Raw genomic sequence first — 144,179 nt, 5'->3', positions numbered from 1 at the left:
GACACACAACAGTCATCAGTGCTTACGCCCCCACCATGACCAGCAAATACGAGACCATTGGACAGTTCCACGCCGACCTTAGCTCTGTTCTGTGCTCAGCCCCTGCCAACAACAAATTAATCCTGCTCGATGACTTCAATGCCCGTGCAAGCTGCGACCACAGTCACTGGGAAGGAGTTCTAGGCAAACATGAACAGCAATGGCCTCTTGCTCCTTAGAAAATGTGCAGGATATGACCTCCTCATCACAAACACAGTGTTCAGACTGGCGAACAAGTACAAGGCAACATGGATGCACCCAAGATCCAAACATTGGCTCATGATTGACTACGTTATAGTACGTCGCCGAGACATCTGGGATGTCTTCACCACCAAAGCCATGCGAGGAGTGGAGTGCTGGACTGACCACAGGCTTGTCTGTACCACATTGAAGCTACGTATTGCTTCCCACCATCCCAAGTGCCCTAAGTTCATCAGAACAGCTTTTAACACCGCCAGACTCCAAGAGCCGCTGCATCTTCGCAAGTTCCAGACCACCCTTGATGAGAAGCTGTCTGCCAATGGGCCACTAACTGGTGGGCCAACCCAGAAGTGGAATCAGTTTAGAGAGATGGTGACAGAGACAGCAAAATCAGTCCTCGGCCCCAAGGAGCGGAACCACCAAGATTGGTTCGATGAGAATGACAGTGCCATCAAAGACCTCCTGGCCAGGAAGAACAAAGCATTCATGGAGTGGCAAAACAACCCAAGCTCCATTCCCAAAAATGAGCGGTTCAAGTCCCTTCAGGCCCATGCCCAGTGGGAAATTCACAAGATGCACGACTTGTGGTGGGATAGGAAAGCTAAAGAGGTGCAACGCTTCACCGACATAAACAACTCAAAGTTGCTCTTCAACTCCATCAAGATGATCTTCGGCCCCCAAGATCTGGCCCATCTCCACTGTTGCCCGCTGATGGAACAACACTGCTAAAGGACAAAGAGAACATCCAACACGGATGGAAAGAGCATTTCAGACAGCTCCTGAACCGCCCTTCATCAGTCAACCAGTCTGCTCTGGACCAAATCTCCCAACAGCCTATTCACGAAGAACTAGATGATCTTCCCTCGATAAATGAAGTCAGGAAGGCTATTACGCAGATCAGCAGTGGCAAGGCGCCCGGCAAGGATGGAATACCTGCTGAACTGTACAAGGCACTCAGCAAGGAATCACTTGAGGCTTTCCACAGCACCCTGACCAGCACTTGGGAAGAAGAAGAGATGCCCCCTGACTTTAGAGATGCAACGATAATTGCCCTCTACAAAAATAAAGGTTCAAGGACCGACTGCAGGAACTACAGAGGCATCTCACTACTTTCCAATGCTGGAAAAATACTTGCCCACGTCATCCTCAACAGACTGATTCCAACCGTGTCAGAAGAGAACCTTCCTGAGTCTCAATGCGCTTTCGTCCCAAACGCAGTACTGTCGACATGATCTTCGCAGTGAGACAGATACAGGAGAAGTGCCTGGAACAGAACATGACATTGTACTCTGCCTTCATCGATCTGACGAAGGTGTCTGACACAGTCAACAGAAACCTGTAGAAATTCACTACACTCATCCGCCTGCTCCACGATGGCATGACAGGAGAAGTGTTCTCAGGTGGTTCCCCATCTGAGACTTTCAACATCTCAAATAGCGTGAAGCAAGAGCACCAGAGCTCTTCAACCTCTTCTTCACCCAAGCGCTGAAGCATGCTGTTAAGGACCTAGACCTGGCTATTTACATAAGATATCGCCTAGACAGATCGATGTTTGATCTAAGACGCCTTGGTGCAAACACCAAAATGTTGAGGAGGCTCATCACTGAAGCCCCGATTGCTGATGAACCAGGAGAAGCACCTGCAGTTGATTGTCGACAAGTTCTCCGCAGCCTCAAAGCTGTTCAGCCTGACAATCAGCCCCGGTAAGACAGGGGTTCTCCTACAACCTGCACCAAACAGTTACCCTCCTCAGCCATGCATCTCCATCGACAGCACTGTCCTGAAGAATGTGGAGAGCTTCAAGTATCTAGGAAGCACCATCGCCAGTGATGGATCCCTTGACAAAGATATCATAGCAAGGATCCAGAAAGCCAGCCAGGCACTTGGGAAACTCCGTGCCAAAGTTCTGTAGCACATTCAGCTTTCAACCAAGCTCAAGGTGGTCCCCACCTCTGTCCTGTACGGCTGCAAAACCTGGACCCTGTACTGCAGGCACATCAAACAGCTGGAGCAGTTTCACATGCACTCTCTGCGGTTGATCATGAGGATTCGATGGCAGGACCGAATCACCAACCAGGTAGTCCTTGACAGAGTCAACAGCACAAGCATTGAGGCAAGGATCCTCCAGGTCCAGCTACGCTGGACTGGCCATGTAATCCACATGGGTGAAACAAGAATCCCCAGGCAGCTGCTCTACAGTGAGCTTGAGCATGGCAGTCGCAATCAGGGCCGCCCCAAAAAAAATTCAAAGACAATCTGAAATTGTACATCAAATGGGCAGACCTCCAGCCTCGGCAGCTTGAGGAGTTCGTAGCCAACAGGGCTGCGTGGCGTGCCCTGAGCAAAATAGCTGCATCTGACTTTGAGGATGACCGAAATCAGAGCCTTGCAGCAGCATGAGACCGACACCACAAAACTGTGTATGCACCTGTTCTAACAACCGCCATTCCATGTCCAACCTGCAACCACATATCTGCTTCGGCCTTCGGCCTCCAAAGCCGCATGCGCATCCACAGATGACTGCACAATGTTTGGTCTTCCTCGGACCCCAAGAGACAACCACCACCACTATATAGATGGGGTTGAGATACAACTGGTCCAGCATTGTTATATTTGCTTCTAAGTCAATGGGTGAGAATTGCTTTGATGTTTATCATTCTCCATAGAACAGTCTGAGAAATGTAGGATAAACCTGCTGCTGATCCTGCCTAATTTGGAGAAGCTTTTTCTTGAAAAAATAAGATGCCTATAATAAAGTACTGGCAAATCCTGCAGATATTGTCCACCCCTCACTGATAGACTACTTTAGAAAGTAGATTAGGGTCCATGATCTTGGCAGATTTGGAGTCATGTTTTTGACCAGACACTAGTGAATCAGTTGGGCTTTTATAATAATCCCAGTAGTTTCACAATTACTATTGCCAAGACTTCCACTCCCCATATGTAAACTCTGTCTGTGCTTTTTGCTGCCTCAGTAAAGCAGCCAATATAATCAACTACTCCACCCCTACCCTCACTCTAATGAATCTAGATGATCTCTCTTCTCCCTCTTCCCATTGGGCAGGAGATATACAAAAGCTGAAAAGCACCTATCACCAGGACAGATTTTATCATGCTGTTATAAGGCTATTGTATGATAAGATGGACTCTTGACCTCAAGGTCTACATAATGTTTGCATTGAATCTTATTGTCTGCCTACACTGCACTATCTCAGTAACTGCAACTCTTAATTCTGCAAATTGTTATTGCTTTTCCCTTATAGTATCTCAAAGCACTGATGTGATTGGCAGTGCGCTCTTACTCGACAGCTTCTGCAGGGTCAACCAAAAGTGTTCTTTTTTTTCCAGCATATTTTTTATGATCACAAGAGCCTGCTGTACATTAAGAAGTTAAAGTACTGCAGATCTACCCCATCAGCGAGTTTCTCAGGTGCAGAGAAACTGAAGAAGCTGGACAGAGAGACATTGGTGCATGAAGGAAGTGTGCAGTCTAATAGCGAGTGATCTCTTGGTCACTTTACTTGTGATTGCAAGATCTTGTTGGATATTGGTGGTGTGACTGTATTTTACTGCTATCTTATATGTGTCACAGTCTGGTCCGTTGACTCCTCATTTCAGTTAATTTCCTTTTCGCCATGTTCTACCAGGCTCCTTGATTAGGGCACCTGATCCTCATCTGAACCGGCAGCATAAAAACTTTGGCTTACATCTACTTGATGCTGGACCGTCACATCAGCCAGGGTGTCAATGCATGTTCTGGGCTGTCGAGAATAGTTGACTCTAAGTTGCTTTGGTGCCTGGGGTTGCTTCAGGAATTCTGTCTCTTCGTGTTCAGCTAAGTGATTGCTGGCCGTTTGCCGCTTCATGTGCTACTTCATGTCAAGATACGAATTGTCTGTCATTGTGTGGCTTTGTCGTCTCGTGTCCAGCTGAGGATTGCAGGCCGTTTGCCGCTATTCCATGTCAAGATACGAATTGTCTGTCATTGTGTGGCTTTGTCGTCTCGTGTCCAGCTGAGGATTGCAGACCGTTTGCTGCTATTCCATGTCAAGATACGAATTGTCTGTTATTGTTTGGTTTTGTCATCCTGTGTCCAAGTTTGAATCCCGGCTCCATGTCCAAGTTTGAGCCCCAGCTCCATGTCCGTTTCCAAATCCAAGTCCCGGCTCCTTGTCCGAGTCCCAGTCCAAGTCCAGGCTCCGTGTCCGAGTCCAAGCCCAAGTCCAGGTTCCGTGTCCGAGTCCAAGTCCAGGTTCCGTGTCCAAGTCCAAGTCCAGGCTCTGTGGCCAAGTCCAAGTCCAGGTTCCTCCGGGTTTGTTGTCCATTGTTTACATCCATGTAAGCATCTATTCTCGCTCTCCGGCCTTCCTGGCATCTATTAATAAACACACTTCTGTTAATGTTACCTCCGTGTCTGTGTCCTGCACTTGGGTCCGCTTCCAATGCCCTCTTGTAACAATATGTGCCTTGTGCTGTGTATGACTGTTGGTATTGTGCTTTGCACCTTGGCCCTGGAGTAACACTGTTTCATTTGGCTGTATTCATGGGTGTTCCCATATCGAAAAATGACCATTCAACTCGAACTCGATGAAATGATCTGTACAGAATGCATGCAAAATGAAGGTTTTCACTGTACTTCAGTACATGTGACAATTATAAACCAATTTTCCAGGTTACTTATTTTCAGAATCAGAATTAGAATCAGGCTTATTGTCACTGACATAAGTCATGAAATTTGTTGTTTTGTGGCAGGAATACAGTGCAGGTCTAACAAGTTACTGTAAGTTACAGTACAAATAAATAAATCCTGCAAAAGAGGAATAACAAGGTAGTGTTCATAGGTTCAGGAACATTCAGAAGTTTGATGACAGAGGGGAAGAAGCTGCTTCTAAAATGTTGAGTTTGAGTTTTCAGGTTCCTGTTCCTCTGTTCTGATTGTAGTAATGAGAAGAGGACATGTTCCAGATGGTGAGGATCCTTAATGAAGTATGCTGTCTTCTTGAGATACTGCCTTTGGAAGATTTCACTGGTGGTGGGGAGGCTTATGCCTGTGATAGACTGGCTGAGTTGACAACACGATGAAGCCTCTTATGATACCGTTCATCGGTGCCTCCATGCCAGACAGTGATGCAACCAGTCAGAATGCTCTCCACAGTGCACCTGTAGAAATTTGAAAAGCTCTTTGCTGACGTACCAAATCTTCTCAAACTCTTAAATGAAGTAGAACTACTGGTATGCTTTCTTCAGAATGACATCAATCTGTTGAGTCCAAGGTAGATCCTCCGAGATGTTGATGCCAGGAAATTGAAACTGCTCACCCTTCCCACTGCTCACCCTTCATTGAGAATTAGTATGCTCTCCTAACTTCCCTTCCCTGAAGTCTACAATAAATTCTTTGAACTTGTTCATGTTGGAGTGAAAGATTGTTGTCGTGAAATTGTTCGACTAGCCAATCTATTTTGCTCCTGTATCCTCCTCATTGGCAAATTGAAATTTAAGATGTCATTTGAGCTATGCCTAGTCATGAGTGTAGAGGGAGTAGAACAGCAGGCTAAGCATGCATCTTTGAGGTGAACCTGTGTTGACTATCAGTGAGGAGGAGGTATTATCCCCAGTTCGTACCTGTGGAAGTCAAGAGTTCAGTGGCAGAGGGAGCTACAGAGGCCCAGGTTTTGAAGCTTGTTGATTAGTACTGAAGGACGATGGTGATGAACACTGAACTGTAATAAATAAATAGCAGCCTGGCGTAAGTATTGCTGTTGTCCAGGTGGTCCAACATTGACTGGAAAGTCAGTGAAATTATGTCCACTGTAGGCCTGTTGTGGTGGGAGGCAAATTGCAGCAGGTCTTGGTCCTTGCTCAAGCAGACGATAATGCTGGCCGTTTCCTTTTCATTCCAAATAGATTTAACCATTTAAATTCAATTTCTCGAGTAAGATGGTGGGGTTTGAAAACAAGCCAGGTCTTTGACTGCTGGTAAAGTAACTAAACATCAATGCTATGTACTCTTTATATGCAACCTTACATTTATGAGCAGGTAGATGGCAGAGGCCCTCGTCATGTCACCTAGTCATTCTCTTTCAGGTTAATTACAGTTACTTTTCTTGTCAGTTCTAGGAGAAAATGAGGCAAAAAAATTGTCAGGATTGGTGATTACACAGATTAATGTTAATGGGAGAGTTGACTCAGTCTTAACTCAGATAGAAATTAAATGCTGACATAGATCAGGCTGACAATGATGTTCAGGTCTCATGCATTCTTACATGTACTGTATATTCAAACCACAGGCTAGGAAAACTTTTTGCAGAATAAACAGCTGTGAAATTGTGCTTTTGTCATTTGTAAGAGTGTTGTGCCTTTTTGGGATTTTGGAACCATGGGAATTTTGCACTTGTGATTTTTTGTCATTCTGATGCAGGAACTTACATTCTAAATGCAATGTTCTTTTGCTTTTCATGTTATGAATTATAGCTGTGAGTACTCACATGGGTTCTAGTTACACTTGCCTTTCCCTTCCTCTATGTGCGCCAGTCTTTGTTCCAAACCTACTCTGGCATCACTCCCCAACTCGTTCTCTGCTGCATCAACAACTGCGCTGGTGCTGTCTCCTGTACTTGTGTGGAACACATCTCTTTTATCAACATCTGCCCTGCTCACAAATTCACTCTGACCCTTTTCAACACCTCTCTCCCCTTTCCTAATGTCTCTGTCCCTATCTCCCCACATTGTTTATATGAATCCATGCTCTCTTCCCTATCACTTTTCATTACCTGTAGCCTCCACCTTTCTGTCCCTGTCGCCATTTCAACTCTTTTCTCTTCCGTCTGCCTATCACCCCTCTTCATCTGGATCCACCTATTGTTTACTATCTCTTCTATCACCCCCTTTCACATCATTTCTCTTCGAACCTTTCATTCCAACGAAAGGTCTCGAAGCAAAACTTTGACTATTCATTTCCCTTTACAGTGCTGCCTGGCCCACTCAGTTCCTCTAGCAATTTGTTTTCAGCTAAAGATCTATTTTCCCTGCTGGTGAAGCAGTGTTCATACAGCAGAGACATACTATAATTAGTAGGTATCAATGATAATGCTTTTCACAAGCAATTTTTTGAAGAGCCATCAGAAAAATTATGATGCTGAATTATCAGACCCTGCCTTTGTCCTTTTATGAATGGGATTTACCCACAATTTCACCAACCCAGTTTCCCAAGGGCAGGTGATGTCGAAGTACTGTCTAATAATGTCCATGTCTATTCCCCTATCTTCATTTTACAACACTCTATGTGAAATGAAAGAAGAGGAAAAAAATTGGACTTATTATTATCAGCTCTTAGTGGCTGGAGCATCACATAAATTATATATTCACTGTGTAATTAAAAGGTTTAGTTCTTACTTAACTGCAGCTTAGTTCCATCTTAATTACAGTATAATTACATCTGTTTTCTGAGCTTGATGTTTCACAGGGCGAATAATTTAGGACTTTGTTAATGTTCCACCATTGTTGTCCCAGCTGGCATTCCTCTCTATGTGGCACAGCAGGAAGCTGACTCAGGAAGCTTTCTGGTTTTACCCTGGATTTTCATTCTTTTAAGTATATTTTGACAATGTTATTCAGGTAATTAATGGAATTTTCAGATTCTCCTGAATCACTTTTTTAAGTATAGGGTTAAATATAGGTAGAATTCAGCAATATCTATGATTAATGTCTCAATTGGGAACACAGAAATGCTGGAAAAATTCAGGAGGACAAGTAGCATATTAGGAGAGAGAACATGGTTAAATCGAAACTTTAACTCTGTTTCTCTGCCAGCTTCCAAAATTGTCTGAATTTCATCATCTGCAGTTGGCCTTTATATGGGAAAGGCCGAGTATTGATCTGTGTTTCATCCTTAGCTGATTTGGTGCCACTGTGTTAGTGAGGGGCAAAATCTCACAGGGTTCCAGTCCTGATCATAAGGTAATGCTGCTGTGGAAATGCTCAGGAGATGATTAGGCTTACCTGAGATGTTCCTTATGCTTTAATAGTCTACCGACGCATACTGATGCATAAGGCTTTTTCTGAATGATAGCAACCTCAGGAAAGCATTAGATCAGAATGAGAACCTTCTCTTAAAAAATTGGAAAACAATTTGTGGAACACGAAGAAGATATTGGAACAGTCAAATGAAAAGGAACTCAAGAGAAATCAACATTCATTCATTTCACACTTTTCTATTAGCTAATACAAGACAAGCTAATAATTAAGGGAATACAGTATTGTCGTCGATGGCAGTAATTTGATTGAGTGTTATCATTGCCTGATATTAACAGGTAGACCTCAACAGTGGAGCTGGCAGAAGATGAGGGCACATTGCATGCCAGGCCACTGCACTCTGACCTTGACCTCTAAAGCATCCTGTGGTGGCTGCCCGTGCATCAGGCTCCCCTTGGAAGAACATCATATTCATCCTAGGTGATCACTACAGCTATTAACAGAAAGAAGAAAAATATTGGACCATGTAATTGCACAATATGGTGTTGAACCCTGCATTTGGCAACAATGGAAGAAGAAGAAGGAAAAAGTGAAGAAGAGTGAATAACAACATTAGAAGCATCAACTAAAAACAACAACTTGGTCATTATCCTAATGTTAAAATCACAATCTTCCAAAAAAAATACTGGATAACTCCCAACCGCTAAAGGACAGCCCAGGGAAAATGTGGCTACTTGCTTCATGATCAAAACCTGAGGAAGAGCCTAGTTTGTGATGTAGCCACCAAACGTTAGACCATTGCCAACATTTTGAACTGCTTGACTTGTGGGATCTATTTCTAGTAGGCATTCATACTGTGTAACTTAAACCTATTCACACCATTTAATTTAAAACCATTGAACGCATTGCTAACCTTGATATTGAGCCATGGCTGCTTCTCAAGCTACAAACCCAGTGTGATACTAACTGCTGTGGTTAAGTGGCATGATGTTAAACCTGGCTCTACCCAGTGTGAATTCAAGCCCTGTTATTTCCCATTGATGTTAAATGCTGACTTGCAACAAGCTAACAAGCTCTGTTACTGCTCACTGTAAGTTTACATGTTGCTAATATATAATGAAAAATTAAGCCTATGATGGCTCTCTTCAATATTAAACCCTGACATTACCCACTGTGGCATTGCATTCTGAAATTACAGTGTAGGATATGAAACCCTGTTCTTACCACTACGACATAAAACTCTGTTACCGCCTTGTAATACTGCTGTTATTTCCTGTGGAAAAATACCTAATGATTTGCCTTATTTATTTATCTCTGTTATGTCAAGTGTTAAATGATTATTTTTCATGGTTTTGCACTTCAATCTATTCTGCTTCTGTACAAAGCATAACTGAGTCAATACAGCTGAACCAATGTGCTCTGTTGCGGATGTGAGCATTAAACTACACTCTCTATGCCTCTTCCCAAGGAGTACATTGTCCTGGCGACGTAGTGTTCTAGTGTCAGTCACTAGTTGTTTCAGAAGCTAACCTTGTGTCACAAATGATACAGACCATACAGCTTTTCCTGTATACCTCACTTTTGGAGTAGATACTTTTTGATCTATACTCAGTGGTCTCTATATTAGGTACACCTCTACACTGCTTATTAATGCAAATATCTAATCAGTTACATACACAAAATGCTGGAGGAACTCAGCAGGACAGGGTGTATCTATGATAGAAAGTACAGTTGATGTTTCGGACTGAAACCCTTTGTCAGTCCGAAAAAAGGTGGAGGAGTAGATTTGAAAGGTGGGAGAGACGGAAGAGCTAATCAGCTAATCATGTGGTAATAACTCAATGCATAAAAGGATACAGATAAGAGATTCATTTGTTGTCCAAACCAAACATCAGAATGTGAAAGTGACTTTGACCATGGAATGATTGTTGATGCCAGATGGGTTGGTTTGAATATCTCAGAAGCTGCTGATCTCCTGGGATTTTAATGCACAACAGTCTGTATAGTTTACAGAGAATGCTGCGAGAAACAAAAAACATCCAGTGAGCAGCAGTGCTCTGGGTGAAAACGTCTTGGTAGTGAGAGAGGTCAGAGGAGGCTGTTTCAAGCTGACAGGAAGTCGGCAGTAACTCAGTTATAATAGAGTTGTGCAGAAGAGCATCTCTGAATACACAACATGTTGAACCTTGAAGTGGATGGGCTACAACAGAAGAAGACTATGAACATACACACAGTGGCCACATTATTAGGAACATGCCTGTATCTAATATAGTGGCCACTGAGAGTATCTAGTTTCTTTTGTAACTCTGGTGTCTTAACTTTGTGAACTATTAATGCCTTGAGTCTCTGCCCTGAAAACCTTGGAATGCACTGCAGTTCCACTGGCATCTGAAAGATAAAATATAGTTTAATCCTTCAATTCAAAGTTCTTCAGCAGAACCACTACAGAAAGGCAGGACCATGCCTTCACTGGATGTATCAAAAATCTCTAACAACAGGGCTTATATGGAAGCATAAATCAGTGTGTATTTAAGATAATTTGTTTCTGCTACATAATACTTCTGATTCACTTTCTCATGTTGTACACTTTAGGACTAGCTTTACACTTCTCATCACCAGCATAGGATTACATTCTCTTTGTACAGTTAATGAGATTTATTAGAAGTTTAAAGACTGAATGTGGAGAAGTGACACTTCTGACCACACACAGCATTCAGAATCAGTATTCTCAATCATTCCTGCTGCAATCATCGAGCCTGCCCAGACTCATTGTTTTACATTCATGTCTATAAACATTTGTTTGGATATTGAACAGGTCCCATTGTGGCTGCAGACCTCCCTAGGCTCCTCTAAACTGCACTCCTTCAAAACTGACATTTATTGTAATGCACTGCAATAATTCATCTCCCAAACTGTTGGAGCTTTGTCTTGCCTTTCTAGTCATCACAAAGAGATGTTCATCAGTTCAGTGATCAGGGTAATCGTCCTGGGCTGGTTTTTCAACTGGGGAGAAAATAATGGCATGCATGCTTTAATATTGTGGATGCTTTTTTCCAACTGAAAACATTTTAAATGAAAAATATTTCTTTAAAGGTCCCATTCAAAGTGTAAAACTTCCAAGGTTCCTTTGAAGGACTGAAGCAGTTCAAAGTCACAGAAATGAGAACAGAGAAGTAAGTTCATTATACATGTGACCATATTAACTTTTATACTCAAGCTATTTAATTAAACCTCCTTTCTTCTATATTACTACATCTTTTCTTTTAGAATTATTTGATTTCTTTTTAAATAATGTTGGATTATGTGCTTCAAAGACCAATTGAAACAACTGTACTATGTTCTCATTTGAATGAAACAAAATCATGCTCTTGACAATATCTCTTGTTACCAGTTTAATATGCTGTGGGAATAATCTTCATTAAAAAGCAAATCAATGTATTTCTTAATTTTGAACACTTCCATTAGATATCCCTTTAGCCTCCTTTGTTCCAGTGAAAAAAATGACCTACTTTTTCAAGGCTTTTTGTCAATTGCAATCCTTAATTTGTGATATCATTCCAGGGAGTCTTCATTGTGCCCATTTATAGTTTCTAATATCCATGTGGTAATGAAGATCCCAGAAATGTTCATTTCCTCCTAAACAGGACCCTTGTCGGTGAGACTTTATCTGTAGCTTTGTGAGGAGACTTGCTCTCCTTATCTGAAAAAGAACATTCTTTACGTGGAGGCCACATAGCGAAGGCTTACTGGCCTGATTCTTGAGATGGCAAGGCTGACATATAAATAGTGATAGGTTCGATGAGGCCACTGGAGTTTAGAAGAATCAGAAGGATCAGAATCAAAATTCTGGTATGACTAGATGAACAAAATGCATGGGGATGTTTCTGATGAGAGAGAATGTGAAACTAGAGATCATACCTTGAGAATATGGGATTGCCATTTGAACCAAGATCAAGAGAAATCACTTCACTCCAGCAGGTAGCGGAGGCCAAGTCTTTAAATATATTCAAGAAGAAGGTCAATTAATTTCTTAATGCTAGAGACCAAGTAGTATGGGGGAAAAGCAGCATCAGGATAAGGAAGTGGATAATCATCTATGGTGGATCATGTCTGAAGGGTCAATTAGCTTTCTTTTGCTCCTATTTTCTACGTTTCTATAGATATCCACCAACTTCCTCCACTGACACCCATATCATTATGTTCAAACATTTACAGGCTTGCAAATTCTCCTGTCACATTTTTATGGGGAAAGTTTGTCAACTAAGTTCTTCTTTAAAAGTGATATCATAATTGAGTGTGATATCTCTCTCAAGTCTGAGAGAAGTCCTCGACTTATGAATTTGAGAAGTCAGTAGTGGTGTATACTGAAATAATGGACCTCAGCTGGAGTTCACCACGTCTAAGGAGCTACGAGGGAGAAAAATACGTGGATTATGTATAATTACTTAGGATCCAACAAGTGAGCCTGAATCTATATCAGGTATGCTACACTTGGGTGCACTATGGCTCTTTTTGCAGTCAACACTCCCATTCTAGGCTCATGAGCAGAGACCTTGGCCACCATACTCTACATATGCTTTCAGGATGGAAGTGTTATTATTCAAACTAAAAAAAAATCTCCCAAACTCATTGGCCCTTCACCTGGACCTGCAAATGTAAAGATACAAACCCAGCTTTGACCTGCTCTTGACCTTTTTGAGGTATCAATTTACTCAGAGAAGGGCAGGAACTAGACAACAACTTCCAGGTTTCTTGATACTGCATGAAGTCTATCATTGTTTCAGAAAGGGTGTTTGCCAGATCAGATCTGATGTACAACGCCAGATGTAGATCTGGGCAGAGGTCGTGCCCTGCCCATTGAAAGGGAATTGAGTGCTCTGTTTGTTCGCTTAGTACAGATCTAGTAGGACTGCGGAAACATTTGACAGTTGTTTCTGAATGGGAGCTGGTACTTTTTCCTTCTGCCTCAGCCTGGATCCTTACATGCAGGCTAGATGTGTCATTAAGGATACAAATATGTGACATTTGCAGGCTAATGAAGGAGCTTCTTATTGACTCTGAAAAGTGCATGAGCATCAGTAATGTATGCTCTTCGTTGCTCCACACGATGACATGCATACAGTCTTTCAGATGGCTTGCACCCCCACAGACACTTAGATACTCTAAGGTTTTCTGCACATTACATATATATTTAAAAAATGATGGAACTAAAATGGAGAGTGCTATAAGCTCCAAAGATGTTCAGTAGTTCAGTTATCCCCTAATTGGAAAAGGATTTACATCTTCGTTAAATGGTAGAATACAGAATATCCTATGCAATGATAATATTATTGAAAGAGACGTTTCATTGACAAGCTTGCAGGCTTTATTTCTGACCATATTTATTTATATTTTATATTCCGCCTAAATATTTGGCACTGTGCCACTGGCCCATAATGCTTAATTGTACTGAAGCTTCTGGGTCTTGCTGCTGCCAAGATTGCCATGCATGGGTTCTTCTGTAGATGCCATTATCACACTACCAGCTCATTATGCTTTGTACCCATTACAGCTGTACATATTAACTTTAGTTACACCCTATTAGCTACAGCTGGGCTAACAGTGAGAAATAATGCACTCCTTACATGCAGAAAAGGCTCCACCTTCTTATAAGAAGATGAACTAAATGCCTTACTATTTGATTACAGGATTTGGAATACTGTATTATTTTTGTAACTATTGGTAACCGCATCGTAGTTCTATTGTTAATGTTGATATCTGATGTAGGGTTTTAATTAAAACATGATTTTAATGCAAGTGTATTGGTGCTCTCAATAATTCCAGAGCAAATGCCTAGTGCTTTAGCTGATCATCTGGGGGGTATTTTTGGGTTAATCCTGTAAACTATGTAACCTTATAATTTGGTTCTTGTCTACATTATTCCCATCTGCCTCATTCTTATCTATTTGGCTTCTCTCTATCTGTGTTCTTTTTATTTAATTTCTATGTTGCTAATTTGCTGAATATTGCATTATTTATATCTTTTATTATAAAAGTAATGGCCGTGAACTTCTATACCGTGAACACTTAGTCCATTTTCTGCTTCTTTGTCTAGTGTTTAAGACACTGAATTTTCCACATCATAATTGATTGTTTTGCTAATTTTACACATTATTCAGCCACATGACTCAAAAGGGAAAATGGATGGGACTGTTAAATCCGTAAATATGATAAACACAAGACCACTTGACCCATTACAGAATGCATGTAAATATCCATGCTCCCAGCTCATTAAAATCTTCTTCTGTCAGTCACCAATAACCATATTGTTGATTGCCTTGCAGGTAAACTATGAGGATAGAGAGGGGAAAGGGCCTGACAAGAGTTAACACTGATTTTCGACATACTTGTACCTCTTAAAGAGGAGGTGTTCATTTTCCGTAACTGTTTGTGGATGTCAATACAAAATTTTGGGATGCTTGAAGGAAGGCACATGGAACAGCAACGATCTCATTGACCTGACCCTTCCTATCTTGAGAGACCTTTCTCTCAGCCAGAAGAACAGAACATAACGTTTCTGCTCCCTCGGGATCAAGGATGACTTTCTCCCACTCCAGTTCTATGGTCTCTGTAATGACTGATAAGGCAATGGAATCTGTAGGTTCAACTATACCAGAGGCACAGGATTTCATAAACACAAGGGATTCTGCTGATTCTTGAAATTCAGAGTAGCACGCACAAAATGGTGGAGGAATTCAGCAGGTCAGGCAGCATCAATGGAAAGGAATAGAGTTGATGTTTCAGACCATGGCTTTACGTCAGGACTGGAAAAGAAGGGGGAAGAAGCCAGATTAAGAAGGTGGAGGGAGGGGAATGAGCACAAGCTGGCAAGTGATAGGTGTAGCTAGGTGGGTGGAGGAGGGGGAATGTTTGTGTATGGAAAAGAGTTCAGAGGGGCAGGAGCTGGCAGAAACAATGGGCCTACGTGGACAGTCAGGTTTGTGGGTCCTGAGTAGGAGGTAGAAGTGAGTAGTGCGGGGGTATGAGGACTTTGAGATTGGTGGCCATGGAAGGGAGCTGATGATGGTGTGGGAGACAATGGCCTGATGATATTGAGTGGAGTCCTCTTCAGGGAGTAATAGAGAGGATGTATTTGAGAGTTGCTGTCTGGGAGACTACAACAGCATCCCCCCACCCCGCCTTGTCTGCAGATTTGATGGTGAAGTTGGGACTGGTGTGGGGAGAGTGGAGGGCAGCGCATTCAGAGGGGGTAAGTTTCATATAGGATAGAGGAGTGCTGAAGATAAGATGGTGGATGTCTCACTGGTGATTAGGCATGAATAGTTCCAGAGGACAGGATGTTGATAAGGTAGGCAAGTGGGTGGTTGGGAAGCTGATGGACTTAATGCATTATTTGCATTATGCTTCTGTGTGGTCCCAGTGATTGAACTCAAGGCACTCATTTACAAGCTGAAAGCCCCTGCTTCATTTTGAGTAGCCACGGGTCGGTGGTTTATTGCAACTGCTGCACTCCTTTAAGGAGGCTCTGAAGACATTGTGAATTAATTCCTCCGTTCACTTGATCTTTTCCCCCTGTCACCTAGTAGCCTCTTCTCGTGAAGAAGCTCAAAGTAGACATCTGTTTCAGTAGTCTGTTATGGAGCTTGTGAATGACGTGGCTTACCCATTAGAGCTGACAATGAGCAAACATGGCTTAATGCTGCAAAGGGTGACGTAGGCATGATAACCGACATTAGTTGACATTTCTTGCCTCTTGATTTGGAGGATTTTGCACAGTAAGCATTGGTGGGCTTTCAGGTTACTGTTGTTTGTTGTACAAATCTCAGATTTATGCAGGAGGGATAAGATGACGACTGTCAGACAGATAATGAGCTCATATGCCAGGTCTGTGTTGGCCTTGATAATCAAACTCCTCCATCATGGACGTAAGCCTCCCCACCTTGTGGACGTCTTTAAAAGGTGGTGCCTCAGAAAGGCAGCATCCATCATGAAGGACCCTCATCATCTGCAATGTGCCCTCTTTTCATTACTACCATTAAGGAGGAGGTACAGGAGCTTGAAGATGCACACTCAAGAGCAGTGTCTTTTCTGAAAGTCGTTGTGAGTATCTAGACCAATCTTAATATTCCTTTCTTGCATATGACTTATTTTTAAAATTTTACTTATTTATTTATTGTAGCTTGTAGTGATTGTTATTGCACTGCCAGAAGAAAACAAATCTCACGGCTTATTCAAGATTCAAGGTTGTTGAATGCTAATTAAGTATACATGTGTAAAAGGGAATGAAATAATAGTACTCTGGATCTGATGCAGAACAAAGAAAAAACACAATAAGATGAAGAACACAATAATATTAGAAATACAATAACTCTATGTCAATGCATGAAGTAGCTTACATACATAGATTGATTGTGTGTACATAAAATGATGCTAGGCACAAGGATGTTTGTACATAAGGTGATTGAGGAAATTATGAAGTAGTGGTGGTTGAGGGTGTAGGGGAGTGGAATAGTAGGTGGAGGTGTTGTCAGCCTTGCTGCTTGGAGAAAATAACCCTTTTTGAGCTAAGTGATATTACTCAGCCTCTTTCCTGAAGGAAGTGGGACAAACAGTCGATGAGCAGGGTAATTGGATCCTTCATGATGTCACTGACCTTTTTCTGGCACCTTTCCGTATTTATGTCCTTGATGGTGGGTAGGCTGGTGCCGGTGATGCGATGGGTAGTTTTGATTGTAGAGCCTTCCCGTCTGCTGCCATGCAGTTTCCATACCATGAAGTGATGCAGCCTGTTAGGATGATCTCCACTGCACACCTGTAGAATGACCTGGGCATAGATGTGCGTAGTCCATCTCTCTTCAGCCTCCTCAGAAAGTAAAAGTGTTTGTGTGCTTTCTTGATTGTATAGAATGTGTTTTGGGACTACGTGAGGTGTGTGTGAGATGTACACACCTTGGCGTTTGAAACTGATTGTAGTTTCCACTGTTGTGCCAAAGATATAAAGAGGGGTGTGAGTGGAGCCAGTTCTCCTGAAGTCATTAACTATCTCCTTTGTCTTGTTGACATTGAGGAAGAGGTTATTTGCCTTGCACCAGGCCTCGACCCTCCACCTCCTCTCTATAGGCCACTCCATCATTGTTGGTGATGAGCGTCATCGGTGAATGACAATGTGATTACTCTGATGTTTAGCTGTGCAGACATGTGTGAGTAGAGTGTACGGCAATGGGCTCAGAACACAGCCATGTTGATGGTGATGGAGAGGGAGCTGCTGCTGTGCATCCTGACTATCTGTCTGTTTCTTAGGAAGTCCAACACCCAGTTGCACATTTGTACTTAGACTGAGGAATAGGAGTTTGTTCACCAAGTTCTGTGGAACAAAAGCGTCAAATGCCAAACTGAAATCCAAAATCAGCATTCTGACATAAGTGATAATAAACCTTATTCTGACTCAGATAAATATTGAGTGTAGGAGTGTAATTTCATTTGTTAAAGGAAAATGGCCAATGCCTTTCTTTGATATGGTGTGAAGATGACTTGCCTCGCTGTCCATTTTTTGAGTGATGCATAGTTTTGCTGTGAATGGCTACTCACTGTCTTTTTATTTGAGTAGCTTCTCCCTAGTGACACGTGGGAATGATTGCTCTTCATTTTTTCTCTTCTAACTCATCTTCCTCACCCTCCTCTTGCTCAGCCATCTCTTCTTCCTCTTCTTTTTCTCTTTTTGCCTTTTCTCCTGCCATACATTATCAGGCACCCATAATGCTGTTTTCTCACTGAGTTGAAACCCTACATCACTTGTCCATTGTAGTCATGGGTTGTGTATTACAACCTAATGCTAATATCACCAACACCAGTTTGAATGATTTGAGGTATAGAAACTGTCACATTCAGAGGCTTTGGTAAAACATTCCTGTTTTGACTCTGTGATTTCAGTTTATGGCAGGAACTAGGCCACACCACCTTATCAGAACACTAGTGACTACTGGCTCTGAAAATTTGTGCCAACCAATGGCAGGAGTATTCAAGGACATTTTCAGCCTCTCACTGCTATGGGCGGAAGTTCCCACTTGTTTCAAAAAGGCAACAATTATACCAGTACCCAAGAAGAATAACATGAGCTGCCTTAATGACTATTGTCCAGTAGCACTCACATCGACAGTGATGAAATGCTTTGAAAGGTTAGTCATGACTAGACTGAACTCCTGCCCAGCTCCTGGACCTGGACCCACTGCAATTTGCCTATCACCACAATAGTTCAATGGCAGATGGAATCTCAATGGTTCTTCACATGGCTCGACTACCTGGACAACACAAACACCTATGTCAGGATGTTGTTAATTGACTATAGCTCAGCACTTAACACCATCATTCCGACAATCCTGATTTGAGAAGTTACAGAATCTGGGCCCCTGTACCTCCCTTTGCAATTGGATCCTCAACTTCCTAACCGGAAGACCACAATCTGTGCGGATTGCTGATAACATATCCTCCTCGCTGACGATCAACACTAGTGCACTTCAGGGGTGTGTGCTTAGCCCACTGCTCTACTCTCTCTATACCCATGACTGTGTGGCTGGGCATAACTCAAATACCATCTATAAATTTGCTGACGATACAACCATTGTTGGTAGAATCTCAGATGGAGACAAGACTGCGTACAGGAGTGAGATTGCCAACTAGTGGTGTGGTATCACAGCAACAACCTTGCACTCAACGTCAGTAAGATGAAAGAGCTGATTGTGGACTTCAGGAAGGGTAAGATGAAGGAACACATACTAATCCTCATAGAAGGATTAGAAGTGCAGAGAGTGAACAGTTTCATGTTCCTGGGTGTCAAGATCTCTGAGGACCTAGCCTGGTTCCAACATATTGATGCAGCTATGAAGAAGACAAGACAGCAACTATACCTTATTAGGGGTTTAAAGAGATTTGGTATGTCAACAAAAATACTCAAAACTTCTACAGATGTACTGTAATGAGCATTCTGACAGGCTGCGTAACTGTCTGGTTTGGGGTGGGGGGGTGGGGGTTACTGCACAGGACTGAAAGGCGCTGCAGAGGGTCGTAAATTTAGTCAGATCCATCTTGGATACTAGCCTACAAAGTACTATGGACATCTTCAAGGTGCAGTGTCTCAGAAAGGCAGCGTCTATTATTAAGGACCTCCAGCACCCAGGGCATGCCCTTTTCTCACTGTTACCATCAGGCAGGAGGTACAGAAGCCTGAAGGTACAGACTCAGTGATTCAGAAACAGTTTCTTCACCTCTGCCAACCGATTTCTAAATGGACATTGAACCCATGAACACTACCTTGCTTTTTAAATATATAATATTTCTGTTTTTGCATGATTTAAAATCTATTCAATATACATATACTGTAATTGATTTACTTATTTATTTATGTATTGTTATTATTTTTTTCTTCTTCAAATTATGTATTGCATTGAACTGCTGTTCCTAAGTTAACAAATTTCACGGCACATGCTGGTGATAATAAACCTGATTCTGATTCTTCTGTCAGATGCCCATTGGAAAATTATTCCAAAGACATTTTGGACATAGCCTCCTTTGCTGAGGGTTTCTCAGCTGCTACCTATTATTTTTGGCCCACAAAAATGCCTTCCAATGCACTTATTTCCAACAGGGTGTAGCTCAAGTACTGTCCAAAACAGCAACAGCTTATAGAAGTTCACTTTTTAAAAAAAAATATTGTGTACATCTTTTCCAATGAACACTCCTCTTGCTGAATCATCACAATCCTGCAAGTTACCGAGAGTGTTTTTTTAAAAAGTATCACAAGTTGGTTTGTGGAGCAGGTGTGGTGGTAAGGAGAGTGATCTCTTTAGGCTGGTTAAACACCAAGCTCCCTATGAGGTATTAACACATGGCAATAACCAGAAAGGTGTGAACCAATAAGGTGATACTTATATTAAATCAGCATTGCATAAGGACTGGTGTCAGCAGCTGAATGCTTCACATGCCACTGCTGGATGTGAATTATGCATGTGCGACTATGTTGACCAATTTGCTGAACAGCATGAACTACACTGAAATTGGGCGTTCACAATTCATGCACAAAATTGGAAACAATTTGGTACCTATACTCTTTTGTTTCTCAAGGGCTAGAGGGACCCTGCAATCCCAGCTACTTTAAGCAGTCTGTATTCACTGCCTCTTTGCTTCTGTTTGCATTTTGCTCAGAGAATACTGCATCCATCAGACTGCACAATAAAATATAATGGATGATATATCCAATTTTGTTATTCATCCCACCCTAAAGATGAAAATTCATAAAAGTTCAGAAACTCACCCATGGCATGAATTTCACCCGGTTTCAATCTTCTGCCACTAAAGGCTCAGAAATAATAACTTTTCCACACTGTGATTTTGCAAATTGTTTAACATCATTTCTCCCACATAGAATTTTTGCAAGTTAAATCAGGTTTATGTGCTGAAAGCTTAGAAAGGTTTTCTCACCTTTAGAGTCTGTCCACTGCTAGTTCTATCAATTTAAACCTGATATGCCAGGGAAGTTCATGATAGGAGCTCCTAAAAGCTTGCCAGTTCTAAAACAAATAGTGCCTGTTCTCATGTTTTGGCATCGAAGAAGAAATGCTCTTATCCACTTATTACTTGGCGATGCATGTTCAACACACACTTTGAGCAGAAGGGATTGGACTGTCACCACCCATGGCGACAACCTCCAATGTAGCTGAACCCACTGTTTCCACCATAGTGGGTGCACGATCAGTCTTCCATAGAGTGAAGCTGCAGGGAGTATATGGCCTGGATAGTGTCCCTGACGGTGATCCTCGATCCTGTATGGATCAGCTGGAAGGATTTTTGCAGACATTTTTAATCTCTCCCTAGTTCAGTCTGAGGTTTCCATCTGCTTTAAGAAGATCACTATCATCCCAGTATCTAAGAAAAATAAGGTAATATGCCTTAATGGCTACCTGGCTCTGAAATTCCTCCATAATGAAGTGCCTTGAGAGGCTGATCATGGCACACATAAACTCCAGCCTTCCAGATAACCTCAACCCACTGCAATTTGCCTACCTTCCAATCAGGTTTAGGCAAATGCCATCTCCATGCCCTACCTCCATCTCTGGAGCATTTGAATATTAAAGACACTTTTGTTAGATTATTGCTTATTGACAGTAGGTCTACCTTCAGCACGATAACTCCAAGCAAACTCATCTTCAGGAATTCATGGACCTGGACTCAACAACTCCATTTTCAACTTCCTGACCAACAGATCGTAGTTGGAAAAGATGGTCAATTCTATAACCTACAGATTCACTTTCAAGGACTCTACAACTTGAGCTCAGTATTTTTTTTTAGCTCATTTTGTCTTCTTACGTACATTGGCTGTTTGTCAGGGTTTGTTGATTTACATATAGTTTATCATAAATTCTATTGTATTTCTCTTTTTCCTGTAAATGCCTGTGAGAAAATGAATCTCAAGTCCACAAGTGATAACGTAAATGTATTTTCATATTAAATTTACTTTGAACTTTAGAACTTGTAAAGCTCTGCTACAATTATTCTCAACATTGGTGCCTCATGCTCATTCACCTGCTCTACTCCATATACACACATGTCTGCATGGCCAAATGCTGCTCTCATTCCATCTGTAAGATGTCACTTCAGTAGGGCATTTCTCAAAAAGCAGTGAGTTGGAGAAGAGGAAGGAAATCAAGTGTCATGACAAAAATCTTTCCCTCAATGTCAGCAAAACAGAAAAGAAGGGAGGCGGTCCACATGCTGTTTGCATCAACAATGCTGAGTTCGAGAGCTTCAAGTTCCTGAGAGTGAATATTACCAATATCTTCCCCCTCATCTAACCGCGCAGAAACCATGATCAAGACAGCTCACCAGCACCTCTACTTCGACAGAAGGCTAAAAAAATTTGGCATGCCCACTTTGCCCTCAACAATTTTTATCAATGATCCACAGAAAGCATCCTAATTGGATTCATCACAGCTTGATATGGCAAATTTTATGCCCGAGATCACAAGGAACTGCAGAGAATTGGGGACGCAGCTCAGTACATTGATGAAACCAGTCCCCTCCATGGACTCTGTGTATACTTCTTACTGCCTTAGTAAAGCAGACAGCATAATCAAAGGCCTGTTTCTGTGCTGTTGTGCTTCATGACTCCATTACTCTCCAAGCAAGGTCTTGAGAGATTGAGATCAAAATAATTTTTACATTTGGTTCTGTCTCATTAAATTCTGCCAGTGGAAAGCTGTAGGAAATAATGTAGCCTGGAGGCTTCCTGTTGACACCAGGTAGGTGGTAGAAGTTGTGCTGCACTGTGACCCCTTGTTTGGAAAGAAGTTATGAGTAGCAGGAGTCTGTGTTATAGGTGGCCATGTGGTTTCCTTGTGGGGTCCAGAGATCATTGCTGCTCCTCCAGGATGCATGTATAAAGTAAAAGTCATATAATGTATGAGGATTTTTTCTTGCCCCAGGTCCTCCTCTAGCTGGTTATACTCAACAAAAAAAAAGGCGATTGTGGCTCCTCTTCATATGTTAAAACTATACCAGGGAAGCTAATACTGATAGTGGTTCTCACTGGTCAGAGGTAAAGAAGGATTCTGACAGTTTGAGACAATCTTCAATACAGAGAAAGTGGTAAAAAGATTCTCTCATCGGATCAGTGAGTTAACCTGGACGAAATGAATTAACAGTAGTTTGGATTCTGCTGAATGGGTACGATTAAACAGAACTAGTAAAGAGGAGCTTTGGTAGAAATATTCAAAATTAGGGATGGAGTTTGATAAGATAAATTTCACAAATCTATTACACTTGTCAGCAAAGTAGAAACTAAATGGGATATGTTTACCATAACAAAACAAAGAGGGGAAATAAGTCTGAACAAATTGTGGGGCACTTCCGCTTCAAGCAGAAAAACACGGCCATAAATTGAAAAACAAAAAAAATATGGATGTTGAGAATCTAAAATAAAAAACAGAGAACGCTCAGAGTACTCAGTGGGTTAGGAAGTGTCAATGGAATGAGAAACAGTCAACATATCAGGTCAATGACAGTCCACCACAACTGATATCTGAAGAAAGGTCACCAAAGTGAAATGTTAACCCTATTTCATGATTGCTGCCTGACCTGCTGAGTGTTTCCAGAATCTTCTGTTTTTTTTTAAATATTCTCCTACCACCTCTTTACTCACATTTTTAAGGTAAAAATTATTGGTGGAGATAAATATGTTATCTGTTATCCTGTTTGATCATTTCAGATTTTTTTGTGTTTTCTTGTAATGCAATAAAAACCTATCCAAGCTCCTCTCTTGTGGAACTAGCCAAATCATAAGAATCAATTATGCAATGTTTGATTGTTCTAGCCTCTTCTGGTAACTGCTGTAAAATTTCAATCAGTGACACATCCCTTGTGTTCCAGCTCCAATTGAATCCTGGGTAATTTGTCTTGGATACTTTCTTCTCCAATTAATAAGGACATGGTTCAGAGAGCAATTGCAGCAATATTTAAGGTCAATATTTTTAATGCTTCATTAGATCTGGGGCCCAGATGATTCAGGGCTTGACAGTAATTAACTTTGCAATTGCAGAATGTGTAACTAATTGTGAATCATAATCTTCCTCGCAAATCCTTTCATCCCCCTATAACCATGAAGTATGTGACAATTAGTGTTTTGTTTAAGAATATGATTTATTTTATGTTACAGTGTTAATTAGTAAACTTAATTATGAGTGTTTGTGTGTCGGGGGTGTGTGTTTGTGGTTTGTGTGTGTGCGTGTGTGTGTGTGTGTGTGTGTGTGTGTGTGTTTAGTGTGTATTTTTGTGCATCTGTTTGCATTTGATTTTCTGTGATGGGAGTTGAGTTCTTTAATTATTTTACTTTATTCAACATTCTCAGCACCCACAACCAGGGTTTCTCCCTCTGATTTTTCTCAAAGATATTCCCTTCTGCTAATTACAGTTCCAGTCACTTTGACCCTTTAGGAACCTTAACAGTTCTTCATATACTGTATATCCTCCAGTAAAAAGTGTGGGCAGGAAACGTGAGTATCTGAGACTGAGGTCGGTGACGGAGCTGAGATTGAGCAAAGCTCAACAAGTCACAATATCCACCAGGGTCACTGATCAGTGATCACGAATGGGATCATTTAAACTAAAGAGGAAAAGCTGTGAGTAAATGATTGTTAGGTTGATTATCACCTTTACAAAGTGGTCTGAAGAACTTGAGTATACTTTTAAAACGTCATTATTTCATTCCTCTCACCTCCAACAAGGTCTTTATTTGTGGTGACAAGGCTCTGCAGATTTTCTGGTCCAGCAACCTCCACTTCAGGTTCTGGCTCAGATGAGATAATCACCATGGTTCAAAGTTCAAAGTTCAAAATAAATTTATTATCAAAGTGCATATATATGTCTCTATATACAATCTTGAGATTCATTGTCTTGTGGGCATACTCAATAATTCTATGGAATAATAACCATAACAGAATCAATGAAAGACCGCACCAACTTGGGTGTTCAACCAGCATGCAGAAGACAACAGACTGAGTAAATACAAAAAGGAACAAAAATAATAATGATAATAATAATAATAATAATAATAAATAAACAAGAAATATCAAGAACATGAGATGAAGAGTCCTTGAAACTGAGTCCATTGTTTGTGGGCTCATTGATGGGGCAAGTGAAGTTAAGTGAAGTTATTCCCTTTGGTTCAAAAGCCTGATGGTTTCTTATACTGGTGGTGTGAGTCCTAAGGCTCCTGTACCCTTTTTCTGATGGCAACAGTGAGAAGAGAGCATATCCTGGGTGGTGGTGGTCCCTGCTGATAGATGCTGCTTTTCTGTGACAGCATTTAACGGAGATGTGCTCAATGGTGGGGAGGGCTTTACCTGCGATGGACTGGGCAGTATCCACTCTTTTTGCAGGAGTTTCCATTCAAGAGCACTCGTGCTTCCATACCAGGCTGTGATGCAGCCAGTCAATATACTCTCCATCACACATCTACAAAAGCTTGTCAAAGTTTCAGATGTCATGCTGAATCTTCACAGACTCCTACAGAAGTAGAAGCACTTCTGTGTTTTAGTCATAATTGCACTTATGTGCTGGGCCCAGGGTAGATACTCTGAAATAATAATACCAAAGAATTTAAAGTCGCTAACCCTCTCCACATCAGATCCTCCAATGAAGGCTGGCTCACAGACTCTGGTTTCCTTCTCCTGAAGTCAATAATCAGCTCCTTGGTCTTGCTGACATTGAGTAAGAGGTTGTTGTTATGGTACCATTCAGACAGATTTTCAATCTCCCTCCAGTATGCTGATTCATCACCACCTTTGAGTCATCCCACAACAGTGGGATAATCAACAAACTTGAGTAAGGCATCAGAGCTATGGCTTTGCCATACAGTCCTAAGTGTAAAGTGTGTAGAGCAGGGGGCTAAGCACACAGACTTGAGGTGTACCTGTGCTGATTGAGATTGTGGAGGAGATGTCGCCAATCCTAACTGACTGGGGGTCTGCTAGTGAGGAAATCAAAGATTCAATTGCAGAAGGAGGTATTGAGGCCAAGGTCTTGGTTCTGAATGCTGAGCTGTAGTCGATAAAGAGCATCCTGATGTATACATTTTTGATGTCCGCATGTTCCAAGGTTAAGTGAAAAGCCAGTGAAATAGCATCTTCTGTGGACCTGTTGCTCCGGTAGGCAAATTGGAACAGATCTAAGTTGCTTCTCAGGCAGAAGACGCAATGTTTCATCACCAACCTTTCAAAACAATTCATCATTGTGTATGTTCAAACTTCAAAGTAAAATTTATTATCAGAGTACATACATGCCACCTCATGCAACCCTGAGATTCCTTTTCCTGTGGGCATACTCAGCAAATCTATTGAATAGTAACTGTAAACAGGATCAGTGAACAACAAACTGTGCACGTGCAAATAGAAACAAATAGAAGTAAATAACACAAGCATGAAATAGCAAGATAAAGAATCCTTAAAGAGAGATCATTGGTTGTGGAAACACCAGAAATAGAATGAGAGTAGTTATCCCCTTTTTGTTCACAGCCTTGATGGTTGAGTGGTAGTAACTATTCTTGAACCTGGTGGTGTGAGTCCTGAGCCACTTGCACCTTCTACCTGATGGCAGCAGTGAGAAAAGAGCATGGCCTGGGTGGTCGGGATCTTTGATGATGGACGCTGCTTTTCTGTGGCAATGTTTCATGTAGATGTGCTCACTGGTTGGGAGGGCTTTACCCATGATGTACCGGGCTGAATCCACTACTTTTTGTCGGAATTTCTGCTTAAAAGCATTGGTGTTCCCATGCCAGGCCGCAATGCAACCAATCAATACACTTTCTACGGCACATCTATGGATTTTTGTCAAGGATTTTGATGACGTGCTGAATCCCCACTGTCTGCTAGGGAAGTAGAAGGACTGTTGTGTTTTTTTTGCAATTACCTTTATATGATGTGTCCAGAACAGGTCCTTTGAGATGGTGACACCCAGGAATTTAAAGTTACTGACCCTCTCCACCTCTGCTCCTCTGATGAGTACTCTCTCATGGACCTCTGTTTTCCCTCTCCTGAAGTCTACAATCGGTTCTTGGGTTTTGTTGGCACTGAGTGAGAAGTTGTTGCTATTCTACTGTGATTATCATTGAGACATGTCACCACACTCTTCCTGAGCACTGGTATAATTGAAGCCTGCTTAAAACTGCTGAAGTGAGAGATTAAAGATCTCAGTGAACACTCCAGCCAGTTGATCAGCACAGGTCTGAATGACTTACCCAGATACCTCTTCTGGAGATGGTATTAGAAATCATCTGCCTTATGAAATCCATCACAGATAATTTAACTTGCTATGATGTCACCATTTCAGAGAGTCTGGGATCCCAACCGACTCACCATTAAACATACGTGCTCTAAAAGTTAAGAGATGTATTAACAAAGTATTTTTGGACAGTTAAAAAGATCATGGCATTTTCCACTATTAAAGGTTTTTCTACTCTTGAGTACCAGGTATTTTAATTTGCAGATGATCTCTCACAGAAGATATTAACGTCCTCAATAATGATTATACCTTTTGTTTACTTGAGGAGTATAGTTGACCAGGTTGTTTTATACTCCAATCATGAGCAACTCATCCAAGCTCTGCTCAATAGTCGATGCTGCCCCCATGGATTTATTGTTAAATTTAGATAAAGGGTGCAACTTCAGAGGCAGAATGGGTAAACTATAGCACAGGGTATAACAACAGGCTACTCTGAGCAGAAATGTTCTGAATACAATCTGTGATTAATGAAATGTTTATCAGTATTTGTGGCTACAACATCTTGTTGAAGATGTGTGAGTAAAATTTGGAAGGAGTTCCTATGGATTAAATAACTTAAAATGCAGTAGGAGAAGTATGATAATTACAGACATTTCTTTAGCCACAGATAAGTCAGGCCAAAATTGTAATCAGTGCTGATCTGCAAAATGTTACGTGACCCCTGTGAGAGACATTGACATGGAATTGCTATCCAACATCTATACGGCTGTGTAAACATTGTTCAGATAACCATATTCAAGTTGCCAAGCAACTTTAAACCACCCTGCTAAATATTAGCACAGATCTGTACTTAATGCTGGTAACAATGTCAATAAACTTAGCTCATCTGAACAAGAATCAGAGATAACTGAAGAAAATGGTTAAACTAATTCATTATTTCTCACTCAATAACATCAAATTTTCAGGATGGAGAATATTTAATTGCTTGGAGCAAGGAAACTCCTGAACCATTGGTAGCATATAGTTATGTCAATACACCAGCAGTTTCATTGGCACCAACCTGCCTGCCAAGGCCCAAGGAAAAGCAAGGCACATTTCCTGAAGGAACGTACACTAACGAGGCTCACTCACAAGTTTGAACCAGGGAAAAGGATCTCACACTGACAGTAATTAAGGAGGTTGCGTAGGATTTACAAGTCAGATGCTATAGAGTGATACTTAATTTTTGAGTTATTTTCTCTTAGAGCTTATAGGTCTTCAGTTTCAAATATAATTGGGTGCAAAACAAGAGGTTCCTTTGCTTCTTTTAGGATGTTGTTTTGGCAGCACTGTCTATTGTTGGAAATATCACCATGCACCCCAATATTTATACAACCATCTCTTTTCAAACTGTGACATCTGATATTAGCGTCATCTCCCACTTTGCACTCCAGTGCACTGCTATCCCAAGACATGGAGTCTGCCTCACACAGGTATATGTCCTTCCAAGGTGATAGCGTAACATGACAAGTACTGTAAGCATTATGCTTTGCTTACTAAACAACAGGGAGTTATTAGCTGTATGAACACTGTCTTGACCTAATGTTTGCGTGGTTGTTACCACAAGCAGTGCGCCATTAAGTTCTGAGCTCATTATTTTTGCCTTAGTTCATGTATTGGTTTTCTATGTGCATTTATCTCAGTTTATTCCATAATTACTGGAGAGGTGCAATCACATATTGTTTAAATATACCTGACTGTCTCACTTGAAGTTGCCTGCGAGCAATAGATATGTTACTGATTGTGGCAACAAATTGACTGGAAACTTAGCTTCTTAGCTTAAAAAGAGTTTGGTTTTTTAGGTATTAGCGGAAGTTAAGTTTCTGCATCACCTTTTATCCACCCTGCAGAACATGCCCAAAGTTAATACCAGAGCCATGGCCTCTCCTGTCAGGAACTGAAGTGGGGTTCAAACCCACAAAACCAAATGTCACTAAGACGCAGGTTCTTAAAGAGATGAAGAGGGAAGTAAAAATAAATGGGAATCTGTAATGGGATCAGGGGATGGGATTGGATGGGGGTAGGGGTGATCCAAAGAGCTAGTTTGCCACCCAAGAAATAAAGGTGAAAATTCTCCAACCGGGTTTCTACATTTTCATTTGCTTATTTGTACTTCATCATGTTCTTCTAACCACATAATTTCAAGTCAGGGATCATCGAATAAAATAACATGCTGCTGGAAAGTCTTCCAAGCAGACGCAGGTTTATGAGGTTTTGCAAGGAGCAGAATTCACTCTAGCCATAGTTATGGTTTGTTTGACAACGTTGGCCATGATGGAGTGCAGGGAAGTTTAACTTTCCACTGAGCGCATGGATGAGATCGATGATTGAAGAGGGGAAGTGCTCATACACTAAAAGATCATTTAACATCACATATGGCCCTCAGTTCATATTCACATGTACAAAATCAGAATCAGGATCAGTTTTATTATCACTGTGTTATGATGTGAACTTTGTTTCTTCTCGGCATCAGCTCAATAGAAAGCCGTAAAATCACTATAAATTGCAAAATAAGTAATTAGTGCAAAAAAGGAATAACAATGTAGTGTTCATGGCTTCATAAACCATTCAGAAATCTGATAGCTGAAGGGAAGAAGCCATGTCTGAATTGTTGAACGTGAGTTTTCTGGCTCCTGTACTGACTGCTTTGATAGCGGTATTGAGAAGAGGGCATGTTCCAGATGGTGAAGGTTTAGAGTAATGGATGGTGACCTCTTAAGGCACCAACCTCTTGAAGAATTTTTGGATGGTGGAGTAGACTGCGCCTAGGATGGAGCTGGCTGACTGTATAACCCTCTACAGCCTCCAGCGATCCTGCGCATTGGCGCTGCCATTCTAGGCTGTGAGTCAGTATGGGTAGAAGGGTGGGTTGGCAAGTTTACAGATGACACAAAGATTGATGGTGTTGTGGATAGTGTAGATAATTGTTGAAAATTGCAGAGAGACATTGATGGGTTGCAGAAGTGGGCTGAAAAGTGGCAGATGGAGTTCAACCCGGAGAAGTGTGAGGTGGTACACTTTGGAAGGACAAACTCTAAGGCAGAGTACAAAGTAAACGGCAGGATACTTGGTAGTGTGGAGGAGCAGAGAGATCAGGGGGTACATGTCCACAGATCCCTGAAAGTTGCCTCACAGGTAGATAGGGTAGTTAAGAAAGTTTATGGGGTGTTAGCTTTCATAAGTCGAGGGATAGAGTTTAAGAGTCGCGATGTAATGATGCAGCTCTATAAAACTCTGGTTAGGCCACCCTTGGAGTATTGTGTCCAGTTCTGGTCACCTCACTATAGGAAGGATGTGGAAGCATTGGAAAGGGTACAGAGGAGATTTACCAGGATGCTGCCTGGTTTAGAAAGTATGCATTATGATCAGAGATTAAGGGAGCTAGGGCTTTACTCTCTGGAGAGAAGGAGGATGAGAGGAGACATGACAGAGGTATACAAGATATTAAGAGGAATAAATAGAGTGGATAGTCAGCACCCAGCACCTCTTCCCCAGGGCATCACTGCTCAATACAAGAGGACATGGCTTTAAGGTAAGGGGTGGGAAGTTCAAGGGGGATATTAGAGGAAGGTTTTTTACTCAGAGAGTGGTTGGTGCATGGAATACCCTGCCTGAGTCAGTGGTGGAGGCAGATACACTAGTGAAATTTAAGAGACTACTAGACAGGTATATGGAGGAATTTAAGGTGGGGGGTTATATGGGAGGCAAGGTTTGAGGGCCAGCACAATAATGTGGGCCGAACGGCCTGTACTGTGCTGTACTACTCTATGTTCTATGTTTTATGCTCTGCACTACACTATACATCCATAGCAAAATTCTTAGGTGATATACAAAAGCTACTCAAACTCCAAATAAATTTGAACTGCCAGCATGTGAATTGAACTGCATCAATGTGTTGGGCCTAAGATAGATACTCTGAGATGCTGACACCAAGGAAATTAAAGTTGGTCAGCTTTCCACCTCTGATCCCTCAATGACAATTGGTGCAAGTTCTCCCAACATTTTCTTCCAAAAGCTCACAATAAATTCCAGTAGGTTAGAATTCTCATAATTTCACCTGCAGAAGATCCACAAACAAAACTCAATCATTTTGCAATTTCACAAAATAAAATTAAACATATGGTATGGCAGTATATATTCATTGTACTCAACTTGAAATTTGCCTGCATACATTCCTTCGAACTAGATTTCAGAGGCAGAGTACAACATGCCTCACAACGATTAAATTCATGACAAGAGTTTTCAAAATAATTCTTGCTGCTGCTTGAATGCTGCCAATGGTTTTCCTTTGTTCAAGAAAGGTAATAGGGATAACCCTGGAAATTATAGACCAGTAAGTATTACGTCAGTGGTGGGCAAACTATTGGAGAGGATTCTTAGGGACAGGAATTGCAAGCATTTGAAAAGCAGGGTCTGATTAGGGATAGCCAACATGGCTTTCTGAGGTGCAGGTCATGGGTCACAAGCCTGACTGAATTTTTTGAGGAAGCGACAAAACATATTGATGAAGACAGAGCAGTGGATGTGGTGTATATGGATTTTGGTAATGCAGCTGACGAGGTTTCCCTTGGTAGGCTAATTCAGACAGTGCAGAGAACTGTTATAAGTGAAGCTTATTGTAGTGAATTTTTATAAATGTACCTTATTATTTGTTAACTTAGTTAGAGTAATATTGCCGTTGTGTTGTGTGTGAGTTATACGTACTGTGTTGTGCATCTTGGTCCAGAGGAATATTGTTCCATTTCATGGTATCTATGTATATAGTTGTGTGACAATTAACTTGAACTTGAATTTGAAAGTCAGGAGGCATGGAGTCCAGCGACTCTTAACTGTGTGAATTCAGAATTGGTAGAGGATGGTAGTAGGTTAAGCGTATTCTGCTTGGAGATCAGTGACCAGTGGTGTTCTGCAGGGATCTGTTCTGGGATCCCTGCTTTTTTTGATTTTTATAAATGACTTGGTTGAAGAAATGGAAGGGTAAGTTAGTAAGGTTACAGATGACACAAAGCTCAGTAGCGTTGTGGATAGTGTAGAAGGTTGTCGTAGGTTAAATTGAGTCATTGGTAGGATGTAGAGCTGGGCAGGTAAGTGGCAGATGCAGTTCAACCTAGTATTCACTTAGGAAGATCATACTTGAAGGCAGACTCCAGGGTTAATGGCGGGGTTCTTAGCAGTGAGGAGGAAAAGTGTCCTTGTCCATAAACTCCTCAAAGTCACAGAGCAATTTGATAGGTTGATTAAGAAGGCTTATGATGTGTTAGTCATCATTAGATGGGGTACTGAGTTCAAGAGCTGTGAGATACTGTTGCAGTTTTATAAATCAGGTGACTCTGTACTTGCAGTATTATGTTCAGTTCTAGTCGCCTCATTATTGGAAGGATATGGAAGCTTTAGAAAGGGTACAGAGTAGATTTACTAGGATGCTGCCTCAGACATGAACATGTTTTATGAGGATAGGATGAGCATCCGGGATCTTTCTGATTGCGTCCACGATATCCTGAAGTGGGAAGGAGAACAGCCAGAGGTTGTGGTACATATTGGTACCAACAACATAGGTAGGAAAAGCAAGGAGGTCGTGAAAGCAGACTACAGGGAGTTAGGAAAGAAGTTGAGAAGCAGGACCACAAAGGTAATAATCTCGGGACTACTGCCTGTGCCACGTGACAGTGAGTATAGGAATAGAATGAGGTAGAGGATAAATGCATGGCTGAGGAATTGGAGCGGGGGCAGGGATTCAGATTTCTGGATCATTGGGACTCCTTTTGGGGCAGGTGGGACCTGTACAAAAAGGATGGGTTACACTTGAATCCCAAGGGGATCAATATCTTCGCGAAGAAGTTTGCTAAGGCTATTGGGGAGAGTTTAAACTAGAATTGCTGGGGGGTAGGAACCGAACTGAAGAGATGGAGGAAGAGGCAGTTGGCTCACAAATAGAGAAAGCTTGGAGACAGTGTGAGAGGGAGGATAAGCGGGTGATAGAGAAGGGACGTACTCAGGTCAATGGTTTGAGATGTGTCTATTTTAATGCAAATAGTATTATGAACAAAGTGGATGAGCTTAGAGCGTGGATCAGTACTTGGAGCAATGATGTCGTGGCCATTACGGAGACTTGGATGGCTCAGAGGCAGGAATGGTTACTTCGAGTGCCAGGCTTTAGATGTTTCAGAAAGGACAGGGAGGGAGGCAAAAAAGGTGGGGGTGTGGCACTGCTGATCAGAGATAGTGTCAGGGCTGCAGAAAAGGAGGAAGTCATGGAGAGATTGTCTATGGAGTCTCTGTGGGTGGAAGTTAGGAACAGGTAGGGGTCAATAACTCTGCTGGGTGTTTTTTATAGACCACCCAATTGTAACAGGGACGTCAAGGAGCAGATAGGGAGACAGATTCTGGAAAGGTGTAATAATAACAGGGTTGTCGTGGTGGGAGATTTAATTTCCCAAATATCAATTGGCTTCTCCCTAGAGCAAGGGGTTTAGATGGGGTAGAGTTTGTTAGGTGTGTTCAGGAAGGTTTCTTGACACAATATGTAGATAAGCTGACAAGAGGAGAGGCTGTACTTGATCTGGTATTGGGAGATGGACCTGGTCAGGTGTCAGATCTCTCAGTGGGAGAGCATGTTGGAGACTGTGATCACAGTTTTAACCCCTTTACCATAGCATTGGAGAGGGATAGGAACAGATAGGTTAGGAGACAGTTTAATTGGAGTAAGCAGAAATATGAGGCTTTCAGGCAGGAACGTGGAAGCATAAATTGGGAACAGATGTTCTCAGGGAAACGTACAGAAGAAATGTGGCAAATGTTCAGGCGATATTTGTGTGGAATTCTACAGAGGTACATTCCAATCAGACAGGGAAAGGATGGTAGGGTACAGGAACCGTGGTGTACAAAGGCTGTTGTAAATCTAGTCAAGAAGAAAAGAAAAGCTTAAGAAAGGTTCAAAAAACTAGGTAATTATAGAGATCTAGAAGATTATAAGGCTAGCAGGAAGGAGCGGAAGAATGAAATTAGGAGAGCCAGAAGGGGCCACGAGAAGGCCTTGGCAGACAGGATTAAGGAAAACCCCAAGGCATTCTACAAGTATGTGAAGAGCAAGAGGATAAGACGTGAGAGAATAGGACCAATCAAGTGTGATAGTGGAAAAGTGTGTATGGAACCAGAGGAGATAGCAGAGGTACTTAATGAATACTTTCCTTCAGTATTAACTACGGAAAAGGATCTTGACGATTGTAGGGATGACTTTCAGCAGACTGAAAAGCTTGAGCATGTAGATATTAAGAAAGAGGATGTGCTGGAGCTTTTGGAAAGCATCAAGTTGGATAAGTCACCGGGACTGGACGAGATGTACCCCAGACTACTGTGGGAGGTGAGGGAAGAGATTGCTGAGCCTATGGCAATAATCTTTGCATCATCAATGAGGCCGGGAGAGGTTCAGGAGGTTTGGAGGGTTGTGGATGTTCTTCCCTTATTCAAGAAAGGGAGTAGAGATAGCCCAGGAAATTATAGGCAAGTGAGTCTTACTTCAGTAGTTGGTAAGTTGAAGGAGAAGATCCTGAAAGGCAGGATTTATGAACATTTGGAGAGGCATAATATGATTAGGAATAGTCATCATAGCTTTGCCGAAGGCAGGTTGTGCCTTACGAGCATGATTGAGTTTTTTGAGGATGTGACTAAACAGGTTGATATAGGTAGAGCAGTAGATGTAGTGTATATGGATTTCAGCAAGGCATTTGATAAGGTACCCCCTGCAAGACTTATTGAGAAAGTAAGGAGGCATGGGATCCTACGGGACATTGCTTTGTGGATCCAGAACTGGCTTGCCCACAGAGGCAAAGAGTGGTTGTAGATAAGACATATTCTGCATGGAGGTCGGTGACCAGTGGTGTGCCTCAGGGATCTGTTCTGGGACCTCTACTCTTTGTGATTTTTATAACTGACCTGGATGAGGAAGTGAAGGATAGGTTAGTAAATTTGTTGATGACACAAAGGTTGGGGGTGTTCTGGATAGTGTGGAGGTCTGTCAGAGGTTACAGCAGGACATTGATAGGATGCAAAACTGGGCTGAGAAGTGGCGGATGGAGTTCAACCCAGATAAGTGTGAAATGGTTCATTTTGGTAGGTCAAATATGATGGCAGAATGTAGTATTAATGGTAAGACTCTTGGCAGTGTGGAGGATCAGAGGGATCTTAGGACACTCAAAGCTGCTGTGCAGGTTGACTCTGTGGTTAAGAAAACTTACAGTTTAGGGGAGTTTAGGAGCAGAGAGGTAATGATGCGGCTATATAGGACCCCGGTTAGACCCCACTTGGGGTACTGTGCTCAGTTCTGGTCAGCTCACTACAGGAAGGATGTGGAACCAATAGAAATGGTGCAGAGGAGAACTACAAGGATGTTGCCTGGATTGGGGAGCATTCCTTATTAGAATAGGTTGAGTGAAATTGACCTTTCTCCTTGGAGAGACAGAGGTGAGAGGTGACCTGATAGAGGTGTATGAGGTAATGAGAGGCATTGATCGTGTGGATAATCAGAGGCTTTTTCCCAGGGCTGAAATGGCTAGCGCGAGAGTGTATAGTTTTAAGGTGCTTGGGAGTAGGTACAGAGGAGATGTCAGCGGTAAGTTATTTACGCAGAGAGTGGTGAGTGCGTGGAATGGGCTGCCGGCGACAGTGGTGGAGGCGGATACGACAGGGTCATTTAACAGACTCCTGGATAGGTACCTGGAGTTTAGAAAAATAGAGGACTATGGGTAACCCTAGGTAATTTCTAAGGTAAGGACATAATTGGCACAGCTTTGTGGGCCCAAGGGCCTGTATTGTGCTGTAGGTTTTCTATGTTTTCTATATTTTTTTCTAACATTGTGGGCTGAAGGGCCTGTATTGGCTGTTCTATGTTCTGTGCTTTCTTTAAAAATTGTTTAGCTTCTGTTCCCATTTGCCCAGTTTGATATTTTTCCTCCTCTTTTGTTTTTGTTTTTTCTCTTAGCTATGTCCCATCCATCAAGCACAATTGCTCTTGTAGAGGACAGAGTATAAGTCTGCTCCTTTAAAAATGAAATCCAAGTGAGAGTAATGTCCAGCAATTCTGTCCAAGGTGATTTTCTTAATCTATTTGAGAGAATGTTTCCGACCTACTTGCATATGATTCTTCTGCAAAAATGACAAACAAAACTGTTTCATTTACTTTTGGAATGTTCTGGTGATCATTTCCAAGCCCATCAGCATCCACTGGGGAATTGCATGCAAGGCAGAGGTTTGCCTGTTAGCATTTGAACAGTTGTTGCATGTTTCCTCCAATGCCAACTGACACTGGTGCTTTTGGGTGAAACATCTGCAGTCCACTCAGAAAATCACTAGAAGCACACTGGAAAGGGTTTTGGGGAAAAAAAGAAGCCATTAAAAGGTTTACACGAATACATTGGTGTTTTGCACATGGCATCTCCAAACCTTGCTGTCAGATGGTTAGCTTAGTGGACGTTTAATCAGAAGCACTCTCTTCACAGATCATGACCTCTTGATAAAGATGCATCTTGAGCAGCACACGGAAATCGCTGACCTGCAAATTAGTCGAAAATACAGATCTCACAAATTTTGCCCACCAATCAATGTGCAAAAATTAGACTTGCATGTTCGTCGTCAAGAGCTGGATGCAGAGCTCAAATTCTTCACATGGAGAAATAGTACAGACATGGTGGTGAGCAGCAAGTCTTCCTCCCTCCCAGTAGGTTTATAACAGGCCCTTCCAGCCCTTTGAGCTGTGCTACCCAGCAATCTCCAGATTTATTCCTAGCCTAATCACGGGACAATGTACAATGACCAATCAACCTACCATACAGTATGTCTTTGGACTGTGGGAGGAAACCGGAGCACCCAGAGGAATCTCATACAGATATGGGTAGCAGCGGGATTGTGGAGCAGATAATGTGGCAACTATGAGCACATCATCTAAGCCAGGGGTTCCCAACCTAGGATTCATGGACTCCTTGGTCAATGGCGTAAAAAAGGTTGGGAACCCCTGATCTAGGTGTTCCAGGGTGCATGTGTAATTCAATAATGCTGATTTTAGCATACTTTTTCTTAATCTTCAGGAGATTAGAATAGATGTCAGTGGTTTCCAAAAAAAATGTCAAACTCTAACCTCTAGGCAATGAAGTCATCCTACCCAACATCTGGCTAATAGAATCCTCAAAGCTGGCAAGCCTTGGCAAGAGTTAGAGAATGATACATATATATATTATTTCAAATATAATGGGCTGAGGAGGGAAGGGCTTAAAAGACTTAAGGGAACAAAAACTGAAAGGTGTTACTAATTTTTAAAAGCTTGTAGATTGCAGGAGCGACAAAAAATGAAGTAATCTGCAGACACTAATCCAGGAAAGACTACTTTGGAACAGGAAGATGCAAATGAAATAAGAATATGAATATGACAGATATCTACTAAAAAGTTTTGCGGAATAAGAGAAATTTATGAATATACTTAAATTACAGGAGTTAGTTGCAATCCAGAATTCTGTCCTATTGTCCTCCTTTCCTGAAAGGTAAAAAAGACAAAGAAAGTAATTGCAACTTACAAAGACCATTTCAAATAATGAGCCTACAAGAACCTCAGATCACGTGTGTGTTGCGCAGCTGCTAAAATGAAATGTCAGCACACCAAGGATATCATACAGTCACAAGGAGACATGAAGGAGAATTCAAGATGCCACAGTACACAGTGAGAGTTAGACTCAAGCCCAGAAGGAGAAACTGGAAGTTATTTTGCATTTATTAATCAAGGAAGTATAAAGCAAAACACTGGAAATGTGAAGCAAAATAGAACAGGCCAAAAACACAGATTGCAAAGTCAAAGAACAGGAAGTTGCAGAAGAGGAGGAAGACTTCTGCAAAAGACTTCAGTGTTGCTCTACGCTCCACAGATTCTCACTAATCCACATCATACTTCCGCCCTTAAAACTTTAGTTTTATGTGGGTGAAGTTAGAGAAGTGAGGTACATAATCTAATAACTTTGGATCATAATATTTATGATATCATCGCACTAGAAGTGTTATAGACTGGAACCTGTACCTGAAAGATGGTTTCAATATGGAGTAACAGATCTGGGGAATGGACTAACTAAAAGAGAAACATGTGGGATATTTAATAACATTAAGAAAGATTAATTATTTGGTTGTCCATGTTTCAGCAGAATTAGAAATAAAGGACTCAATGAATCCAAAAAAGGAAATGGGATAAAATAAACCAGTAAGGAAAAGGACTACAAATAAAAGTAGTGAAATAGAGATACTGACAGTAATCTCATTTGTGTAAAGATATTAAATATCACTGTGATCTAGTTGAGGAGCTTAGATTATTTATTTATTGAAATAAAGTATATCCTCGAGAGGCTTACTGGCTGAAAATTCACTAAGAGGCTCAGGTAGGGTTTACAACTTAAAATAAATGTTGAAGTTCCAATGTCCTCTATTGCTCACAGTGTATATCAGGATGTAGAATCATATTATCTAATTTTATATCCAGCAAATCAATCTTTTTAACAAGCCATTCCCACAACTCACTGCATGAACAAAAATAAAACCCTCACAAATGTTTCCTCTGAGAATACCAGATACCTGTGTGCTACAAAACTGAATCTAATCATTGGAATAAGATGTTTTTATATGGAATATTAGATATTTATGTGACCTTATAAATTGGAATTGAATCAATAGGTTTATAGTTCTGCAAATATATTTTCACCGACATGTTGGTTCTTTTAGGGTATAGTGGATGACTAATGGTACTAGATATTAAGGAAATCAAGATATATAAATGTTATGCAGAACAATAGTACTGAGTTAAAAGATCAACTATGATCTTGATCTTGATGAAGAGTAGAGAAGGCTTATGGGGCCAAGTGGCATACTCCTATTTGTAGTGTTCTTATGTTATTAAATGTCACTAGTTTGCTATGCAATAATCAGGATGTATCTTCTATAGCAGGTGTATAATATTAGGCAGAAATATAATCTGGGGAATTAAATTCATATGCACAAATTATCAGAATAGGACTCTGTCTGAAATTTCTGACAATTTTTGTGCTTTGTGCTTCCCTGCCCATCTATCATTCTATATATAGCCTGCAAATAAAGCTGTTACTTTTCTGCACTGATTTTAGCCTACTTTTCCGTAATAGAGCCAGACAGTTATTAAGAGGGTGATTGCACAGGGTTAAAGAAACATTTTCTTACATCCGTGCACATGGAGTTCCTTTAAAAAAATTCAGATCAATCTGCCCTCAATTTTCAAATAATGATCGGTATTGATTCATACTCAAACCATATATGTGTTTCTGAATAGTCAGCCTACTGACACTAAAACTCTGCTGCATCACATTCATGAGTAATTGACTCTGTGAGGCTATACAGCCAGAGGGTAACATATTCTAGTATTTGCTGCATATCTCAGAGCTGGCAAGCAAAAACTGTTTGTTCAAAATTATCACTGAGCTTTACAAGACTACACAATCTAGCTGCCAAGCTAGAAAATAATTTTATATCCTCTGGGGTTTGTCTGTACAACTCATTTTCTATATTGTGTATCAACTCAACTTTAAACAATGATAGTACCCATACAGACATAGCAGAATTTATTAATGAATGATAAGGAAGAGAAATTGTTCCCTTGAGAAAATATGTAAAAAAAAAACAGATATGCAAACTTGCAAAGAAGGACTGGACCACCTCAGATAGGTATGATCTTGAAGTTTTTTATGGGGTTGTCTAGGTACATGTTCTTACTGGAGTCAAAATTTTTAGGATACTGAATTCCAAGGGCCTGGTCCCAGATATATTCCTATGTGACTGGTCTAGACTGCTATGGGTGTCTGCAAATATTTGGAGAGTGACAGGAAGGATAAAGGTGCCAAATCTCATTTGGTTCTTATTGAGGGAAGAATCCACAAGCTGATTTTTTAAAATTACAATACCAAACAGGTGTCCGCTCAAATGGATATTTGCATCCTTCACAACCTCAGCACTTGGAGTTTCTCCATCGGATTACAGTGTAAATAAAATGAAGATGCATTTAAAACAAGAAATTAGTTATAGAACTTGTAAGATTTCTCAAGGACAAGCCAAAAAAACCCAGAAATTTGAGCTGGGACATTCTTAATCTGTTTCCCATGGGATTCAACAACTATACTGCCCAGAATAATACTAGGCCTTTCAGATTACTAAGGATTATGTTAATTATTCTGCAAATTAAATTTTGTGTCCTTACTGATATTGTTCATTTCACTAAATATAAATTCAGTAGACAATAGGTGCAGGAGTAGGCCATTCGGTCTTTCGAGCCAGCACCGCCATTCACTGTGATCATGGCTGATCATCCACAATCAGTATCCAGTTCCTGCCTTATCCCTATAACCTTTGATTCTGCTATCTTTAAGAGCTCTATCCATCTCTTTCTTGAAAACATCCAGAGATTTGGCCTTCTGGGGCAGCACATTCCACCTATCCACCACTCTCTGGGTGAAAAAGTTTTTCCTCAGCTCCATTCTAAATGGCCTACCCCTTATTCTTAAACTGTGGCCTCTGGTTCTGGACTCACCCGTCAGCGGGAACATGCTTCCTGCCTCCAGCGTGTCCAATCCCCTCATAGTCTTATATGTTTCAATCAGATCCCTTCTCATCCTTCTAAATTCCAGTGTATAAAAGTCCAGTAGCTCCAGTCTTTCAACATATGGCAGTCCCACCATCCCGGGAATTAACCTTGTGAACCTACATTGCACTCCCTGAATAGCAAGAATGTCCTTCCCCAAATTTGGAGACCAAACCTGCACACAATTCTCCACGTGTGGTCTCACCAGGGCTCTGTACAGCTGCAGAAGGACCTCTTTGTGTTATGAAGGCCAGCATGCCATTAGCTTTCTTCACTGCCTGCTGTACCTGCATGCTTGTTTTCAGTGACTGGTGTACAAGAACACCTAGATCTCGTTGTACTTCCCCTTTTCCTAACTTGACTCCATTTAGATAATAATCTGCCTTCCTGTTCTTACCACCAAAATGGATAATCTCACATTTATCCACATTAAACTGCATCTGCCATGCACCCGCCCATACACCCAGCCTGTCCAAGTCACCCTGCATTCTCATAACATCCTCCTCACATTTCACACTGCCACCCAGTTTTGTGTCATCTGCAAATTTGCTAATGTTACTTTTAATCCCTTCATCTAAATCATTAATGTATATTGTAAACAACTGCGATCCCAGCACTGAACCCTGCGGTACCCCACTGGTCTCCGCCTGCCATTCCGAAAGGGACCTGTTAATCGCTACTCTTTGTTTCCTGTCAGCCAGCCAATTTTCAATCCATGTCAGTACTCTGCCCCCAATACCATGTGCCCTGATTTTGCCCACTAATCTCTTATGTGGGACTTTATCAAAGGCTTTCTGAAAGTCCAGGTACACTACATCCACTGGCTCTCCCTTGTCCATTTTCATAGTTACATCCTCAAAAAATTCCAGAAGATTAGTCAAGCACAATTTCCCCTTCGTAAATCCATGCTGACTCGGACCTTTCCTGTTACTGGTATCCAGATGTGTCGTAATTTCATCTTTTATAATTGACTCCAGCATCTTTCCCACCACCGACGTCAGGCTAACCGGTCTATAATTCCCTGTTTTCTCTTTCCCTCCTTTCTTGAAAAGTGGGACAACATTAGCCACCCTCCAATCCACAGGAACTGATCCTGAATCTATAGAACATTGGAAAATGATTACCAATGAATCCATGATTTCTAAAGCCACCTCCTTAAGTACCCTGGGATGCAGACCATCAGGTTCTGGGGACTTATCAGCCTTCAGATCCAACAGTCTATCCAACACTATTTCCTGCCTAATATAAATTTCCTTCAGTTCATCCATTACCCTGGGTCCTTTGGCCACTATTACATCTGGGAGATGTTTGTGTCTTCCCTACTGAAGACAGATCCAAAGTACCTATTCAACTCGTCTGCCATTTCCTTGTTCCCCATAATAAATTCACCCTTTTCTGTCTTCAAGGGCCCAATTTTGGACTTAACTATTTTTTTCCTTTTCACATACCTAAAGAAGCTTTTACTATCCTCCTTTATATTCTTACCTTTGTACCACATTTTTTCTCCGCGTATTACCTTTTTAGTTATCTTCGTTTAATTCACTGGATAGTGGACAACAAAGGGAATGCCAATAATTTAATAAAATTCCACAGTGGTTAAATGAAGAGGTCAGCACATAAGCAAATATCTATTAGTTGTTTTCTATTGTTCAATGAAGCTCAGAGTGCAAATACTGATTATTGGCACTTAATCTGACGTTGTGGTATATAATATACACTCAGTGGCCACATTAGTAAGTACATCATTACATGTACATGTTAATGTAAATATCTAATCATCCAATCATGTGGCAGCAACTGAATGCATAGAAGTATGCAGACATAATCATGAGGTTCAGTTGTTGTCTAGACAAAACATCAGAATGGGGAAGAAATGTGATTTAAGGAACATTGACCGTAGAATGATTGTTGGTGCCAGATGGGGTGGTTTGAGTATCTCAGAAACTCTTGGTCTCCTGGGATTTTCACAGACAACAGTCTCTAGAGTTTACAAAGAATGGAGGAAAAAACAGAAAATAACCAGTGAGCAGCAGTTCTGTGGGCAAAAAACACCTAGTTAATGAGAATTGTCAGAAGAATAGCCAGACTGGTTCAAGCTGAGAGGATGCAATAACAACTCAAGTAAGCACACGTTACAACAGTAGCGGGCAGAATGGAATCTCTGAATGCACAACACAAACATTGAAGTGGAAGGGTTACAGCAGCAGAATACCTTGAACATACACTCCATGGCCACTTTATTAGATACAGACAGTGCCCAATAAAGTGGTCACTGAGTGTATGGTGTTCATGAATTGGATTCTAGGTCATAGTATTCAGATCTCATATCTATTGCACCATGATGTGTCTTGGAGCATCCTTGCCAATACTTAGCTGCCCTGAACACATTTGCTCCTCGGCTGACACCTTCAGAAAGTCTAACTGGCAGCTGATAAAGAGGTTGCTGAAGGGTCCAGGAACCACCGTAAAGGCAAGGTTTTAAAATAATCTACCATTATGTCACAATGGAAGCAAGAATAATATACTTTGTACCACATCTGTCCCAAAATAATCCTCAAAATTTTGAATCCAAGACTCTCTCCACAACATGAAACATCCTCTCCTCATCCACTGTATCAAGATCTTTTTGTTATGGTCCGGTCTGTGAAGTCCGCATTCTGGTTCACGGTCCGGTCTATCGACCCTTGCTGCATGTTTTCCTGTCTACCCTGTTTCTGTTCCTGTTGAGCACTAACTGAGGCAGCTGATTCTGGTTGGGGCTGGCTGCGTAAATACCTCCAGAGACCAGGGCGCGGCTGCTGGATTGTTCTTGTCCTTACTCCTTGCATCCCTTCCCATGCCTTTTGTTTCCTCGCCTGAAGCCCTGCCTTGTCTTGCCGGTAACTCTCGCCTCGCCTGAAGTTCTTGTCTCACCTTGCATTGCCTGAAGCCTTGCCTTGTCTTGCTGGTAACTCTCACCTCGCTCGAAGTTCTTGTCTCGCCTTGCATTGCCTGAAGCCTTGCCTTGTCTTGCTGGTAACTCTCACCTCGTCTCGCCCGCAGTTTTGTCCTGGAGCCACCCTGTACCTAGCTCCCTCCTGTCCCTTGCCTCTGTCGGGTAAGCCAGGCCAGATTGCTGTTATCCTGCGGTGGGTCCTATCCCTTCCTGTCCCTTGCTTTCGTTGGGTAAGCCAGGCCAGATTGCCGTTACCCTATGTTGGGTCCTGTCCCTTCCTGTCCCTTGCCTCCGTCGGGTAAGCCAGGCCAGATTGCTGTTACCCTGCGGTTGGTTCTGTCCCTTCCTGTCCCTTGCCTTCTTCGGGTGGAGATCTGCGCCCTGCCCAGGAGGAGCTTCAAGACCCCAAGCCTCTAGCCAGGCCTTGCCTCAAGTCTCTAGCCAAGCCTCGGCTCGAGTCTCTAGCCGAGCCGAGCCTTGAGTCTCTAGCGGAGCCTCGCCTTGAGTCTTTAGCTGTGCCTTGCCTCAAGTCTCTAGCTGAGCCTTGCCCCAAGCCAAGTTTCAAGGCCCCAAGACTCAAGCCTCTAGTCTAGCCTCGCTTCAAGTCTCTAGTCTCAAGCCTCGCCTCAAGTCTCTAGTCTCGTCTCTAGCCTCTAGTTTCAAGCCTCTGGTCTCAAGCCTCGCCTCAAGTCTCTGGTCTCTAGCGTCACCTCAAGTCTCAAGCCTGAAGACTCCATCCTTGTCCTGCCTGCAAGTCATGTCCTTGCCTAGTTCTGGGATCCGAGCCAGAGGCAAGACCCAGGTTCTGGGTCCTTGTCCAGTCTCTGGCTTGGACTCCAAGTCCTGGCTCCTAGCTCTCTTGTCCTGTCCTGTTCCAGGTTCCCGGTTTTCGTGTTCATGTCCTAGCCATCTCCCTGTATCCTAGTCCTGTCCCTAGTACTTCAGTGTCTGACAATATTCTTGTGGACCGGCCAATGTGTGTGGGGGGGGGAGGTGTTCAAGTTCAACAGTGCGTGACAGGGAATGAGGAAAGTTGCAGCTGACTCATATTGTTTCATATCGCCAAATCATATTGTTTCCTCACGGCCTGGTAGCACATGCTTTGCAGCCCAGTGGTTGGGGACCACTGCTTTAGTCCTTCTCCAATGCCAACACATCCCAAAATTTCTCACAACACTCCAATGTAGTCTGACCAATCCCTTATGAAGTCTCAGCATTGCATCCTTTCTTTTATATTCTAACCATCTCAAAATGAATGCTAACTTTGCCTTTGCCTTCTTTACCACTGGTTCAACCTGCAAGTTAACCTTAAGGGAATCCTGCATGAGACATCTCAAGTTCCTTTGCATCTCTGATTTTTGAATTTTCTCTCTATTTAGAAAATAGTCTATTCCCTTATTCCTTCTACCCAAGTACATGACCATACACTACACTGTCACTTTCTTTGCCCATGCTCTTAATCTGTCTAATTCCATCTGCAGGCTCCCTGTTCCCTCTACACTACCTGTCCCTGCACCTACCTTTATATTATTGGCAACCTTGACTACAACGCTATGACTCAGTCATTCAAATTATTGACATATATCATGAAATGTAGGACCGACTGCTGTGGAATACCAGTAGTCACCAGCAGCCAACCAGAAAAGGTCCCTTTCATTCCCACTCTTCCCCACCTGCCAATCAGCCAATCTTCCATCCATGCTAGTATCTTTCTTGTAATACAATGGGTTCTTACCAGTTTAGCAGCTTCATGTGCGTCACCTTGTCAAAAGTCTTCTGAAAATTCAGGTAAACAACATCCACTGACTCTACTTTATCTATCCTGTCTGGCATTCCCTTAAAGACTTCCAACAAATTTGTCAGGCAAGATTTCCCCTTAAGGAAACCATGCTGACTTTGGCTGATTTTACTATGTGCTCCCAGGTACCCTGAAACCTTATCTTTATTAATGGACCCCAACATCTTACCAATCTCTGAAGACAGGCAAACTAGCCTATAGTTTCCTGATTTTTACCTTCCTCCTTTCTTAAAGAGCGGAGTAGCATTTGCAATTTTCCAATCCTCAGGAACAATTCCAGAATTGAGTGATTTTGGAAGGTCACTTGTAATGCCTCCATAATCTCTTCAGTTACCTTTTTCAAAACCCTGGAGTGTAGTCCAGCTGATCTATGAGACTGATCTACCTTCAGACTTTTCAGCTTCCTATGCACATTCTCCTTAGTAATCGTAACTACACTCATTTGTATCCCCAGAACTCTTGAATTTCTGGCATACCGCTGGTGTCTTGAATAGTGAAGATGAGCACAAAAAATTTATTGAGTTCATTCACCATTCTTATTCCCCAATTGCTACTTCTCCAGCTTCATTTCCCAGTGGTCCAATATCCACTCTCACCTCTTTTTTTAGTGTTAGTATTTTTGAAAAGTCTTTTGGTATCCTCTTTTATATTTTGTCTAGCCTTCCTTCATATTTCATATTTTCTCTCATTTTTGCCTTCTGTTGATTTTTAAAAGCTTCCCAACCCTTCAACTTTCACTACTTTTTGCTATATTATATGCCCTCTCTTTTGCTTTTTCACTGTCTTTGACTTCCCAGAATGTAAGACAAGCTTTTCATTGTACCTTGGTACACATAACAATAATAAAACAATTCCAACTTGAATTCCATTTGAAAATGGAGAAGAGTCAGACAGAATTAAGACCCAAGATATCATGAATCATTCTCTCTGGACTACAAATATTAGAAGTCAAAGGTCCTCTGAAGAATGGAGGTGCTGATTTGTTAAGTGCTCTTTGAGGAGTTTGTCTCTGAGAGCTGGCAGTAAAATGTCTCTGAGCCTTGTTTCCTTATAATCATCCTCCTTTTCCTTTTGTAGTCGTCACTGCTGAGGTGATGACTACAGTTCTGTCTTCTTGATGATGATGTTGTGGAATATACTGTGGAGTGACATGTCTGGATTTAAAAATAACCCTTGCATCTACACAATGCCATTCACTACCCAGTATGTATATAGCAGAGTAACACAGAATGTCCTCTCTTCTCAGGCTGTTGCCATTTATATTCACCTGAGAAAGCAAGCAGGATGTCACTTTAAATATCTCAGCCAAAAACTGGAACCTGCAAAATGCCACCTCTCATTCCAAGTCATAGCTGAATAAAGAAACCAATTTACAAAGAACAAGCTCCCATAAAATCCAGTGCTATAGTCAGAGGGGTGAGCTAAAGTGTAACGCGAAGCCAAAATCAAAAAATGTAATGAACACAGGACTGAAGGAGTCATATTTGAATGTACACAGTATACAGAATGAAGTAGGTGATCTTGTAATGCAGTTAGAGATTGGCAGGTCTGATGTTGTGGGCATCTCTAAGTCGTGGCTGACAGAAGATCATAGTTGGGAGTTTAACATCCAAGGATACACATTGCATTAAAAGTACAGGAAGGGAGGCAGAGGGGGTGGGGTGACTCTGTTGATAAAAAATGAAATCAAATCCTTAGAAAGAGATGACATAGAAGATGTAGATGCTTTCTGGGTAGATTTAAGACAATGCAAGTGTGAAAAGAATCTGATGGGAGTTTTACACAGGTCCCCAAACAATAATCAGGATGTAGGCTAGCAATTTCAATGGGAGATAGAAAATGCATGTAAAAAGGGCTATGTTGTGATAATCATGGGGGCTTTGAATAGGTTGGTGCTGGATCACAAAAAGGGAGTTTGTAGAGTGCCTATGAGAAGGCTTTCTAGAGCAACTTGTGGTTGAACTCACTAATGGAAATGGCATTTCTGGATTTGGTGTATGTAATGGTGCTTGATTAGTGAGCTGGAAGTTCTGAACTTAGGTAAATCACTTGGACCAGATGGATTACAACCCGTGTTATGAAAGAAGTAGCTGAAGAGATTGAGAAGGCATTAGGAATGATCTTTCAAGAATCACTAGATTCTGAAATGGTTTCAGGGGACTGGAAAATAGAAAAAGTCATTCCACTCTTTAAGAAGGGAGGGAGGTGGAAGAAACAAATTATAGGCTAGCTAGCCTGACTTCAGTGGTTGGGAAGTTGTTGGAGTCTATTAGTAAAGATGTGGTTTTGGGATATTTGGAGGTACATCATAAAATAGCTGAAGTCAACATGGATCTCTTATGAGGAAATCTTACCTGACAAATCCATTGAAATTCTTTGAGGAAATAACAAGCAGGATAGAAAAAGGACAAACAGTGGACATTGTATACTTGGTTTTCCAGAAGGCCTTTGACAAGGTACTGCATATGAGTTTGCTCAAAAAGGTAAGACCATAAGAACATAAGATGTAAGATCAGAATTAGGCTATTTGGCCCATTGCTCCACCATTTCATCATGGCTGATCCAATTTTCCTCTTGGCCCCAATCTTTTGCCTTCTCCCCATGTCCCTTCATTCCCTGACCAATCAAGAAGCCATCAACTTCTGCCTTAAATATACATAAAGACTTGGCCTCCACAGCTGCCTGTGGCAAAGAATTCCATAGATTCACCACTCTCTGGCTAAAGAAATTCCTCCACATCTCCATTCTAAAAGGACCCCCCCTCTATTTGGAGGCTTTGTCCTCTGGTCTTAGACTTTCTCACCATAGAAAACATCCTTTCCACATCCACTCATCAGGACATTTCACCATTTGATAGTTTTCAGTGAGGTCACCACTCATTCTTATGAATTCTAGTGAATACAGGCTCAGAGCCATCAAATGCTCTTCATGTGACAAGCCATTCAATCCTGGAATCATTTTTGTGAACCTCCTTTGAGCCCTCTCCAGTTTCAGCACATCCTTTCTAAGATAAGGGGACCAAGACTGCTTACAATACTCCAAGTGAGGCCTCACCAGTGCTTTATAAAGTCTCAACTTAACATCTTTGAGCCCATGATATTGCAGGAAAGATCCTAGCATGGATAGAAGATTGGAGAAGATTGGCAAAGATTGGCTAAATAGAAGGAGTCATAGAGTGGGAAATAATGGGACCTTTTTTCATTGGCTGCTGGTGAATATATGAAATTATAAGCCAATTAGCCTGAATTCAGTGGTTGGAAAGATGTTGGACTCTATTATTAAGGATATTGTATCAAGGTACCTGGAGGCACACGATAAAATAGGTCAATGTCAGCATGATTTTCTCAATGAGAATTTTTTCTGACAAATTTATTGGCATTCTTTGAGGAAATAACAACAGGCTAGACAAATGAGAGTCTGTGGATGTTGTATATTTAGATTTTCAGTTGTTTATTTTGGACAGGGAGGCAGACATGAGGCGCCTTAACATGAGAAGAGTCCATGATAATACCGGAAAGGTACTAGTATGGATAGGGGATTGGCTGACTGGCAGAAAACTAAGAGTGGTAATAAAGGGGGCTTTTCTGGTTGGCTGCTGGTGACTAGTGGTTTACTACAGTGGCTTCTGTTGGGACTGCTTCATTTCACTTTATATGTCAGTGATTTGGATGAAGACATTGATAGCTTTGTGGTCAGGTTTGCAGATGATACAGAGATAGATTAGATTCAACTTTATTGTCATTGTGCCGAGTACAGATACAAAGCCAATGAAATACAATTAGCATCTAACCAGAAGTGCAAAAGAATAGTATTATTTACAAAATAACTGCGAATAAAAAGTAAGTGCTACAGCACACAAATATAAAAGTACTGAGACAGTACAATATGGGTGCAATACTACTTAGTGCTGTGATGTGAGGTTCAGCAGGGTCACAGCCTCAGAGAAGAACCTCGTCCTGAGCCTGCTGGTGTGGGAGTGGAGGCTCCTGTAGTGCCTACCGGATAGGAGGAGAGTAAAAAGTCCATGGTTAGGGTGAGATGCATCCTTGATAATGCTTTTCACCCTGCCCAGGCAGCGTTTATGGTAGATGTTGTAATGGTGGGCAACTGGATGCCGATAATCCGCTCGGCAGTTTTCACCACACGCTGGAGTGCTTTGTGGTCCAATACAGGACAATTGCCATACCACACTGAGATGCAGTTGGTGAGTATGCTCTCAATGGTACAGCGGTAAAAGTCCATCAGTATCCTGGGACAGAGGTGAGCTTTCTTGATGCTTTGCAGGAAATAAAGGCACTGTTGTGCCTTTTTGATCAGGATGGAGGAGTTCAGGGACCAGGTGAAATAATCAGAAATGTGGACACCAAGGAATTTCAAGCTTGATACATGCTCCACTACAGCTCCATTGATGTAAATGGGGACAGGAGTGTGGCTCCTAGCATGCCTGAAGTCCACAATGATCTCCTTGGTCTTCTGAGTGTTAAGAGCCAGGTTGTTATCAGCACACCACGTGGCCAGGTGCTGGACCTCATCCCTGTAGGCCATGAGGGGGCAGGCAGTGTTGAGGAAGCAGGATGTCTGCAGAAAGACTATAACAGATTGAAGGAATGGGCAAAGAAGTGGCAGATAGAACATAGCATAAGGAAGTGTATGGCCATGCACTTTGACAGAAGGAATAAAGGTGTGGACTATTTTCTAAACGAGGAGAAGATTTCAAAAATCAGAGATGCAAGGGAACTTGGGAATATTTGTGCAGGATTTCCTGAAGGTTAACTTGCTGGTTGAGTTGGTAGTTAGGAAGGTAAATGCAATGTTAGCATTCATTTTGAGAGGACTAGAATACAAAAGCTTTAAAGGCATTTGTCAGACCACACTTGGAGTATTGTGAACAGATTTGGGCCCCTTATCTAAGAAAAAAGGTGTTGGCATTGGAGAGGGTCCAGAGAAGGTTCACTGGAATGGTTCCAGAAATGAGAGGGTCAACATATAAGGAGTATTTGGTGGCTCTGGGACTGTACCCACTGGAGTTTAGAAGAATAAGTGCATATCTCATGGGTGAGGTGCCAGAGGATTGGAGGATAGGCAATATCGTTCTGTTGTTCAGGAAGGGCTCTAGGAGTAAGCCAGTGAGCCTGACATCAGTAGTGGGCAAGTTATTCTAAGGGACTGGATATTTAAGCATTTGGATGAACAGGACCTGATTAGGGATAGTCAACTTTGTTCGTGGGAGGCCGTATCTAACTAATCTTAGAATTTTTCGAGGAGGTTACCCAGAAAGCTAATGAAAGAAATACAGTGGATGTTGTCTATATGAACCTTTGACAAAGTCATGAATGTGAGCTGGTCAAGAAGGTTCAGTCACTTTGCATTCAGGGTGAGGTAGTAAACTGGATTTGACCGCTTTGTGTAGTGGTTGGTGCAATGCTATTACAACTTGGGTTGTTCTGGAGTTTGGAGTTCAGTTCTGGCACCATCTGTAAGGAGTTCACCACATGAACCATGTATGTGTCCCCTGGGCGCTCTGGTTTTCTCCCATAGTCCAAAGACAAACCAGCAGGTAGGTTAATTGATGATTGTCCTGCGATTAGTCTAGTATTAAATAGATGGGTTACTCTACAGTGCAGCTTGTTGAGCTGGAAGGCCCGGAAATGTGTTTTATCTTTAAATAAAATATAAACATCGGTTTTGCGGGAGAAATCAGAGAGTGGTAGCAGATGGCTGCCTGTCTGACTGGAGGGCTGTGATTAGAGGTGTGTGCAGGGATCTGTGTAGCTCCTTTGTTTGTTATCATCTATATCAACGATCCAGCTGATAATGTAGTAAACTACATCAGTAGATTTGTGGATGACACCAAGACTGGGAGCATAGTGGACAGCATGGAAGTCTGTCAAAGCGTACAGCAAGATCTGGACCAGCTGGGAAAAAACAGGTGAAAAATGGCAAATGGAATTTAATGCTGACAAGTGTGAGATTCTACCCTTCCGCTAGTTATTCATGCAATTCTTCATGCATGTATAGAATGCCATTAGACCATAAGACCATAAGACATAGGAGCAGAATTAGGCCATCTGGCCCATCAAGTCTGCTCCACCATTCAATCATGGTTGGTTCTTTATTTCTATCTCCTCCTCAATGCCATTTCCCAGCCTTCTCCCCGTAACTTTTGATGCCATGTCCAATCAAGAACCTATCGATCTCTGCCTTAAATACACCCAATGAACTGGCCTCCACAGCTGCATGTGGCAACAAGTTTCACAAATTCAACACAGTTTGGCTAAGTAAATTTCTCTGCATCTCTGTTTTGAAAGGGCACCTCTCTATCCTGAGGCTGGGCCCTCGTCCTAGACTCTCCAACCATGGGAAACATCCTTTCCACACCTACTCTGTCTAGGCCTTTCAACATTCAAAAGGTTTCAATGAGATTCAGCCCTCATCCTTCTGAACTCCACTGAGTACTGACCCAGAACCATCAAACATTCCTTGTATGATAACCCTTTAATTGCTGGAATCATCCTTCTGAACCTCCTCTGGACCCTCTCCAATGCCAGCACATCTCTTCTAAGATGAGGGGCCCAAAACTGTTCACATTACTCAAGGTGATGCCTCACCAGTGCCTTATTAAGCATCAGCAGCACATCCTTGCTCTTGTATTCTAGACCTCTTGAAACGAATGCTAACATTGCATTTGCATTCCTCACCACCAACTCAACCTGCAAGTTAACCTTCAAGGTGTTCTGCATAAGGACTTCCAAGTCCCTCTGCTTCTCAGATTCCTGCATTTCCTCCCTATTTAGAAAATAGTCTTCACATTTATTTCTACTACCAAAGTGCATGACCATGCATTTTCCAACATTGTATTTTATTTGCCACTTTCTTCCCCATTCTCCCCATCTGACTAAGCCCTTCTACATCCTACCTGTTTTCTCAACACTACCTGCCCTTCCACCAATCCTTGTATCATCTGCAAACTTGGCAACAAAGCCACCTATACCATCAGCTAAATCATTTATATACAGCATATAAAGAACACCACTAGTCACTGGCAGCCAACCAGAAAAGGATCCTCTTATTCCCACACACTACCTCCTACCAATCAGCCAATGCTCTAACCATGTTAGTAATGTTCCTGTAATACCATAGGCTCTTAACTTGGTAAGCAGCCTCGTGTGTGGCACCTTGTCAAAGGTCTTCTGAAAGTCCAAATATAAAACATCCACTGCATCCCCTTTATTTATCCTACTTACATTCTCCTCAAAGGATTCCAACAGCTTCATCAGAGAGGATTTTCCACAAATGAAACTATGCTATCTTGTACTAATCTATCCTATCCAAGTACTCCATCACCTTATCCTTAACAATTGACTCTAATATCTTCCCAACCACTGAGGTCAGGCTAACTGGTTTATAATTTCCTTTCTGCTGCCTTCCTCCTTTCTTAAAGAGTGGACTAACATTTGCAATTTTCCAGTCCTCGGCACCACGCCAGAGTCCAATGATTTTTGAAAGATAATTTCTAATGCCACTACAATCTCTAACACTACCACTTTCAGAACCCTTGGTTGTAGTTCCTCTGGTCCGGGTGACTTAAGTACGTTTGGTCCTTTCAGCTTTTTCGATTACCTTCTCTCTCGCAACAGTAACTGCACTCACTTCTCTTCCTTCACATGCTACAACATCAAGCGTACTGCCAATGTCTTCCACAGTGAAACTGACGCAAAATACTCACTTAGTTCATCAGCCATAGCCTTGTCCCCTGTTATTATTTCTCCTGCCTCACTTTCTAGTGGTCCTATATCCACTCTCATTTCTCCTTTATTTTTAACATGCTTGAAAAAACTTTTACTATCCATTGATATTATTTGCTAGCTTGCTTTCATATTTCATCTTTTCCCTTCTAATGGTCTTTTTAGCTACTCTCTGTAGGTTTTTTAAAAACTTCCCAATCCTCTAACTTCCCACTAATTTTTGCTTTGTTGTATCCCCTTTCTTTTGCTTTTACAATAGCTTTGACTTCCCTTGTCAGCCACAGTTGTACTATTTAACCATTTGATTATTTCTTCATTTTTGGGATGCATTTTGTAATGCCTGGCGGTTTTCTGTAATCCAAGGCTTTCTCATGTACATTTATAGCTTCCCTAGGTTCCTTTTAGATTCCTTCCTGGCTTATGATTCTCAAGAGCTCTGTCTGATCCTTGTTTCCCAAACCTTAAGTAAGCTTCATTCTTCCTCTTGACTAGATATCCCCTCCCTTTTCAACCATAATCTCTTCATCCATACCAACCTTTCCTTACCTTGATATAACAAACCTCTCCTGAAACCCATGCAAGTTCTTTCTAAGCAACATAACATCATCATAATTCACACTTCTCCAATTAAATATTTTCCCTTACTGTCTGCTCTTATTCCTATCCAAGGTGATGCTAAAACTAAAAGATTTGTGGTCAGTGGCTCCAAAATGAAGCCAACTCTGTCACCTCAGCCTTTTCCTGCCATTATTGTCTGGTCGATGCAGTGGAAGTTGAAGTCCTCAAGCTGGAGTTCTTTGTCTGAAGTGATGGATGGGAGCCATGTCTCTGTGAAGCAGAGTACACAACAGTCCCTGATGTCATTCTGGTACTGCAGTCTGGCTCTGAGCTCTTCAAGTTTATTTTCCGGAGACTGCATACTAACCAGGAGAATGCTAGTGAGTGGGGAGTCACTGGGCTTTGCATCAGTTTTATCTGCAGCCCAGCCCAGGGTTCTGAATGGAGACATTCCTTAATATTCCAGCTGCTACACTCGGCCCCTGGGATAATCTGAAGATAAGGCAACATGGATAACTGGTATATGGACTGATGTAAGCATATTGAGATCAGACCTTTATGATGTACTGCTTGTGGTCAACAACTAGCTAAGCACTAGGGAGAGACAGTTTTCATACCACCTATAACACCCTGCTGTTTTGCAGGCAAAACATAAAATTCATTTGCCCTGCTGCACGTATAATTGTTTCTGTCAAAGACAAATATGGTGATTTCTCTAAGATATCAGTGTAGTGCAGATTGGGAGATAAAGCCAGTGTAAAATGTTTTAGCTTGAAAGGGGATGGTTGCATAAATACTGAGGCACGTAGTGATTTCTCCAGCAACAGGGGCTGTGCCAATGCCTTAGTTTGAAAATGGAACAGTGACAACATCCTTAGAAAAAAAGTTGCCCCTTACATTGCTTTGTATTATTGTTGCAACACCAAAATGAAAAGACACAAGCATTATGAAGCAGCTTCCTGCAATTAACTCATAATTCTTGTATAAATTTATTGTTGGTCCTTCCAAACAATTGGCCATGTTCTACCATGTTAACAAAGCACATGCAACTGAGATGCTGAGTTCTTTAAGAATCTACATGAAGTACTTCAAGAAGCATTATATAAATAATTTTCTGATAAGTGTAAACACATCATACTTTTGAATTAATTTAACTTTAAAACATCAACACTAAAATTAGTTCTAAAAAGCCAAGAATAATTGTATCTCTAATATGATGATTTTGTTCCATTTCACATCAAAAGGGATGGAAGACCTGCACCAATCTGCCTGAAGAAGAATACTGAGGGAAAAAAAACATATGATAACATGAAATAAAAGGAGAAAGATGTCCAAGCGGACTATTAACTAGGCATTGGGTGTTAGAATGGATGAATGAGTGGCTGAGGGGATGGTGAAGGGGACAAGGTTTCAAGTTCTTGGATCTTTGGAACATTTTCTGGGGAATGGATGATTGGTACAAGGGGGACGGGTTGCATTTGAACTGGAGGGGAGCCAACTGAAGCTTTGCTAATACTACTTGGAAGAGTTTAAACTAGTTTCACAGGGTGCTGGGAACTGAAGCACCAGGTCAGTAAGGGAAGGATCAGACCACAAAGTAGATTCAGGAGAAGGGTCGGAAGGCAAAATCGAAATAATAGGTATGATGGGTCAGGTAGTTGAAGTGTGTATATTCTAACGCCTGGAGTATGAACTCAAAGCATGGATCAATATATGGAACTATAATGTTCTGGTTGAGAGAGGGACAGAAATGGGTGAGTCATGTACCAGGTTATCGAGGTCTTATGAAAGGTAGGGAAGGAGGTAAATGGATGGGGGTTGGGTTGCACTACTAATCAGAGACAATATCACAGCTGCACTCAGGGGAGACATAATGGGGGGGAGGGTCAGACACTGGATCCATTTGGGTAGAATTCAGGAATAGGAAGGCAGCATTCAAGCTGATGTAATTGTAGACCCCCCAATATCCACTGGGAAATTGATGAACAGATATTCAATTCAATTCAAATTTAATTGTCCTCCAACCATACATGAAAACTCACAAATATAACCAAATGAAACTGTGTTACTCTGCTGTCAGGATGAAAAATACAGTGCCAACAGTCACACATAGCACAAAGCACACACAAGATAGCCAGCACAAATGGTATCACAATCACACAATAAAAGAGTTCAAAACTCACGCTACCAATCCACAGTTGACCACAACAGAGCACATCTCATGCTGAGCCAACACTAGGGGGCAGCACCAACTCCAGTCTGGACACCATACCTCACCACCCCCATAATCAGATTCATGAAATGTGTAACAATAATAGGGTTGATGTCATGGGAGATTTCAACTTCCCTAATATAAAATGGAATCTTCTTAGTGAAAGGGGTTTAGATGGGACAGAATTTAAGTATATCCAGGAAAGTTTCTTCAATCAATATATGAATAGTCCAATGAAAGGAGGGGCTGTACTGGACCTGGTGTTGGGTAATGAGCCTGGTCAGGTGACTGACCTTTCAGTGGGTAAACAGCTGGAGAACAGTGACCACAACTCCTTAACTTTCAGGATAGCTATATATAAGGATAGGTCCTTGCAGGAGAATTTTAAACTGGAGTAGGGCAAATTATGAGGGCACGAACTAAGAAGTATTAAATGAACTAAGGAAGGGAATTAGGAAAGCCAGGAGAGGCCATGAAAAGTCCTTGGCAAGTAGGATTAAGGTAAATCCCAAGGCCTTCGATACATACATCAAGAGTATAAGGATAACTAAGGAGAGGGTGGGACAGCTCAAGGATAAAGAAGGAACATTTTCTTGAATGCAGAGAATATAAGTGAAGTAATTAATGAGTTCTTTGCTTCAGTATTTACCGAGGAAAAGGATATGGAGGACCAGAAGATCAGTGTGGAGTGTATAAATATGCTAGGGCATTCAGAAGTCAAGGAGGTGGAAGTGTTGTGCCTCCCAGAATCAGAATCAGAATCAGGTTTATTATCACCGACACGTAGCGTGAAATTTATTAACTTAGCAGCATTAGTTCAATGCAATACATAATCTAGCAGAGAAAATAATAATAATAATAATAAATAAAGAAGTAAATCAATTATGTATATTGAATAAACTAAAATGTGCAAAAACAGAAATGCTGCATATTAAAAAAAATGAGTATTAAGATGAATCAGACCCCAGGGCATGATTGGATTTACCCCAGATTACTGAAGGAGGCAAGAGATGAGATTTCCGGGGCCTTGAACAGTATTTTCATTTCCTCTCCAGGCACAGGTGAGGTTCCGGAGGACTGCCCAGTGGTTAATGTTCTACCTCTATTTAAGAGGGGAACAAGGGAAAATCCCGGGAACTATAGACTGGTGAATCTTACGTCAGATGTAGGGAAATTGCTGGAGTAGGGATAGGATATATGAGGGTTTGGAATCCCATGGCCTAATTAGGGAGAGTCAGCATGGCTTTGTGCGGGACGGGTCGTGTCTTACCATTTTGACTGAGTTTTTGACAAGGTGATGAGAGATACTGATGAGGATGTTGTACGCATGGATTTCAGAAGGTGTTTGATAAAGTCGTTCATGGGAGGCTAATCCAGAAGATGCATGGCGAATTGACTGTTTGGGTTTAGAACTGGTTTGCGCATAGAAGACAGAGGGTAGTGTTTGAAGGGATTTATTTGAATTGGAGGTATGTAATTCATGGTATTCTGCACACATCTGTGCTGGGAACTCTGCTGCATGTAGATGGGTGTGTTCGTAAGTTTGTTGATGATACCAAGATCAGTGATTGGCAGTGTAGAAGACTAGCAAAGAATACAGCACGATATAGATCAGTTGCAGATATGGGCAGAGAAATGGCAAATGGAGTTTAACCCAGATAAATGTGAGGTGGTAAGGCAAATGCAAGGAGACAGTACACTGTTAAGGGCAAGATCCTTAACAGTGTTGCTGAGCAGAGAGATCTTGGGATCCAAGTTCATAGCGCCTTGAAAATGGCTACATAGGTTGATAAGGTGATTAAGAAGGCTTGTAAAATGCTTGCTTTTATTAGTCGAGGCACTGAGTTCAAAAATCAAGAGGTTAATGTTGCAACTTTATAAAACTCTGGTTAGACCATATCTGGAGTATTGCATACAGTCCTGGTTGCCCCACTATAGGAAGGATGTTGAGGCTTTAGAGAGGGTGCAGAAGAGGTTTACCAGGATGCAGCCTGGTTTAGAGGACATGTCTTATCATAAGAGGCAGGACAAATTTGGGTTATTTTCTCTGGAGCAGTGGAGGCTGAGGGGAGATCTGATAGAGGTTTATAAGGTTATGAGAGGCATAGATAGAGAGGACAGAGTGTATCTGTTTCCTAGGGCTGAAATGTCTAATACCAGAGGGCAAGCAATGAAGGTGAGAGGGGGCAGGTTCAAAGGAGATGTGAGGGTAAGTTTTTTACTCAGCAAGTGGTGTATGCCTGGTGGTGCGCTGCCTGGTATAGTGGTGGAGGCAGATACATTAGAGGCTTTTATGATAGGCACATAGATGTAAGGAAGTTGGAGGGATATAGACCTGGTGCAGGTAGAAAGGGTTGGTGTTTTTGGTTCACTTTTTAGCTGGTTCGGCACAACATTGTGGGCCAAAGAGCCTGTTCCTGTGCAGTTCGGTCCTGAGTTCTATGTTTTATAAAATTAAGTTTCATTAAACTAAACTTTTGGATCAAGACTTCCACCATCAGTTTAGTTCCAGAAATGTGTTAAGCATCATTTTCCATCTGAAAAGCAGAGAAATTGTTCACCTCTCTGCACAAATTACAATGCAGCTGTGTACCGTATGTTCAAAAGGCAGCCAATGAAAATATATAATTAAGATTTTTCATTTACTCAAAATATCTATTTTGCACTTATTAGTTTTTGCTAAAAATCATTTCAAGGTTGATTAACAACCATTGGGAAATTTGAACATTTCCAGACACAATGTACCTCTCCATCTCTTTCAACAGTTCAGTTGGTCCTCACTATTAAGATGTCTGTCGACAAGATCTTCTAAATTCCTCAAAAAGATAGGCAATTCATGTAAAGACAGAGTATAGTGGCAAAGTGTCATTGAAATTCTCAATACCATCCTAAATATTGTTTCTGCAATTTGGATGATTCCTAGGTGTTGGCAATATGTAACACTTCGACGGGGAAACTTTGAGCACTTCATCTTTTTCTCTATTCTGGTATTCTCCCACCACAGAATTCATGCAAGTGAACAACATGGTTGATTAAGAACGAAACAGGCCTCATTGATTGTGACGCTGGTGTGGAACAAGACTCTAGTGATGCTTCATTTATCTTTCAGGGGAATTTGGAAGATATGCGAAGACAGCATTAATGAAAATTTACCAATGCCTGAAGATGCCTGCTATCACTGTAGGTAGTACAGTTCTCAGCAGAATATAGGAAGATAGAGATCACTGCTGCTCAGACCTTTTTTTGTCAGATCTGAAGTTTTCATCTTCAAATACTCTTTTCTTCAATTGTCCAAAGATTTCCTTTCCACTCATAATGAAGTACTTGCTGACAAATAAGATAGATGGCCCATGAACGAATCCTCATAGGCATCAGTTAAACTAAAAGTCTGCTACCTGTAAAGAGGTTTGCTAAGACCATGTATGTTGGCTGGAAATGATGTTTTGCCTCAGTTATCTGTAAGCATAAGAGATGAGACAATAAGTAAACCAGCCTCCAGGCTTATCAGTCTAGGTGGCCACTATCTCAATGGCAACTAGATTATCTTTTACCTCAAGGCTTCACTAAGGAACCTGGCACAAAAGTAATGATTGAACAAAAGTCCTCATTCAACAGCCCTTTCAGATAAGAAAGCAGCATAGATAAATTGGAGAAATTGAAATTACACTAACCAGCACATTTTAAATTGCTTGCACGTGAATGTAGTTTTGTGGCTCTTTTTGTACCCCATAGCAACACATTCCCCCTTACAATGCTGCCAAAGCAACAAGTATACAGAACATATCACAGCTGTGGAAAATTCAGAAATGCTTTTTAAAATTCAATTTGAAATCCTGGATAATATGAAAGTTAAAATTTTGCTGTTTTAGAGATGGTACACTTCTATTACACCAGTCATAACCTTGAGTGGAGCCATTAAGTCTATGATCCTGCATTCCCAGCAGGCAGCAGGATTTACTGAGGATGCAGGTCAGAGAGTTGGAAGTACTATAGCATAGCTCTGTCTCTGACCCATACTTCTCACCAGTGCAATCTCCCCACTGAGACTCTAGACTGTTGGAATTAACACTTAAATTCCAACCCATGGCTCTCCCCTGACATCTGGTATCCTATGTATACTCAGAAGCCCTGTTGTACTATTTCAGTCATAACTCATTTATTGCATTCCACAACAGTGATGCGATAGACTATTTTTAAAGTGACTGAGAATGCCATGGGTAGTCCTATCAACAACATCATCCAAATGAATTCATTTGATGGAGGGCTGGTGAAGTTAAGTCATGGAGGGATATTCAGGAGAGGGTAAAGAACTGCTGGGAAATTCAGAGGTGTGAAACAAAAAGTTTCAAACAGTTTCCGATTGTGAGATGCATTCTGAGACAGTATTCTGTTTGCAACCATTTATAACGATACTGGATAAGAAAACTGATGATCTGCAAAAGCTGTATGAAAAATAACCCATGTCCAACGGAAAACTGGGACAGAAGATTATTGATTTGGAAAATAGAAGTAGGAGAAACAACTTACAAATCTTGGGACTTAAAGAGCTAACGGAAGGAGATAATCCTGAGGAATTCTTTGCAAACCTTCTGATGGAATTATTCCTTGATATTATACAGTCTTTACCTTTGATTGATAGTGTTCACAGATCGCCTATTTATAGATTGACTTCAGAATCAAGACCAAGATCGGTCATTATATGCTTTCATGAATTTCAAACAAAGGACCTTTTGATTCGTGAATCCCGTCGGAAAGGTATGATTGACCACAAGGGTCAGAAGATTCGTTTTGTTGAAGGTTTCTCATCGGAAGTTATGGAAGAACGTGCTAAGTTTTAAAAAGTTATGGTGGAACTTTATAGCAAACCTGGCTCAGCTGAAAACAATGCAAGATGGCTTAAAGAAATGGTTTCTTACGAATGAAGAGGCTCAGAAATTTTCAGACTTAGAAATATAACGGTTTAATATTTTTCAGTATGAATAATTGCTTCTTTTGTTTGGTAAAACTGTGTAAGCTTATTCTTTACTGCATTTTGCTTTGTCTTGGTTGGAACAGTAATCAACCTTGAATTCTATGGAGCGGTTCCAGCAGGCTTTTCTGGGGGGGAGTGGGGGTAGGCGTCGGCTGCCTTTTGGCCGATTTTCTCTCTTTGGGAGGAGGGAGGGGGATGGGGAGTTCTTTTTTCTTGAATCTGATTTGGAAGTTTAGTCAACTCTGTTGCCTAGTTACCATATCTCAAGGTTTATTGTTTGGGTTTAATACACATTCTTCTGATTGTTACTTTAACCTTTCTTATAAATAGTTTTAAAATGGATCAAAGTATTAATTTCCTTAGTTTTAACGTGAAAGGGGTAAATCACCCTGTGAAAAGAAATAAGATTTTTGCCTATATTAAAAAACTTAAGGTACCAATTGTTTTTCTTCAAGAAACTCATGTACGTAAATGTGACAATTCACGCCTTTTTATTCGATGGAGAGGGTCTCTCCATTCCATTCTTCACTTCAGGCCAAAGCCAGAGGCGTTTAAATCCTTATAGATAATAAAGTTTCCTTTGTTCAACATAAAGTAATTTCTGATACTAATGGACATTTTGTTATAGTATCAGGGAAGCTAGATAACAAATTAATGCTATTTGCCAATGTGTATGTGCCGAATATAGATGATCCAGGATTCTTTGCGGGCTGGGGAAGTCAAATCATGGAGGAATATTCAGGAGATGGTAAAGAACAGCTGAGAAATTCAGAGGTGTGAAACAAAAATTTTCAAATGTGATCGTGAGATGCATTCTGAGACATTATTCTATTTGCAGCCATTTATCATATGGGACCTAGGGTGAAGGAGGCTAAATATGAGAGCAGTGTAAAACTGGCATTGGAATTGTAATGGGTGCCTGTTTGATCAGGTATACATTGCATGCAGTATTCTCAAATTCACTTTCAATATAACTTCGAAGATTGGAAATAACTAACTGTGATTTTGCTGGCATAAAAACACTTTGCTATAGAGGTAATGGAAATCACTTCACAGATATTTGGTGTTTTCTTGAGGACATGGCTAATCACAGATAAGAGTGGGCAGCAAAACAATATGTCTGGGTAGGCATGGTGGAGAGAATGAAAGAGGTCCTCTTCCCAGAGAAGATCCTCATGTAGTCCAATGATGTACACAGGGATTAGCGACAACTCCAGGGATGCAGTATAAAATAAATGTAATAACCTCACACATATGCCAAGGACAATAAAAATATCATCGGATCCATCTTCAGTAGCATTACATGCTGCAATCCCATCAGTTGCTTCTGATAACTTTTATCTCTTAGGAGTCAAAACAACCATTTAAATTCCCCACACTCTCTTCCATTTTTACCACCATTTCATGTCCCACACAAACGTCTCTTAGCTTCTACATTGCTTTGTTCTCCTCAACAGCACATCACCCAGATACTATCGATTGTTGAAGTTTCTCTAACACTCTTCCCATTCTTTTGCAATAAAGAAGAGCACCATCAGTATCAAAACCAGTTGAATACAAGGCTGCAGCAGCTCAAGAGATCATTGAAAGTGAGGGTATACTTATAGCTAATCCCCTTGTTCATGTCATCCTTATTCTACAGTCTCTAGGAAGTGTTGGCATGAAATTCTTAATTATACCTTCCTCTCACTGTAATCCTAACCTTATGCTTTTTGCCTTTACATGCAAAATCCCCCTTCTGGACAGCTAATTGCAGTGGAACAGCAAGGACAGATGAAGGGAGCACCTCAGCATTCACTCTGAGAATCCATGTCACAAGCAACTAGGACAAGGCAAAGAACCAGTGATCCTGACTACAGAATCAAACAGGGACATTTCAGGAATTTAGTCAACCACAATAAAAAAACTGCTGAGTAACACACTGCCTCAAATTGAATTTTATTTTATTAATCACATCCACCTGTTCTGAAACCTTGTAGTTCCATTGCCACTTGCCAAAATTGTGGTGGAACTTAAGTGATATTCCCAGAGGCTGCCATAAATTGTTGCTTCCAGTATAAGGAAGCAGTTGAACACTTGCCTGGAAACTGGAGTCAAACATTTTTTGGTGCATTATACATATACTTGTACTGATGTCGGATACGGATCAGTAAATATAGTATTGATCACAAGTGGTGAAAAATAGTGCAGTGTATTTAATATTTCAGTAATATTTGAATAATCTTGTAAATATGTTACTTGATTAAACATTCTTTGTTGTTTGCATAATTCATTACAGATTATATGTATAACTATGTCAGTCATACATCATTGTGCCACCGTGTCATATGTGAACGCCTCACTAGAGAAAAAAAAACAAAGCACATGAGCATCCCTGGCTCCTGTATTTTTCTTTTGATTAGTTTCTAGAGTTACAAAACCTAACAGCATTGTTAAATAAGTTTTACAATGAACCTGAGATGACTACCTACCTGTTGAAGCATAGCATGTTTTTCTTTGAAAGGGCAGAGTGAGAGAGAGACACACATTCGAGTTAAAAAAAAACATAGCACATGTTTCTTCAGATGGGGACAGAAATGGATGAGGTAAAAATGGTAGAAAATGGACAAAATTCATGGGACCATAGACACTAAGTACCAGATGATAATAATCATAAAGAAAAAAAAACAGAAATGGCTGGCTACTCATAAATATAGATGTAGTTGATTGCACAATTGATTATTGGATGATGTATACTGAAGAAATTGAGTAGTACTTTGAAGCAAATGAAATAGCCAATGAAAAGCAAGTGCCAGTTTTATTGCGTGCAGTAGATGGAAAAACATAGAGTTTGCCTAGAAGTTTAACTGCTCCAATCAAACCAGCTGAAATGAGTTTTGCTGATATCATGAACATAATGCAGGAACATTTAGAACCAAAACCATTGTTGATTGCAGAACACTTTAGATTTCATAAGCGGAATCAAAAGGTAAGGGAGCCCATTTTGGCGTGCATGGTTAAATTGGAGAAATTCTCTGAGCATCGTGGGTTTGGTGATTGGCTTAATGATGTAATGAGAGATTATTTGGTTTGTGGAATCTTACAAGAAACCTTTCAAAAAAAACTCCTAACAGAAGTACAACACACATTTAAAAGAACAGTTGAATTCACTATATCAATAGAAATAGCAGCCAGAAACACAATTAAGTTGCAATCAGGAATGAAAATGGGCATAAACAAAACTGCAGTGGTTAAACAGAAACCTGCCTGGCTGAACAAATTCTGCTACCGTTGTGGCAAAAGCTCACACACATGAGACCAATGCAGATTTGAGAGCAAAACACGCTGAAAATGCAACAATGTATGTCAGGCAGAAAAAAATAAATGCACTTCACAAGGAAGAGAACAAAATAGCAAGTTGTTGTAATTTCAAAAAGAGCATTAGTCTGCATGCTGTTGATGAAAATTCAGATAATGGTGAGAGTGACTCAGGACAGTAGTTTTGAGATTTACAATGTGAAAACTAACTTGAGACAAGCAGAAACAAGAGAAAATCTGCAGATGCTGGAAATCCAAGCAATACACACAAAATGCTAGAGGAACTTCACCAGTCCTGCTGAAGAGTTTCGGTCTGAAACGTCGACTGTACACTTTTCCATAGGTGCTGCCTGCCTGATGAGTTCCTCCAGCATTTTTTGTGTGTTGCGTTAGATAAGTAATATTACTTACACCAGAAGCAAACAGCAAATGAATTCAAATGGAATTGGACACTGGCTCAGCTGTTTCAGTCATTCTACAAAATGTATTTGAGAGGCAATTCAAAGATATTGAACTATAGCCTGCAGGTATGCAATTAAGAACTTAAGCTGGAGAAAAGATAACTGCTGTGGGAATGACATTTGTAAAATAAAATACTACACCAACAAGCCACTTTGGGCTTGTATACAGTAAAAATAGGAGGACCAGCATTGTGGGATCATGATTGGCTGAAACAACTGCAACTAGATCGAAGATCCCTCCACTATTGCGTACCACAACAACTTCAATAGAATCAATTGAAAGTGAATTAAGAAAGGTACGAGATTTTACCACAGCAGTGTTCATAGAACATAGAACATAGAAATCTACAACATATTACAGGCCCTTCAGCCCACAATGTTGTGCCGACCATATAACCTACTCTAGAATCTGACAGTGCATTCCATGCACCCACCATTCACTGTGTGAAAAACCTACACCTGACATCCCCTCTGTACCTATTTCCAAGCACTTTAAAACTATGCTCTCTCGTGTTAGCCATTTCAGCCCTGGGAAAAAGCCTCTGGCTATCCACACAATCAATGCCTCTCATCACCTTATACACCTCTATCGACAGCTCTCATCCTCTGTTGCTCCAAGGAGAAAAGGCTGTTCACTCAACCTGTTCTCATATGGCATGCTCTCCAATCCAGGCAACATCCTTGTAAATCTCCTCTGCACCTTTTCTATAGTTTTCATGCCCTTCCTGTAATGAGGTGACCAGAACATAAGTGGGGTCCAATACTCCACGTGGTGTCTGACCAACGTCTTATATAGCTGTAACATTACCTCGCAGCTTTTGAACATAATTCCCCAGGTGATGAATGCCAACACACCATACGCCTTCTTGACAACACTGTCAGCCTGCACAGCAGCTTTGAGTGTCATATGTGATTCTTCAATTTCAACCTATCAAAATGAATCACTTCACACTTATCCGGGTTGAACTCCATCTGCCACTTCTCAGCCCGGTTCCACAACTGATCGATGTCCTGCTGTAAACTCTGGCAACCCTCTGGACTATCCACAACACACCCAACTTTTCTGTCATCAGCAAACTTACTAACCCACTTTTCTACATGCTCATCCAGGTTATTCTTAAAAATCACAAAAGGGAGGGGTCCCAGAACAGATCTCTACAGAACACCACTGGTCACCAACCTCCTTTCAAAATACAAAACATCTACAATCGCCCTTTTCCTTCTGTTGAGAAAGTAAGTTCTGGATCCACAAAGCAAGGTCTTCTTGGAATGCCATACAAATGTTTCCTGAGCATTTACCACATTTCTGCCATGCATTTCTTTGAGAACATCTGCTCCCAAGTTCCTGCCTAATAGTATCATATTTCTCCCAACCCCAATTAAATGTTTCCCCAAATTGTCTGCTCCTATCCCTTTCCAGCGCTATTGTAAATGAGATAGTGATAACTACCTCCAAAATGCTCTCCCATCAAGAGATCTGACACCTGACCAGGTTCATTTCCAAAAACTAGATCAAGTACAGCCTCTCCTCTGGTTGGCTTATCTACATATTGTGTGAGGAAACCTTCCTGAACACATCTAACAAACTCCATCCCATCTAAACCCTTTGCTCTAAGGAGATGCCAGTCAATATTAGGAAAGTTAAAATCACCCATCACAACAGCCCTATTATTATTGCACTTTTCCAGAATCTGCCTCCCTATCTACACCCTGAAGTCCCTGTTACTTTTGGGGAGGGGTCTATAAAAACACCCAGTAGAGTTATTGCCCCCTTCCACCCATACTGTCTCAGTAGATAATTCTTTCCTCCTTTTCTGCAGCAATATGCAACACCAAGCCCCCACCTCTTTTGTCTCCCTCCTTGTCCTTTTTGAAACATCTAAAGCCTGGCACACTCAGTCGCCATTCCTGCCTCTGAGACACAACCGTATCTGTAATGGCAACAACGTCATAGTTCCACGTATTGATCCACGCTCTTAAGTTCATCTGTCTTATTTATGATACTCCTTGTATCAAAATAGCCACATATCAAACCATCAGGCTGAGTGCATCTTTGCTCTAACATCTGACTATCCTTCCTCACAAACTCCCTACAAGCTATCTCTACTTGTACGCTAACCACCCCATCCACTGCCTCTTCACTTCGGTTCCCACCCCCATGCAAATCTAGTGTAAACCCTCCTCAATAGTATTTAGCAAATATCCGTGCCAGGATATTGATCTCCCTCACGTTCAAGGGCAACCTGTTCTTCTTGTACAGATCATACCTGCCCCAGAAGAGGTCCCAATGATCCAGAAATCTGAATCCCTGCCCCTTGCTCCAATTCTTCAGCCACACATTTATTCTCCTCCTCATTCTATTCCTATACTCAATGGCTTGTGGCACAGGTAGCAATCCTGAGATTACTACCCTTGAGGTCCTGCATCTTAGCTTCCTTCCTAACTCCCTTATTCTGCTTTCGGAACCTCCTCCTTTTTCTACCTATGTTATTGGTACCAATATGTACCACGACTTCTGGCTGCTCACGCTGCCATTTCAGAATATTGTGGACATGTTCAGAAACACCATGAACCCTAGCACTTGAGAGGCAAACTATCATCCATGTTTCTTTTTGGCATCCACAGAATCGCCAGTCTGTCCCCCTAACTATAGAGTCTCCTATTACTGCTGCTAGCCTCTTCCATTCCCTAGCCTTCTGAGCCACAGGGCCAGACTCAGTGCCAAAGGACTTAGTACTCAGAATGGAGTACTTGTTAAGGGCGACGGCCACAGAGATGCTCTCCACTACCTGACAGTCTACTTTTTGTGACTCTCCTGAAAGTCACCCGCTTATCTGTCTCCTGTGGCCCCAAGGTGACTACCTGCCTGTAGTTCCTATCTATGACCTCCTCACTTTCCCAAACAAGCCGAAGGTCATTGAGCTACAGCTCCAGGTTCCTAACTCGGTCTCAAAGGATCTGCAGCTCAATGCACCTGGCACAGCTGTGGCCATCAGAGAGGCTGGAAGTCTACCGAATATCCCACATCCCTGAGCTGAAAATTGGCCTTGCAGTCATACCCACTATTCTCAAGTTAGAGGGAAAAAGAGATATGGAAGTAACTTACCTCCTTACCTCGCAAAAGCCTGGATGAGCCAAAGCCCTACTACTCTGACTCACGCTCCTTCGACAACTGCTCCACTAGGCAGTGTCTCCCTTTTACACTGGAACCTTCTCAGCGGCCTCACATGATGACAAGCTCCTGTGTCTGTGCACTTCTCCCAATCAAATCTCCTGCTGAAAGAACCTCCTCACTTTTTAAATCTTCCCAGCGGCCTTGCACAATGACAAGCTCCTGCGTCCATTCAAAGATGGCATTGCAAAGCTCAAACATATCAAGGGTAAAATAGTGTTAAATCAAAAGCCTGTCCAGTTCCTTATAAGGTAGCCAGTGAGATGGGTCGCATGGAGGCTGAAGAAACTTTTTCCAAGTTTGAATGGAGCCCATGGGCAACACCAGTTGTCACAATGGCCAAGAAGGATGGGTCTGACAGGATCTGTGGTGATTTTAAGGTCAGCATCAACCCAGTAGTGAAAGTAAATCAGTACTCTCTGCCTAGGATAGAGGCTATCTTTACAAACCTTTCTGGAGGGAAACAATTCAGCAAATTGGTTTAGCTGAGGCTTACCTACAGATGGAGATGGAAGAAAAGTCCATTAACACTCACAAAGGGCTTCATTGCAATAATAGGCTTATTTTTGGAGTAGCATCTGAAACTGCACTGTGGCTGAAAGCTTGGACCAGGTGCTGCAAGGCTGTCCGGGCGCTCAGTGTTACATGGATAACATCATTGCTAATGGTGAGGATGATAAGGAACATCTGCAAAATCTCAAGACTGTGTTAAAAGGTTAGAAGATTATGGACTCAGAGCATGATGCAACAAGTGTGAATTCTTTAAACCAAGCATCACTTACTGCAGTCACACCATTGACGCACAACAATGACACAGGTGTGCTGAGAAAATTCAAGCACTGTGAATGCCCCAAAGCCAAAGGATGTGTCACAGTTGTGGTCCTTTTTAGGATTTGTCAATTACTATAACAGGTTCCCGCCAAACCTGGTTACTGTGCTCCATCTCTTGAACTCATTACTACAGATCAGGATGAAACGGCATTAAACAAACTAGTGTGAGGTGACTTTCCAATAGGCAAAGAAAATAGTGACATCACACACTGTACTCACACATTATGATCCACATCGCCCAGACTATTTCTGTTTTTGCACGATATTTAATCTATTCAATATATGCATGCAGTAATGCATTTATTTATTATGTAGTTACTTTTTTTCTTCTTCTATATTATGTATTGCATTGAACTGCTGCTGCTCAATTAACAAATTTCACGACACATGCTTGTGAGAATAAACCTGATTCTGATTCTGATTCAGAAGCTTGCCTGTGACACCTCGCCTTATGGTATAGGTTCAGTAATGTCACGTTATGAGTGATGGAAATGTTACAGAGAAAAATTATGCAGTTTGACAGAGAGGCCTTGAATCTGGTTTGTGTGTAAATCATTTCAACCAGTACCTGTATACGCTCATTGCTGATTATCAACCACTAGTGTCTATTTTCAATCCACAGAAGAGCATTCCATTAGCAATAGCAGCATGAAGACAGACATAGGCTTTGATATTTGGAGAACACAATTACAAGATTGAAATTAGGGGTACAACTAATCATGGAAATATTGATGGATAGCCCCATTTACCCATGGAAAAGTAAATACCTGAAAAACTTACAAAAGATGACAATCCTCTTGATGTATTCTCCCTAACGCAGATCAAAATTCTCCTTATTACGGCAGAGGAGGTCCAAAGGGAAACTACAAAAGACCCCACATTGCCTAAGGTCTACATGGCCACTCAAACTGGCTGGAATGTGCAGAAGAAATACCGCCTCCTGCATTTTTACCAGAGCCAGGATGAACTGGCCCTTGACAGCATTTGTCTTATGTGGGGATTGAGAGTTGTTGTACCATCCAAGATGAGAACTAGAATGTCAGAGGAGCTGCATGCTTGTCATCTAGGTGTGATATAAATGAAAGTGTTGGCTCAAAGGTTTGTCTGGTGGCCTGGGGTAGATCAGTAGATCACACACTGATCAGGATGCCAACATATCCAGAAGATGCAAAGAGCAGCACCTCTCCATCCCTGCGAATGGCATGCATAGACCTAGTGAAGGATTTGTGTGGATTTTTCTGGACTATCATGGGCACAAATTTCTTGGTAGTAGTGGATGCAGCTACAAAGTGGCCAGAAGAGTTCCCAATAGCCTCCACTACAGCCTCACACATAGATGATGTGTTGAAAAGCTTTCTCTCAAGGACTCGTGTTCAAGAACACTTAGTGAGTGTCAACGGACCACAGTCTACTGCAGATATTACTGAAACTGAATGGATTAAGACATATTACTTCTGCACCGTACCACTCAGTTGCAAATGGTTTGGAGGAAAAGTTTGTCCAGGTTCTAAAGAAGGCACTGCAAGCATTATTAACAGAACACACTACACTGACACGGAGTCAGAAGCTTGCCAATTTCCTCCTTGTATATCACATTGCAGCACACTCCACAACCAGCACCTCACCAACTATGCTGCTGCTGGGTTGTTCCTTGCGCTCACGCTTGGATCTCCTTAAACCCAACCTCAAAAGGAGTATGCAGGAACAACAGGTGAGACAAGATGAGGGCTCCTCAATCAAGGATGTTCGATGTTTCACTCCTGGACAAGCAGTCCTGGCGGGGGGACTACAGAGATGATCAAAAAGTGGGTACTAGGAATGTTAAAGGACAGAACTGGATCACTCTCCTCCACACTGGAGATTGAGTCTGATGTCATCTGGAGATGACATATCGATCAGTTGAGGGTAGCATTCAATTTTTAGAGAAGAGGAGTGGCTAGAGCTGTCAGAACTATTTCCTGCTGTCTCAAAATCAACTCTTGTTACCACCACGGAGAAGATCTCATAACCTGAGATTGTTCACAGCCACAAGTCTCACCTGCCAAGCGGAGTGACCCTCCCCGGTCAGGAAAGGCATTAGTTTACAAGAGTAAGAAAGCCTCCACAGCAATTAAATCTTTAGGCTTGAATGGGACAATTTAAAATTTACTACACAGTGGAATACACTCAAAAAATTTCTACAGATGTATTGTGGAAATCATTCTGACAGGACGCATCACTGTCTGGTATGGGGTGGGGGGGCTACTGCACGGGACCAAAAGAAGCTGCAAGGGGTTGTAAATCTAGTCAGCTCCATCTTGAGCACTAGCCTACAAAGTACCCAGGGCATCTTCAGGGAGCAGTGTCTCAAAGGCAGCATCCATTATTAAGGACCTCCAGCACCCAGGGCATGCCCTTTTCTCACTGTTACCATGAGGTAGGAGGTACAGAAGCCTGAAGGCACACAAGCAGTGATTCAGGAACAACTTCTTCCTCTTGGCCATCCGATTCCTAGATGGACATTGAACCCTTAGACACTACCTCACTATGTTTAATATACAATATTTCTGGGTTTTTTTGCACATTTTTAATCTATTCAATATATGTATACTGTAATTTATTTATTTATTTATTTATTATTTTTATCTTATCTATTATTTTTTTCTCTTCTATATTATGTATTGCCTTGAACTGCTGCTGCTGTTAACAAATTTCATGTCACATGCCAATGATAATAAATCTGATTCTGATGTATGTAAAGTAGTTGTAAAGCATAACGTACTGAGTAAATATACATATATAGAGAGAAATATGTTACAGATTTGTGTTGAGATGCCTTCTATATTGAGTTGGAGTTTATATCGTTGTGCAGGGAGAAGTGTAGCGTATTTAATATTTCAGTAATACTTGAGTACTATTGTCAATATATTGCTTGATTAAGCATTCTTTGTTGTTTACATAATTCATTATGAGTTATATGTGAAAGTACGTGAATAGCATGCTCATGTCATAATGCTACATCATATATGAGTGCTGCACCAGAAGAAAACTAAGTTCACAGGTATCCTCGCTCCAGTGTTTTTCTTCTGATTAGTTTCTGAACATACAAAACATAGAAATAGCACATGGCATTTTGCAAAAAGATTCATGCATTAAAATCACACCTCACTAGTTTCTGTTGGGATCTTTATTCTTGGTGTGCTGACTATGGGCTTCAGCCTTCCCCTAATACAATGAACTGATCTGATTAAAAACCAGTGCAGCAAATAGCCCAAAGCCACTGCAAGCCATAGGCTGATCAAGTGGTCAATAATCAAGCATACCGGTCATAAGTGATGGTAAAAAATTGTAATCAATGAAGAAAAGTCTTGTGAATTATTTAGTGTTATACCTAGCTATTGAAAAAAAGTGCTGTGTGGAAGATTCCAATGTGCTAGTGTTCAATCCTTCCCCTCCCCTCAAACACTGTTCCTTGTGAGTTAATAATGAAGCTTGCAGGTGTTCCCCAAATGCCCCATTTCTGGTGGTACTGAAGGAAATGTGCTCTGCATGACCTGTGACATCATTAGCTGTGTAACAAATAGCAAGCAAATGCCAGCAGTACTGAGACAGATAGTGTCAGGAAGTGCCCAGACAACTTTCCCAATGGCTGGTAATTGACCTGGAAATGATTATTAGCAGAATCTAACATGTACAAAATGTGCTTTTGGGTAAACAAGAAATCTTGATTGCTCTATATTTTTTCATTCGTTACCCTTTGTACTTAAATACAGGTGCATGTTTAGTTATGCAGAAAGGTTAACATGATAAAGATTTCCTCTGCCTTTCCAAGGGAAAATTATGTGATACATTTCTGTAGCAAACTGGGAGATAGAGGTCTTGATCCTTCAGTCCATTTTAACTTATATTAATTTCAGAGCAACATTATAGTCTATCTGGAAATCTTCCTCTTTAGTTTACACTGTCATCTTTCCCCTCCGTATTCTTGCTCAGTGTGGCACGTGGCTAAGTGGTTAGGGCATTGGACTAGTGATCTGAAGGTCGTGGGTTCGAGCCTCGGCCGAGGCAGTGTGTGCGTCCTTGAGCAAGGCACTTAACCACACAATGCTCCAGTCTATCTACCCAGTTGAAAATGGGTACCGGCAAAAATGCTGGGGGTTAACCTCGTGATAGACTGGCATCCTATCCGGGAGTGGGGGGGGCGGGTCTCATACTCTCAGTTGCGTCACGCCACGGAAACTGGCATAAGCACTGGCCTGATAGGCCACAAGGCTTGTGACAGACTTTAATTTTTAATCTTAATTCTTGTTCAGGCAGACAGAAACAGCTCTTCTATCCCTTTGGTGTGCCTGATGTGGTGCAAGGGAAAATTATCAATCTGGAGATAAAATTATCCTTGCTTTACTTAAGACTTTTTTTTAAATGTTGGTTTTAATGTTGTAAAAGTTAAATTAATCACAAGCATGGGCTGTTTTTACACTTAACATAATTTTATGTATCGATCATTTGGGAAACTAAAATGAACTCAAAATTTTCAAAATGTGTTTTTGAATATTTCTGCTCTGTCACCACTCTGGTTTCTAGAGGTGCATGTGATTTGTGTGCTCAAGTTAAGTTAGCCAAATGCTACTAAAGGATAGAAAATATAATCACATCCTTGCCTGTGTTTTTTTGTTGCCCTGTTATTACTTCAGCCCTACTACTAGATAAGTCAGAGCTCGAGCTGGGAACTGATGACTAAACACCAAATACAATCCTTTAGAAAGAATAGGCTAATAGCTTGTATCCAGTTCCTACAGTTTCTTTTCTCCCAGAAGAAACTCACCTCCCGTCACCTGTCAGGTTTCCCGAGACAAGGGACACCTGGCTAACGTGAATTCACCCAATGGTTAGATTAGGTACGGATAAGACTTGAAATTTGTCACTTTTTTAAAATTATGCTTCAGTATTGGTGTACTTTTACAGTTTCATTAGTGTTTCAAAAGTTGTGTGCTTATTGAAGAGAATTCATTCATCAACTATCTGTTGGGCACAAATGAATCAAGAGTTGCAGAGGTAAAAATAACAGATTATGCCAGATTTTATCTTAGCTATTTCTTTGACAATTTCTATAACTGGAAATACCTTTCTACGAGAGCTGTTCCACATGCCCACCATTTTTACCACCATCACTCCACTAAACATGAGATTGGCCAGCCGGTTCTGAGCACAATTTGAATGTCATTTGTAGCATTGTTAAAGCATGATACATTAAAATGAAAATTTAGAACAATGGATATTCATTGTCAACAGAAGAGTTTTATCAATGAAAATAACCCAAATTAGATAGGTCCTCTGGAAAAGTTTCAATTCCGAGGAACTAAAGCCTCTAATATAAGACAGGCAGCCTCTTTGTGATATTCAATGACCCGGCCACCTCCAGGGCAAATTGATCACTCCAGCTCCAATAATACTGCAAGATGCCAATTCAAAGTATATTGGGCTGTGTTTGAGATTCTTAAAATTGTAGAATTCCAGCTGACCCCAATTTCTGTGGTTACAATTTCTCCCACTATGCCCAGCACATAAAACTGAACAGTGAAAGATCCTGTTCACAGTACCATTTCTTATTTTACAAGTGTGACATTTCTGTCTCACATTTACAAGGAGATTGGTAAATCAGTGATGAATTGTAATAAAGAGATTTATTTTTGTAATGTGCAGAATTCTGCCAAAATCTGCATATTGTACTGATACAGATCATTTTGACTCTTCCTGTTTTAGAACTGTATGTAAACACTGAGCCAAAAATCTTGTGCAATAATAAGAAATATAGAATCATTTGATCATGTTCTGACTAATCTTCAGGTTTTTAATCCAGCATTTTTTTTTTTGGAAAGATTGGGGTGATTTTGCTCACTGAGCACCATTCTTGTCAGCTTACTCTTCGTCACCAAGCAGAACTTCACTTCTGTTTTCTAAGGATATCAAGGGCTTCCTGTGACTGATGAACATGTGCAGCAGTCTTAAACCAGCCACTTCCCATATTTTAGCTGTTAGACACATGCCACGACAGCTGTGGAAATAAGAGCTGACACAAAATGCCTCTCAGCTCAAAGTGCCTAAGATTGCAAACCTTCTTAATACTGCTGTGTACGGGGGCTGGAATGGCAGGCATTAGTGAGTACATGGTGATAAGAAAATAAGCATGTTGTGTGATTTTTAAATAGAGGCAGCCCTAACTATGCATTAGTCATGATCATACTGTGCTTTTTGAAGGTGATTTAATATAATTTAATCTGTTGGTGAAGCAGGAAATTTGAAGTGATGAGGGTGAAGTATTTTGGAAAGTGCTACAACTTGAAGACCGAGGAGACTGAGAGTAGCAGGGAAGAAATAGAGGATAATAGCAAAGTATTTAATATGACTGAATAATTGAATTGACTTTATTACTTACATCCTTCATATACATGAGGAGTATAAATCTTTATGTTACGTCTCCTTTTAAATGTGCAATGTGCAATTTATAGTAATTTATAATAAATAGTATGTACAACAGGACAGCCAATATAACACAGAAATACAATTGTATCAGCATGAATTAATCAGACTGATTGCCTGGTGGAAGAAGATGTCCTGTTCGTCCTGGCTTTTATGCTGTGCTACTCTTTCGTGGATTGTAGCAGTTGGATCCTTCGGGCCCTTTTTGCACACCTGTCTTTGAAAATGGCCTGAATAGTGGGAAGTTCACATCTACAGATGTGCTGGGCTGTCTGCACCACTCTCTGCAGAGTTTTGCAATTGAGGGAAGTACAGTTCCCATACCAGACGGTGATGCAGCCAGTCAGGATGCTCTCAATTGTGCCCCTATAGAAAGTTCTTAGGATTTGGGGGCCCATACCAAACTTCTCCAACCATCTGAGGTGAAAGAGTATATTATAATAAAGAACATGGAATGTGTCAAACTTTTGTTTCCAACTTAGACAGCTGCTCGGGATCAAGGATAGTGTTCTTCCACTCTGGTTTTGTGAGTTCTCAAGTGGGCAATCAGAGCAATGTGGGAACTGCAGGCCGGGACAGAAGCTGGCCAATAGTGCAGGTGAGTGGATAGTTTGTAAGTTGGTACACTGCTTCTGCCACCTACAGGGGGCATATGTGTGCTTCTGGAGCATGGCATTGAGGTTCTCAGTACCATCATGTATACTCATTCTCTTCGAATGGTCACTGGCCAGGGGTTCAAGGATTTAGTGAGGATATTACAGTTCTTTGAGGTTTATTATTATTGACATATGTTGTGAAATTATTTGTTTTGCAGCAGTAATACTATAGATTACAATAAGAAATAAGAAATATTAATATAAAAACTAAAATTAAGTAGGTAGTGCAAATAGAGAGCAAAAATAGTGCTGTTGGAAGGGAAGAAACTACTCCTAAAATAATGAGTCTGTTTCTTTGAACTCCAGTAGCTTATCACTGATGAGGAAGCATGAATATATTAAACAATTAAAGCCATGGTCACCTGTGTATATCATAAAGTATGATGGATTAAAGTTTGCTGTTGGACGACTACATGAAGGGAATGTCAAATAACAGCGTATGTGTGGATGAGGAAAATGGCTGGTGTGGATGTTGTTTTGACTGAATGATCCACATGGAGACTGAAGCAGTCGGTGGAAATTCAGCACAAGTAGCCTTTCTCTGGGAGACGCTCTAGAAACTCGCGGACAAAAAGTACACTGAGGTTTTACACTTTTGATGCACAAAGATAACAGCGAGTATGTAAATACAGTTTCAATAGTCACAATCATAGTTTACTTCAACATTTTAGGTTTTGACAGGTGATTCGTAGAAACTGCATATTTCCATTGGGAGCTCATCTTAAGTGACAAGTATAGCACTGTTAAGTCAAATACTTTTGCTGGGAATCCACAATGCTAACACTAACACTGCATCAAGAGTTAGCTCTCTGCAGACAATGGTGTGAATTTGTCCAATTTCTTGGATTAGATTGTGGAATGGTTTGTGTGTGAATTAACTGGTTGCTAATTCTACCCCATACCTCCTGAAAAATGTCCTAAGTAATCTCTGGTGCACCCTACTGTTGGCCTCCTGGATGGAAATCTGTCCCAGGGAATCTAACATCTAAGTAGTTCTAATTAAGTAAGGCAGCAAAAGACCCTTTATTAAATATCCCCTCCCCAATTACCAGCCTACCACATTTCATGTACACCTACATTTCCACTATCAGTCACCCCTAATTGGCTACCTACAAGAATCCGAAGTGATTGCAGTAAAACTTTGTGTCAGGTATTTGATCAGTTCTTCTTGGATATATTTTATCCTCTTGAGAATTTCAGCCAGCGTTTGAAGGCAGTGGTTTTGTTATACGTGGCCTTTGCCTTTTACTCTGCTGCTGTGCTATTGTGGGGCATATTGTATCTTTGCTTATTTGGTCACTGTAAAACTTTAAGACTATCAGCCATGGCTGTCTCTAGTTACAGTGAGGGCAAGGTCACCAGCTGGGTAACAATTTATTTCACGTTGTGCATTCCAGGGAACAAGTTTATATTCTAAGCCATGAAAGAGGATTGTCCAGGTGAGAATAATCATGCCTTCTGGTAGGTTCCTTTTATTTTCTGAAGGCTTTGAGTGGCTTAGTTTTTAATGGATCTCACTTGGCACCCCCTTCTAGTATAACCTGCCATTAACTGGCTCTATCACTAAAAGGGACCCAGCAAACTTGATGTCCACACCCATCCAGGCTTTCTGATATTCTGTGATGGGTTGCAATATAGGTACGTGTGGTAAACCATATATATATATAGAAACATAGAAACATAGAAAATAGGTGCAGGAGTAGGCCATTCGGCCCTTCGAGCCTGCACTGCCATTCATTATGATCATGGCTGATCATCCAACTCAGAACACCGCCCCAGCCTTCCCTCCATACCCCCTGACCCCCGTAGCCACAAGGGCCATATCTAACTCCCTCTTAAATATAGCCAATGAACTGGCCTCAACTGTTTCCTGTGGCAGAGAATTCCACAGATTCACCACTCTCTGTGTGAAGAAGTTTTTCCTAATCTCGGTCCTAAAAGGCTTCCCCTCTATCCTCAAACTGTGACCCCTCGTTCTGGACTTCCCCAACATCGGGAACAATCTTCCTGCATCTAGCCTGTCCAATCCCTTTAGGATCTTATACGTTTCAATCAGATCCCCCCTCAATCTTCTAAATTCCAACGAGTACAAGCCCAGTTCATCCAGTCTTTCTTCATATGAAAGTCCTGCCATCCCAGGAATCAATCTGGTGAACCTTCTTTGTACTCCCTCTATGGCAAGGATGTCTTTCCTCAGATTAGGGGACCAAAACTGCACACAATACTCCAGGTGTGGTCTCACCAAGGCCTTGTACAACTGCAGTAGTACCTCACTGCTCCTGTACTCGAATCCTCTTGCTATAAATGCCAGCATACCATTTGCCTTTTTCACCGCCTGCTGTACCTGCATGCCCACTTTCAATGACTGGTGTATAATGACACGCAGGTCTCGTTGCACCTCCCCTTTTCCTAATCGGCCACCATTCAGATCATAATCTGTTTTCCTATTTTTGCCACCAAAGTGGATAACTTCACATTTATCCACATTAAATTGCATCTGCCATGAACTTGCCCACTTATCCAAGTCACCCTGCGTCCTCTTAGCATCCTCCTCACAGCTAACACTGCCACCCAGCTTCGTGTCATCCGCAAACTTGGAGATGCTGCATTTAATTCCCTCATCCAAGTCATTAATATATATTGCAAACAACTGGGGTCCCAGCACTGAGCCTTGCGGTACCCCACTAGTCACCGCCTGCCATTCTGAAAAGGTCCCGTTTATTCCCACTCTTTGCCTCCTGTCTGCTAACCAATTCTCCACCCACACCAATACCGTGTGCTTTAAGTTTGCACACTAATCTCCTGTGTGGGACCTTGTCAAAAGCCTTTTGAAAAAATGTTGAAACTGGGTTACCTGTCTGGACATGCCTGGACACGCCCCTCTGTTGACTGCTCCTGTGGCTCCTCTTACAGACCCCTGAATAAAGGCGATTGTGCCACTGCTCCTCTCTCAGTCAGGGGCAGGTACTCAGCAGGAACATGAACCATTTACTGTTAATAAAAGCCTTTCTGTACTTACCCTACTTCCAGTCTTTTGGCGTAATGAATGGTGCATCAATACGTCAGAGCTGTTCTCAAGTGCATGTCCCTTCAAGTTCATTTCACCCTTTAGGCCAACATGATGTTACATTTTCTTTTCAATCTTGCTTCAGTCTGCCTCGCTTTCAAGCTTGGAACCTTGGGGTCTTTTTCCATAACTTGGACCCTGTTTTCTAGCTGCTTGCTATGCTACTCTATTTCACTAAACATCTAACATCCAAATCAAGCCTTCATTACGAAATATAGTTACTGATCCATTTTATCAATTCCTCTGTGGTTGCTAATATACTATCTCTGGGTCCTCCACGTAACCATTTCCATCCTCCTTCACTTATAGGCCTGCTCCATTGGGCCAGGTGAGAAGCAGGGGGTGGCCCTTCTTTATTAATGAAATTGAGAGAGGACTGTCTCTCACTTGGTCTGCCTTCTCTCTCCAATTTTCTATGGTCAGCAAAAGATTGCTCCTGTTTGGTTCAGTCCTGATCTAAGGCAAATATGCATTTGCATTTTGCTAGACACGTACTAAATTTCAAGCACATTTATACCTACAGCCACCTACAAATTTCTTGCTGGATAAGTGCAGAAATGACTTTCCCTAGTTCCAGTGTCTTGAATCAGGAATCATAAACTCAAAACAAGGAATTGACCACTTGGGCCAGAGAAGAGAGCCAATATCAATATCTGAGAGTAGTGAACCTTTGGAATGTTTTATTGAAGTCACCTGCAGATGCTCAGTTATTGAATGCATTTAAGTTGAATAGATTTTTGATATTAAAATCAGGGGCTATAGATGAGGACAAAAATGATGTTAACTTAAAAGGTCAGTTATGATCTGATTCAAAGATCTGATAAATGCAAGGAACTGAATGTCTTTTACCTTCTTCTGTTCTGCATGTTCTAATTATCTTGGGTGTCATGGGGCAAATGAGAAAGCATTATCATAATAGATATGGTGCATCAGCAAACACGTATCAATTATGGGAGATATTAGATGATATTACACAAAGGGGAAGGTTTAAAGCTTCCTACAGATTCCATTTGCCTCATCTTAATTGACCACTTTTATGCATCTGTCTAATCACAAGAATTTAGTCCTTTAACATCTGCCAGACGATGCTGAGGGTGTTCTATGAGTCTGTGGTGGCCAGTGCGATCATGTTTGCTGTTGTGTGCTGGGGCAGCAGGCTGAGGGTAGCAGACACCAACAGAATCAACAAACTCATTCGTAAGGCCAGTGATGTTGTGGGGATGGAACTGGACTCTCTGACGGTGGTGTCTGAAAAGAGGATGCTGTCTCAGTTGCATGCCATCTTGGACAATGTCTCCCATCCACTACATAATGTACTGGTTGGGCACAGGAGTACATTCAGCCAGAGACTCATTCCACCTAGATGCAACACTGAGCATCATAGGAAGTCATTCCTGCCTGTGGCCGTCAAACTTTACAACTCCTCCCTTGGAGGGTCAGACACCCTGAGCCAATAGGCTGGTCCTGGACTTATTTCCTGGCATAATTTACATATTATGATTTAACTATTTATGGTTTTATTACTATTTAATTATTTATGGTGCAACTGTAACAAAAAACAATTTTCCCCGGGATCGATAAAGTATGACTATGACTATGACCATGACTATGACTATGAGATCCACACTGACCACTTGCTCTTGTGGTGTGATTGAGACTCACACTCTTCCTTCTCCAAAGTTCCCTTTATTGCCATTCTTCATGAGTGTCTCAGCACTAGTATTGAGAGAAATTTAGTATTGCAGTCAGGGATAATCTCAAATGTTTTTGAAGAGAACAACTGAGGTGCGTTAGTACCAGCTTTGGGAACCAAAGCAGTTAAAAATATTGTCTGATTTTTATCTGGGAAAAGATTTTTTTGGTTTAGTTCATCAAGATTCAAGGTTGTTAATGTCATTTCCAATACACAAGTGTAAAGGAGAATGAAATAATTGTTAGTCCAGATCTGATGCATCGTAAAAAAGCTTAATAAACTAAAGAAGACAGCATTACAAAAACACAAAAATAAAAATACCTGGGATAGCTTACACATATAGACTGATTTATCCATAAAATGACACAGGAGTGTCTGTACCTAAAGTGACTCTGATAGGAAATTATAAAGTAGTGGTGTTGGAGGTGTGGAGTGGTGGATTAGTGGGTGGAAGTGTTGATCAGCCTTATTGCTTGGAGAAAGTAACTGTTTTTGAATCTGGAGGTCCTGGTGTGGGTGCTACGTAGCCTCCTCCCAGATGGGATTAAGAAATATAGTCCATGAACAGAGTGGGTAGGATCATTCATGATGATACTTGCCCTTTTCCATCATCTCTCTGTACCATAAAACCAGGGCGATCCAAAAGGGTCAGACCAGTTACACTCACAGATCTCGATTTTGCAGATGACGTAGTCTTGCTCTCTGACCAGACGGAGGAAGCACAGCAGCTACTGACAAAAGTGGAAATTGAGTGCAATAAAGTTGAACTTCATCTTAACACTAAAAGGACAGAGTACATGGCGTTTAACTGCAACGAAGGTACTCTCAAGACCGTAGAGAATGATACCATTAAGAAAGTCTTTGATTACAAGTACCTTGGGTCAAGAATGATGAGTTCAGAGAAGGACATAAAGATACGGAAGGCGCTGGCGTGGAGGGCTATGAACGACATGAAGGAAATCTGGAAGTCGAACCTGACCAGAGGGCTTAAAAAGAGGATATTCATAGCAGTCATAGAGTCCATTCACATGTACAGATGCGAGACATGGACACTCACCAAGACGATGCAAAAGTCTCCAGATGGTTGCTATACACGAATGCTCCAGATGGCTCTTGACGTGAGTTGGCAAAAGCACATGACGAACGTCGAGCTCTATAACGACCTACCAATGCTCACCACTAAAATCGAGGTGAGAAGACTGCAACTAGCGGGGCACTGTCTACGCCACCCCAAGCTACCTGCCAGCCTAGTCATCATATGGGAGCTCAGGCATGGGAGGATGAACCCTGGGCGCCCTCCCGAGACTATGGTCAACACGCTCCTAGAAGACAGCAGCGTGGCTAATGTAGATGAACTGAACACACTGATGAGGGAGAGGGAGAAGTGGAGAGTCTGTCATCGTGCCCGACGCCGGCCCTCTAGGCCTGAGTCGACGTAGTAGTAGTAGTCTCTGTATATATGTGCTTGATGGCAGATAGGCTGCTGCCAGTGATGCACTGGGCAGTCTTGACGACCCATTGTGGAACCTTCCTTTCTGCCACAGTGCAGTTTTCATACTGTGCAGTGGTGCAGCATATTAGGATGCTATCTACCACACATCTGTAAAATGACATGTTTAGATTGCAAAGTTCAGCTCTCTTCAGCCTCCTAAGAAAGTAGAAGCATTGGTGAGCTTCGCTGTTTGTATAGGATGTGTTCAGAGTTGTGTGAGGTATGTACTCCCAGGAATTTGAAACTGCTTGCAGTTTCCACTGCTGTGTCGACGATGTAAAAAGGGGTGTTTTCTGACATTGAAAACCATCTCTTTTGTCTTACCGACGTTGAGGAAGAGATTATTTGCCTGTCACCAGGCCTTGAGCTCTTCTACCTCTTCTCTGTAGGCCATCTCCTCACTGTCTCATCCGACGCTACCATTACAACATTGGATCCCGAAGAATGACCAACAGATTTCTTCAGCCCTCAGGTGCTTTTCAAAGGTGTCAGAGAAATCTATTTTGCAAGCATTGGGGTCTCAACAGTGATGCACCATTTTTTAAATTCAAAACGAGTCTGCAAATATAAGTGGTGCCTGCCTCAGGTGATGCTACTATATTTCAAGGACAGTTCATTTCAATGAAACAAGGCACTTCCATCTCTCATCAGCATGAGATGCAGTTCCTCATAAGGGCAAAATAGGTCTGTGACTCACAAGCCATTAACATTATCTTCTTCCCACCCATCAGGCACAAAGACAGGAGAGGCTGCGAGAGCCAGCACGGTGCAAGTGAAGATCAATGAAAACTCAGAAAATTTATTGTGGGTCATATCCAGATTTAGTTATTTCCCAAAGCAATGCAAAGATATTAGATTCTGTTGCTGTTTCTTCAAGGATGAATGTCAATAGGTGAGCAGCTAAATAAGCTGCATTGTTTTTCACATCTGAGAGACTGCTCTTCAGGAAGAGGTCAGACACTCTGATAATGACTTGTGGGCCTCATTATATCTGTTGCCTTCCTGTCTGCAGAAGCCCTACTAGAATCTTAAGTCATGACATCTGGGGATAGCCGGGATCAACAGACAACATCTGATACACGCGTCTGAGTCACAAAGGCCAGTTTGTGGATTGTCATATGATGAGAGTATCAGGCCAGCAGGCACTTACATATGTGCAAGGAAAGATGATTAGATTTTTACCAGAGTTGTACTTTAATGAAACGAAAGGCTTTCCTGCACATGAAATTGAACAGGGTTTGCTCTATGGCTGCTTTTGTATCAGTAGCAACTTTGCCCTTGTCTGGAATAACGCAGTTCTCAGTCTTTATGTTCTCATACCACTGAGAAGTAAATCTAGTTGTACAAGCCTCAAAAACATGTCAGTTAACCTCTTTACATAACAGTAGACTGTTGCTCTCTTAATCTAGGCAAGATTTTTCAATAATATCCTCAGTCATGCTTTGACAAAGATATTCAAGGTAATGCTGACTTTTGGCAGTAATGGAAGAGCCATTCTTTCCTGTTGGGAATGGGGTTTCCAGCCTTCACTCAACAGGTAACACATTCTCCACTAGTCTCTGAACAGGGTCAAGGAGGAAGCATGCCCCCTGGAGACACTGAATCATGGATAACTTTGTAAAAGAGAAAGACACCATTCAGTTCTTTCAGCCCACGCTGGGTAAATGCATTTGTCTGGTTAATCCCACTTTCCAACTCTTGGACCATTGCCTCATAGAATATTAATGCTCATCAATTCAAACTTCAATGTGATGTGGGTTTCTACCTCTCAGGCAGTGAGTGTTGGAATCTCAGTATATTTCATGTCTAGTCATATTTAACCCCTCTAATTTTTCTACCACTTACCTTGAATTTATGCCTCCTGGTTATTGACCTCCCTTTAAGGAAATGGATCTTTCTTATCAAGTAGATCTTGATCACTCTTAATGTTATATATCACAATAAAATCTCCTCCCCATTTCTTTGTTCAGAAGTAAATAACACCATATCCTCTCTGGTCCCTGTCATATGCTTCCTGTAATGTAATGATCAATACACTAGCTATCTACAGATTAGTTCATAGACTTCCAGTGCGACCATTTTTCTCTTGTATTTAATACCTTTACTACAAAGGAAAGCACTCTAATATCCCTCTTTGCTTTTGCAGTTTTTAATATTTTATCACTTATTGTGTATTTTTTTTTTGCTTTGTTCTTCCCAAATGTATCACTGTTTTCTTCTCTGGATTAAATTTTGTTCCCCTTGCTTTTGTCCAATCAACCAGATTTCTACAGTAGTTAACTTCATTGTTGTTGTCTGTCTCATTTTGTATCATTTGCAAACCTCTCATTACTGATTCCTGCTCTTACTTGAGTCATGGACAGAAAACAAAAAAAAACTCATTAATGAGCCCTGTGTAATCCAAGCATAAGCAGTTTCCCTGTCACTTATACTTTTTTCTTGAGCTTGAAATCAAATTGCTTCTTTCCCATTAATCCCATGGGCTTTTGCTTTACTGACTTTGTTAAAAGCCCTTCTGAAATTTATGTGGAGTATTGACACATCAACCATCCTCCTTGCTTCCTAACAATACCTAAAAATGTTGTGATCTGTAAACAATATGAAGGAATAAAACAGCTTCTCTGATGCTCTAATATGTTCTCTAATATAGTTTCTTCCATTCTCTTATCCTTCCTCTATTATATTGAATTATATTTGATGCTGCTTTACAAGCAGACTTGTACAGCAAAATAATCCAAACATAACCTCTACAATGTTAAGAAGATCAGTAAACAGACAAAGTAACCTCGGTCTTCAGTTGTAATTCCAGAGAATATGAACAGCATCAAATGCAATCATTCTCAGGGCACTCTGTATGGTGCCCTGTCACCCAAGTACATTATGAAAGTATGAGTCCAATGTGAGCCAAAAGATGACCTGCAAGTGTTGAAGAGATTAATTATATCAATTTCATTCCATTAGAAAACTGTGGTTTGGCTCCTGGTCTGACATAAAGGTGAGAAAGTTTTACTGTTGGATTAGGCTGGATATTTTGATGTGATAGGCACAACCATTCAATTTACTCTAATTACAAATGCTCTAAAATGGCTAAAAAAATCTGGAATAAAATGTCTGTATCATTTCTGATAACAATGAAACTACCAGATTGTCTGATGAATCTAAAAGTTTTGTTGACGATCTGTCTGTTGAACCTGTGCTATGTTAACAAGACCTCACAAAAATGGTTGTGGGTAAAATGGTCGGTACAGATTAATTTCCATTTTATTTCTTTTAATTCATTTGACTTAGGTCTTTTAGCTGCTATTAAATTAGTTTTAAATTAGTTTTAATATTAATTATTATACTAAATAATTATACTAGTTTTGTGAAAGGATAATTTCATTTTTTAATATATTAATTATATTTGAGTGGTTTTGCGTGTTTGTGGATGGTAAGGACAATTTTAACAGCTGGTGTGCCTGGGGGCAAAGATTCATTGATTGTCAAGATGATTCAGGCATGGAGTATATCAGTTATACTTATAAAATTCCTGTGCTATTCTGGGCCGTTGTAATCAAATAGAAGTTGGCTTCTCTTCAAAAAACTGTGCCAGAGGCCTCTTGGAATAAAGCTCTTGTGTGCCTTGCCAATCAGTGAAAGATTTCTCCTACCAAAGGATGTTGAAGTTATCACAATATGGTGTCCTCTTCAGTGGACATACCAAATTCAGCTTTGTTGACCACTTTGCTGAGGATCTTTGTTCAGTCTCAGTAATGACACTGAGCTTCCTGTTGTCTGATGCGTTATTTTTCCATCTTGCTCCTACTCTGACTTATCCATCTATGTCCTCCAGTATAGTTATTATGAAAAACAAACAAGTGCGAAGAAAAGCATTTAATTTTCCATCTGCACCCTTTACAGCTTTTCAGACTCAATAATAAATTCAATAATTCTAGGTAATATGTTTTCCTTACTTGTATCAGAACTGACCACTTCTGTCATAGGTTATCCTTCCATAATATTAACTCTTCTTTTCTCTCTCTACTAACCCAGTCTGAACTCCTGAACATACCCACAGCTCAACGTTTCACAGCTTTTACATAATCCTTTGGCTGTATTCTCTCTTTCTCACTAGCCTCTCTTATTAACCTATCAATCAGCTGGCTTCAACAATCAGTCTGATCCCACCTTATCAGAGATGTTCCCTCTGTCCTGTCCATCGCTGCACCACACTTTGAGTTTTAAAATTAACTCGTTCTTTCATTCCCAGTTCTGACAAAGGGTTTTTCTCTTCTGTCACTTACTCTATTACAAGAGGGACAGGTTACACTTGAACCCAAGGGAAATCGATATCCTTAAAGGCAGGTTTGCCTGAGCTGTTCGGGAGGGTTTAAACTCATTTGGTATCGGGTTGGGAACCGGGGTGAGAGCACAGAAGATGGAGTAGTTGGCTTCTAAGTAGAGGCAGTGGGTCAGGCAGCTAACAAGGAGAGGCTGATGATAATCAGCAGGATGGGATGCAATGTAAAAGGGTTACAAAATCAAGAAGAGTGATGAATAAAGGACTGAAGGTGTTATATTTGAATACAGTATAAGGTAGATGAACTTGTAGTGCAGTTATATATTGGCATGTGTAATGTTCTGGGCATGACTGAGTCATGGCTGAAAGAAGCTTATAGCAGGGAGCTTAACGTGCAAAGATATACATTGTATTATAAGAACAGAGAGGTAGGCAGAAGGGGTGCAGTGGCTCTGTTGCTAAAAAATGAAATCAAATCATTAAAAAGTGGTAATATAGGATTGGATAATGTAGAATCTTCTTGAGAAGAGCTAAGAAAAAGGGTAAAAAAGGCCCTGATAGAATTTGTGTACAGACCTCCAAACAGTAGCAATGATGAGGTCTACAAATTACAATGGGAGAAGGGGTTGGGGTGTATGGGGTGTCAGGGAGGGGTAGCACCTCTGGTGGGGGAACATGTCGCGTCCTTTTCAAGGTGGTTAGTCCACCTTTGGTCCCCACCTGGCACTCAGCTGTCACCTGTGGCACCCCGTAGCTATTTGCATGCGACAGTGGCCACACCCCGGGCAATGGCTTCGACAAGCCAGCTAAACCAGGTGAGGGTAGCCGACGGGTCTCAAACCCTCGGTGAGATAGGGAGTTGTCTATCCCAGCATGTGAAGACAGACTGCAGTGGATTGAGCGGACGAGACCAATGGAAGGTCCAATGGTCAAGAAGGTGGTCTCTGCAAGCATTGTGTAACATGTAGAGCAGGAAAAGACACAGAAGATGGCCTGGCCATCAACTGAGCCTAGTACCATCTCCAGCTCTCTCGACTCTGTCTTGCCACTGGATCCAGATGGGAATTGGGAAGAGAGAGTGAGGCTGACGCTGCGCAACTCTCCCTCACTTAAATCCAAATCATGCGCTAGTCTCGACACCATCATAATGGTGTCGAGGTCCTCATCGACATCGATGATGGATGAACACCACAATGGGAGATAAAAATGCACATCAAAAGGGCAGTGTTACAATAGTCATGGGGGATTTCAATATTCAGATAGATTGGGAAAATCAAGTTGGTGCTGAATCGCAAGAGGGGATATTTGTAGAATGCTTATCAGATGGCTTTTTAGAGTGGCTTGTGGTTGAGCCCACTAGGTGATCGGCTATTCTGGATTGGGTGTTGTGCAATGAACCAGAATTAATTAGAGAGCTGAAGACAAAGGAACACTTAGGAGAGTGTAATGATAATATTGCAATTTAAGAAGGAGAAGCTAAAGTCAAATGTATCAGTATTACAGAAGCATGAGAGAGGAGCTGGCTAAAATTGACTTGAAGAGAACACTAACAGGGATGATGGCTGAACAGTAATGGCTAGAGTTTCTGGGAGCAATTCAGAAGGAGCAGGACAGATTCATCTCAAAGAAAAAGAAGTATTCTAAAAGCAAGATGATGCTATTGTGGCTCACCAGAGAAGTCAAAGCCAACATAAAATCCAAACATGCGGCATATTGTAAAGCAAAAATTAATGGGAATTTAGGGGTTTGGGAAACTTCTAAAAACCGATAGAAAGCAGCTAAAGAAGTCATAAAGAGGGAAAAGATGAAATACGAAAATAAACTAGCAATTAATATTAGAGGATACCAAAAGTATCTTCAGATATATGAAATGTAAAAGAGAGGTGAGAGTAGATATTGGACTGCTGTAAAACGATGTTGGAGAGGAAGCAATGGTGTACAAGGAAATGGTGAACGAATTGAATAAGTAAACACGAGGAATTCTGCAGATGCTGGAAATTCAAGCAACACACATCAAAGCTGCTGGTGAACGCAGCAGGCCAGGCAGCATCTCTAGGAAGAGGTACAGTCGATGTTTAAAATGTGTGGGTTACAGTAGAGGAGGTTTAATTCCACATCCCATTCCCATTCTGATATGTCAATCCAAGGCCTCCTCTACTGTAAAGATGAAGCCACACTCAGGTCGGAGGAACAACATCTTATATTCCGTCTGGGTAGCCTCCAACCTGATGGCATGAACATTGACTTCTCTAACTTCCGCTAATGCCCCACTTTCCCCTTGTACCCCATCCGTTATTTATTTATATACACACATTCTTTCTCTCTGTCTCTCCTTTTTCTCCCTCTGTCCCTCTGACTATACCCCTTGCCCATCCTCTGGGTTTTTCCCCCCCTCCCCCTTTTCCTTCTCCCTGGGCCGCCTGTCCCATGATCTTCTCATATCCCTTTTGCCAATCACCTGTTTGGCTCTTGGCTCCATCCCTCCCCCTCCTGTCTTCTCCCATCATTATGGATCTCCCCCTCCCCCTCCCACTTTCAAATCTCTTACTAGCTCTTCCTTCAGTTAGTCCTGACGAAGGGTCTCGGCCCGAAACGTTGACTGTACCTCTTCCTAGCACTGCTGCCTGGCCTGCTGCGTTCACCAGCAACTTTGAGGTGAATTGAATAAGTACTTTACTTTAATCTTCATTGTGGAAGACACCAGCAGTAGTGGTAGTTTGAAAGTGTCAAGGAGCAGAAGTGAGTGAAGTTGCCATTACTAGGGCGAAGCTGCTTGGGAAACTGAAAGGATTGAAGGTAGGCAAGTCACCTGAGCCAGATGTTGTACACCCCAGGGTTCTGAAAGAGGTGGCTGAAGAGATTGTGGAAGCATTAGTAATGATCTTTCAAGAATCAGTAGATTCTGGAATGGTTCCCAATGACTGGAAAATTGCAAATGCCATTCCACTCTTTAAGAAAGGCGAGAGGCAGAGGAAAGAAAATTATAGGCCAGTTAGTCCGACCTCACTGGTTGGAAAGATGTTAAAGTCTGTTGTTAAGAATGTGCTTTTGAGGTACTTAGAGGCATATGATAAAATATGCTGAAGTCAGCATGGTTTCCTTAAGGGAAAATCTTGCCTGACATATCTGTTGGATTTCTTTGAAGAAATAACAAGCAGGATAGACAAAAGGGAATTAGAGGATGTTGTGTACTTGGATTTTCAGAAGGCCTTTGACAAAGTACGACAAATTAAGAGCCCATGGTATAACAGAAATCATACTAGCATGGAGAGAGCAATGGCTTATTGGTAAAGGCAAAGAGCGGAAATAAAGTGAACTTTTTCTGGTTGGCTGCGTTGACCAGTGGTGTTCCATAGAGGTCTGTGTTGGGACCGATCCTTTTTATGTCATATGTTAATGATTTGGATGACAGAATTGATGGCTTTGTGGCCAATATTGAGGATGATACACAGATAGGTGGAGGGGAAGGTAGTCTTAAGGAAGCCTGAGAGGCTGCAGAAGGAATTAGACAGATTAGTAGAATGGCCAAAGAAATGGCAGATGGAATACAGTGTGGGGAAGTATACGGTCATGCATTTTGGTAGAAGAAATAAAAGCAAAGACTATTTTCTAAATGGAAAGAAAAATTTAAAAAATCTGAGGTGCAAACTGACTTGGGAGTCCTCATGCAGGATTCCCTAAAGGCTAATTTATAGGTTGAATCTGGTGTGGAAGGTAAATGCAATGTTGGCATTCATTTTGAGAGGACTAGAATATAAAAACATGTTGAGGCTTTGTAAGGCAATGGTGAGGCCTCACTTGGAGTATCGTAAGCATTTTTGGGCCTGTTATCTAAGAAAGGACGTGCTGGCATTGGAAAAGGTTCAAAGGAGATTCACAAAAATGATTCTAGGATTGAAAGGATTATCATATGAAGAGCGTTCAATGGCCCTGAGCCTTTACTCATTGTAGTTCAGAAGTACGAGGGGGGGATCTCATTGAACTGATCAAATGCTGAAACCAATTTATAGAGTGGATGTGGAGAAGATATTTCCCCTTGTAGGGGAGTCTAAGTCCAGAGGACACAGCTTCAGAATAGAGGGCCATCCATTTAGAATGGGGATGAGGAGGAAATCTTTTAGCCAGAGAATGGTGAATCTGTGTGATTTGTTGCCGCAGACAGATGTGAAGACCAGGTCATTGGGTATATTTACGGCAGAGGTTGATTGATTGTTGATTAGTCAGGACATGAAGGAATTCAAGGACAAGGCCGGACATTGGGACTGAGAAGGAAATGGATTAACAATGTAGAAATGGCCGACCAGATACGATGGGCCAAATGAGTAATTCTGCTCTTATATCTTACCGTCTATTTTTCTGCCTATTTTCTGCTTTTATTTCAGATATCCAACATCTGCAGTTTTACTGATTTTTATATATTTCCGATAGTATGGATGCAGGACTTCAGCCAACCAAATTTGTGCCAATCATCAGGCATCTATTTTACTCCAACTCTACATCAATCTCACATTATTCTCCCACATTCTCATCATGTTCCCATTCATTCTGCTACTCATTTGCATACCTAAGGACTGTTCTCTGTGGACAATTAACCAACTAACCCACAACCTGCTGTCTTTGCTACATGGGAACAAAAAAGCAGAGGACCCATTGAAAACCCACACACTCACACGGGGAACGTGCACATAGATTGATAACTGAGGTCATGACTGAACAGTGGGAGGTAGCAGCTTTCTAACTTGTGCCCCTAAAACAACCCACCCTGTGTTATCAACATTTTTCACAGTTGTTTAACCAATTTGCTCCTAGACTTCAAAGTTTGAATGTTCAAAATAAGTTTCAAAGTAAATTTATGTATACCATATACAACCTTGCTAAAAAAAAACACAATAGAATCTGCGGAAACCTCACACAACCAAGATCAACAAGCATCCAATGTGTGAAAAAAGAACATATCAGGTAAACATTAAAAAGGTACCCAACTAATACACGGTATGCACCGTAGAGTGAGTCCTCAGACACAGAGACAGTTCAGCTTTGAGGCGTGTGTAGCCGGCCCTGGAGTGTATCGGCTGCGGGCCACAGCTGTGGAATTGGTTTAGTGATGAGCTGCGGAACTGGCCCAGGAGCCTGACAGATGCAGGGCAACAATTACTTCTGAACCTGGCGGTATGGACTCTTGCCCCACCTGTCTGATGGTAGCAGTGAGAAGAGAGGGAGTCAGGTCAAGCCCAGGTAGATAAGACAGTCTCAGGTAAGGGACCTTAGCTGACATGGTGAAGTGAGCTGAACACCAGTTCACCCCCTGGCCTCAGCCTTGAAGCCTTAATCATCTTAACCTGGCTCTGCATTTCATTTTTCGTTCTCGAGTCCAGGCCACTGAGCTTCAATCTGGCCCAAAGTCTGCTCTAACAATGGCTTCTATACCTGCGTTCTCGAGACTTCAGTCTGCTGAATCCTTCAGGTGACCACAAAACTGCTGGATTGTTTTGTCTGATACATTCTGTTGCTGATACTCTTTACCATACTATCCACATCCTCTCCATAGAAATATTCCTGAATGTTGATTGCAGCCATACTTCATTAAAGTTTAAAGTTCAAAGTAAATTTTATTATGAAAGTACAAACTTGTCACCTGATACAACCCTGAGGTTCATTTTCTTGTGGGCATACTCAACAAATCTATAGAATAGCAAATATAAATTAATCAAAGATCGCCCAAGTAGGGCATTCAATCAGAGTGCAGAAGACAACAAGCTGTGCAAATGTAAATATAAATAAATAGCATTGATTATCAACACCATGAGATGAAGAGTCCTTGAAAGTGAATCCATTGGTTAGAACCATAGAACCATAAAACATTACAGCACAGAAAAAGGCCTTTTGGCCCTTCTTGGCTGCGCTGAACCATTTTTCTGCCTAGTCCCACTGATCTGCACCTGGACCATATCCCTCCATACACCTCCCATCCATGTACCCATCCAAGTTTTTCTTAAATGTTAAAAAACAACCCACATTTACCACCTCATCTGGCAGCTCATTCCACACTCCCACCACTCTCTGTGTGAAGAAGCCCCCCTCACATGTTCCCTTTAAACTTTTCCCCCCACACCCTTAACCCATGTCCTCTGGTTTTTTTCTCCCCTTGCCTCAGTGGAAAAAGCCTGCTTGCATTCATTCTATCTACACCCATCATAATTTTATATACCTCTATCAAATCTCCCCTCATTCTTCTACGCTCCAGGGAATAAAGTCCTAACCTATTCAACCTTTCTCTGTAACTCAGTTTCTCAAGTCCCGGCAAGATCCTTGTAAACTTTCTCTGCACTCTTTCAACCTTATTTATATCCTTCCTGTAATTTGGTGACCTAAGCTGCACACAATGCTCCATATTCGGCCTCACCAATGCCTTATACAACCTCACCATAACATTCCTACTCTTATACTCAGTACTTTGATTTATAAAGGCCAATGTACCAAAAGCTCGCTTTATGACCCTATCTACCTGTGACACCACTTTTAGGGAATTTTGTATCTGTATTCCCAGATTCCTCTGTTCTACTGCACTCCTCAGTGCCCTATGTTTGTGGGAACATTTTAATGGGACAAATGGAGTTGAGTGAAGTTATCCCCTTTTGTTCAAGAGCTTGATGGTGGAGGGTTAGTAACTGTTCCTGAACCTGGTGGTGTGAGTCCTCAGGATCTTGACCTTCTTCCTGATGGCAGTAGTGAGAAGAGAACTTGATCTGGATGATGGGGATCCCAGATGATTGATGCTGCTTTCCTAAGACAGTGTTTCACGTAGATATGCTCAATGTTTGGGAGGATTTTACCCATGATGGAATGGGTTATATCCACTACTTTTTGCAGAATTTTCTGTTCAAGAGCATTGGTGTTTCCATACCAGGCCGTGATGCAGTCAGTCAATATACTCTTCACTATGCATCTCTTCAAGTTTGTCAACGTCTTAGATGTCATGCTGATTCATTGCAGACTCCTAAGGAAGTAGAGTCATTGCTGTACTTTTTTTGTAGTTGCACTTATGTGCTGGGACAATGACAGGCCCTCTGAAATAGTAACATCTAGGAATTTAAAGTTGCTGACCCTCTCCACCTTGATGAGGACTGACTCATAGACCTCAGGTTTCCCTCTCCTGAAGTCTATAATAAGTTCCCTGGTTTTGCTGACATTGAATGAGAGGTTGTTGTTTGACACCACTTAGCCAGATTTTCAATCTTCTTCCTATATGCTGATTCAACACCACCTTTGATTCGGCCTATGACAGTGGCGTAATCAGCAAACTTGAATATGGAATTGGATCTGCACTGAGTCACACAGTCATAAATGTAATGTGAGTAAAGCAGGGGACTTAGCACACAGCCCTGTGGTGCAGCTGTGCTGATGGAAATCGTGGAGGAGATGTTGATGCCTATCCAAACTGATTGGGGTCTGCAAGTCAGGAAATCCAGGATCCAGTTACACAAGGAGGTATCGAGGCCAAGGTCTTGGAGCTTATTGATTAGTTTTGAGGGGATGATGCTATTGAACGCTGAGCTGTAGTCGATAAAGAGCATCCTGATGTATGTATCTTTGCTGTCCAGATGATCCAGGGTTGAGTGAAGAGCCAATGAGATGGCATCAGCTGTGGACCTATTGCTCTGGTAGGCAAAATGGAGTGGATCTAATTCACTTCTCAGGCAGCAGTTGATATGTTTCATCACCAACCTCTCAAAACACTTCATCATTGTGGTTGCAAGTGCAACTGGGCAATTGTCATTGATCACTGGTGCCATCTTGAGAAACCGGCAATATTGCAGGAAAAGGAATAATAAGTATTCCTTTTTCTTTAGCTATTCCCTTTGTTTGTGCTTCAAGATCAAACATTCGTAATACTTGGACCACATGCATAACTTGACTAAATATATCTCAGCACAAGTTGACTGAGCAGCTGCACCCATATCCCTATTTCTCAGTGATCACCTACTACTCCTCAATTGATCAGTTTACAGTTCCTTCCTACATTAGGTTGGAGACAAGCCTGGCACATAAAAATGAGCCCCGGGAATAAAGTCAAGGCAGCATTGGAATGAATATGACATCAAAAAGTCCTGTCAGAACTGGAGTCAGTGGGAATCAGTAGGAAAACCTTCCGGTGGTTGGAAGCATACCTTGCACAAACAAAGATGGCTGTGGTGGTTGGAAGTCAATCACCTCAACTCACTGAGAGAGCTTCTCGGGGTAGTTGTTGCAGGAAAAACCATTTTCAACTGTTTCATCACTGACCTTCTTTCAACCATAAGATCAGAGGTAGATTTGTTCGCTGATCACTGTGCAATGCTCAGCACCATTAGTAACTCCTTTGATAATGAAGCAGCCCACATCCAAGCACAGCAAGGCATGGACAGTATCCAGGCCTGACCTAATAGTTGGCAAGTAATGTTCATACCAGACAAGTACCAAGCAATGATGATATCCAATTCAGCTCTCAACCTTTGGCATTCAAAGGCACTACCATCACTGAATCCCCCACTGTCAATATTCTAGAAGTTACCAATAACAAGAACCTGAACTGAAGTAGCCATGCACATAATATGGCTATACAAGACCTGGTCAGATGCTAGCAACCTTGTGGGGAATAATTCACCTCCTTACTTCCCAAAGTCTATCTTCCATCCATATGGTTCAAATCAGAAGTGCGATGGAATACTCTCCATTTGCCTGGATGAGTGCAGCTTCAGCAACACTAAAGAGTCTTGTCACCATGCTGTACTTAGAATTCCACTTACTAGGCACCCCATCCATAGCCATTCACTTCATGCACTACCAGTGCACAGTACCAATGGGGTGTATCATCCATAGGGTGCAATGCAGCAACTTACTGAGGTTCCATAGATCATGTTCCAATCTCACGACCTCCATCAGCAAGAAGGACAGAGCACCAAAACCTGCAACTTGCCTCCAAGTCGCACACCATCCAGACATGAAAATTAATTGCTGTTTTTTCACTGTTGCTGGGTGGAAAACCTGGTGCACTCTCTCTCTTCCACCCCCCCCCCCACACACAACAGTATTGTTGTTACACCCAAACCTCAATGACTGCAGTGTTTCAAGAAAGCAGCTCACTATCACCTATTCAAGGGCAGTTAGGAGCAAGCAATTAAATATCGGCTCAGCTTGCAAAGCGCATATATCTTGATTTTTTTAAAATCACTTGGCCCTCACATTATTCTGGTTAAGGCTGTTAAAATATTTCCAAGATGATGAAGAAATTCTTAGAAGTTTGAATTATGAATGAAAATGGGGAATCCTTATTCTTTTTCAAAATTGAAAAGGGATATCTAGAATGATTATAAAGATAAATGCAAGACTTTAAAGAGTAAGATGCTTGCAAAAGCAGGTGCAAGCCACCACAGAAAGAAATCAGGACAAGAACTTACCGAATAGAAAAAAATGAGGTGTTTTGATACATAAATACATATGGGATCCATGAAGCAATACTAGCTGCAAAAGAATGTTATTTTTAGAACAATTAAGTGCTCATTTCTGCAGAGAATTTATAAACGGATAAATCAAAATGGCAATTAGTCTTTCTCATAGGGGTATGTTTTCAGATTCCCATGGTAAAAAACTGAGGACTAATATATTTTGAAAGAATAACGATGAAATCAAGTTTAAGTTTATTGTCATTCAACCATGCACGCGTATACAGCCAAATGAAACAATGTTCCTCTGGGACCAAGGTGCAAAATACAAGGAAGGCAGGATAATTTGTATAGATGCACTTGTTAATGGGGTGAATGTAGTACTTTGTAACATATATGCACCTAATAAGGAAGACCCAGACTTCCTTAACAAGGTGAACGAAATTTTAGGTACCAAGGAAGGAAAAATAGTTTTAGCAGGAGACTTTAACCAAGTAATGGACCCTGCTATTGATAAAAGCAAATTTCAGACATCACCAGTACCTTCTGACAGGGCTGTCTTACATCAACTTATTGAGAATATCAGTCTGGTGGATATATGGCGACTGGTGAATCCATCCAGAAAAGAACTTACATTTTTCTCTCATCGACATAAATCCTACTCTAGAATAGATCTTTTTCTAATATCCAACTCCATTGTAGAACAGGTGATAGACTGTAAAATTGGCCCAATAGCATTATCAGACCATGCACCAGTTGAAATTAGATTGATTTAAATACTGAAAGGGGAAGGGGGGTAGATGGCAAATGAATACTATGCAGTTAAGAGATGAGGATTTCACTAATAAGTTGGCTGAGGATCTGACTACATTTTTTGAATGGAACATAGGGACCACAGTAAAGCTGTCCTCGGTATGGGAGGCATCCAAGGTGTATATAAGAGGAAAATTAATAGCACAAACATCTAAAAGGAAGAAGGAAAATATGGAGCAAATAAAAAATCTGGAAGCAGAAATAACCACATTGGAAAAGGTCTTATCAAGACAATATGCTGATGACATATACAAAGGTCTATGCAATTTGAAATTCCAGCTAAATAACATATATAACAAAGAAGTAGAATATGCATTATTTAGATTAAAAACAAGTTTCTACGAAGGTTGTGACAAAGCTGGTGAGCTGCTGGCACGATATTTAAAGCAGCAGAATACGAATAGTGTTATACCTGTAATTAAGAAAGGGGATATATTAGTGTCATCATCTAAAGAAATAAACAAAGTCTTTCAACAGTTCTATGAACATTTATATGCATCACCGTTTAACCATGACCAGTAGGAGCTGTGTCAGTTTTTTGCTAACATAAAATTGCCTACATTATCCCCACAACAAACTGAGTCCTTGGATGCCCCAATTACTGAGGATGAGGTCAGACGGGCTATTGTGGCTATGAAAATGGGGAAATCTCCAGGTATGGATGGCTTCCCAGTTGAATATTATAAGAAATTTCTGGACACATTGGCTCCTATTCTAACAAAGATCTATTCAGAAGCATTTAATTTGGAATCTTTACCTATTACATTTAATGAAGCATTAATATCGTTGATCCCAAAAAAAGACAGGGCTGCAATAGATCCTTCCAATTATAGGCCTATAAGCTTAATTAATGTGGACTGTAAGATACTGACTAAAATACTGGCTTCATGACTAGAGAAAGTATTGCCATCTATAACTAATACTGACCAGGTTGGCTTCATTAAAGGTAGATCCCCAACTGACAATTTAAGGAGATCACGGAACTTTTAACATGGCTGAACCCCTCAAGTAGTGTCCCAGTTACTGCCATCTCCCTGGACGCCAAAAAGGGCTTTGACAGGGTTGAGTGGAGATTTTTAACCACAGCCTTGTCATTCTTTGGGTTTGGCTCTATCTTTAAATCATGGATTAGAATTTTGTATAAAAATCCTAAGGCTGCAGTTATTACAAATGGTATCATATCCCCATTTTTCAACATTTCATGGGGTACACGCCAGGGCTGCCCCCTCTCCCCACTGTTATTTACGATTTTTTTGGAACCATTGGCAATCATGATTAGAGCAGACCCAGATATTAGAGGGGTGAAGGGAGGCGGAAAGGAGCATTAGCTGATGCATATGCTGATGATACTTTATTACTGATTAGTGACCCTCCTAATTCCTTATCCCCACTAATAAAAACAATTCAATTATATTCGGAGGTATCTGGTTATAAAATCAACTGCAATAAATCTGAGGCTATGCCAATGTCAAAATTGTGTTATTCAAATTGAGTATCTCAGTTTAATTTCAGATGGGTGCCAGTTGGAATGAAATATCTAGGGGTCAAACTCAGTCAGAATTTGGATGAAATAATTAACTTTAAATTATGATCCTTTATTGAGTAGAATAAGAAATAATCTGGATAAGTGGGGGGCACTGAGACTGTCATTCTGGGGTAAAGTCAATGTAGTTAAAATGGTCATAGCACCTCAGTTTAACCATCTTTCTATGATGCTTCCTTTAAATATATCAGATTTGATCAACAAGCAATACAACAAAATTATCAGTGATTTTCTATGGGATAAGAAGAAGCCCAGAATTAAAATAAGTAAGATATGTACATCCAGGGATATGGGTGGGCTCAGTCTACCAGACGTCAGGACATATAAATTATCCTTTGAAATGACCAAGTTAGCTAAACATTGGGACAGGGCTGATGTTGATTTAGATTGGGTAATTACAGAACGGAGACTGGCTGCACCACATTCTCCCCTTAACATATTTCCCACAACATGTGGAAAACAAGACTAATCTAAATCCTGTACTATCTCACTCAAGGAGTGTGTGGAGTACAATTCATAAAGCTTGTAGAATGTCACATTTAAACCAGTTATACTCCTCGCTCTGGAATAACTCTGAGATATGCATTGGGAAAAGGATGGTGTACTGGAAAGAATGGAAGATTAAGGTGTAAGTATAGAATGAGAATAGGATTTTTTATGTTATATGTGGATTTGCAGAGGAAATATAACTTAGTAGATAAAGGGAATTTTTGGAAGTACAAACGTATTTACAAATAAGACATTGCATTAGTAGCATATTCAAGAACGGTGACCCACAAAGTAACCTTTTAACTGAATACTTTACATCACCACAGGAAGTTCATACAGCATCAGTGTTTTATAAAATGTTCAAGCACTCTGTGGGTGAATTGCATAACAGTATGGCAGAAGGATCTTGGTAGCGATATTGAAGATAATGAGTAGTCAAATATCTTATCAAATATGGGTAGACATATTAGGGAAGTGAGAGGGAAATTTATTCAGTATAAAGTAGTACACAGATATTATTGGACGCCAACTAGATTCTACAAAATGGGGATTGTTGGTAATAATTTATGCTGGAAATGTAAAAATGAGGTGGGCACACATTTTCACATGATTTGGGAGTGTTTCATGGTTGGCCCATTTTGGTGTAAAGTTCTTGCTCTGTTGGGGAATTGGTTGGGTTCCACACTGCCCTTGTGCCCACGGCTTTGTCTCCTGGGTGACAGGACAATGATTCCTAATGTAAACAATGACAAATTCACTATTTCAAAGGTGGGTCTCATCACAGCTGCAAGAATTATATTGCAAAACTGGAAAAGACCCAGATGCCCCACTGTGAAGGAATGGACTGAGGAAATGATTAAGATTTCATGATATGAACACATGTTGGGAAGAATTAACAGTGAGGGAAAAGTGCAAGACGCGTGGGATCAATTTTGGTTGTATGTTAATTTAAACTTAAATTAGAACTTCTTTCTGTTTCTAAGTTTTATTTGTTTTCCTGTCATGGGATGGCTGTGTAAATGTGCTGTACTGTATCTGCTCTATGATAAGCTGTGCTGCTTTGTTAAATAAGAATAAATAATAATAAAAATTTGAATTACAAAAAAAGTACTCAATTTACCTTGAATTGCTTAAGGTAGCAGGTAGTAGACACATAGGTTATTAAAGGTGACAGTTTGAGAAAATAATGTCATAGAAGTAAAGTGAAATTATTAATTTTCAATCTCAAGGTACGAAACAGAATGGAAGATGTATATTGGACCTTCATAATATCATTTTGGAAAGCTGTGTATGTTTTAGATACTCAATTGCAAACTTTTTAAAAATGTAAAACTCCTTGTTTAAACCAGTTTGCAAACTAGAATTTAACATTATAGGAATACGAAACTCCTGACCTTTAGATTTAACTCATATCTTTCAAGTTGATGCAAGGTTTTTTTGAGCAAGGTGTTATTTTGAATGAACAATAAATTACACAGGTAGGAATTACATGCAATAGAAAATGTGTAGCATCAACTTAATTGGTTGTCAGCAGAAAGTCGGTAAGCGTTATGAAGCATCTTCATCTGATTCAGCTTTTTTCAGAGAAGATTGACAATGACTTGAAAGTAATCTACAAGAATGTAAGATCATGAATGAATACTTGCTGCTACTGACCAGCAACTCAGTAATTGATTGGTACTCAGTCAGTACAACCAAAAGAACTGTGAGGTTATAAAAAATACTTGAGATAGAATATTGAAATGGTTATGTAAAGTCCAATACATCTCAAAATAATCGAATAGTTGTTGGAAAAAGTAATATCGAAGGGTAAAGAATGGGAACTTGGGATTTTCCTTGGATAGATCGAATACAGAAACAACTATGTGCTATGCATTTCCAGAATTTCATCATCAGAATTACCTTGGGAGTCTTCCTAATCATGTACGCTTGCTCCAGCTGATAATCTGCAGAAACCTTCTTACTGGGTCTCCTTCCTGAGGTTATCAGGAGCAATATCAAGGAATTTCCCTGAATACAGATCTGCAACTGGACTAGATTGAAACCAAGAGTTGGTATTGAATTGCTGCCTGCTGCTTAGTCACTTAATGACTGTTGGTCAGCCACACTTTTGACATCTTGAGCTGAGCAGAGTATAGGTTTTACTTTCAGTTTTTTTGTGCAATTTTCATCTCTAGACACCAAATAAAGAAGTTCAAACTTTAGTCTTGCAATCTACATATGAATTTCAAGGAGAAGGCAAGAGATGGGGCTGAGAAGAAAAACAGATCACCTATGATGAAATAGTGGAGCAGACTTGAAGAGCCAAATGACCTAATTTTGCTCCTATATCTTCTGGACTTATGGTGACATAGACTGTGACAGTGAACACAATGTCCATCAATGCAATACAGGTCAGCCAACACACCTTTTTAAAATGTCTGTACATCCCTACATTCCATTGTGCCAGTAAAGAGAGACCACAAGTAGAAAATAAGCCATTTCTTTCTCTTCAATTTTTCAGAAAGATGCTGAAACTGAGGACTTAGACTGCTGCCATGCACAGTACAGAAGATTTTTGTATCCTGAGACTCAGCAGCATAGATCAAAAAAACAGGTCCTTCAGCACGTGATGTCTGTACTAACTATATTGCCAATTTAAACAGCATGTTTTGCAGCACATGGACTATATCCCTCTATCCCCTGCCTGTTCACATGTCCAGCTAAATGGCTTTTTAACTCTGCTTCAACCATTTCCCCTAGCAGCAGATTCCATGCACCTACCACTCCAGTCAAAAAGAACTTGCCTCATAAATATCCCTTAAAAATTTCCTTCTTTCACTTCAAAGCTTTGCCCTCTAGTGTGTGACATGATGGGTTATTGGGTAAAGTGGTCCCTCCTAGTTTACAGAAATCTGCTTCAGGGCCAGTTGATGCGTCAAAAAGTAATAAATGAGCAGACCAAGTTATTTATGAGGCAGCACAGCTACTGAGTGTAGCAATCTGAAGAATTCAGAAACCAAATAAACATTTTTCAATCTGCTTGAGCTTGAAAGGTTTCTTTTCAAAATTTGATTGCTGCTGAACCCTTTAACTTGGTAAGGTCAAAGCTCATCTCTATTGTCAATAAAGTGTGAAGAAATTCAGGATATAAGAGGGTCAACAGTCAACTGAAAGAGGGGAGTTTTGAAGACATTATAAAACATGACGGAGGAAGAGTTGGCTAACTTCAGAGAAATGAGAATTTTGAGGGACTGCTTTGTCCATTACACATTGTTCACTGGGCACTAGACCATGCTTCATGAAAAATAGCCATCCAATGAAATGACTCTGTTGAATTAACTGCGGAACAATAATCTCATGGACCTTTGTTTGTGAGAAGCACCAGAGATTGGCATTTGGATGAAATATGAATGGAATTGAATTATTATTTTTGTAATTTACTTTCCTGTATCTGCAGTCTTGTTTTGAAGTAGAGTCTGAATCTGTATTATTGGATTATTAGTGATCTAGAATAACTGGAAATGGGTTTGAGCATTCATTAATGAGGAGTGGGAGGCTCAGCCTGAAACAATAGTAAAAAAAAATATAGTTTAAAGAGTAAAAAAAGAATATGAGCAGAATTAAAAGCACAGTTAGATCATTAGACCATTAGATAGAGAAACAGAATTAGGTCATTTGGATCATTGAGTCTGCTCTGCCATTTCATCATGGCTGATATACTTTTCCTCTCAGTCCCGATCTCCTGCCTTCTCCCTATATCCCTTCATACCCAGACCAATCAAAAATCTATCAACCTCTGCCTTAAACATATATAAAGACCTGGCCTCCATAGCTGCCCATGGCAACGAGTTCTGGCTAAAGAAATTCCTCCACATCTCCATTCTAAAGGACGCCCCTCTATTATGAGGCTGTGTCCTCTAGTCTTAGATACTCCCACCGTAGGAAACAACCTCTCTACATCCACTCTGTCAATGCCTTTCGCCATTTGATAGGTTTCAATTAGATCAACCTTTATTCACCTGAATCTAGTGAATACAGGCTCAGAGCCATCAAATGTTCTTCATATGCCAAGCCGTTCAATCCTGGAATAATTTTTGTGAACCTCTTTTGAACCCGTTCCAGTTTCAGCACATTCTTTCTAAGATAAGGGGCCCAAAACTGATTTTACTACTCCACGTGAGGCCTCACCAGTGTTTTGTAAAGTCTCAACGTTCCATCCTTGCTTTTATATTATAGTCCTCTTGAAATGAATGCTAACATTACATTTGCCTTCCTCATCATAGACTCAACCAGCAAGTTAACCTTTAAGAAACCCAAGGACTCCCAAGTCCCTCTGTGCCTCAGATTTCTGTGTTTTCTCTCTATTTTGAAAATAATCAACTCTTTCATTTCTTCCACTAAAGTGCAATACTATACACTTCCCGAAACTATGTTCCATCTGCCACTTCTTTGCCCATTCTCCTAAACTATCCAGTCCTTCTGTAGCCACTAAACTTACTCTGAACTACTTGCCCATCAACCATATCATCTGTAAACCTTGTATTCCATCATCCAAGTCATTGATATATAATGTAAAAAGAATTGGTCCTAACACAGACCCCTGTGGAACGCCACTAGTCACTGGCAGTCAATTAGAAAAGGCTCACCTTTTTCACACTCTCTGCTTCCTGCCAATTAGCCAATGCTTTATCCATGCAAGAGTCTTTCCTGTAATAGCATGGGCTCTTAGCTTAGTAACTTCACACACTTCATGCCTCCTGACACCTGGAACTGCCACCATACTGCTAGTCTCTTCCACAGTGGAAACTGATGCAAAATATTTATTCATTTTGTTACGTACCCCGTAACTGGGTTGCCAAACCAGCAGAAATGGACCAGTAGTTGGAGTCTGGTTTACTGGAAACTAATAAAGTTTTATTAAAGAAATAAGTAACACAGTACTCTAACCGTAAGGATATAAATGCAACAGGTTAGCAATGATAAAACACACATGTACACAGAACTAGGGTAATAGGAATCAACCAAGCTCTATCGCAGTCTAGGGGTAAAATGATCAGTCTCAAGTGACGCAGAGTTCAGTTCAGCTTAGTACAGTTCACAGCAATCGCTGTTGTGCCGTTGGAGAGAGAGAGAGAGAGATGCAAATTTTGATTCAAGCAGACCTTTGATGTTCTTTGCAGTTGGCTTTCGGGTGGACCCTTTTATGTCTTGTATCCCGCTGTGGTCACCGACTGTGACCCCTCCGTTCCGGATATGACCATTCTTCCGCGGTGAACCCGGCACCCAGGCAAGGGCGGACACACACACCAGGTTCCCGCCGATCGTACCTTTTCACCCTGTCCGTCTATGGTCGGTTCCCTCGAACTAGACCTCCAAACTCCCACCAACTTTTGGGGGCACACCGCTCTTCCAGGGTCTCGTTATCTCGTGATCTCGTGGTGTGTCTCGTGCCTTAACGGACCTGTTCTTTTTATCCCCCTGCTGGGGTATTGCCTGTCCATCAAACTTCAAGCAGTTCAGGTTCAAAGCAACCGGTCTGTCAATATTCTGAATTGTGTCTCTTTTCGTTATCTCTCTCCTCTCTCATTAACATTTTGAATGTTTCTCCATTTGTCTCCCTTATCTCTCTCATCAGCATCAATCTTCTGATAACTTGGTTTGACGTCACAATTTCATCCTCCATTTCCTTGTTCCCCATTATTACTTTGCCAGCATCATTTCCAGGGGTCTATCATCCACTCTCACCTCTCTTTTACACTTCAAGTATCCAAAGAAACTTTTGGTATCCTCTTTAATATTATTGGCTAATGTACTTTCATATTCCATCTTTACCTTCTTAATAAATTATTTAGTTGCTTTCTGTTGTTTTTAAAAGCTTCCCAATCCTCTGACTTCCCAGTAATTTTTGCTCTATTATATGCCCTCTCTTTCACTTTTATGTTGACTTTCACTTCTCATTAGCCACGGTTGTGTCATCTTTCCTTTAGAATACTTCATCCTCTTTGAGGTGTATATATCCTGTGCCTTCTGAATTGCTTCCAGAAATCCTAGCCATTGCAGCTCTGCTGTCATCCTTGCTAGTGTTCTTTTCCAATTTATTCTGGCCAATTCCTCTTTCATGCCTCTGTTACTTCCTTTATTCCACTGAAATACTGATATATCTGACTTTAGCTTTTCCTCAAGTTTCAGGGTGAAGTCGATCATATTGTGCTCCCTTGCCCCAAAGGGTTCTTTCACATTAATAGTTAGATATATAGTGGAAAAGCAAGTAATGAAATATTCAAGATAGTTACAGCAGAAATGACATGTATAAAACATATTATGAATATAACAGTAGCTTAAACGGTAAATTTAATAAACTTAAATGGTAATGTTGCAGTTAGAACGATGCTATTACAGCTCAGGGCATTGGAGTTTGGCGTTCAGTTCTACCCCATCTGTAAGGAGTCTGTACGTCCTCCAAATGAATGCATGGGTTTTCTCTGGGCACTGCGGTTTCCACCCACATTTCAAAGATGTACCAGTTAGTAGGTAAATTGGTGATTGCGAATTGCCCTGTGTTTAGCCTAGAGTTGCTGTGGGGTGCCGGTCATTGAACTAGAAGGGCCTGTTCCACACACTATATATATATATATATATATATATATATATCTATAGCTATAAATAAAAATAAACAAAAAAATAAAAAAAACTCTGTGTAAGAGAGCAACACACACAAAATGTCAAAGGAAATCAGCAGGTCAGACAGCATCTGTGGAAAAGAGTAAACAGTCGATGTTTCAGGCTGAGACTCTTCCTCAGGACTGAGAGGGAAGTGGGAAGATGCCCAAATTAACGGTGTAGGGAGGGGAAAGAGACTGACTGGAAGGAGATAGGTGAAGCCAGGTGAGTGTGAAAGGTCAAGGGCTGGAGAAGAAAGAACCTGATGGGAGAGGAGAGTGAACCATAGGAGAAAGGGAAAGAGGAGGGGGCCCAATAGGCAGGTGCAAAGAGGTAAAAGGTCAGATTGAGGAATAGAGGAGGGGCAAGGGAAATTACGTTCACTGGAAGGAGAAATCGAAAATACATTGCATCAAGTTGGAGGTTAGAGTTTCAGGTCAGACAGTGTGTCACATGGCCAGTTAGAATTTGTTATATTTATCTATAGAAAATATGTAATAGATGTTTATAAATTGGATATTTCTTGGTTCTCTTTAACCTTATCACAAATTAAGTCATCTGCAATATCTTGTAAAGTTAGCACAAACTGTTACACCCAGAAATGTGCATTAAATGGGACCTAAATGATGGCCAATAGGACCACAGTCAGACTAGCACACCGCCTGGTGCTGAGCCACACAGCAACCAGAGCAGTGTGTCAGCCCCTTAAAGGCACACTCCTTATGTCAGCCAGAGAGCAGCATCACACACTGTGAACAACAGGAATTCTGCAGATGCTGGAAATTCAAGCAACACACATCAAAGTTGCTGGTGAACGCAGCAGGCCAGGCAGCATCTGTAGGAAGAGGTACGGTCGACGTTTCAGGCCGAGACCCTTCATCAGGACTAACTGAAGGAAGAGTGAGTAAGGGATTTGAAAGTTGGAGGGGGAGGGGGAGATCCAAAATGATAGGAGAAGACACATGCCCTTACACTTCCTCCCTTACCACCATTCAGGGCCCCAAACAGTCCTTCTAGGTGAGGCAACACTTCACCTGTGAGTCGACTGGGGTGATATACTGCGTCCGGTGCTCCCGATGTGGCCTTTTATATATTGGTGAGACCCGACGCAGACTGGGAGACCGTTTTGCTGAACATCTACGCTCTGTCCGCCAGAGAAAGCAGGATCTCCCAGTGGCCACACATTTTAATTCCACATCCCATTCCCATTCTGACATGTCTATCCACGGCCTCCTCTACTCTAAAGATGAAGCCACACTCAGGTTGGAGGAACAACACTTTATATTCCGTCTGGGTAGCCTCCAACCTGATGGCATGAACATTGACTTCTCTAACTTCCGCTAGGCCCCACCTCCCCCTCGTACCCCATCTGTTACTTATTTTTATGCACACATTCTTTCTCTCCCTCTCCTTTTTCTCCCTCTGTCCCTCTGAATATACCTCTTGCCCATCCTCTGGGCCCCCCCCCTTGTCTTTCTTCCCGGACCTCCTGTCCCATGATCCTCTCGTATCCCCTTTTGCCTATCACACACTGTGGTTGCCACGGAGAAGACAAAACTTATAGAGGAGATTGTGGCAGCATCTGCTTTCACTCAAGAGGATATACAAGTTCTGGGCAACAAAGTTTGAAGGAAAGTGCAAAGTGATACTGGGACGGTGGGTGTGGGTTCAATGAGTTGAGTCAGGAGACCCAAATGCAGGCAAAGATAAATATATCTAAACACAAAATACTCTGCAGATGCTGGGGTCAAAGAAACACTCACCACACACTGGAGGAACTCAGCAGGTTGGGCAGCATCCGTGGAAACTATCAGTCAACGTTTTGGGCCTAGGGCCTCTGCCCCTTCCCTCTTCAGTCCTGATAAAAGGTTCCGGCCCGAAACGTTGACTGATTGTTTCCATGGATGCTGCCTGACCTGCTGAGTTCCTCCAGCGTGTTGTGAGTGTTAAATAGATCTAGTAGGTGTGTGCAACCCTATATAGTGGAACTGTATAGAAAGAGATGTGTAGTTGAGATTATGTGAGCCCTGAAGAGCAGAAATCCTAAGAATAAACTCTATTTTATGATAAGGATTATATTCTTTGAAATAATGAATGACTCATCAGTTGTTCCTTTCAATGATTGGCAGACAATGATGGTTCAGAAGCTATTTAAGTAATTTAATTAGATTTGGGTAGATGCACACAAATGTTATGCATTATGTGGGCTTATCAACTTGACTATTGGTGTATTATGTTGATTGCGATAGGATTACTTGACATGCACAGGGAACTATGATTCTGGGGACTCACCTATTTACCTGAAGCTCAAGTTTATTGTCATTTCAGCCATGTACGTGTATACCACCAAATGAAACAATCTCCCTCTGGTCAAGGTGCACAACACAGTGATATAACTCACACACACAACATAAAGTAATGTTGCCACAAATAAATTAATGAACAATAATATGCATTTACAACACAAGTTTAAAAAGTAAACAGCATAACACTACTGGTGCTTCATACATGATAGTCCTGGTTAGTGGCAGGGAGTTCAGTAGTCTGATGGCCTGGGGGAAGAAGCTGTTTCCCATCCTATTATCACTTTTCCTAATGTTATAGACCTCCTGCCTTATGGTAGGGACTCAAAGAGTTTGTTGGATGGATAAGAGTGATCATGGACATTGCTAAGGGCCCTGCGTTAGCAGCGCTCCAAGTACATATCTCAGATGGGTGGAAGAGGAGCCGTGATGAACTTCTTAGCAGTTTTTGCAAACCTTTGTAGAACTTGTGGTTGGATGCCTTGAAATTTCCATACCAGTGATGCAGCTGTTCAAGACACTGTTGTCAATACACTTATAGCCTATGTTGATGATACTTGACTCCTCCACTCATCTGGGAGATGAGGATGTGGATGCTAACTTTGGATGCCCTCATAGAAACCTTTTGGTTATGTTTCTGCTGCTCTTCAGACTCTACCTCATGTTCTTCAGGCCTGTGGTGTCCTTTGGCAATGGTTATTCCTTTCAGTTCCAGCTTTAGTTAGCGAACAGCATATAAAAGTGAAGTTACCCAATTTGGTTGGCAACTTTGGAGGTCTCTCTGATTCAATGTAGACAATCACATCTCATCCCAAGACACAAGGGACTGCAAATATAACACTCAAAGGACTGAAGGAACTCATTAATCAGGCAACATCTTTGGAGGACATTTTAGCTGAAGACTTCAACGGTCCATTTCTGGCCAAAGACGCTATCTGACCCATTGTGTTCCTCTCGCACTTTGAGGTGTTTTGTTTCTTCTTAAGTGCTGTTTCTCACAATACTTGAGTTTACCTGTTGTGTTTGGAGAGCACACTGGTTAATCCTGTCCTGTAGGATTCATCCCTTGGAGAATGGTCACTGGAAGTGCCTTAGAGTATAAATTCCCTCATATGTGCAAACTGGAAAAATGATATTCAATATGAGGATATTAATCCCATTATCTATAACAAGCTATACATAAAGAGAGTGGAAGCCTGTCTTATTGGTAGGAATGCTTGGGCTCTTCATAGAACACTTTATGAGAATGTGTGTGCAGACAATGGCTCTCTGAGACTTGTGCAAAGTTCCGTTGCCTGAGCTGCCATCTACTCCTTACTGAAATGAAATTAGCTGAATTCTTTCCTTCACAAATACAGTCCCCAGGTGGCCTCTCCAATGTAGCAGTGAGCAGCTTATTGGGAAAAATGGCAGAGATCTGCTTTTGCTGCTTGCCACAGTAGCATATTACAGCTCGGGTATTCCAGATTTCCTTTTTCTGTAAGAAGTCTCTGTATGTCCTCCCCATGGAATGTATGGGTTTTCCCAGGTGCTCTGGTTTTCTCCCACAGTCCAAAGATGTACCAGGTAAGTTAATTGATCATTGTAAATTGTCCCAGGATTAGGTTAGGGTTAATTGGTCATTGTGAATTGTCCCGTGATTAGGTTAGGGTTAACTGGTCATTGTAAATTGTCCCATGATTAGGTTAGGGTTAATTGATTATTGTAAATTGTCCCATGATTAGGTTAGGGTTAATCAGGGTTGTGGGGATGCCACAAAGGCCAGAAGGGCCAATTTCAATTTCATTTATTCACTAAATAAATGTTTAAAAAATCTGATGGTGAGGAAGCTGAGAATCAAGGAGACTTTACACTCCATGGAGATCAGAGTCCAGACAGAAAAACGAGGATAAAGTTTTTGTGCCATCTGCAGAGCCACTGATGACAAGCTCAGCCTCCAAAGGTGAGATTCTTTGGAGACATTGAGGTAGGATCTGGTGACACTGAAGTCTTTGTAGGGTTGTGCTTATCACTGATAGGAATGTCTTTGTATTCAACCCCAAACTGCCTGACGCACCCTGCGTGGTCACCCATGGCCATACTGATGTCTCTTGCAATAGAGTTCTCTTGACTATACATGTGAATCATGAGCAATATGCTGATTTATCATAGTGCCTTTGGTCCTGGATTTCTGATACCTACTAATATGTACTGCCAAGAATTTTAAAGCAGGCATGCATTCACTCCTCACTCTAACCACTGCAGTTCCAGGAATCTGCCAACACTCCTGCAGCACAGAATCACTCACAGCTCAGTGTAGGGGAGCTGCCTGAGGGAACTGGCTGTGTGTGGGCTAGGACAAGTTGTGCCATCATTCAGCACTGATATGTAGGGCACAGAATTGCTGAAGATTGGCACCACCTTCTCCATGTGTTGTCAGATGCGGAATAATGACATTAGATATACAGCCAGCGATGGCAAAGGACAAGCTTTAGTGATGCAAAGGATTTCTTGTGATTTGTGTGAATTTGTCAAGAAGTGTTTGCTAGTTCTATCTACCTTTGGGTAAAAACTACTTTTGATGATTAGTGCCTAAAGAAAAGGGGCATACATACATCCAATTTCCAGACAATCTGAAGCTCAAAATGCTTTGAAGTGATCATTGTTAAGGCTTCAATGCCAAATGTGCATGATCCGGAGTTAAGCATTTCAACTAGCCACGTTTTTAGTTACAGTGCATAAAAAAATATTCACTCCCCTTGGAAGTTTGCATGTTTTATTGTTTTACAACATTGAATCACAATAGATTTTATTTGGCTTTTTTTGACATTGATCAACAGAAAAGACTCTTTCATGTCAAAGTGAAAACAAATTTCTACAAATTGGTCTAAATTTATTACAATTACTAAACCCAAAATAATTGATTGTATAATTACTCACTCCCTACAGGTCAGTATTTAGTAGATGCACCTCTGGCAGCAATTACAGCCTCAAGTCTGTGTGAATAGGGCTTCAGCACCCAGGGCATGTCCTTTTCTCACTGTTACCATCAGGTAGGAGGTACAGAAGCCTGAAGGTACACTCTCAGTTGATTCAGGGACAGCTTCTTCCCCTCTGCCATCCGATTCCTAAATGGACATTGAACCCCTGAACACTACCTCACTTTTTAAATATATTTTATTTCTGCTTTTTGCACAATTTTTAATCGATTCAATATACATTCACTATTTGGTTTACTTATTATTATTATTTTCTTTTATATTATGTATTGCATTGGACTACTGCTCCTAGATTAACAAATTTCACAACACATCCCAGTGATAATAAACCTGATTCTGATTCTATCAGCTTTGCACATCTGATCACTGCAATTTTTTCCATTCTTCTTTACAAAACTGCTCAATCTCTATCAGATTATATGGGAAATGTGAGTGAACAGCCCTTTTTAAATTCAGCCATAAATTCTCAATTGGATTGAGGTCTGGACCCTGACTTGGCCACTCCAGGACATTAACTCTGTTGTTTTTAAGCCATTCCTATGTAGCTTTGGCTTTATGCTTGGGGTTATTGTCTTACTGGAAGACAAATCTTCTCCTAAGTCAAGTTTCTCTTGCGGACTGCATCTATTTTTCTTTCAGGATTTCACTGTATTTTGCTGCATTCATTTTACCCTCTACCTTCACAAGCCTGCTGAAGCGAGGCATCCCCACAGCAGGATGCAGCTACCACCATACTTCTTGGTAGGGATGGTAGGTTTTTGATGATGTGCAGTGTTTGGTTTACGCCAAACAAAACATTTATCCTGATGGCCAAAAAGTTCAAATTTGGTTTCATCAGACCATAGAACCTTCTTCCAGCTGACTTCAGAGTCTCCTTCATGCCTTCTGGCAATCTCTAGCTAAGATTTCATGTGAGTTTATTTCAACAGTGGCTTTCTGTTTGCCACTTTCTCATAAAGCTGCAACTGGTGACGTTCCTGGGCAACATCTGTTGTCTGCACAGTCTCTCCCATCTCAGCCACTGAAGCTTGTAACTCCTCCAGAGTTGTCATAGGTCTCTTGGTGGCCTCCCTCACTAGTTGCCTTCTTGCACTGTCACTCAGTTTTTGAGGATGGCCTGCTCTAGGCAGATTTACAGCTGTGCCATATTTTTTTCCATTTCTTGATGGTTGATTTAACTGTAATCCAAGGGATATTCAGTAACTTGGAAATTTTCTTGTATCCATCTCCTGACTTGTGCTTTTCAATAACCTTTTCGCAGAGTTGCTTATAGTGTTCCTTTGTCTTCATGGTGTCATTTTTGCCAGGATACTGACTCACCAGCAGTTGGACTTCCTGATATAGGTATTTTTTTACTACAATTAATTGAAACACCTTCACTGCACACAGGTCTCCAAAAACAGATCACCACTTAACTAATTATGTGACTTCTAAAACCAATTGTCTGCGCTATTGATTTTGGTGTGTCATGTTAAAGGGGCTGAATACTTTTGCAATCAATTATTCTTTGTTTTATATTTGTAATTAATTCAGATCACTTTGTAGAGATCTGTTTTCACTTTGACACAAAAGAGTTTTTTTCTGTTGATTAGTGTCAAAAAAGCCGATTAAATCCACTGTGATTCAATGTGTTAAACATTAAAACATGAAAACTTCCAAGAAAGGGTTAATTATTTTTGTAGACACTGTGAAGTGTAAGGAAAATGGCATTCATAGATAAATGATACAATTAGCAAATTAGCAAATGACACAAATAATAAAAGAAGGTGCAGGCAAGTGAAACCAATCTGCCAGGATTAAATGATTCAGACTGAAGAATCTAAGAGGATTAGAGATTTAATTACAAAAATATAGGCTGACACTCCAGTATTGTAAAAGAGTCACAAAGACAGAAGTGCTGTCTTTCAAATGCAACCATTAAACAAAGCCACACTCTGCTCTCTCAGATGTTTACAGAAACCAAATATTCTGCCTTGAGAAGGATAAAGTATCTGGACCAATATTTATCTTTCAATCAACTTTGCTCTAACAAATTATCTGGGCATTATTACATTGTTGCTGGTATGAACTTGCTGTGCACAATTTAATTGCAACATTTCCTATATAACAGATGAATATAATTTATATAATTTGTATATATTTCATTTTCATACCCAAGGTAGTAAAAAGCACTGTACAAATGCCCATTTCCTTTTCCTTTTCATTTGTTTTCTTTCTTTCATTAAAACCTTAACTGGAGTTGTCTTCAGATATCTTGAAAGCAGGTAAATATTAAAATATATTAACTCTCAAGGTGCAAAATCTCATATCACATGCAGTTATTGTTATTCTTTTAAAATTATGACTTAACTCTTTATATTGGGAAGAGAAGAGTAATCTATGTTAGAAAGATTTCCTTGACTGTATTCACTCTAGTTTTCTGGAGCAATATGTTTTAGACCAACAAGAAGGAAGGCCATAATGCATTCAGCACAAAGTAATGAGCCATGCTTGGTTAATAATTAACATTTATTTAACAACAATAATAATAAAATTGAAATTAATGTTATGTTTGAGAAGGAGATAATTTACATGGTGACTAAGTGTCTCAGTTTTCATAAGATTAATGTTAATGGTGTGAGACAAAGACTTAGATCTGTTTGAGTCAAAAATAGTTGGAGCTGTAACAGAATGACAAGAATAAAATAATATTACATTATGTGAGAAGATCAGACAGCAAATGGATTAGCAGAAATTTAAATGAAATCATGTAGATTTCTGTGAATGAGAAGAAATGGGAAGGGACAGATTTTTGTTTAGGCTGAAACTCTCATTTCTCACATTTAGTGTTTGTTCAACATTGAGTTCTCTGCCATTGATTAGTAGTCAAGTGGGGGAAGCAGTTAGCAAAGATTAAGCATCATTTTCTTTTAGAGATAAAAAATCCAAATTAAAAACAGAAATCTGCAAGTATAATGCCTCTAATCAGCCATTTGTAGAATCCTTGCCCAATTTTTCTCCTTGTAGGAATGAGCAAGAAAGTGGTGGGGAAATTAGGAAGGAATTGCTATTCTTGAGAAGTTCATAGAGCCACCAGAATGTTATCTGGTGTTAGGAGTATTAGGTATCAGTATTTGTAATTTCGTAATTAGAGGAGTATAGAATTTGTGGTGACTTGATTGAACTCTCCAGAGTGATGAAGGGAATTGATTTGGTACAGCCAGATGAGTGTATTGAACTGAATAGAGAGGAAAGGGAGCAATCAAATAAAATAGGAAAACAAAGATCTCGATTAGATGGGAGCAAATTTATTTTTTTCATAGACAGTGACTGACCTCTGGAGGATGTCGCTAGAATCTCTGGAACTGAAATGAATTTTCAAAAGCGGGCCGCGCAGGCTCCCCTGGGTAAAATCTAGTTTCATCTCAGTCAAATCTCAAAAATCAAAATCATCTCAGTAAAATCTCAATCAAAAGAAAGAAGTATTAACTCTGTTTGGTGTCAAATAATACTGGAATCTCTTGAAGATTTTTGTTATATGTTCTCCCTGCGAATGGGTGAGTTTCCTTTGGGTGCTCCAGTTTCCTCCCTCATTTCAAAGATGTGTTAGTTACTAGGTCTTATTGGTCCCATTGGTTTAATTGGGCTGCATGGTCTCGTTGGGCCAGAAGGGCCTTTTACTGTGCTGTATCTAGAACATAGAACACAACAACACTGTACAGGCCCTTCAGCCCATGAAGCTGTGCTGACCTCTTGAAGGGGCAGCATGGTAGACTAGTGGTTAGCGTCATGCTACTACAGCGCCAGTAACACAAGTTCAATTCCAATCACTCTCCTTAATCGCACTCTCTCTGTGATCAATGCTCGAAGTAAATTTTATTATCAAAGTACATATATGTCACCATATACAAACTTGATACTCATTTGCTTGTGGTTATACTCATTTGCTTGTGGGTAAATAAATTTGGCCTGTCCCCTAAAACCCCCACTAATTTTTATAGATGCACTGTAGAAAGCATACTTCTAGGATGCATCACAACCTGGTATGGAAGTTGTCCTGTCCAAGACCGAAAGAAGCTGCAGAAGATCGTGAACACGGCGCAGCACATCACACAAACCAATCTTCTGTCCTTGGACTCACTTTACACCGCACGCTGTCATAGCAGCGCTGCCAGGATAATCAAGGACACGACCCACCCAGCCAACACACTTTTCATCCCTCTTCTCTCCGGGAGAAGCCTCAGGAGCTTGAAGACTCATACAGCCAGATTTGGGAACAGCTTCTTTCCAACTGTGATAAGACTGCTGAACGGATCCTGACCCGGATCTGGGCCGTACCCTCCAAATATACAGACCTGCCTCTCAGTATTTTTTGCACTACCTTACTTTCCATTTTTCTATTTTCTATTTATAATTTATAATTCAAATTTTAATATTTACTAATTTTTACTATTTTTAATATTTGTAATCCAGGGAGCGGGAAGCGCAGAATCAAATATCGTTGTGATGATTGTACGTTCTAGTATCAATTGTTTGGCGACAATAAAGTAAAGTACTCAATAAATCTGTAGACTAATAACCATAACAGAATCAATGAAAGACCACCCAACCAGGGTGTTCAAACAGACTGCAGAAGACAACAAATACAAAAAGAAGAAATAATACCAATAATTAAATAAATAAGCAGTAAATATTGAGAACATGAAATGAAGGGTCCATGAAATTAAGTCCATTGGTTGTGGGATCATTTCAATGATAACGCAAGTGAAGTTGAGTGAAGTTAACCCCTTTGGTTCAAGAGCCTGATGGTTGAGGTGTAGTAATGTTCCTGAACCTGTAGTTTGAGTCCTGAGGCTCATGTACCTTCTTCCTGATATAGTGAGAAGAGAACATGACCAGGATAGTGGGGATCCCTGATGATGGATGCTGATTTCCTACAACAGCATTTCGGGTAGATGTGCTCAGTGGTTGGGGGGGGCTTTACACGTGATGGGCTGGGCCATATTCAATACCTTTTGTAGGATTTTCCGTTCAATGGCATTGGTGTTTCCACACCAGGCTGTGATGCAACCAGTCAATATACCCTGCACTATAGAAGTTTGACAAAGTTTTAGATGTCATGCTGAATCTCCGCCAACCCCTGAGAAAGTAGGGGCGCTTTCATGTTATTTCTAGTTGTCTCTCTCTACTTTCTACCCTTCGTTTCTTTTTCTTTCTGTCTGAATAGGTTTGAAACTTGTGAGGTATAGTTATTGAAAAAACCGTAAAGCTGTTCACACTGTGCTGAAGAAGCCTACTAAGTCTTTAATCAGTTCTTCCGAAGCTGGTGGGTGGTGCCTGACAGCTATGTACAGTTCAAGTCTAACATTTGCTCATCTGTGCCCCAAGATCTGCTTCTAAAAGGCTGCCAGTGTGCAGACGTCTCTTAGTGACATAAAGGCCATTGAGAGATGTTGGCATACTGAAAGCCCAGCAGTCAGAAACCACCACACATCCACTCTCCAATTAGACTGTAGAAACTTTCGTCACATTGACTCAAGCCTAATTTAAATCCAGAACTCAGTTTAAAAGTCTGACTCGCTTCTCTAATAAAAATAACCGGACTGTTATAATAATAAACATCAAGATTTTGTATTGATATTGAAACAGTAGTCTTCATAGAGAAAAGTGTCACAACTTTTTTATTGTAGGGCATCAATTATTTTTGTTAATGGATTTATATTCTGTTGCTGCTGACTTGTTATTTTTCTCTTCTCAGTTAAGCGCATCTAATTATTTTTTCATCTGCCTAGTAGAGCTCATCATTAGAACTTGTATATGGAGAACAAAAAGAGCACGGGGAGAAAGATTAAAATATAACGTGATAAAAGAGTGAAAAGGACAGAATAGTTTTTCATTTTTCTCAGCAGCAGGATGACCTGCAGTGTCTCACAACTAGTGGTTTGTTTTGGAACAGTTGTTATTCAAGTAGGTAAAGCAGCAAATATTCCATAACAATTAAATTCTGGAAATAACACAATGCAAAAAGTCTGAAGAGCGTGCTGTCAATGCAATACACCCTCAGAAGGCTATAAAGTATAGCAGAATGGACTATGAAGTCGCAAACTGTGATTGAAATGAAAATGCGACAACCATGTCAAACCAATGCAGTACTTGACTGCCTTGTCCCGATCATACTTAACCGAATTAAGCTCGGCCTGACAAGCCATTCCAGTGGCCACACTGACCTTTTGTGGTGTCACAAATCGAATCAAGCTCCAAGTCTTGTTGTATCTATCCCACCAAGTGGAGTGGTACGGAAGCTGCTCCTGTACCTCAGGCGGTGGGTTGAGGCTTTGTTCCTTGAAAACCCCAGTGGCCTTAAGACAGCATGCATTGTCAAATCACAACTAAGAGAACATCTGCAGATGCCAGAAACCCAAGCAACACACACAGAATGCAGGAGGAACTCAACAGGCCAGGCAGCATCTGTGCAAAAGAGTGCAGTCAGCATTTCAGGCCGAGACCTTTCATCAGATCAGGAAAAAAAAATGAGGAGTCAGAGTAAGAAACGTGCATTGTCAAAGACCCCTGTGTCTCAATACCTCCTGAAGATCAAAGTCATTTGTAAAGAACTGAATTTAGTTTAAACATATAAAACAAATTAAGTAATTTAAATTAACCAAATATTTTAATTTAAATTAATCAAATTTGTTAACAAAAAAACAAGTCCAAACACTTAACTTCACTTGCCCATTACGTCCAGGCCATGTCGCCTACACTTGCTGTGGCTGGTATGAAGCCGAAGGCTGAATACAGAACTGCTGGCAGCACAGTGCTACAACTGATATGACTCCTCCTTCATAGTATCCTAGGTTCTATCCTGATCTCCCTTGCTATCTATGTTGAGTTGACAGATTCTCCCTGTAGCCGCATGGATTTCTTCCACATGCTCCGATTTCCTCCCATATTCCAAAAGGAATGCATATTGGTAGGTTAATTGTTCACTGTAAATTGCCCCTGGTGGGTGGGTGAGTGGTAGAATCTGGGAAGGGGTGAGTGTGGAAAGTTGATGAGAATATGAGAGGACTAAAATGGGTCAGGGTAAGGTCAGTGTAGAAACAAATGCTGATGGTCAGCATAATCTCAGTGGGTTGAAGAGCCTGTTTTTGTGCTATATCTCCCTGACTCTATAACTCTGAAAATGTATCCAGCTCTTCAGTTCAAAATAGGTACTGAAGCCTCATGTGGAGTGAGAGGTTAGATACACACAGAGGTCGAAGGCACTTGGGTTGCTGTATCAGAGGGGCTGGTCGGAGGCTCGAAGTTTTCGGATGGATGGACTCAGTGTCGGCTGCTTCCAAGGCATCGGCAAGTTGATGGTGCCTGGAGGTTTATGGCAGGGAGTTTCTCCCTTTTGCCGCCTGCTATCAGGGACTCGGGAGTCAATCGACTCGGGGACTTCGAGACTTCTTTTTATCGTGCCCATGGTTTGTTCTTCATCAAATTATGGTATTGCTTTGTACTGCTGTAACTATATGTTATAATTATGTGGTTCTGTCAGTGTTAGTCTTTGGTTTGTCCTGTTTTCTGTGATATCACTCCGGAGAAACATTGTATCATTTCTTAATGGATGTATGCATTTTTAAATGACAATAAGAGGACTGAGTGTTCTCATAATCTAAATAATGAACCCTCTGACCTACACAGAAGAAATCACAGGAAAATTGTAATAAGCAGAATTAGGGGGAACTTGTAGGTTCCATCATTCAATAATCATTGCTCCCCTTTTACCTCTTCTAGATTACCTTGCTACCCCACATTCCACTTAGTATCTAATGTTCCTATTTCAGTTCACTTAATATCTGAAATCTTTTGTTTTTTTTTTCTTAAAGAAAATCTGCATCTGATCCTTGGGGAACAAATTTCTTCTTGCCTTCGTCCTGAATACTCGATGCCTTATTTTGACATTATTTTGAGTGGTTTTTAATCCAACTGTGTGGGAAAAATTCCTTCCTGCAAACACCATGCCAAGACTCATAAGAATTTTGAATGTTTCAGTGAGGTTTCCTCTCATTTGACACCTTGAAATTTAGTGAGAATCATAGTAGAATCAGTGGGATCAAAGAAGCTGAACCCATTACCTCTGGATATTTCTTTCAAACCCTTAGAGTGCAGGTCAACAAGTCCATTGATTCTAGTATTTAATGAAGACAGATACAAAATGTTCAAATAATTTTCATGTCATTTCCTTACTTCTAATATGATTTCCCTCATCTCAGTTTGTGACAGATTAGTATTTGCTAATCTTTTCCTCCTTGTATTCCTTTAAAAACATTAATGGTCCATTTTTGTATTTTCTGCTAGAATATATGGCGGTCTTCTGTTGTTAATTCTAAAATTTTCCCAATCCTCAGCTTTACCACTGTTTTAGAGAATGTTCTAATCTAATTTTATTTGACTATTTTGCTTGTATATTACAGAGAGATCATTCGTGAAAACTGTGTACTTATTCCTAAATTGTTATCTAATTCTTGTTTACTATTGTAACCTTAAATCTACTCTATTCAACACATGATTTAAACCTTCATGGTTTGCTTTGTTTAGGTTTAAGATCCTGATTATGGATTCAACTATATAACATTTAATTTTATATAAAATACTATAAAATTCCCTAAAGGCCTTTAACTGTGAGATTCAGTTACGAGATTGTTCATTGACTCTTTCTTATTGCACAATACTGGACATAAAATTGATGTTCTTTGCTTGATTCAACTACATGAATATCTATACAAGTATTAATGTCTCATATACACTTAAATTAACCTCTTTAATATTACCGCTAATTTAGCATGCCAAATCTTCTTAGAATAAAGATCCCATAACTATTGCAATAGCCTTGCCATGTGAACCTCTAATTTCCAGATTCGTACTTTGCAATGTATTACCATGGAGCTTTGGAGACAAATTCCACCTATATTTTCTGGATCTTGCTGTTTCTATTTTCAAAAATGTATTTCAGCACACTATTATTAAAACATGATTGCTACACCGGCTTGAGAGACAATATCATAAAAGGGACAACTCAGAGTGGGTGGTACTTGCAGCAGCTCTCATAGTGTAAGTTAAAAATTGCATAAGTATCCTTACATCTTCATACCCTTTCGTTCCACTGGCCCTCTTCTAAATCTAACAATAACTCACTCTCTCCAATGTTATGAGAAGGGAACATGAAAAAAACTATTGGCAATTAGTAACTTCATTTGGAGTTGTCTCAGGGTGCCTGGTATAATAAATTGAAAAAAAAAAATTCTTAGCACACAACAGAGGGAATGGAATTCTGTAATTAACTCAGATTAAACACAGAACATACGGCATAGAAAATCAAACCAGGAATAGGCCAAAAGGCCCTATTTATCTGTTCTACCATTCAATATGATCACATCTGGTCATACACATAGAACATAGACTATAGGACACTACAGCACAATACAGACTCTTGAGCCCACAGTGCTGTGCCGGCTTTTTAACCTACACTAAGGTGTCCTTCATGCTGGGGAGGCTGTTGTCCATGATGGAGCTGACTGAATTTACAACTTTCTGTTGTTTACTTTGATCCTGCGCAGTGACATGCACCCCACCCCCTTCACCCATACCAGATAGTGATGCAGCTGGTTAAAATGCGCTTCACATCTGTAGAAATTTGAGTGTCTATGGTGACATACAAAATCTCCACAAACTCCTAATGAAATATATTCACCATCATGCCTTCTTTGTCACTGCATCGATATGTTGGGCCCAGGATAGATCCTCAGAGATGTTGACAACCAGGAACTTGAAATTGCTTATCCTTTTCACTTCCAGTCCCTTGATGAGGACTAGTGTTTATTCCTTTGACTTAGCCTTTCTGAAGTCCACAATCAGTTCTTTGGTTTTACTGATGTTATGTGCAAGGTTTTTTCTGTGACTCCATTCAACTAGCTAATATATCATGCTCCTCAAAGTTCAAAGTACATTTATTAACAAAGCACATGATGTATACATTGCATAACCTTGAAATTTGTCTAACAGGCAGCCACAAAACAAAGAAACCCAAAAACAGAACCCATATACATACTGTATATAAAAAAAGACTATCTTACCCCCAACATGCAGAGAATCATCCCCATAAAAACAGAATAAAATAACCTATCAAAAGAAGACTGTTGAAAACCCAACGTGCAATGGAAAAAAAAATTATGCAAATAGCGCTTCTGAGCTGAAGTCTACAGAGAGTCCCATAGTTCAGCGCAGAGTCAAGTAAGCATCGTGGACCAGCAACCTGAACCATCCCATAGCTCACCTCGGGCCTTGTTATCATGACCTTTTCAATCTGGCCCATGCTTGAATCTCTGTCCGATCAATGGGTTTTGCCACTTGGACACACCAGACTTTGCCATCTCAATTCGGCCTGTAAATTTCTGTCTGCTCATCGTGTTCAGTTGTGTCAATATGCACTGGGATCTGGACCCCGCGGCTTTGATTTGGCCTGTGCTTGACCTTTCATGCTCTTCCACATTCTCAGCAATGGGCCCGTTGTGTCACCTTGCCTCAATTCAGCCTCATTGAATTGTCTCCAATATCTATAGGGAAGTTATAAACTATTTCTTGTGATGATCAATTGCCAGAAAAGATGTAGTTAATGAAAGTTTTAAGTTGCTCTCCTTGTTTTGTTAGACACCGGACAGTAGTCACTGAGGTACACCAGCACCATTTTAAACCAGTAGTTCTCTGTTCACTTTCTCATGGCATTTGAGCTGTGCCTAGCTACACAGTCATGGGTGAAGAAAGAGTAAAGCAGTGGATAAGCATACATCCATGAGGTGCGCTAGTGTTGGTTATCAGCAAGATGGAGATGTTATTTCCCATCTGCACAGACTGTAATCTCCCGGTGAGGATGTTGAGGATCCAGTTGCAGAGGGAGGTACAATGAACCAGGTTTTGGAACTTTTTGATCAGAACTGTAGAAGCCTGGCGTAAGTATTAGTACTTCCATAAAGGGTTTATGGGGAGGGGTTGTGCCAGGGTTTGTGGGAGCTTGTGGGCCAAGGTTTCTGGGGGGGGGGGCAGGATTTGTGGGGAAATGGAGATTGGGGTTGTTAGAGGCAGAGTTGGGAGATGAGTGGGGTGGAGGGTAACTGGCAGGGAGTGGGAAGGGGATCTGGTAATGGGGGTGTTTGCCTGGCCTGCTTGTGGAGGAGTTGTTCTGGTGTACCATTTTGTTGTACACCTACCTGCGTGATGGGGTGGAGTGCCCTTGAGCTGGGTCTGCCTTGTGGGCAGGATTCATAGTGGGGGATATACAGGGCTGCATGTGAGTTCAAAGGAGACCTAGCTTCCCTGTTTTGTGTAAATTTTGGTGATCTCCTTTGTATCTGGATGCGTGAATGTCCCCGATATGGATAAAATTAACAGGGAACGGTCCTATTCCAATGCTTTAATCTTATGGATCAATTAGTATTTTAAGATCTAGTAATTAGGTTTTATTGATTTCACTAAAGCATTCGACAAAGTGCAACATGAAAAATTATTTCAAATCTTGCTAAGCTAAACATTGACGGATGGTACCAACAACTGCTTCGAAATTTATATTGGAATCAAACGGAGGCAGTAAAAATTGATGATAATATAAGCAGTTGGACTAAAATTCAAAGAGGTGTTAGACAGGGATACGTTGCCTCACCAGAATTATTTAATATCGATAGTGAAATGATTCTTAGAGAAATAGAAGACCTAGATGGGATAAAAGTCGGAGGCGTTAACATCAACAATATAAGATATGCAGACGATACCACCCTAATAGCAAGTGCTGCAGAAGACCTACAAATCCTCCTAGACAAAGTGGTACAAACAAGTGCAGATTTTGGTCTAACCATCAACTGTGGGAAAAAAAAACCAAATGTATTGTAATCTCAAAACAACAGGATACTCCCAACTGCCAATTGTACATCGGTAACCAAGAGATTGAACAAAAGACCAGCTTTAATTACCTTGGTAGCTTTATATCACAAGATGCTAGAACTAAAGTAGAAACAAAAAGATGAATTGCCATTGCCAAAACCAACTACCAAAAAATAAAACCCATTTTTTACCAACGGACACATTTCTATGACAACAAGGCTTGGGCTACTAAAATGTTACATCTGGTCAATCTTGCTGTGTGCTTCCGAAACATGGACTATAACACCAGAACGCCAAAGAAACTTAGAAGCAACAGTAATATGGTTTCTTAGAAGAATGCTGAAAATATCATATAGAGATAGGGTAACTAATGAGGCAGTACTCCAACGTGCCCCTACAAAAAGATTTTTAATGAGAACATTAAAAGAGAGGAAACTTAAATTCCTGAGCCATGTCATCAGAAAGGGAGAAATAGAATGCCTTACATTACAAGGCCGTGTGCTTGGGAAACGCGGTAGAGGAAGGCAAAGAAGAAAATATATTGACACTGTGAAAGAACTAACAGATCTAAGTGTGTGAGATATCATTGACACAGCGAGGGATCGCTCGATGTGGAGAGCCATGATCGCCCAAGTGTGTAACGCGCAAGGCACATGAAGAAGAAGAAGAAGAAGAAGAAGAATTAGGTTTAATTTGACCATTTGGGGAGTAGATCTTCTATTTCAACCTAATTTTTAGGCCCTCCAACAGGAATTCTGCAGATGCTGGAAATTCAAGCAACACACATCAAAGTTGCTGGTGAACGCAGCAGGCCAGGCAGCATCTCTAGGAAGAGGTGCAGTCGACGTTTCAGGTTGAGACCCTTCGTCAGGGTCTTGGCCTGAAACGTCGACTGTACCTCTTCCTAGAGATGCTGCCTGGCCTGCTGCGTTCACCAGCAACTTTGATGTGTGTTGCTTTTAGGCCCTCCATAAAGGTTTCTCGCCCTCATAAAGGTGAAGGCCGCCGCATGTAGGGAGAAAATTGATTTCCTGAAAACTAGCACCAGGAAATGGCAGCTAGAAGCTAGCCACTAAGGTATTTTTCAAAAGTACAGACACCCATACCCTCCTGCACACAAGGAGCCACCATCTGAAACACACTTTCAGGGGCATTGTCATAGGACAACTGATCCAGTTTCACCACATTTGCACCAGGGAGCAGGATTTCCAGCAGGTCACTACTAACATCTTTACTGCACTCAGACAGAAAGGCTAGAGCAGATGGAAACTCAGGCATATCAACTCTGACTTTATGAAAGGTCTCACCCTAACCCCGACCACAGAACAGTGCAACACACAAGCTACCATTGATCACAGGACACAGTGGGATGGCGGTGAATTTCCACAGGATGATTAAAGCCCACTTTGAACAACTCAAGATAGAGGGGGGTCTTTGTATAATAGTGTACAAGGTCAATGTACAATAGTATCAGCTTTTAAGCGTGGTAAAAACTTGAGGGACAGACAAGTCAGTACAAAATTACATGCAGCACCAAGCTGCAGGGGAAGGGTTTGGGGAACTGTAGGGCATGCAAACACTTAAGAATGTCAAAAAACATACACAATAGATCTACGGGAAAGTGGCCCAGGCAGAACAGAGGATCACTTGTGAACAGCAGAATTTAGTATATTCAATTCAGTGTGAGCAATGCCATATTATATCCATAGGGCAGACAGGCACCAGCCTAAGAGTCAGATTCATAGGGCACTTCCATGATATTACAAAGGAAGATGAGAACAGACCTGTTAGCAGACATCACCAGCAGCATGGGACCCAGCCATTGGAGATCATGGGCCTGGAACTATCATGAACTGGTCAAACCTTCAAAGAAAAAGAACAGAGAGGAAATGGATTGAAACATAGCAAACCTATTCCCCAATTGTCAAAGCTAAACCTAATTACCTAACTAAAAGTATTGATTGGATCTATAAAATTAGAGCACTGAGAATGACATTATTCACTGTTAATTTAATCCAATCTGGAGACCACCACACACCCAGATGCAGAGATCATCCAAATCTACACAAAGTAGGGAAGTTATGTCTTCTTTCAACTCATGTACAGCTCCGTATATCTGCTACTTCAGATCCCCCCAAGGCAGACCAACTGAAGGGGCAACTCGCCCCATCCCACAGGTAGACATACAGTAATGTGGAGCTTCTGAACAACTACTCCACAAGCCGGTCAGGCAAAAACTTCCTTCACCATGTCCTCTTCCCACTCCATGCCAGGTTCCCCTCCAACTCCCTACCAGGTTTCCCTCCCACTCGCCGCCATGTTCTCCTCTCACTCCCCAGCAAGTTTTCCTCCAGCCTTTCACCTTCATTCACCAACCCTGACCCTATCCCTAACTCTATCCTCTTCCCCAGAAACCCTGGCCCACATCCTCCAAACCTGAGCTATATCCCCACCAGGTCCCTCTATCTCTCCTTACAAGGCCTTCCTCTCCCTGTTAGGCCCTCACCTCCATCTACCAACCCTAAACCTATCCTTGTCCCTTATCTCCACTTCCTACATACCTTTATGGAAACTTAGGAATGCATTTCCAAGTAAACAGGAGTTTGATGTGATGTAACTAAAGTTTTAAATTTATTGTGGAAAAACAGACTGTTGATTAGGATGGGAAAACTTATTTGAGATTCTTGGAGTTGAACCATATCCTCCATCCTTTTCCCATTCTAAACGGAATCTTTACTCAACTTCTTGTGCTATGTGCTGTCCCCATCCAAACGTGACTGCCTGATCAATGTTCATTTGAGAAATGAACCCAAGTTGATGCTGATTCTGGTGACTAAAATGGGAGCACTACATTTATTTGATGACTATGAATTCTCCAAAGCACTAAAAAATGCATTTGAAATAAATATTTAGGCTTTGCTTGAGAATGTTTGATAGAATGTTTATAAGGAGCTAGACTCTTTATCAACTTACTCTGAAATTAGTGAATAATTCTTCCCCTGCTTTAACACCATTCATTTTGATGAGCACAACATTTACATTAAGAACAAGTATTTCAGGAAAAATCTCCAGCAATCTCTGACCTCTTTCGAACTCTGCTGGTACACCATACATTTCTATCCAGATTATCTAAGATTTCTTTAAGTCTGATAATCCTTTGAGTAAAAAAAAACAAATTTTTCAAGAATATAATTGCGAAGCGTTTATTTGGGGAAGTGTTGTTCTATTTTTTTGCAGATGAAACAGTTGATTGAGTAAGGCAGCAGCCATTGAGTTTTCAGACTCTAAGGAGACAAGATGTGTGCTCCAGAGGATCTACTTAAATATCACAATTACTCGAATGAGATAATTCCGTTCTGACTCAGCTAGGATTTCAATTTAGTTCCCGAGGTGAGTTCAGGACTCTGCTTTGCTGGCTGCTCTTCCAAGCAATTAAAGTACGTGGGATAATCTCAGCCTCTATCTATTTTAATTGTTTAACCTTTATTAACTGTAACAAATGCAAGATACTACATTGTCATATTGCATATTCCTTGAGTTTAATAAGAGTACCAATTGAGAGAGTCCTCTCATTACACCCAAAGGACGAGTAATGTTGTAGCCAATTTTGTATCCACACAGAATCAGTCCCATTGAGGCTGTCCAATTGCCTTAGTAGTTTTGCTTAAAGGAGGAACAAGACCATGTCTAGGCTCACTGATTTTTTTCCCTCACTAGCACAGGATCTTGTGATGTTAGGAAAAGGGTTCACATGAGCTAAGTGGAATTTTCTGGTGGAATTCTTTGCCCTAGACAGTTGAGGAGGCTGGATCATTGGACATGTTCAAGGTGTAACCGCAACGTAGCTGAATGCCCTCAAAACCATGGAGATGTATATCGACCTCAGGAGAAAAGTGTCTCCTCTCCATCCACCCATCATCAACAACTCCACATTTAGCACCATTTCAACATTCAGGTCCCTGGGCATCATTATTTTGCAGGTCTCATGTGACAGAACCATATCCTCTTCATTAACAAAAAGGCTTGGCAGAGGATGCACTTCTTGCAGAAGTTGGTAAAACTCCATCTTCCCCAGAACATACTGGTGCAATTGCACACTGCCGTCACAGAGACCATCCTCACATCAGCCATTACTGTCTGGCTTGGTGCAGAACCTTCTCACAATATACAAAAGCTACAGTGAACTGCCAGGCCAGCAGAAAAGATCAAAGGCTGCAGTCTACCATCACTGCAGGATTTCTTTGTCTCTACGTCAAAGAACCGGGCAGGAAATGTCCCCCCTTCCCCCCCCCCCCCCACAAAAACTGCCTTTTCCAAAATCTCCATTCTAAAAAGTGCAAGAGGGCACTTAAAACAAAAACTTCACAATGTTATTCCCTTTGGGCAGTTAATCTGATCACCCATTCTAGTTAGACCCCCTGACCCTTCTCTGTCTATTACTTCTGTAAACACTTTACGCCACTTTCTATAATGCTGTTTACATTATAGTTACATGCATTTATGTATATTTTATTCCATATCCGTATTTTAACCTCAAATGTTATTTTCATATAATTCTCTATTTTTTTGCAATTGTTCAATGTTTTTTTTTGTTGCATGTTGTGCCCTGACCAACACACCACAGGTACCCCCATGCAATTATCATGGAAAAGGATAGAATCAGAGAGGACAGGAACATTTTCAATTGGGGAAGGGCAAATCATGAGGCTATAAGGCTAGAACTTGCAGGTGTGAATTGGGATGATGTTTTTGCAGGGATATGTACTATGGACATGTGGTCGATGTTCAGAGGTCTTTTGCAGGATGTTAGGGATAAATTTGTCCCGGTGAGGAAGATAAAGAATGGTAGGGTGAAGGAACCATGGGCGACAAGTGAGGTGGAAAATCTAGTCAGGTGGAAGAAGGCAGCATACATGAGATTTAGCAAGCAAGGATCAGATGGGTCTATAGGGAAGCAAGAAAGGAGCTTAAGAAGGGGCTGAGAAGAGCAAGAAGGGGGCATGAGAAGGCCTTGGTGAGTAGGATAAAGGCATTCTTCAATTATGTGAAGAACAAAAGGATGACAGGAGTGAAGGTAGGACTGATTAGAGATAAAGGTGGGAAGATGTGCCTGGAGGCAGTGGAAGTGAGCGAGGTCCTCAATGAATACTTCTCTTTGGTATTCACCAATTAGAGGGAACTTGATGGTGAGGACAATATGAGTGAGGTTGATGTTCTGGAGCATGTTGATATTAAGGGAGAGGAGGTGTTGGAGTTGTTAAAATCCACCAGGACGGATAAGTCCCCGGGGCCTGACGGAATATTCCCCAGGCTGCTCCATGAGGTGAGGGAAGAGATTGCTGAGCCTCTGGCTAGGATCTTTACGTCCTCGTTGTCCACGGGAATGGTACCGGAGGATTGGAGGGAGGGAAATGTTGTACCCATGTTGAAAAAATGTAGTAGGGATAGTCCGGGTAATTATAGACCAGTGAGCCTTACGTCTGTGGTGGGAAAGCTGTTGGAAAAGATTCTTAGAGATAGGATCTGTGGGCATTTAGAGAATCATGGTCTGATCAGGGACAGTCAGCATGGCATTGTGAAGGGCAGATCATGTCTAACAAGCCTGATAGAGTTCTTTGAGGAGGTGACGAGGCATATAGATGAGGGTAGTGCAATGGATGTGATCTATATGGATTTTAGTAAGGCATTTGACAAGTTCCACACGGTAGGCTTATTCAGAAAGTCAGGAGGCATGGGATCCAAGGAAGTTTGGCCAGGTGGATTCAGAATTGACTTGCCTGCAGAAGGCAGAGGGTGGTGGTGGAGGGAGTACATTCAGATTGGAGGATTGTGACTAGTGGTGTTCCACAAGGATCTGTTTTGGGTCCTCTACTTTTTGTGATTTTTATTAACGACCTGGATGTGGGGGTAGAAGGGTGGATTGGCAAGTTTGCAGATGACACAAAGGTTGGTGGTCTTGTAGATAGTGTAGAGAATTGTCAAAGATCGCAGAGAGACATTGATAGGATGCAGAAGTGGGCTGAGAAGTGGCAGATGGAGTTCAACCCAGAGAAGTGTGAGGTGGTACACTTTGGGAGGACAAACTCCAAGGCAGAGTACAAAGTAAATGGCAGGATACTTGGTAGTGTGGAGGAGCAGAGAGATCTGGGGGTACATGTCCACAGATCCCTGAAAGTTGCCTCACAGGTGGATAGGGTAGTTAAGAAAGCTTATGGGGTGTTAGCTTTCATAAGTCGAGGGATAGAGTTTAAGAGTCGTGATGTAATGATGCAGTTCTGTAAAACTCTGGTTAGGCCACACTTGGAGTACTGTGTCCAGTTCTGGTCGCTTCACTATAGGAAGGATGTGGAAGCATTGGAAAGATTACAGAGGAGATTTACCAGGATGTTGCCTGGTTTAGAGAGTATGCATTATGATCAGAGATTAAGGGAGCTAGGGCTTCTCTCTTTGGAGAGAAGGAGGATGAGAGGAGACATGATAGAGGTGTACAAGATAATAAGAGAAATAGATAGAGTGGATAGCCAGCGCCTCTTCCCCAGGGCACCACTTTTCAGTACAAGAGGACATGGCTTTAAGGTAAGGGGTGGGAAGTTCAAGGGGGATATTAGTGGAAGGTTTTTTACTCAGAGATTTGTTGGTGCGTGGAATGCACTGCCTGAGTCAGTGGTGGAGGCAGATACACTAGTGAAGTTTATGAGACTACTAGACAGGTATATGGAGGAATTTAAAGTGGGGGCTTATATGGGAGGCAGGGTTTGAGGGTTGGCACAATGTTGTGGGCCAAAGGGCTTGTACTGTGCTGTACTGTTCTATGTTCTATGCAAGGCTTATTGGGAAAGTAAGGAGGCATGGGATCCAAGGGGCCATTGCTTTGTGGATCCAGAACTGGCTTGCCCACAGAAGACAAAGAGTGGTTGTAGACGGGTCATATTCTGCATGGAGGTCGGTGACCAGTGGTGTGCCTCAGGGTTCTGTTCTGGAACCCCTACTCTTCGTGAATTTTATAAATGACCTGGATGAGGAAGTGGAGGGATGGGTTAGTATATTTGCTGATGACACAGCGGTTGGAGGTGTTGTGGATGTGTGGAGGATTGTCACAAGGTTACAGCAGGATATTAATAGGATGCAAAACTGGGCTGAGAAGTGGCAGATGGAGTTCAACCCATTTAATTGTGAGGTGGCTCATTCTGGTTGTCAAATATGAGGACAGAATATAGTATTAATGATAAGACACTTGGCAGTGTGGAGGATCAGAGGGATCTTGGGGTCCGAGTCCATACGACACTCAAAAGCTACTGCGCAGGTTGACTCTGTGGTTAAGAAAGCATACACTGCATTGGCCTTCATCAATCATGGGATTGATTTGAGGAGCCGAGATGTAATGTTGAGGCTATATAGGACTCTGGTCAGACCCCACTTGGAGTACTGTGCTCAGTTCTGGTCACGTCACTACAGGAAGGATGTGGAAACCATAGAAAGGGTGCAGAGGAGATTTACAAGGATGTTGCCTGGATTGGAGAGCATGCCTTATGAGAATAGGTTGAGTGAATTCGGCCTTTTTTCCTTGGAGCAACGGAAGATGAGAGGAGACCTGATAGAAGTGTATAAGATAATGAGAGGCATTGATCATGTGGATATTCAGAGGCTTTTTCCCAGGGCTGAAATAGCTAGTACGAGAGGGTACAGTTTTAAGGTGCTTGGAAGCTGGTAGAGAGGAGACGTCAGCGGTAAGTTTTTTTAGACAGAGAGTGGTGAGTGCAGGGAATGGGCTGCTGGCGACAGTGGTGGAAGTGGATACGATAGGATCTTTTAAGAAACTCCTGGACATGTATATGGAACTCAGAAAAACAGAGGTCTATGGGTAACCCTAGGTAATTTCTAAGGTAAGGATACATTCAGCACAGCTTTGTGGGGTGAAAGGCCTGTATTGTGCTGTAGGTTTTCTGTGTTTCCATGTTTCACAGCAAACTCCTAATATGTATAAATTTATCTGGTGATTAAAGTTGATCCTTGATCCTGAAAGAGGGGGCAGGTATATGTTTGAAAGATCAATGAATTGAAGGCTCTGGAGAACTGGCAAGGAAGATAATGATGAAACCTGGGGTGGATCAGCCATGATTATAGTAAATGTCAGGGAAGACTTGATGGACAGAATGGCCTACTCCTCATCCTTCTCCTATATTCTTCCATCCGTATGTGTGGAGGCTTCAGGGCGGGTGAATCGAGGTCTGTTCAATGAGAAGGAGATGGCTATGTATGAAATTCCAGGTGACCTTGGTAGTTGAAGGCATAGCAGCAGTAATAGCTTGATAGGTGAGGGTACTGGTAGAGGGTCTAATACAGGATGAACCATGAGAGCAACAGAAGGGAAAGAAAGGCTGAAACAAAGTTTTAAAAAAATCATTCACAAATATTATTAAATTGGTTGTTTCAACCAGCATTATTAAAGAGAGAAACTGTCAAGCATCAATGAGCAGGATGAGATAATTCCTGAAAAGTTTCTCAACGTCTGCACTTTCAGCCCTCTCTTAGTTTCTTCTCTACAGCATAATTAGGTCTTGTCAGCTTATCACAGGCAGCAATTGTCGCTGTTTTATATGAAAGTAAAACGGCCTACATTTTAATTAGTCTAGATTCAGCACCTGTCTCCCACTGCTTGAAACTAATTGATAGCTGGTGAGCTATTTTGAGGTGCATTCCTGGAAGCCATTTTAACTGACAGTTCATAATTGTAATCATGTCACCGCATAATTTATATATAAAAAAATAAAACTGAATAAAGGAGTACTGCAGCACTGAGTAATGCAAATGAATTTTGTTTAATCACAGAAGCACCACAAAATTTTACAACAGAGTCACTGTGGCTTGGCAGCACATGCCTTCAAATCTGAGGCTGCATCTGCATCAATAACCTTGGATGAATATGTTTGAATAAGATGGAATGTTAAATGGAAAGTAAAAACAGTGAAATAAGAAGTACAGTACTGAAGTTACTGAGTTAATAAAAATCAGTAAAAATAGGAAACAAAGGTTGTACTTAATAATGTCAGTTCATATTGATGTAATGCTGTTTCGGTATAAAATTTCCAAATCTAACACTATTTCTGTCAGCCTGACTCTAGAGTGCATGCAAAGCTTTGTGAGACCTCAATACTGATTAGAGTTCTTCCAGTCTGTAGAATCATAATGCAATAGAGTCATATAACATGGAAACAGGCCTTCAGCTCAGCTGGTCCAGCCTGACCAAGATGCCAATTCAAGCTCGTCCCATTTGACCCAGATCCCTCTAAACCTTACCTATTCATGTATCTGTCCTAATATCTTTGAGAAATTATTATTGTACCCCCGTTAACAACTAAATCTGGTAACTCACTCTATATACTATATGCAAGTTGGCCCTTAGGTCCCTATTAACTTTTTCCCTCTCACCTTAAACCTTTGCATTCTAGTTCTTGATCCTCCAACCCTGAGAAAAAGACTAAGTGTATTCACCCTATCTATACCCCTCATTATTCTACGTACAATAACATTGGACAGCAAAGATTTTGCTTCCTGAATGCTTTTGGGTGTACCTTATAGATTTTGGGCTGTTGATCATGAAAATCATTGTGAAATTACGCTATCACGCACTTTTTAAAAAAATCACCTATATTTGTTATTTCAATTCATAATTTAAGTCAATTAAACTGTTGTCTACGATGTAAGCTGAAAAGTTTTCTATCTTGTCCAGGTATGCCTGGGCATGCTTAGGCAGGACAGAAGCTGCATGGCAGGACAGGTTTTAGAAAGGCTATAAAAGCATCATGCACACCATTTTATGCATTGTGTTTACATGTCTATCGGTTTGTGATCACGTTTATGTGCATGCTCTAAGCGCATAACATATTGTGTGTATTCGTCATAATAAAGTAATTGCATTTTCAGGAGTATTTGTGTTAGCAAAATATCTCGCAATGTTGCAACAGCTGCTAGGATTAGTTAATAGCAACCTGAGGGGCAAGTTACTTTCAGTATTTGGAGTGAGTTGCCAGATTTACTTGTTAAGCCACAATATTTTCTGTTGTATTTGTGGTGTACGTGCTTAAATCTCAAAGGTGGAGCATGACTCCACTCATTAAGAAAGCCTGTGAAAGGGTGTAAAATTGGCAACCAAGACAAAGCCTGGGCTCCTCATATTTGCTGCACAACATGCACTGTCGATCTTAAAGTTTGGCTCAGAGATACTCAGAAGTCAATTCCATTCTCTATCCTGATGAAACTGCAAGAGCAGAGCTTATGCGACAGATTGCTGCTTCTGTCAGACCAGTATGACTGGTTTCTCTGCTTAAGAATAAGTAATCCATTGAATACCCCAATCTCTCTTCAGCCATGAGACCTGTGCCTTATGGCAATAGTCTTCCTGTATCGAAACCACCAGAGATATGGAGACCTAGAGGAGGCAGATGAAGATGCCATGATACATGGGTCAGGAATGGAAAATGACACTAATACTGATACAGATTTTGAACCCTTTATGTCAAGTGAGCCTCATCTGATAACTCAATCTGAGTTAATTGACCTTGTCAGGGACTTGGGTTTGTCAAAGGCAAAAGCAGAATTACCGAGTTCAAGACTGCAAGGATGAAATCTGCAGTCTCCAGTGCACCGATTTCCATGAAAGGTTGTGATATTTGAGATAGATGTTTCCAAGAATAACTTAAGCCAAGATTCAGGAAAGCATTTTTGTTGGTTTACAAATCAAACAGGTCACCAATAGCAGGCAACTCGAAGAACTTCTAATGGAATTGGAGAAAATCGCATGAAAGGCATTCAAGGAAGTTGTTGAAACTTTTCTTGGCAACTACAGAGCACCAAACTATATGCAGCTGGTTGACAACATGCTTCAAGCATATAATACCATGAAGTGCAAGATCTCACTAAAGGTTCATTTTCTGCATTCCCATTTTGATTTCTTCCTTCCTTGCAAACCTTGGTGCTGCCACTGATGAGATTGTGAAGGGTTTAACCAGAAAATTGCGGTCATGTAGAAATGGTATCAAGGCAACTGGTATCTATCTATGCTGGGTGATTATTGTTGGACACTTAAATGAAAAGCCTCAAACACTGAGTACAAATGAAAATCATCAACAAAACATTTTTAGCTCAGTTGAACTATTGCAAGGCATCAGTACCATTATGCAATTAAACATATAATATACAATAAAAGTTAATTTTTTGTTTTGTCACATTCTTATGTTATACATGTAGTTTGAAATTATATTTGTGTTCAGCTTCAAGTGGTCTATCATAATTACAAAAAAAATTCCGAGGAAGCAGCACTTTCAAAATAATTTGCTGTCCACTGTAATTATGTCACTTACCTTCAATATGGCACAGTTTTATTCTTTGAAAAAATAACACTCAAGCCTTAAGAGACTTTTCATATTCCTAGTTAAATGTAAGTCTGATCTGCCAATGTTTCCCTGAGCTAAAGCTAGTATTTTTTGTCTAGTTGCATGAATATAGGTATTAATCATAACTGGTTTTATCACAAAATTCAAAGGAAATGCTGTATTCACTTCTTGTACTAGAAATTCTTCCATTCCAAATTAAAATAGTGCTGCATAAGAAGAACAGGGGAGTTGCCTCAATGATTATTGACCACCAGCACTCACACCTACCACAATGAAATGTTTTGAGACATTAGAGATGGCAAGAATTCACTCCTTCGACCTTCTGCAATTCACCTACTGCTGCAACAGATCTATTGCAGACACAATCTCACTGGCTGTCCACTCTACTTTGAAGCACCTTTGACCACAGCAAAACAGATCAGGCTGCTTTTTGATGATTGCAACTCAGTTCTCAATATCATCATTTCCTCAGTGTTAATCATTAACCTCCTAAATTTGGGCATCTGTACCTCCTTATGCATTGGATACTTGACTTTCTCTCCAGGAGAACATCTCCTTCCCATGACAATCCACACAGGTAAACCTCAATGATGCACGATTAGCTCACACACTGCATTACTCTCTTTACATTCATGACTTGACTGCCTGGCTATGCACATTTCAAATACCATCAATGGCACTGCTGCTAGTAAAATCGCAGATGGCAATGAGGAAATGCAGATGAATGAGATAGATCTGGCTGTGGAGTGGTGTTGCAAAAATAGCCCTGCACTCAATGCCAACAAGACCAAGGAATTCATTGTGGACTTCAGGAAGGGGAATTTGGGAGAACACCCAGCTGCCCTCATTGAGGGGTCAGCAGTGGAAAGGGTGCACAACTTCAAATTCCCAGGTGTCAACACCTTGGGGAAGCTATCCTAGGCCTATCACATTGATGCAATCATGAAGAAGGCACACCAATGGCTCTACTTTGTCAAAATTATGAAACCAAAGTCTCTAACAAGTTTCTATAGATGCTCAGTGGACAACATCCAGACTGGCTGCGTCACAGCCTGGTATAGAGACTCAAATTCACAGCAGCAAAAGAGGATGTGGACATTTATAGAATCAGCCAGCTCTATTGCAAACACAGCTTCCCCTACAGCGAGGACAACAGCAAGAGATGATGTTTCAAGAAGATGACATCCATCGCTAAGGATCCTTACTATCTGAGATGTGCCCTTTTCTTGTTACTGTCACCAGGGAGATACTACAGCAACTTGATGACCCACACTCAATGATTCAGAAGCAGTTTCCTCCCTTCTGCCATGAGATTTCTGAGTGATCTTTGAACACTACTTTATAGTTCCTTTATTTGTTTATTTGTGATTTATAGTAATTTTGTGTTTTTGCACTGTACTGCTGCTGCAGAGTGACAGAGTGCTCGGCTGATTACAGTTTACACCATCAAAGGTAATTGTCATTAGCGTTTGATAGATTGAGTGCGATGATTAATAAGCTAGAAACGGCCTACCTTGATACCTTACACATCCTTGCTGGGGAATACAATCAGGCTATCTTGAAGAAATTTCTGTCTAACTGTCATCAATACATCACCTGCAGCAGCAGAGGATCTAACACACCCTCCACTGCCACACTACCATAAAAAATGCCTACCTTTCCATTCCAGCCCTTTGACTGCATTTTCTGACTATTTGCCTGTCCTCCTCCTACCTGCATATAGGCAGAGACTAAGGAGCAAAGCTCCAGAGGTAAAGAGGAGTAGCAACAGGACGTAGACTGGGCTGTGTTCAAAGACTCTTGAAAGACCATTCAGACTCATCTGAATGGAATTGGCATGGTTGTCACAGACTTTACAAAGTCACCCATGGTTGAGTGTATCCTTACAAAATCATTCAGAGTCTTCTCCAGCCAGAAGTCCTGGATGAACCAAAATATTCTAAATCTGCTGAGGGTTAAATTGCTGGCGATCAGGACTGGTGATTCAGGAAAGTACAAAAGGTTCAGGTCTGACCTCTGGAAGGCCGCTTCATGAGCAAAGTGACAATTTCAGACTAAACATCAATCACAGAGGGATGTTTGACAACTGTGGCAGGCCTTGAATGCTATCACCTCCTACAAAGCAAAACCAAGCAACATAAATCACTTTCAGATAAGCTCAATGCTTTTTATGCTCGCTTTGACAACAGAACTTGGAGGCACCTTCCTGAACTGCCACACCCCCTGATGACCCTGTGATCTCAGTCTTGGAAGAGCATGAATCATTGAGAGTGTCTGGCCAAGTGCCTGTGCTAATCAGCTGGCTGGAATGTTTACAGACACCTTCAACCCCTTGCTTTGGCAGTCTGAGGAATCCACCTGCTTCAAGCAGGCTTCAATCATAACCAGTGACCAAGAAGAAAATGACAACCTGCCTCAATAACCATCATCCAGTAGCACTTACATCCACAGTGATGAAGTATTTTGAAGTACTTTGTTCATGAAGCATATCAACTATGCCTGAGAATGACCTGGATTAACTCCAAGTTTCCTACTGTCACAAGGTCAACAGCAAATCCCATTGTATTGGCTCCTCTTCGAGCTCTGGGACACCTGGACAATGAAGACGCACGTGTCAGGATACTCTTCATTGAATAAATCCCCTCAAAACTCATCACTAGTCTACTATATCTGGACTGCAACTCCTTCCTGTGCAAGAGGATCCATGATTTCCTCACTGGTGGACCCCAGTTAATACAGTCCATGCTCTCTACTCACTATTATCATTGGGCAGGAGGTATAGAAATTTTAGATCTCATATCACCAGGCTCTGGAATAGTTATTACCCTGCAACCATCAGGCTCCTGGACTAGTGTAAATAACTTCACTCACCACAACTCTGATTCTATGACCTATGGGCTCACTTTCAAGAACTCTTTACAACTCTTGTCTTGATTATTTTTTTTAATTTGCCCAGCTTGTCTTCTTTTTGCACATTGATGGCTTGTCAATGTTTGTTTGTGTATGTTTTTTTTGAAGCTTCTATTATATTTCTTCATTTTTCCTGTAATTGCCTGCAAGACTAATGAATCTCAAGGTAGTATATGGCAACGTACATATTTTGATAATAAATTTACTTTGAAACAACAAATTTCACGTCATATAAGACAGTGATAATGAAATAATTCTGATTCTGATTCACGGAGGGTCCATAGTAGCTTTGTCCGAAGCTGAAATTCTGATATGCAAAAGGGCTTACATGAGGTACCTCACACAAGGATGTTATCTCTGCTATCTCCATCAATGCTGGTTTTGTCAGTTAGGCAGTGCATTGCATAAGTACAGAGAAGTGGGTGGGGAAGTCAATGGACCCAGAAACATTTGTAAACATGGTCATTAGTGGGCAGATCAGTACCTGAGGATGGCGCAGCATTGTGGAATGAAATAGCAAGAATTATATCAAGGACGGCATCAGCAGCCAGGTTATGGGATATGTATCCTGGAACTATCTGCAAGTCAAAACTCACCTCGTATTTCATGATAGTAGACCAGATAAGATCAATCCTTTTTAATGAATACCATACATATCCAATTCTTCATTTAACTTCTGCATCGGTATAAGTGGCCTTGTCATAGGTAGGGTGCTCATACTCACCTATAGAAGATGTCAAAATGCATTTGGATGTTTCTTGACATCACTATTGTTCCCAGCACCCTGTATGTGTATCTGAATTAAAGGTGAAAGTAAATTTTATTATTAAAGTACATATATGTCATGTACACAAGAGTCATAGAGTGAAATTAGAGAAGTGTGCTATGCTTTATGGACCTTGGCTTGTTTAATCACTGGGTTTTGGACAAAATCCTCTGATAATTTGTAAAAAAAAAATTTGAAAAAATAAAAAAATTAGGAACACACATCAAAGTTGTTGGTGAACGCAACAGGCCAGGCAGCATCTCTAGGAAGAGGTACAGTCAACGTTTCGGGCCGAGACCCTTCGTCTCGGCCCGAAACGTTGACTGTACCTCTTCCTAGAGATGCTGCCTGGTCTGCTGCGTTCACCAGCAACTTTGATGTGTGTTGTTTGAATTTCCAGCATCTGCAGAATTCCTCGTGTTTATGTTTTTTAAAAAAATTAGGATTTCAGTTTTCAAATGCACTAGTTAGGCTGAATATGGGTCAGCAACTTCAACCTTCATGTTTTTGTTGTTCCTGATTTTTGTCTTGACCAAACAGTATATGATTCACAAGTGAAATCATTAATCTTGATTAGTAGAGGAAAACCCACCAGATTGTTTTCTTTTCCAGAGGCACTTAAAACTCCATGATTGAGATCAGATATGTTTGGACAAAACAAATGTCAAAATTGGGAAGCTTGCTTCATGTACAAGGCTCTTTTCTCAAAGAGTACAAAAAGCTTTTTAACAGCTATTTGCTGTCCCCATGATCTACCTAGAGGTTTTTACAATACTGAGTTTCCTCGAGCATCACTGTTGCTGCCGATATGTGTTTTAGCACAGCATTGACCACCCTGAATTAATGTTTCAGGTCACTGATCTTTTATCAAATTGAATGACATATCTTTGAAGCATTCACAAAATTTCTCTCTCCATACACACTGCCTGCTTTAACATATATTTCTCACATTTTTTGGTTTCATTTCAGATTTCTAGTTTCTCCATTTTTCCATTTGTGAGAATTTCAAAAATTGATTAATGTATTCAAATACTTGTCTTGTTATCATCTGCATGATGAGTAGATAGTGAGGGCTGAATCTGTTCAAAATAATGATATCTCTGATACCAAAAATGGAGAAATTACTCAGCAGGTCAGAAAACATTATCTACAGTGAAACCAATTTAATATTTCATACCAATGACCCTTTATTATTATCATTGATCTAAAACTTTAACTCTTATTTTTTTCCCCACAGATATTGCCAGACCTATTGAGTGGTTCTGGCAATTTCAGTTCTTATTTCTGATTTCCAACATTCATAATAGATGCTTGTTGCAAGAATCACATTGTAAGACTAGCATCTGTTGATGGTACGAAGATTAAGGGACTGTGGTTTAAAAGTTTAGATAAGTGTTGCAGGTGGGATGGAAGGAGAAGTATTTTTACACAGTGTGGTAATTGCCTAGAACTTGCTGCCTGCAAAGGTGAAGAGAATAGTCAATGACTTCAAAAAGAAATTTGGTAGAAAGAGAAAAAAATATATACTTTTCCTGTGAATGTATACTTGCTATCTTATATGTGTGATATGTACTTTGTGCTGTGTATGACTGTTACTACTGTGTTTTGCACCTTGGCCCTGGAGGAAAACTTACATTTGTCTGAATTCATGGGTATTCATATATGGTTAAATGTGAATTTGAACATGAACTTGACTCGATGAAAGTAAACCTGAGGGGATACAGGGATAAAGAACAGAATGGGACTGATTTGACTTCTACCAAGGTGCGATTGACCCAGCTCCTCTAATGCTGCAATAACACATCACTCCATAGACAGGTAAGACTGTTGTGGTTGGGTTATATTCAGGCCCTCACAATATCCCCTAAAATTTAATCATGCTGTAATCGGTCGGTTCAGCAGAGTGCAAGGACAGAACAAGGGATTGCTGATATGCTGTATTACATAATCTTTCTAAATAAGCCACAGGGTAGCCCTTGATAGAATTTTAACACAGTCTTATTGTTTTAGATTACTGATATTTGTTCCCTCCATTTTGCTCTCTATCACCAGACCTATGCATTGAGTATCTCATCTTTAGTCTACAAAGTGAGAAACTGAAGTTACTATTGTGCTCTACTTTACAATAAATCTCATTAAATATAAGTTGGACAGTGCCTGAAAACAAATACAGTGGTCAACAGATCCAATTCACCCATCTCTAATGATTTCAATATCACTAGTTGGCATCTACCATCTGTTCATTATAATGATGTCTGAGGCACTCCGTTGGTTGGCGATGACCATGAATTTTGTGCCCTAGCTGATACAGAAGCCAGGGTAGTACAAAATTGTGAACAAGCTGTTGCACATACAGCTCTTCATGCTGCCGATGAATCCAAAGGAATGGCAGAGACCAATACAGCCGGCTCCAGCTGCTCTGCATGTGCTGCCAGTCAGCTTTGAACTCAACATTGGGACCCCAGCTCCAGATTTTTCTTTGGGGTTTTCTCTCAAAGCCTGCCCCAGGAGTGGGTATAGTTGCAAGGCAATGGAGGTTGGAGATCAGTTTTCCTTCTAGATGAACTGCCAGCCATAGCTGACGAATCCCATCTGCCAGAAGAGATTGGTTTTAAGGTGCCTATAACCCACCTTTGCCCCTTCTCCTGTCAGTAGAAACAGTTCTACCAGCATTAGTTGCTAAGCCACATGTGAAGACCAGGAGCTTGTCTTGGTTGTCAGAAGCAATTTGAGATGCACACCATTGGGGGCATTTAATAGGTAATGGGAGCTTATCACCACTACCTCCCTCTGCTCTAAAGGAACTACTATATATAATTATAATGATTGTTTGCCCACATTTACTTATGCTTTTCATCAGCTGGACACACCAGTAAGTGGCCAAGATCCTAAGTGGCTAGCATTAGTTAAAGGCTGCCTCCACCAGTTGCTGGACCAAGAATTCAAAGTCATTCTAAAAGAGATTCTGACCTGGAAGGTTAAGGGTCCCACCATGTATTATACTGAAAGGTGAAGGATGGAATGTAGAATTGATGTTCTGTATACAGAAGCAACCAGCCATACCTAGATGGCGCTGGGAGCAGCAAGTTATGATGCTCCATGCTAAAAGTCAAGCCCTGATGACACGGATGTTGTACAGCAAGGTGTGAAATAGCTGCACACAAGTAATGTGGCACCTGTGAAATAAAAGGCATTCAGTCAAGGCAATACTGGATTATGGAAATTCTTGCAAACCAAACAAAGCCCCAAGCTCCTTCCATCTGCTGGACTTCAACAAGAGAGATGAAAATGTTACCAGTTCTCTATAAATAAAGAATTTTCCCTTTCTCAATAACAACTTAAATAGCAATCAATGGCAGATTACAAGATATTCCAAGAATCTTCAATTCACAAGGGAGCAGCTACATTAACATGGCCACGTTAATACCCACGGCAATGCTGCACCAACTTGGCAGTTTCCTTTCCCCCAGCAATAGTTTTACATACTTCGTACATATTCTTGTTACCATGCTTCATTGAAAAGGAAATGCTACCTTCCAAATGTGCTCAAGTCAGGGGTAAATGTTTTCTATGAAAGCTACTGTATATTGTCTGTAAAGAGTCTTGTGCCTGGCACCTGCAGTTTGAAAGTACAATTGCACAGGCACTAATTTCTTGTGGAATTGTGGTAATTGGTAGAAGAAATCAACCAGAAACTAACTTGCAAATATTAAATGATTCTCTTAAGTAGTCTTGAAGAGAGTTCTACCTGTTCCTGAACATGGAAGGGAAAGGCAGAGCTTTAGTTGGGAATGTTGGACTCATTATTGTATGCTGGTTAATCCTCAGGAAGATTTTACTGTCTGCATGCCATCATCCCCATTAATGTAGCATCCAGTGTGATTATGGCACATGTATACCCCTGAAATCCTTTTGCCATTTCACAATGCAATGAGCACCAATAAGACAAAAACGGTGCCACTATGTTAAAGCTTGTCTCTCACACATTCCATTCCCTATGAGCAACATTATGCTCAGACATTACAAAGTTTGGAGAAGTTGCCGGTATCTTAAATGCTAGAAATTACAATCAGCCCTGTATCTAAGTCCTGGACGAGCTTTCTGATAAATCTGTAATCTCAGTGCTTTTAGAACTGTCACTGAGTGGTCCTAAGGGCTGCACAAATGCAGCACAAGAAACAGAGGATGAAAAACTACAGGAGCAATTAGCCTCACATTAAGCTGTGCAGTGGAATCTTTTACTGAGGAGTGGTACATTAGGTCACACAGTGTGATAATACTGCAGTATCATTAGAACAAAATGCTATTTATTCATTTAACTGATGTACTGAAGTAATAACATTGCTTGATTGGTTGAGGACAGTTTCCACTCCTCCTTCCCCATCTATCACTACCACATATCCCCCAAAAAGACTGTGTTATTAGTTTCTGCATCTTCCAGTTTCCTCAGGGAATATAACATTGTTTGAAGAACTATTGTTGGTACAAGCCTTTAGAAATGTTGAATTCTCCTTCTGAGGCTGGTTGTTATTCAGTCAGCTGCAGCTGCATCTCTCCTGCAGTTGCTACTTCAGAAAAGGACTGGTAAAATATTTTTTCTTTCTTCTTTAATCCCAGGGAAAGCTGGATGACAGACTTCTCTCGCAGAATGCACACTCTACCTCAGTATACACTCTGTGGCCCCAGTATTTCAATTCTCTAAAATTAGAAAGCTCTGCCTCTGGTCATAAAGAAAAATAATAACTTTACACCTGTCTCAGAGAATTAAATCACATAGTCATTAAAGTACATAAGTACAAGGCTCTGTATATATCCTGAAATCCACTTTTAAAGTGCAGTTTATATATCAAGCTAATAAATTCTGGAGCTGGGTGAATGATGAAGTTTTCAAAATGATGAAGACTTGGGAAAGTCTGTTGAAATCAAGCAGTTAAAATGAACAGTGTTCACCAGTAAGAAAGAAAAAAATATGAGTAACAAGTTATTTCTGGCCAGTACCATTAACCACTCTTTATGAGAGCATCAGTGCTTTGGGCTCTGCACCAAAAATGTGTTTTGTTGAAGGTGATGGCAATAGAATCAAAACACAACTAATCATGAGGAGTTTTCTCTAATGTCTATTTAATCTCCTGAAATCCTTGTCTTCAATCTTCAAATGAAAAAAATAATTCTTCAGCACTATCAACATCTCAAGGAAGGGACCGGAACATTACAATTAGAACATTACAGTATTTCAAATGGCTTACCAACTATATGCATATGCAAATAATAATTTAAATGAATAAGCCAGCATGGAAGGGTGGACCTGTTTATATGAATAGCAGAACAAAATTTCTGAGTAGTTTCTATTTTTAAAAAAAGTAAATTCCAAGTAGAATACAAGAAGCCTCAATTTTCCTTGAATCATTTTGCCCTAAAATAACTCAATGCACCATTTTATTCCTCCTATTTTTAGAGTTTCTTCTTAGTGCCACATGGCATCCAGCTTTCCAGTAGGTATTTGACTACTCTAGTATTAGATAGGACTGAGCTTTAACACAGGTCAATACACACAAAATGCTGGAGGAACTCAGCAGGTCAGGCAGCATTTTGTGTGTGTTGTTTAAATAAGCTTGATTCAATTCATGCTGGAGCATGCAGCCTGATGTCACTCACTTGCTGAGGAGTAGAAGTTACTTCACAAAGTACAAGCTTGTTGTCCTCTCTCATGGTGACAGTATTTCTGACCTTAACATGCCAGTCTTCCAATACCCTTAACTGTCTCTCAGCTACCTCCATTGATGGTGAGAGAATGAGCAACTGTGGTACATTTTGTAGATTGTAAACACTTCAACCATGGTAGTGGAGGGTATGAAAGATTTGGTTATAAATGGTATCTTCAATGTCTTTTGAACTGAACTTGTCCAGTGGCGAGCATTCCATCACACTCCTGAGCTACTCTTGTATATAGTGGAAAAGTGTTGGGATTTCAGGAGACGACTTTCTCCAAAAATGATTCTCAGCCTTTGAACTGAGAACTCTGAATTTCTTGTGTCCTCTGGTTTGTATTTTCAATTAAGTTTCAGGTTAATACTAACTCTCAGGATGTTGATGATCAAGCTAAATGCCCTTGAAAGTCAAGAATTTGGTGGTTGGATTTATTCTGGTGGGAGATGGCCTTTACCTGGCATACGTAAGGCTCCTTTTCATTGACTACAGCTCTGCCTTTAATACCATCATTCCAAATAAACTGATTCCTAAGCTCTGGAATCTGGGCCTTAGCACTCAGATCTGCAGCTGGATCTTCAACTTTCTCACAGACAGGACCCAGGCTGTAAAAATAGGGGACAAGCTCTCCTCTACAACCACTCTGAGCACCGGTGCCCCACAAGGCTGTGTACTCAGCCCCCTGCTGTACTCACAGTACACCCATGATTGTGTAGCCAAGATTCCATCAAACTCAATATATAAGTTTGCTGATGACACAACAATTGTAGGCCTTATCTCAGATAATGATGAGTTTGAGTACAGAGAGGAAATTAAGAACCTGGTGGCATGGTGCGAAGACAATAACCTATCCCTCAACGTCAGCAAGATGAAAGAATTGGCTGTTGACTTCAGAAGGAGTAGCGGACCACATGACCCAATTTACATCGGTGGTGCGCAAGTGGAACAGGTCAAAAGCTTTAAGTTCCTCGGGGTCAGTATCACAAGTGACCTGACTTGTTCCATCCACGCAGAGTCCACTGCCAAGAAGGCCCACCAGCGCCT

The 144,179-nt window shown here is 41.0% G+C and overlaps 1 long non-coding RNA gene across 1 annotated transcript; it reads right to left on the bottom strand.

The window, feature by feature from the left end:
• Nucleotides 1–27,063: 27,063 nt before the first annotated feature.
• On the bottom strand, nucleotides 27,064–124,217 carry LOC140204569 (uncharacterized). Its single transcript, XR_011887672.1, has 3 exons — nucleotides 124,145–124,217; nucleotides 36,454–36,562; nucleotides 27,064–27,127 (listed from the first exon to the last, which is right to left on the bottom strand). It is a non-coding gene; the product is annotated as an uncharacterized lncRNA (long non-coding RNA).
• Nucleotides 124,218–144,179: the final 19,962 nt, after the last annotated feature.

The sequence above is a fragment of the Mobula birostris genome, chromosome 10, assembly GCF_030028105.1.
Source record: "Mobula birostris isolate sMobBir1 chromosome 10, sMobBir1.hap1, whole genome shotgun sequence".
Classification (NCBI taxonomy): domain Eukaryota; kingdom Metazoa; phylum Chordata; class Chondrichthyes; order Myliobatiformes; family Myliobatidae; genus Mobula; species Mobula birostris.
This window is presented reverse-complemented; position numbering and strand designations above follow the sequence as displayed.